The 123,078-nt window shown below is 46.8% G+C and overlaps 10 protein-coding genes and 1 long non-coding RNA gene across 18 annotated transcripts in view; 3 read left to right on the top strand and 8 right to left on the bottom strand.

Moving 5' to 3' along the window:
* Positions 1-5,356: 5,356 nt before the first annotated feature.
* LOC115248017 (trichohyalin-like) lies at positions 5,357-6,323 on the bottom strand. The gene is made up of 2 exons (XM_029831327.1): positions 5,555-6,323; positions 5,357-5,468 (listed from the first exon to the last, which is right to left on the bottom strand). Exons 1-2 carry the CDS (start codon positions 6,260-6,262, stop codon positions 5,391-5,393), a joined length of 786 nt encoding a protein of 261 aa, XP_029687187.1. The 5' UTR covers positions 6,263-6,323; the 3' UTR covers positions 5,357-5,390.
* Positions 6,324-16,174: 9,851 nt separating this feature from the next.
* LOC115248018 (uncharacterized) lies at positions 16,175-17,786 on the top strand. Its single transcript, XR_003887048.1, has 2 exons — positions 16,175-16,831; positions 16,942-17,786. It is a non-coding gene; the product is annotated as an uncharacterized lncRNA (long non-coding RNA).
* Positions 17,787-25,993: 8,207 nt separating this feature from the next.
* LOC101074977 (protein APCDD1) lies at positions 25,994-35,270 on the top strand. The gene is made up of 5 exons (XM_003977243.3): positions 25,994-26,400; positions 29,567-29,750; positions 30,406-30,931; positions 33,973-34,294; positions 34,375-35,270. The coding sequence occupies exons 1-5, from the start codon at positions 26,361-26,363 to the stop codon at positions 34,839-34,841; spliced, it is 1,539 nt and encodes a 512-aa protein (XP_003977292.2). The 5' UTR covers positions 25,994-26,360; the 3' UTR covers positions 34,842-35,270.
* A 924-nt stretch (positions 35,271-36,194) lies between these two features.
* On the bottom strand, positions 36,195-42,389 carry vapal (VAMP (vesicle-associated membrane protein)-associated protein A, like). Its single transcript, XM_003975308.3, has 6 exons — positions 42,234-42,389; positions 39,404-39,556; positions 39,226-39,329; positions 37,652-37,732; positions 37,167-37,358; positions 36,195-37,091 (listed from the first exon to the last, which is right to left on the bottom strand). The coding sequence occupies exons 1-6, from the start codon at positions 42,289-42,291 to the stop codon at positions 36,930-36,932; spliced, it is 750 nt and encodes a 249-aa protein (XP_003975357.1). The 5' UTR covers positions 42,292-42,389; the 3' UTR covers positions 36,195-36,929.
* Positions 42,390-42,827: 438 nt separating this feature from the next.
* rab31 (RAB31, member RAS oncogene family) lies at positions 42,828-47,394 on the bottom strand. Its single transcript, XM_003975309.3, has 7 exons — positions 47,205-47,394; positions 46,410-46,489; positions 46,131-46,212; positions 45,376-45,447; positions 44,981-45,087; positions 44,437-44,546; positions 42,828-44,216 (listed from the first exon to the last, which is right to left on the bottom strand). Exons 1-7 carry the CDS (start codon positions 47,238-47,240, stop codon positions 44,119-44,121), a joined length of 585 nt encoding a protein of 194 aa, XP_003975358.1. The 5' UTR covers positions 47,241-47,394; the 3' UTR covers positions 42,828-44,118.
* Positions 47,395-47,610: 216 nt separating this feature from the next.
* ralbp1 (ralA binding protein 1) lies at positions 47,611-55,035 on the bottom strand. The gene is made up of 10 exons (XM_003975310.3): positions 54,305-55,035; positions 52,860-53,146; positions 51,745-52,176; positions 51,299-51,648; positions 50,692-50,853; positions 50,245-50,376; positions 49,975-50,085; positions 49,331-49,452; positions 49,126-49,246; positions 47,611-49,012 (listed from the first exon to the last, which is right to left on the bottom strand). Exons 2-10 carry the CDS (start codon positions 53,107-53,109, stop codon positions 48,713-48,715), a joined length of 1,980 nt encoding a protein of 659 aa, XP_003975359.1. The 5' UTR covers positions 53,110-53,146; positions 54,305-55,035; the 3' UTR covers positions 47,611-48,712.
* Positions 55,036-55,185: 150 nt separating this feature from the next.
* On the bottom strand, positions 55,186-65,069 carry twsg1a (twisted gastrulation BMP signaling modulator 1a). The gene is made up of 5 exons (XM_003975346.3): positions 64,475-65,069; positions 63,633-63,794; positions 59,368-59,467; positions 56,274-56,534; positions 55,186-55,669 (listed from the first exon to the last, which is right to left on the bottom strand). The coding sequence occupies exons 2-5, from the start codon at positions 63,759-63,761 to the stop codon at positions 55,488-55,490; spliced, it is 672 nt and encodes a 223-aa protein (XP_003975395.2). The 5' UTR covers positions 63,762-63,794; positions 64,475-65,069; the 3' UTR covers positions 55,186-55,487.
* Positions 65,070-65,797: 728 nt separating this feature from the next.
* ankrd12 (ankyrin repeat domain 12) lies at positions 65,798-87,748 on the bottom strand. Of its 3 annotated transcripts, XM_011616156.2 has the most exons (14): positions 87,301-87,748; positions 84,629-84,692; positions 77,144-77,257; positions 75,057-75,207; positions 74,089-74,160; positions 73,568-73,705; positions 72,999-73,202; positions 72,705-72,847; positions 72,446-72,593; positions 67,878-72,121; positions 67,669-67,767; positions 67,443-67,586; positions 67,256-67,351; positions 65,798-67,048 (listed from the first exon to the last, which is right to left on the bottom strand). In XM_011616156.2, the coding sequence occupies exons 3-14, from the start codon at positions 77,201-77,203 to the stop codon at positions 66,863-66,865; spliced, it is 5,685 nt and encodes a 1,894-aa protein (XP_011614458.2). In that variant the 5' UTR covers positions 77,204-77,257; positions 84,629-84,692; positions 87,301-87,748; the 3' UTR covers positions 65,798-66,862. The 3 variants fall into 3 exon arrangements, with proteins under 3 accessions (XP_011614458.2, XP_003975396.2, XP_011614459.2); XM_003975347.3 differs by lacking the exon at positions 84,629-84,692; XM_011616157.2 differs by lacking the exons at positions 74,089-74,160; positions 84,629-84,692.
* Positions 87,749-88,550: 802 nt separating this feature from the next.
* ndufv2 (NADH:ubiquinone oxidoreductase core subunit V2) lies at positions 88,551-92,145 on the bottom strand. Its single transcript, XM_003975311.3, has 8 exons — positions 91,990-92,145; positions 91,235-91,297; positions 90,364-90,426; positions 90,023-90,139; positions 89,721-89,889; positions 89,330-89,439; positions 88,834-88,910; positions 88,551-88,749 (listed from the first exon to the last, which is right to left on the bottom strand). Exons 1-8 carry the CDS (start codon positions 92,029-92,031, stop codon positions 88,656-88,658), a joined length of 735 nt encoding a protein of 244 aa, XP_003975360.1. The 5' UTR covers positions 92,032-92,145; the 3' UTR covers positions 88,551-88,655.
* Positions 92,146-92,738: 593 nt separating this feature from the next.
* On the top strand, positions 92,739-99,638 carry acss2l (acyl-CoA synthetase short chain family member 2 like). The gene is made up of 18 exons (XM_029831724.1): positions 92,739-92,973; positions 93,114-93,309; positions 94,742-94,833; positions 94,959-95,062; positions 95,565-95,637; positions 95,792-95,867; positions 96,073-96,157; positions 96,453-96,590; positions 96,701-96,871; positions 96,996-97,129; positions 97,488-97,620; positions 97,697-97,753; positions 97,876-97,956; positions 98,063-98,171; positions 98,298-98,366; positions 98,456-98,632; positions 98,972-99,046; positions 99,135-99,638. The coding sequence occupies exons 1-18, from the start codon at positions 92,850-92,852 to the stop codon at positions 99,260-99,262; spliced, it is 2,022 nt and encodes a 673-aa protein (XP_029687584.1). The 5' UTR covers positions 92,739-92,849; the 3' UTR covers positions 99,263-99,638.
* Positions 99,639-104,087: 4,449 nt separating this feature from the next.
* The window catches only part of mtcl1 (microtubule crosslinking factor 1), a 31,477-nt gene continuing 12,486 nt past the window's right edge, over positions 104,088-123,078 (bottom strand). Inside the window, exons 4-17 of one of the 6 annotated variants that reach the window (XR_003887101.1) lie at positions 122,817-122,876; positions 121,178-122,557; positions 118,022-118,168; positions 116,496-116,591; positions 116,136-116,354; positions 115,736-115,873; positions 114,451-114,618; positions 113,212-113,457; positions 111,297-111,608; positions 110,961-111,037; positions 109,304-110,831; positions 109,172-109,202; positions 108,238-108,295; positions 105,184-105,247 (exon numbers count right to left, since the gene is read on the bottom strand). Coding sequence is in view for 5 of the 6 variants with exons in the window: in XM_029831720.1 (XP_029687580.1) it covers positions 105,044-105,247; positions 109,304-110,831; positions 110,961-111,037; positions 111,297-111,608; positions 113,212-113,457; positions 114,451-114,618; positions 115,736-115,873; positions 116,136-116,354; positions 116,496-116,591; positions 118,022-118,168; positions 121,178-122,557; positions 122,817-122,876 (4,575 nt within the window). In the remaining variant the exon portion in view is untranslated. Of the gene's footprint in view, positions 105,248-108,237; positions 108,296-109,171; positions 109,203-109,303; positions 110,832-110,960; positions 111,038-111,296; positions 111,609-113,211; positions 113,458-114,450; positions 114,619-115,735; positions 115,874-116,135; positions 116,355-116,495; positions 116,592-118,021; positions 118,169-121,177; positions 122,564-122,816; positions 122,877-123,078 lie in introns of all 6 variants that reach the window. The other 5 variants (XM_029831722.1, XM_029831723.1, XM_029831720.1 and 2 more) reach the window with 5 other exon arrangements.

Genomic DNA, 123,078 nt, shown 5'->3' with positions numbered 1-123,078 from the left:
GGGGCTTAGTGCGTGTTGGGCTGGTGTGTGCTCAAGCATGTGCTTGGCCGCATTTATGTGTGTGCACGCATGTGTGCGTGTTTATGCATGCGTAATGGCAGGAAGGAGATGAATGGGTGGGGGGATGTGCATCCGCGTGTGTAGGCGCACGCGTCGGAGTTTGGCTCGCGCTATACGCGCCTATAATGAGATCTGTGTGCACGCACATGCGTGAGAGCGACATGCAGCGAGTGGGTGTACGTGCGTGTGTGTCCTTAGCCTACTTGTTTTAATGTATGCGTGAGCTTGCACGCATGTGCGTGCATGCAAATGTGCACATCATCACTGCTTAGTGGATTTAATCGCTGGATTCTATAAGACAAGTGGTCACGTGGGTGGATTTAAGCATGCGCGTATGTTTATTTCCTGTTTTGAGGTGCGTTCATGTTTAAGTCCGTGTAACTTTATGTGGTTCTCTGTGTTTATTCCCTCTTCTTCGGTTTCTGTGCGCGCGGGTGTGTAGTTGAGCGCGTGTGTTTTCGCGTGCGTGTCAGTGAGGGAGCACCCGGTTTCCATTAGTCCGGCCTGGTTCCTTCAGCCCGACCACAAACCTCCTGTCTCCGCTCAGGCTCCACCCAGCGCCGCCGCAGGCTTCCCAGAAAAGAACAGTGTCTAATTAAAACCAAAAAAAAAAAAAAACTTTAATTGCGTTCGTCTCATCTTTCTCTCACGCGCACTCACACACATGTGCGCTCCCAGAGGATAAAACAACTGCATCCAAACAATCCCGATGATAAATGAGCGTGAGACAAAAGCAGCGTGCGTTTTGTTTTGTTTTTTGTCCTCGGAGCCAAAATGGCTTTTAATCAGCGCTGCTGACAGTCGAGGGCCCCGGAGGCTCCTGTCATGGTCACCGTTTGAGCCCCTTCTGGGATCTCTGCGGTGGCTTTTCATGGGACATGTGGGGACTTTCTTTAAAACAATCCTTTTTGTTCGGTCATAAAAAATAAAAAATGGAGGAGTGGAGCTGAAACGTGAGTGCGGGCGGTAATTTAATTGGCTGCAGTGCTGGAAGGAAATTACTAGTTCTAAATCTAATATTTCCAATCACATCTCTTAAATATTGCTCTTCGTTATTATTTCGTTGTTTTAGTGTTCCAGTTCCCGCTGGTGGGGGTGAGGAATGTTGCACTCATCACCTTGAGCGCAGGAGCGCGCCCCAGGTTTTATTAAGTCCGACCCGGCGCATCCGCGCACAGGGGGTGTCTTTGTGGCCGGACGGGGACTGGGGTGCTGCCCGTGGGGGCGGGGTTATCGCGCCATCTTCCGTTGCCATCTGCCCTGCAGGAGCTGTTGTTTCCGAGGTCGGAGCAGATGTTCCAGCTGAGAGATTAGCATCACATCAGTCCTCAGCTGGGGAGGTCGGCCCCTTCAGCCTCTCCACCCGTCTTCCTCCTCTCCTCCTCATCCCTCCTTCCTCCTACCTTCTCATCCTTTCATCACCTGTTCCTATCTTTACCTTCCACTATTGTTGATTATCTCCACTCTCACGAGTCTCCTCATCATCCACCAGCCACAGATTTATGAAAAGTCCTGTTTCATTTGCTTTTTATTCCCCTGTTTCTGCTGCTTCCAACTGCCCTTCAACATCTCTCCCCAGTTCCTTTTTTTTTTTTTTTTTAAATACTTTTCCCAATTAGCTTTGTGTAACATTTATTTGGACTTCTGAGCCTATTCACCAAAGCTTCTACTGAAAAGAGTTGTTGAGGCACCAGGGTTTTTCCTCCACCTCCTCCTATCAGGCCTGACTAATGAAATTCTCATTAGTCCCAGCTGCAGATCTGAGGGCAGCGTTTGATTTGGAGGCCGCATCAGTGGAGGAGATGAAGGCCTGGGAAGGACAAGCCTCTTTCATCTGATTAGAGAACCCCAGAAATGCTCACTGCAATTTACAATAATCTAGAATCCTATTGATCACATGCTAATGAGCAGATTAGAGGATCTGTTGTTGGATCGACTGAGCCAGATCTACTGTTGTAGATTACTTTAGCAATTTTCCTCCAGTAATGGTGGAACTGGAAACCATTTCCCAAACGACAACACACCAAACACCGATTATGAGCCAGAGCCAGTTTCGCACAACAGCGCCCCCAGCGGCAGTGATATGAACACTGAGTCTTTTCCAATCAAATTGATCTTTATTTATATAGCGTCTTTTACAATCAAAATTGTTTCAAGGCGCTTTCCAGAATCCCAGGGCCTGACCCCAGACAAGCAACAGTGGCAAGGAAAAACTCCCCTTTAACAGGAAGAAGCAGGACCAGGCTCATGTAGGGGGACCCTCCTGCTGATGGCCGGCTGGGTAGAGAGAGAGGAGAAGGGGGGAGGACAGGTAGAGGAGAGAGGAGAGGAGAGGAGAGGCACAGAACACAGAACACATACAAAAATACACTATTTAAGCAAGCCACCGGCCGAGTGGGTCAGCGGGGCCGTAGGTCATCGTGCAGCTCCAAAGGCGGCAATACCTGTAAATGAATACAGAAGGGGGGGTGAGGTGGGCAGAAAAACTACACAAGAATTAGCATAACTAGTCTGCTTGATGGAGAGGAGAGGAGAGGAGAGGAAACCATGACCCAGTGGGGTGACAGAGGCCTGTCAGGTGATCATGTTTCTGAACCCCGGCAGCCTTGGCCTATAACAGCATAGCTAACGACCTAACGATTAGATGACCCCCTAAGTATGATCATTTGTCTATCTATGATGGTAAATGGAACTACAGAATTAGTAACAATAAGCTTTTTCATAGAGGTAGGTTTTAAGTCTGATCTTAAAAGTAGAGATGGAGTCAGCCTCCTGTACCTGGACAGGGAGCTGGTTCCATAGCAGGGGGGCCTGGTAGCTAAATGCTCGGCCCCCCATTCTACTCCTAGAGACTCTGGGAACCACAAGTAGACCCGCATTCTGAGAGCGGAGCGGTCTATTGGGCTGGTAAGGTGTCACTAGCTCCTCCAGGTAGGATGGAGCTAGGCCTCTGAGGACATGGTAGGTCAGTAGAAGGGTTTTAAAAATAATTCTAAATTTAACGGGCAGCCAATGAAGAGACGCCATTACAGGAGTTATGTGATCTCTTTTGTCAATACCTGTCAGAACTCTGGCTGCAGCATTTTGGATCAGCTGGAGGCTTCTTAAAAAGTTGTTTAGACACCCTGATAATAAAGAACTACAATAGTCCAGCCTGGAAGTAACAAAAGCATGAATTAACTTTTCAGCATCATGCCGCGTCAGCAGCTTCCTAATCTTTGTGATGTTCCTCAAGTGAAAAAAGTAACTTCTAGAGACTGTTTTAATGTGAGTCGAAGGAGAAATTTTAGTCTAAAGTTACTCCAAGATTCCTCACAGAGAGACTAGATGTTAATGAGATACCATCTCGAGTGATCATGTGATCTAATCTATCCCTGAGAGGTTCAGGACCAAACGCCATGACCTCAGTTTTTCCTGAGTTAAGGAGGAGGAAATTTGAAGACATCCAGGACTTTATGTCTTTAAGACAGGTCTGGAGCTTCACTAACTTCTCGGTCTCCTCTGGTTTCATGGATAAATAAAGCTGAGTGTCATCAGCATAACAATGAAAATTTATCCCATGCTGCCGAATAATGTTCCCTAAGGGAAGCATGTACAAGGTGAAGAGGATTGGTCCAAGTACAGAACCTTGAGGAACTCCATGGCTAACCCTACTGTATGGGGAGGGAACACCATGGACATGAGCAAACTGGTATCTACCAGATAGACATGATCTAAACCAGTCTAGTGCTGTCCCTTTAATCCCAATCACATGTTCCAGTCTCTGTAACAGGATGCTGTGATCAACTGTATCAAAAGCAGCACTGAGGTCCTGCAGAACCAGCATAGAGACCAGTCCATGATCTGAAGCTATGAGAAGATCAGTAGTGACTTTAAGAAGTGCTGTTTTTGTGCTGTGATGAGCTCTAAAGCCTGACTGAAACATCTCAAACAGGCTGTTTCTCTGCAGGTGCTCCAGTAACTGAGTCACCACCACCTTCTCAAGAACTTTAGAGATAAAAGGAAGGTTGGATATCAGCCTATAATTTGCTAATACGTCAGGATGCAGTGATGGTTTTTAAGCAACGGCTTAATCACTGCCACCTTGTAGGACCGGGGTAAATAACCTGTCACTAAAGAACCATTGATCTGGTCCAGGATAGAGCTGCCTATCAATGGTAAAACATCCTTCAACAGGTGTGTTGGGATGGGATCTAAAGGACACGTGGTGGACTGGGATTTCTTAATTAGCGATGACGCCTCAGAAAAATATATAGGGCTGAAGGAGTTTAAGGGCTCGTTGGAGACCCTGTATGTTCCCACAGTCAGCACATCTGGTGATGGTCCAGTTGTTGGGATGGCCTGGTTAGCTTTTTCTCTGATAGCTAGAACTTTATCAGTGAAGAAGCTCATGAAGTCTTCACCACTAAGGGAAGAAGGGATACGTGGATCTACAACACTGTTACTCTTGGTTAATTTGGCCACAGTTCTGAAAAGAAACCTGGGGTTGTTCTTGTTTTCTTCAATTAAAGAAGAAAAATAAGCTGTTCTAGCTTTGCGAAGGGCCTTTTTGTAAACTAATAGACAGTCTTTCCAGGCTACATGGTAGCTGTCTATTTTACAAGAATGCCACTTCCTTTCTAGTCTTCACACTTTCTGCTTGAGGGTCCTGATATGTGAATTATACCAGGGGGCACACCTCCTCTGATTTACTATTTTCTTTTTCAGGGGGGCAACAGAATCAAGCGTGATTCTCAGTGAGGTTGCTGCACCTTCAGCAACAGAGTCGACCTCAGCAGGGCTAAGATTATAATGATTGATCCCTGGGGAAACACACAGTGGTCCTGGGATCAGCACAGGGATCACTTCCTTAAACTTAGCTACAGCATTATCTGAGAGACATCTGCTATAGTCAGACTGAGCTCTGAGGATAGAAGAATCCTTAATCACAAATGTAAAAGTGATCATTGAATGATCTGACAGGAGGGGGTTCTGAAGGAACACTGACACATGTTCTACCTCAACACCATACGTCAGAACTAGATCTAAGGTGTGGTTGAAGCTATGAGTTGGTTGGTTTATCTGGAAACCAACTGACTCAAGTAATGAAATGAAGCCATTTCTAAAGCTGTCATTGACAACATCTACAATCTGGTGGTTTACTTTGAGTTTTATTGTTTCGACATCATAGATCCAAACATAGAATATAAACAATGATTATACCGTAAAATAAAATTGATAAAGACAAGATGTGATGCTGTGGAAGTCAGAATGTAGAGGAGGAGGAGGAGGAGGAGGAGGAGGAGGAGGAGGAGGAGGAGGAGGGCTTTGGGAGCTCCTGGAATTGTTCTTCATCTTTTCCAGAACTTCATTTTTTTGGAGATCCATCTACAGAAGCTTTTTGTCTTCTTTTTCTTTGACACCTGAAGCTGCAGAAAAGAGAGATTGTGTTTTAGATTTCACTGAACATCATCTGAAATCTTCTGGAAGAGGAACAAAGGCGAAAGCATCTCACCTCAAGTTGGAGGATCGCTTCAGAGAGCCTCTGGAGCTCCTCTTTGGTCTTCTCCTGCTCCTCTTGCCTCGACCGTTGGCTCTCCAGGATTTTCTGCTCCAGCTCTTCCCTCATCTGGACCCATGTCTGAGCTGTCTTCTCCCACCGCTGACAAACATCAGCCAGCATCTTGTTATGGGTCTCCTCTTGAGTCAACAGCTGCCGCTTCATTGACTCTTCTTTTTCAATGATCTTCTCATTATATTTGTGTTCCTCATTTTCTAGGAGTTTGTTGAACTTTTTTTCTTGTAGAAAGAGCTGCTGCCTCAAGGCCTCTTTCTCTTCATTAAATTTGTGCTTCTCTTCCTCCACCTTCCTCTTAAATTCCTCCTCAATCACAAGGAGCTTCTCATTGAAACCTTCCTCCTGCTCCATCAGCTCTCTCTTATGTCGCTCCTCTAGCTCCTGCTGCTGACTGTGGAGGGTTTCCTCCAGAGAAGCACATTTGAGGTTGCTCTTCTTCAGAGCAGCTTGTGTGTTGTTCAGCTGGGTCAGGGTCTCCATATGGGATACAGTCCGCATCTGTCGCCTCTTCGCTGCCCTGCTGAGCTGCTCCTCCTTCTCTGCCAGGGCTTCTCTAAGGTGCTGGACCTCTTCCCTCCAAGTCTCCATAGATAATTCCAGTGGTTCTTGCTCTTTCTTCAGCTGCTGGGTTCCTCGCTGTGCCATTGATGCGTCTGCTGGTCACCAGTGTGGTACAAAAGTGTTGAGCTCCTCAGGCGTGTGCTGAAAGAGATAGACCTGATGTGTTTGATATAAAGGAGATCAGAGAGATCAAAGACTAAAATGCCAACTTAAGATCAAAGAGAAAAATGCCAACTGGCTAAACCAACTGACTCAAGTACTGAAATGAAGTCATTTCTAAAGCTGTCATTTACAACATGTACATGCATATTAAAGTCTCCAATAATTTATCTGATCTAAGGACCAAGAAGTCAGAGAACTCAGATAGGAACTCTGAATGTGGCCCAGCAGGGGGCCGATATACAACTACAAACAAAAGTGGCTTTTCTGTCCTCCAGTTCAGATGGGTGATGCCAAGAGTCAGGCTTTCCAATGAACTGGAGCCATGTTTTGGTCTAGGATTAATTAATAACTTGCAGTGATAGATTGCTGCCACTCCCCCTCCTCGACCAGTAACACGAGGAATATGATAATTAAGATGGGTAGGAGTAGATTTATTTAAGCTAACATACTCCTCTTGAAGCCAGGTCTCAGTAAGACAAAATAAATCAGTGTGATGATCCGTTATCAGGTGGTGCACTAACAGAGATTTACACCAAAGAGATCTAATATTTAACAGTCCACACTTAATTGTGATATTAGTTTCCCCAACTTGTGCTTTGGTATTCATTTTAATAAGATTATGGTGATTGACCGCTCCCCTGCTCTGTGCTTGGTGAACTTTTAACCGTGGAACAAAGACTACCTCTATAGTGTTAAATATGTTATTGTTGGTGGATGAGGGTTCTATGGAAGCAGCAGAGAGGTGTGTAAGACTACAACTCTGCATCCTGGTCTGGACCCTGGATTGTCAGGTCACTTTGGGTCTAATAAAATTAGCCAAATTACTAGAAATGAGAGAGGCACAATCCCGTGTGGGATGGACACCGTCTCTCCTAATCAGACCAGGTTTTCCCCAAAAACTGCTCCAATTGTCTATAAAGGCCACCTGGTTTTCGGGGCACCCCCGTGACAGCCAGCGACGGAGCGACGACATGCGGCGAAACATCTCATCGCTGGCCAGATTGGGGAGGGGACCAGAGAATGCTCCGGAGTCCGACATTGTTTTTGCGTAGCTGCACACAGACTCTGTGTTAATTTTGGTGACCTCGGACTGCCGGGTGTCGTTTGCTCCGACGTGAATAATAACTTTACCAAATTTACGTTTACTTCTCGCCAGCAGCCATAAATTTGCTTCTATGTCGCCCACTCTGGCCCCCAGAATGCACTTGACTATGGTCGCTGGAGTCGGCTTCATGTAGCGCAAAACAGAGTCGCCGATTACCAGGGTCGGTTTCTCAGCGGGTGTGTCGCCGAGTGGGGAAAAACGATTAGCCATGGGAAGCGGGTGGTGGTGCACCGGGGGCCTTTGGTTTGGGCTACGCTTCCTGCGAACCGTCACCCAGCCGCCCTGGCTGCTGCCGGGGGACCGCTAGCTGTAGCTATGCTAGGCGGCGCCGCAGCAGCTAGCTTCTCCTGGCTACCTGACGCAACTCCAGCTAACTCCAAGCTGCGGAACCGCGTCTCAAGCTCACCAAGTCTCGCCTCCATAGCCGTAAATAAACTCCACTTTCTGCACCTATTCCCTTCTCTAAAGGAGGCAGAGGAGTAACTAAACATTTCACACGCTGAACAAAGACACCGGGTGAAACAGACAGTGAGGCCACGCTAACGCTGATAATCGTTGGAGCCCTGTATTTGTTTAATATGGGTTATTTCTCACTGTTATCAGGTGACTAGAATGTCCCAAGTGTTCAAATTTTAATTAAAGTGAATACAACACACCAAGTGATCAATTTTAGGTGAATACAACACAACGTGCACAGCGCAACCAACAACGATTGAGAAGACAGGAAGTGACGCAATACGTTCCCGGAAATCACGCCTGACGTCCTTTTGAACACTAAAGCAAAAGAAATCGTGGACTTTTACTCAGGTACAGTGCGCTTTCTTCTTTATTTGTAGCATATAAACTTGTTTAGGAACAGAAATGTCCTGATTTGTGTAAAAAAAACTTTTGAACTTTGTATATTGTAACTTTTGAATGTAAAAAAAAAAGCCTCTAGCTATTTCAAGGCCAGTTCCATGCACAGCTTTAATTCAGGCTCTATTTATTTATTAACTATATCATTTAACAGTGCACAACTGTGTAGCGTTAAGGCCTCCGTCAGGCTCAGACGTTTTGGTTCGCTTCCATCTCTGGCACCACAGAACAACTTTCATCCCATTTTTGTAGCAGTAAACTGACATCAGTGAACAATTCCCTCTGAATCTTCCATCAGTGGGTTAAAGCCTGTGGGAATATTCTGACATGTCGACCTGGAACACCTCAGTAATGTGATCACAGGCGCCTGTCAGCACTCAGACAGAGGTGAACCAACCGATTCAGTTGAATTTCTGACTCTCGCTGTTGTTTTCACACAGCAGTTGGTCTCATATCACTTTCAGTGGTTTCATCTCCAGTTTGGCTTATTTTATTTATCTATTTGGTTGTTTAATCCAGTGATAGCCTCACTGAGGGTGGGAGGATGATAAAGGGTGTTTTCTGACAGCTCGGCTTCCCAGAGTTTGCTCTACGTGATGGAACTTTGACCTTCACCTGACCGACACTCAGAAACGATCCACTATTAAAATATTGCTCTTATATATGTAATTCGTTATTTTTCTATAACAAAATATATCCAATCTGTAACCAAAATAGACAACTAACGGTGTCCCAGTGTAAATGATAGCGATAACATATATTCTTCATGTTTTGAAACATTTTTACCAATATTATTTAAACAGCTTTTACATGGCGGTGCCTTTAAACTGTCTGTATCTGTAAATAGAATCATATACTGTAATTTGAAAAAAAATATTCTAGTGATTTTTGCCATATATTTGATATTTTCTACTCTTTCTAACCTTTAATGTTCAGCTGGATTATGTTTGCATATCTGCTATTGTTTAATGTGGTTTGAAAACTGAGGGGCGCGGCCCCTAAGGTGGGGCAGTTGTTATGATGGGTGGCCATCAGCGGGTGGTCAGCAGATGGCACTACTTTTACTTCGACCGCCTATAAAACACCACTGAGTGTTGGCATTTAGAGTGTTTCCAGGCCACTAAACGAATTAAGATGTAAATATAAAGATAACATTCACATTGTTTTTCATAGTTATAGTCTTGAATGACGTCTGTAAACTGAGCTACTGATCAGTCATAGACCCTTGAAGCTCAAGTGTTGGTAGAACCACGTGCACTGTGTGATTCTGTGATGCATTTTATACAGATTTAGGCCAATCACAGGTGCAAAAGGGAGATTTAGCCTACAGTTACCAAGCAACCTTTATTATCGCAATGTAAAATGGATGATTGTTTGCATGAAGGGAAGAAAGTATTGTGACATGAAGTGTTCTGAAGTGAACATGCTTATTCGCTGGTCTATTGGTTAACGTCTGACAGAAATGTGTTTTGTGTCAGCTGGAGGCAGGTTAAGGTTTTATTGTTGCCATTATAGACATATCAGGTCACACAGAACCTTTTTAACTACATTTATCGTTCCTTAAAATTGCTTTACACGCTATTATTATTATTGAACAGCTGCTAGTTCTAATAATCGTAGGGCAGAATTATACCTAACCAAAACAATCCCTGGGTCTTATTGTACCTCTAGTTACACACTAGACTCTGGTGCTGATGTATGTAGCAACGGTCTGGGACCTGTAACAGCCCTTATTTGTGTGTGGCAGCTGACCTTGCTCAAACAGTGCACGTGTTTACCCAAAATAACTCTAGTTGTGTCAACTAAGGCTCGGAAAATGTCGCTGTTTCTGCCATTCTGCTACCAGTAGGGGTGCTGGTGTATGAACAGGTTCTCCGGATCATATTAAACAGCCGGTGCACATAAAGAGCTGCTGCATCAGTAAATATGGGGGATTGAAAGGTTGCAGGTAAAGGAAGCTAAAAGGTCGGTGCAGGTTTTAACTGCGAGCCGAGCGTAGAACGACCGACCCCTTTCTTCCCTGTCCTTGTGTTTTTACATTGCACCTGTGATATTCTTCACGGCTGACGAGAGGAAAGGGAAAAACACGGGCATTTATCTCACATCAAACATTTCATCTTCAGAGGAAAATCAATCTCTGTCTGAGGCCACTTAAGGCCGCAGATGTCAGCCATATCAAAGCGGCCCGCAGATGATGGCTTTGAAGTCCCACCCCAAACGTGCCTGCGCTGATCCCGTCGTTATCAGCAGCTGTGGTGTCGCCTGTTTGCCTCTGTGGGAACAGTGGAAGCCTTGTGTGGAAACCAGCAACAGCACAGCCCTCACCCTGAAACGTGCCAGTCCTGAGCTGCGTTCCAATCACTCAGGTTTGAATCTAGATCATCATAGTCGACATAAATGTGTCTTTCCAAAAAGGTTGTTGCTTGCCCCATGGTTGATCAGGTAAATGCTTAAATCTCCTCGTTATAGCCTAATAAACTAGGTTAAACTACATTGTGAGCACGTTTGTGTTGCTACAACATCATCTGAAGCTTTATTTATCACCATCAGACCACGAAGCCCAGCAGGCTGGAAAGGTGGCCGTTTCTCTGCCTTATTCCCACATTCTAAGATTTCAAACTCAGGCTTAGCGACGGCTGAGGGGCCCTGGCTGCTGGACTGACAGGACTGTTTTTAACATCTGAGCGAGGGGTCAGGGAGGGTCACATAGCTCAAGCGCCTAAACTCCAACCTGCTGCCATAAACACTTCGTATGATAGAAGGACGGGCGACCGCTTTCAGAGGGGTTGTTTTTACTCCCCCAGAGCCCAACAGTTGCTGGTTCAGCACAAAATGGCGTCCCTGTTGGGGAAACAGTGCGGTTAAACTGTAGTTCGGCACATGCTCACAAGAGGTGACCTGTTTCTTCTGTGCCTTGAAATGAAAACTAAGACCCAAATAACAGAACAAAGATTGAAATTAAGGGCAATAATTTGATTAATACCATCGACAAACCAAGAGTACAGCGTGGGAGTTGAGGACGCAAATGTAAACAGGACACTGCTGGTTCCACACACACACACACACACACACACTCATTCAGCACACGCCTCCCTCTGCAGAGTCCACACACCTGACACAGTGTTGGCTAAAGGTTAAATAAACTGAGAGGATCTCAAAAAAAGGCCCCGGGTGAATAATTCACCAGGTCGATAATGTTAAAAAGGGAGAGGATTAGCTCGGTGACGGCGCTTCCTGCTCTCCATCACCTCCGCCTTTCACACACAAGGACAAACACTCGCAGATGCGCGGAGGTGTGGGGCAACGCTTCTTAATAGCTGCCACGCTTTCAGCATAAACAAGTGCGCTGAAGTGTTTCCACTCCGTCACAAAGTTAAGGGGGATGATGAACGATGGAGAGAGGAGGGGGGGTTGTGTGACCTCTTTATGGGATCCTCTTTACTTCCTGTCATAAGAAAATGGCGTTGCAGAGAAGAAAAAGTGATAGTGGTGTCAGTCCGTTCACTTCTAATCTTTCTTACTTTATTTTTCTTTCTTAATTTATTTGCTACTAAAATCATGCAGAAGATTTTTCCCGTGAATTGGCCCAGTCAGTTTCGCTTCCATCAAAGTTAACACGCCGAAACAATGAGCACAAAGAAGAAAGCTGCATCTGCGCTGTTTGCTGGTTCACATCAAGGCCGTCGTCTAACGGGGCGACATGTGGTTTTGGGTAGTCTTCAAGAGCGCACCACATGTTTGTGGAGCTGATATCTGCTTGTTGAAGGTGGTACTGGGAACAAAACAGCCGCGGTCCAGTGAAGAATGCAGACAAATTGGTGGAAGGTCGGGAACAAATCTCCCTCGGTCTGGGTAATAACGTCGTAATTCCTTTGGTTACGAGATTTTTCTTTTACGACCCAAAAAGTTGAATTAAAATGTCCTTAACTGGGGCTCGGCGGCTCTTCTGCCTAGTAACCAGCAAAACAGTGTTGTGGTGTGGCCTGGTGCTTCGAAAGAAAATGAAAAAAGAAAGTCCCCAAATCTTCCTTATGACCAGGGAGAGACATCAGGACAGATGTTCACATCACATCACGGCACAACTATGAGAACGAATGCGTTTCTAGAACGAGCTGCGAACACACGACAGTTCGTGAGGGGAAGGTGGAGATGGTGGAGATGGTGGAGATGGCATTTCCTCTCATTTTTACAGCTCTCCTCAGGATGAGTCGGGTTCTGAGCTGCAGGTCAGAGTAACAAGATTAACTCGGGCTGCTTCAGATCGGTGGCCTTTTGAAGTTCAGGCTCCTTTTTTGTGACATTTACCCTGTAACTCAAGACAACATGGTGGGGGGGGGGGGTCAGGAGGCATCGGGGGTGTTTTTGGGTGGTCTGCTCAGGGAGGAGGAATGCAGGAGTTTGCCTTTGAACCTGCCTTCGTGGCCTCGGTTTGCATCGCCGGTGCTGCTGCTCTTTCATTCAGATCATCACAAGGAACATTTTTACTTCACTGCAGGATAAACTGTCCACAGTCCTTCCTGCTGTAGCAAACGCTCATGACTCCAATTAAAGCGTCAGAAAAGAATTGGGGCCGTAAATAAATAAAAACTGTGGTTTAGCAACAAGACGGTCATTGTTGAGCTCCAGCTCTACAGTTTTACTGCATATTTATGTACATGTAACATCAGATTGGTAACAGGCTCAGGACCACATGGGTGGTACTGGACTCACTGCAGCGATCACTGCTTGGCAGGCAGCCCAGTCAGTAATAGTTACTGACTGATTGGATAATAAACTAGCAAAACTTTGAAACATTTGATCAAATTCAAATAAGGAGCTGCCGTGTTTATAAGACTTACGTGGAGCTGGAGATGGAACCAACGGCACGAGCGGGTTTTTAATCCTCGGAGGCGTCCGACTCCATCAAGCAGCTCATCAATCATCCGAAAACAAAGATATTTTAGCTTCACTCCTCTCTCCGGGAGGACAAGGGAGTGAAAATAAAGGAGGTGGGATTGATCAGCGGGACAGATCACCGCCGTTGGTGAGGGGGTTTTAATTTCCACTCGTTTAAAGATTGATTGGTGTGTGAAGAAATGTTCCAGCTAATATTCATGCTGGGAAATCCAAAATTCTACTTTGTCTTCCACTTTTATTCAACACATCCTCCTTTTCATTTTGGCTTTTTTGGCATTGACGCTGCTCGGCCCACGTCAGCTGGCCTGAATGACTAGATAAACTCACACCCTGGTATTTTCTCTAAAAGTCACATTGTTATTCTGGAATAAAACAGTTGTTCTGCCCATAAATGACTCATCTGCACACATCCAGACTTTATTTAGCCCCTATAAATATGTGCAATGAGCGCAGGCGCACCAGTGGAAGAGGCTTCGCCTCACTCTTACTGAATGTTGTGGTGTCTTTTGTCCTTTTTGTGTATCTGTAAATTGGAGCCAAAGGTTTCCTAGAAACAATGTGTTGATTCGCTTCATTGGCCAGCGAGGGTCCCGCAGACACGTTGGGGCAACAACAGGAGAGCAGCCAAAGCTCAAGAAGTCGGGAAGAGACAAGAGGGAGAAGGAGAGTTTGTTCTCAGAGGTAGAGGTGCTAAAATTGACCGCAGCTTTGTTCTGAACTGTGGAAGAGCGAGTGGGAAGAGCCCTCAGATGAGGATGAGGAAAGTGTCTGAGCAAGGTCACACCCCGGCCGGCGGTTTATTCCATCTCATCTCCCATCTGTCTCCAACCTGTTGGAGGGGACCAGAAGAAACAACCCTGCCACGGGAAGAGAGTCAGTGACATGTTTGGGAATCCATAACCTTGCAAGTCATCAGTAACGATGTGTTTGGAACCGCGGAGGCGGAGGAGGAGGAGGAGGAGGAGGAGGAGGAGGAGGAGGAGGAAAAGGAGGAGGAGGAGGAGTCATCTGTTTCATGTCTGTGAGGAGGCTTCTGAATGTTCTTTCTTATCTGGTTTTGTGCTGCTGACCATCCGTCCAAGTTAGAGTCTTAATCAGCCAGATTTGCCAGAAAACCTGGAGAACCCCCCCCCCCCCCCCCCCCCCACACACACACACACACACACACACACACACACACATATACAGAAATATGGACTTGAACGTGACTTCTGCACAGAAACGTCAGCAAACCTCTGGAAGTACGTGTAGATGAACTTGTTGGAGGGGAATTGTGGTCCTCTGCAGCCACCATAGATTTGACTTGTCTTGCTCTCTGCATTTCCACCACTAGATGCTGCCAAATCCTCCACAAAGCAACCTGAATGCATATGAAGTCAAAAATAGCATAAAACTGAATGCAAACCTCACCGCGGAACAAGAGACTCTAAACCAGTGTTGGTGAATCCGCGTCCTCCTCCATCACATTCTTCATCATAAAAAAAAAGTTTATTTTAGTTTGCCCAGGCTTTGATGCACAAACATGAAACAATGATGGAGAGAAGAGGGAAGGGAGGGGGAAAAAAACCCTGTTAGTTGTGCGTTATTGAAATTTTTTTCCCCCCAAAAAAACAAATCCCAAAGTCCTAATGTTCTGCAGCTGATCGCCCAGCTTTCACCGCCTCCTTCCATCTTTCAATCAGGCAACTATAACAGAGTCCTAATGGAAGACAGACGCCACATATCTGAACAGGCCCGCAGGCATCACCCTCATACTGGTCCCGTTGAGTTGGACGCATGGAGGAGATGACAGCAGTCGGCGACATCAACGCACACACTGTTCTCATCAGGAACAGTTTCCTGACGATCTGCACATTTTTGTGTCCGATCTGCTGTTGGATGTCAGCGGTGAGCAGCACCAGGACCCACGGATGTAACGTAAGGAAGCTTTAGTAGCTCTACTTTGCTAGCTGTTGTCCCCCCCCAAATCTGCCCAAAAACTCCAATAACCCCCCCTCCTCGTCATGCAGGGGCGTCTCTTGGCGTGCAGATGAATGATTCTCTCTGCGAGCATCTGGAACATAAAGACTGAAAAGCCTTTATGGCAGGGGTGGGGAACATCCACCACTTGGGCCATGTGCTGCACACAAGGCCCCGGTCCCGGTCCACCCCGCCAGAGAAATTCCTCAATGAAAAAAAAAAAGGAAAAAACAAAAGCAACCCAGTGGAAGAGCGCTATGATCGGAACAAGAGCTCATCTGAAGTGAAATCAATGAAGGCAGCAAAGCAGCCGCAGATTACACGTGCACGTGCACATGCATCGCGGCTCTGCTCCATGTTGCTATCAGGTGGGCAGACCTTGTAGTTTAGTCACAAAACAGCGCCTGATGTTCCCCAAATCTTTGACATTCTTTAAAAATGCCGCTAATTTCAATAAAGACTCAGAGTTCTGCAAATGTAACGTTCGCGCTCAGCTCCACCAGAGTGGGATGACACACACACACGCACACACGCACACACGAACACACATTTTTGTGGATGAGCCAAAGTTTAAAAGGTTCTTTTGAACCGAATCGAATCTGTCGCCGTCTCCAGGCGTCGGAAATCTCTATGACAACCTGCTGATCGTCAACACATGGGCCAGATCATGAATCTGTGCCTGTCTGACACACACACACACACACAGACGCATGCACACACGCACACACACGTTCTGCTGGCTGATCAGAATCTGAAGTGAAAGTGAAAGCAGCCCAGGGGGAGTACAGGACAGAGCATTGTCCTCTGTCCTTTGTCCTCTAATCTGAATTATAATAAGAGCTCCTTAACGAGTTTGGTGTGAGGAGGTTTCAGGCTCCGACATGTCGGCAGCTGAACTAAATGGATGTTTTTCCTCGGTGATTATTAAATACAGCTTCATTTGATGTGGTTGCAGATTTACAGCACAAAAGTGAAACGCCAAGTGATAAAAGCCTCGGAATCACGTTCAGAGAGGACGTTTCAGCTATTGGATGAGAGACGTTAGTGTAAGAGGTCCAATAATTAAGGATGTTATAAAAATCGCAACGACCTCTAAAGTATAAAACGCTGTTGTCCAACTGATTCAACAATTTTAAAAGCCTGTAAAACATCGATCCAGCTGATCGCCCTGGTTCAGAGTTCACGTTTCCTTCATCGTTATTCAAATCGCCTCGGTTACAATCAAAATGGTTCCTGGACTGAAGCCCCCACCCAGCAACAGCAGGAAAAACCCTTAATCCTTAATGGAGGCGCTCAGCTATTTCCCAGATCCTCACCTGTAATTAATGTTATTACACGCGTGTTTGAGGCCGCGTCAGGCCAACAGAAACATTTTTGTAACACGAGCGCGCCCCTCCACTTTTGGGCTGAACCGCACGGAACACTGTGCAACAAATGATGTTGATCCTCTTCCAGATCTGGACTTTTGTTCTTTTCAGGGTGGTTTTGAGTGTTTCTTTGGCCATAGAAGCACTTTTACTTGGGATTCGGTGTATTTTGGTGTTCTTTTTCTTCTGCTTCTTTCCCCGTTCCCTGGCAGGCCCGAAACACCACCTCAGTCACCTGCAGCTCGTCTGGGCTGATTGAAGAGCAGCTCGTTTCTCCTCTTGTTGCCAGATTGCTGTGGATCATCTGAGGTAACGCTTGGCTCCCTTTTTCTCAGAGGTTTTTTTTTTTTGCTAGTCTGCCTTCCTTGTGACGTCTTTGCATGTCTCACCTTTGTCTTGTTTTCCTTCTGTTCCTGCAGCTCCCAGTTTACTCAGATGAGCCTCGCTCGCCTGCTCATGGCACACCCGTTGCACCTTTTTTTTCCTGCATTTTGGGTCCCATTTCTGGCTTCTCTTGATTAACAAATATTCACGCGAGGTCTCCTGGAGCCCCTGATTTTCAGCTAAATCCGGGGCTCTGGGGGGCCTCGCGTTCAGGCAAACACACAATATATAAATAACAATGATAACAGAAGACTCGTGTAAGGTTTTAGCGTGTAATCATGATTTCAGGAGGCTCCAGACCCCAGAAGTCAGTATTGAAAGTTGGTTTCTGTGTCATTGAAACGACACTGAACCCATATTTCTCTCTCACACACACACACACACACACAGAGTCAAACTAGACACTCACTCATCCAGAAATGCAAACACACACACATGCACGTACACGGGGACCTGAGGAAGAGTGCTTGTATTGTCGATGACAAGCACCCGTGAAAGAACAGGCTTCCTTCCTGTGTTGTCGTGGAGACGGCAGCCCTCTGCAGATCCTTTGATGTCTGCAAGGGGAACCAAAGAGCCGGGAGATTGCGCAACATTTCCGCGGCGAAACACCGACCCTCATCCTTTCATCTGGGTTGAGTGTTTTAAAACCAGTAATAGTCCCTTTGCTCATCGCAATGTTGATGGAGAGTCTGCAAACCTCCAGTTTTGCTTCACCTTCTCAGCATTGGTGTGTATTTTTATGGCGCTCCATCCGTAATTTAGATCAGAAACAGTGAAAATGGAAAATATCCCAAGCGTGCATCAATTTCAACCTTTTGTGTGATAAAATCTTGATTCTAAAAAAACATTCTTAAAGTAATAAATGAAGATAAACGGTTTGGTTGTGTCCAGACACTTTTATCTGCTGTGATTAACGCGCGCCACGGTTACAGTGACGCTCTTCCCGAAGCTCGCGCAAAATCCCCTAAAAGTTCCCCACGGGAAGCTCAAACACATGTCACTCATAAAGCCCTCCTTTTGCATTTGTCATCATCTTGGGTAAACAAAATCAACTCTCGGTCATCTCTGTTTATTCTGCGCTGGCCTCAACTGTCTCCGCACCAAACATTCCTCTGTAGTTAGCAGTTAGCATCCGCTGCCGTGCCGCGGCACCGGCCTGCTGCGGTTTGCTGCATAAACAGCGATCCGACACGTCAGGTAAACACTTCACATCGCAGAGAGAGGGAAGAAAGTGGATGAAACGTGGTAAAAGGCCAATTTTAGACCATTTTCTTCTTCTCTGGGAAGCGGGAAGATGGAGGCAGCATGGGAAAAGGCCAGATGAGCCTCTTGACTGCAGCTTTCACTGATCTTTACTGAACGACACAGAATGTTCTGTTTTCTGACTTTCTCTTTAAACACGGCCGCTCAGCTCGCACAAATGTGGGTCCATGACGTTGAATACCCAAGTAAACCAGCTGACCGCTGCAGTCGCAGGAGAGAGAGGACAGCACCTGGAATCTCACCCGGAGTCAGTGAGAGGACAAGGTTCAATTTAGAACCTTTTGGCATTAAAAGGTGGATTTTACTGTCGCTCTTGTTGCTCAACGGTCTCTTTTATTTGACCTCCGTTTGGAGGGCAACCAAACTTCATGTCAGAGGAGGGAAGAGCAACCTGGAGGAACAGAACAGCCGGAGGTTCGGATAATGATGAGTTTCGCCGGAGCACAAACACGGACGACTATTCTGGCTGCTGTTGGGGGCAGTCGGGCTTGTGTGAGTGCTCCAACAGGAATGACCTTGAATTGACATTCACAGGAGGGAAAGTTTACCTGTCAGTCTGGTATCGTTGTTCTTGTGAGCACAGCTCGTTAGCTGATGCGTGATGCACCTTACTGGGCTTACTGGTGGTATTATGGGACTTTTCTGCTTTGATCTGCCGTCATCTCACTTGACAACCAATTTCAAATGTAACAACCGAGCTGTCTGTGAGTTTCTGAAGGTTTTGGGCCCCTGATACAAGCTGGCCACATTCGTGTGCTGATGAATGAATGTTTTCCTGGTTGTCTGCTCCCACACACCCTCCCACGTCCTCTTTGATTCAGCAGATTTTACAGTAAAGCCAGCGAGCACGGAGGCACCCCCCCCCCCCTCCGCTCACATCTCTTCTTCTCTTTATTTATACATTTAGACCTCTGCGCCACAAGCGAGTCCAAAGAGCATCTGGTTCCTCTTGGGTGTGCGGTCACAACACTGAGACTGCCACATCAAAGCTCCCTCCATCCAGCCTGCAAGAAAAAAAAAAAAAAAAGACGCCGGCAACGAGGACGGAAGAAGAAGAGAGAAAATCTGGGACAAATTCTTCTTCACGCACACCACAAATCTGTCTCTGCTCATGGAAAAATTGCAACACACATCTGTGGTGTAGCATTGAGAATCCATCAATCTCCGTACCCGCTTCACTCGGGCAGATCCGTCCGCCTTTGGAGCTCCCACGCTCGCCGTTCTGCTGCACTTTGGACACGTGTTTCTAAAACTTTACATTTTGCTACACAGTTTCTTTCTGTGATCGGCTGCACGGCTTCTCTTCCTTCTGCGTGCACGCCATAACAAAGACACCCGTCCAAAGTCTGCAGGCTGGGGCTTGTAGACACACACACAGATCAAATGTGGAGGGGTGGGACCTTCATAGCAATCTTCCCGTCACTCACAGTCAACAAAGCCCGGCGTGAGGGCACCTGCAGCACAAGGACAACTTTGAAAACCTCGAAGAACAATTTTCAATCTGCACAGACATGTTTGGACAACTCCAGTGGTCCATGATGAATTATCGCTGAGCTGCATTTCAACTCTGGGCTGGAGCTTCTAAATTAATGACTGACAAAGTCCTGTGGGCCCGGAGGGCTGAGCGGTGGTTAGAGAGACTGACTGGTGGTGGAGGAAATATGAGTTGAAAGACAGAGGACACAGGACACAGATGGACGTCTCAGCCCCTTCACCAACGCTTCCTGCGTACCAACACCCCAAATACGACACTGCAGGCGCACAATTCCTGGAATTTTCTCATTGTAGCTTTCCTAAAAAGGAGGATTCTGGTTGCACCAGCTGCATTTTCAGCACAGTATTCATATTTTATTCCTCTTTTCTTAATAAAATAGTAATACTGTAATGAAAATGCAGCCTGTGCATAAATATCAACGTGTCTGCTTTATCAAACCGACCCAGTACGGAAACATTTCAGTTCATCGAGTTGAGGCGGCGATTAAAGAGTGAAACTCTGACCAATACTGTAAAATCCTGCAGTCGAGCTCGGCCAAATCAACCTCTGAAAATGTTCAAACATGCCAACAGAGTTCCGTCTTTAAATCCCAGAAAGATTCCGAGGAGGGGAGGGGAGGAGAGGAGAGGAGAGGAGAGGAGAGGAGAGGAGAGGAGAGGAGAGGAGAGGAGAGGAGAGGAGAGGAGAGGAGAGGAGAGGAGAGGAGGGGAGGGGAGGAGAGGGGAGGGGAGGGGAGGGGAGGAGGAGAGGAGAGAGGAGAGGAGAGGAGAGGAGAGGAGAGGAGAGGAGGGGAGGGGAGGGGAGAGGAGAGGAGAGGAGGGGGGAAGGAGAGGAGAGGAGAGGAGGTTTTCAGCTAAATCCTGAAAGCAGAGATCAAATGACCTCTGAGTTTTATGAATCAAGAAGGAAAAGTTTGGTCATTCAAGACTTTACGTCTCTTTAAACAAGGCTAAACTGATCAGGTTAACAGGTTAACTGATCTGCCTCTTCTGCTTTGATAGATGAGAACAGCATAGCAACGACATTTCTTCAATGCTGCCCAATCCTATTTCCTAAAACGATGGGTCTAAATTCCAAACCTTGTGGAATTCCATGATTAATCCTACTTTAAGAAAAGGAAACATCATGAATCCCTCTGGTCTCTAAAGCCTAGAACTGTCCCTTCCTCCCAAGGATGCTACGATCCCCTATCTGAAGCTATCGAACATCATTTGTAATTGGAAACTGTTGCTGAACTGTGTTTAACTCTAAAACCTGAGAGCAACATTTCAAAGACTGTTCCTCTGTAGGTGGCCACATAATTGAGTCACCAACACCTTATTAAGAATTCTGGAGAGAGAGAGGGAAGGTAAGATATAGGCCTATAAGTTGCTAATAAATTGCTCATAATTCGCTAATAATTCGCTAATACATCTGGATTAAGTGGAGGGTTTTTAAGCAACAGTCTGATTACTGCAACCTTAAAATCCAGGGGAACAAAACCTGTTGCTAAAGAATATATAATCTGGCCTTGAGCTTCCATTTAAGGGCAAAATATCCTGCAGCAAGCGTGTTTGAATGGAAACGTGGTAGATCTAGATTTAGGGAACGTCTCAGCAAGGTCTGTAAGTGCTGACGCATTAAGGGCTCCTGTTCCTGGAGCCAACATATTTGATGATATTTAATGACTTTGCTGATGTTTAAAACTGCTTTCGTGAAATTTTAACTTGATTTGAGTTGTTTCAAGGAGGGTTTAAATTGATCAAACTGTAAATATATGGAGCCGCACATCAGCTTCAACAACACAAACGTGTCATCTTGAGATCGAAGAGCTTCTAGAATCCAGTTTCAGAGCCAAAGAGGGATCTCAAATAAAAATATTGATCAGCTGTCCAAACAGGCAAAGTGAAAGAATCTTCCATGACTTCAAAGGGTGATAATAAACTGTTTTCCTGTGTTCCTCCACTTCCCCCGTCAGAACCTTCAGAGCAGCTGGATCCTCAGGAAGCATCTATCCGCTCTGTTCCTCCTCCTCAGGCTTTGATGCGCGCAGCTGCCTGTTGACACCCAGGGAAAAACCGCTTGGACAGAAATAAAACGAACCCCCCCGAGTCCGACTTGATGCACGCCCTTCAGCAGAACTCGTACTTATTTATTTCATGATCTGCTCACAAGAGAAAAGCACAAAAAAACCCATTATGTTGTTGCTATTACCTCAATATAAGACTATAATTCTACTATAAAATGTAAATAAACCTGAACATTTGAGACCGAGCTTGTAAGACAAAACCCTTCAAGTCACATTACAAACAAGCAGGGAATCACTAAAAACAGATGAAATGAATAGAAATAAATCAATAAAGGCCTTTACGGCCAATACTGGACTACATCTGACTAAACATCCTTCACTTCCATCCCAAAATGCTTCTTTGTTCCGTTTTCCACGGGCTCTAGCTGGATAACCTCTAACAAAGTGTCTTGTTTGTTTGGTAGGTTGCTCGGTTCCTGTCGCCTCCGAACTTGGTTCAATCCACCGATGGGCCCAGAAGCGTTGCCATGGAGACAATTGTCCTGCAGCAGCACAGTAACCTGGAGTGTTTGGGCTCTGGGAAGAGTTCAGCTTGGGCGAAAACCTCCCAGTGAGGAAAAATAAGAGTCTTTTCAAATGAGTCTCGGCGTGGAGCCAGTTCAGCACCAGAGTGGTGGGAAGACAGCGGTAAATATCTGAACATTTGAGACGCTTGGAGCAGCAGAGGAAAAGTGTCCAATAATTCTGGAATGACGTGAACAAAAGCGGTTCCTCGAGTTTCACATCCTCTGAACAAGCATGTTGTTGGCATCGGAGGGGTTCTGGCTTCTGTGCCCGTCTCAACAGCACCTGACGCTGCTCCAGAATCCCTGCCCTGTATTTATGGCTCTGCTGATGCTCTTGGCCCGACGGACCGTTGCTCGAGTTGGCTGCACGTCCCCGGCTTCATGCGGCGCGTCATGCTTTCAGACCAGCCAGTGTTTTCACCAGGCAGCTGGCACCACGGCGGACAAACGGGGTCCAGTCAGAGGACGGCAAACACGCAAACCACAAGAATCCGGACCCAACATGGTGGAGCAACAGTGCAGCTCTCAGAAGTCGGAGCAGACGCACACAGAGGGTTGAGCTGAATCATGGATTTCTGTGAATTTACGGCTTTGATCTTTTTTGTCTGCCAGTAATTAAACGTCTCCTCTACTTTCCATTTTTGTCCTCATGTTGTTTTTCTATGTTGCAATTTGCCGTCCGCAGCGTCAGCGGCCCTGGAAATCACCTGCAGTGAACAATCCTTGGCAGAAAACAAGAGGCTTCCATGTTTGATCCTTACTGGTCTGACTGGGGCGTTTCCACAGCGGCGCTCCGGTATTTACACTGGGATTAGCGTCACCTCGCACAGACAGAGGGGCAGCAGCAGATTTAGAGGACAAATACATACTGGATTTAGTTTAAATTCCCAGCATGTTCATTTTAATTATGTTTTTTCTAAATCTTTTTTTTTTTTTGGGGGGGGGGGGGTAATAATTGACCCCAGAAGTTGTTTAACACACTGGTCATTACCCCAAATCAGAAAGAATCCCTCTGATCCCTCGTTCCTACTTGTGGTCTGGATTTATTTAGACGTTCCGTTTCAATATTCTCTGCAACAGCAACAGATGTCGACCACATTCATATTGAGTTTCTAGCCTTCATATATAAACCAGCACTGCCTCCCCCTTGCCAGTCCCCCCCCCCACCAGGCTCAGTCCAGGAAATGGGAATTGTGTCCTCTTGTCCATTTTTATTTTTGTTCACTTTGGGATTGATAGTGACTATGGGGGGGGGCCAGCAAAACAACAATGGACCGACTGGGAAGAAACATTGAGGAGTAAACATAAAAGGAGGGTGGATAGCAATGCTAAATGCTAACCGTCGGCCTGTTCACCCGAACAGACGTTGCAGGATGTGTAAATGAACAGCTGCCAGGTTTTGGTTGTATCAGAGCAAAAAAAGCGTTGCAACTGCTGCCAGCTCAGCGAACCGCAGGATGCTGAGAGCTCCACACTTCCTGGCATGACCGGGAACGTCCTGCGCCTCCGTTTCTCTTAGCGCCGCATGTTTTGACCTATCGAACAACAGCCTGGTCTCTTCAGTTTTAAAAGCTCCCATTTCAGCGGCGTCAGCACAAGCAGCGACTGATCCAACGCAGCTGAATGTGTCACCAACACCCCCGTATATGAGATTTAGAGAAATGAGGAACCAAACGCAGCTATTAGCATCCACACAGGCCAAATGAGTTAAATCATTCCCCGTTTCTTTCACATTCCGTCATTAGGAGCCCTTCCGTAAAAATGACACAAACCTCCGCAGGGAGACGGGGAAGAAAGAGGCGAAGAGAAAACAGCCCGGTGACCCGGCTCATCAGAACACAGCCTTAATCAGAACCAGAGGCAGCGACTTTGAAATGTCCCAGCTCACATTTATCTACTTTGACATGTTAGAGACACTGATGATAAACACTTAATGTGAAAGGCATGTTGGAAAAGCAAGTGGTGGAAACGGAGAACAACAAGCTTTGTATTCACACATCTTTATGGGATGCGATTTTCGGTTATTACCAAAGCTACGTAGGAAGGAGCGCCAGTTCGGACTGGTTTAAGTGGCCCGTTCTCCTTTCTTTGCACCTGTGATAGACCAGTGACACAGAAAGGGTGCAGTGAAGCTTTGATTCACCACCCGGGACAATGGAGGGATCAAGACACCAGAACAATCCTCCCATTTTCACCTCCCTGCCTCCCGGTTTCGCCTCTACACAGACCTCTTATTATCGACCCCTTCCGGCCTTCTTGCAAATCCCTTCATACTATTTGTCCGGATCTATGACTTTTCCGGATGTGAATAGAGGGAACCGAGAGGGAGAGAGAGAGAGAGAGAGTCATTATCCCAGAGCATGGATCCAGGATTAGTGGGAAGAGAGCAAATACCACAGAGCATATAGAAGGAGGCAGCCATGACGGTTAAGACGGCAGACAATAGAAATTAATTTGGACTCCCTCGGCTGCTCTACCGAATACGGGCTGGAGGATTATTGGATCAGCACATGAAAGCGTGGACAGCCAAACTTTACACTGCAAAAAATGGTACCAAAAAAAATGTACATACATCAAAGTTTTGAGACCCTTTTTCATTTTGTGATGTACGGACAACTGGCGCTTTGTTGTGGGGCGGAATTGGGACGTTTTAGGGAATAAAAGTCTCAAATGGTCCGTCGTGAGTCTAAACAGATGCGTAGAAACTTTTAGGGATTTCCTCAAATCGATCCCATTGAATCTGTTGTTCTGAAGTTCTTCGAGTCAAACAAGCTTTCTGTCAACGTTGGGGCAACTTGACAGGAAAATGTGGCTGGCGTGATTTTACAGATATGATCAGTGTGACCCAACTCTAAACTAAAAACCAGATCATGACCCTGGAACCAGGGGGGCCCAAATCCAGTCCTTGAGGGGCCCCCCGGTCCAACAGGGGTTTCTCTCCTCCAGGTAGGAGGCTTTCTCCTGGGATCCCACTTTCCTTAGAGACGGGGTCAGGCTGCATTCAATTCAGTTCAATTCAACTTTATTTATATTGCGTCTGAAAAACAAAGTTAACAAAAATTTGAGTTAACAAAACTCCCTTTTACCGGAACAGTAATAAACCTTGAGCAGGACCAGGCTTGTATGTGTGTGTGTGTGTGTGTGTGTGTGTGTGTGCAGCTCAAACAGGATTAAGTTTTAGATTTCCTTTGTATTTTAAACTCAATCAGAAAAGGAGCCGTAGTCAGTAGCGCCCCCTCTGGTCGGTATCATCGTTTTTAAACGTTTTTGTCGACCAGCTTGTTTAAGGGGATTCTTCTCCATTCTCCTCTCTTCTGAGGGCCTAAATGAGGTTTCCTCCGAGGATGTTGAGGTGCGTTTAAGGTCACTGTAGAAATTTCCTCTTCAGTTTCAGCTTTTTGTTTGTTTTTTTAACATTATATTTTAATATTATATTATATTTGCTTGCAGAATCTGTTGTAATATTATTGAATCCACGCTTCCCTCCACCTGTGGAAGGTTCCCCGGGTCATTACATTTATTAATTCCATGTCTTCTTCTAGCCTTCTCCTGCATCCATTCTTGATTTTCTTATTTTAGTTACTTTCATAGATTCTTCGAGAACAGAAAAAAAAAGATTTTTTTTAATCAACAATAAAGTACAATAAGGATATTTGGAAAGCTTTGTTTCCCTGAATTCATTCTTCTTTTCGTTTTTTCTTTTTTCTTTTTTTTTTGCAGAAAACCTCGGGACGGTGTTCCACGCCCATAAAATCTCATCCAGAGGCGGGAGGTCTTGAATCCAGTCCCGTAAAAACGCTCCTCTGTTGCGGGGCGCACGGAGGGCGTGCGTAAAATTTGCTTCGCGTCTGCGATTGCCGACGGAGCTTGAACGTCTCTTGCGACCAACACGCTCGAAACCGGGTGGATTTCATATCAACCCTCGGCCACAGCGAGGCGGTTATTCTTCGTTTGAAGCTCAAGTGCGTTCCCTATGATGCTCGAAGATCACAGGAGTGTGTCTTCCACCCCCTGGATACACAGCGTGCGGATTTGTGTCGGAATAATCGAGGACGCTGCGTAAAGAAACTCCCGAACTTGCCAGTGTGAAGGCTCGGTTCAGGCGTCACAAAGTACGGAATGGGGCCATCATCCTCGCTGCTCCTGGCTGCTTTATTGGGTAAGAGATTTTGATGAGGTTTGGTGGCAAATGTGGACGTTTGCGTCCACATTAATGCGGTTTTAAAGGAAACCATGTGCAAAACCTTTTAAGCTGATCTTCATTTCAATGAATGTTTGGGTAGTGGGTCTTTTACCTCAGCACACCTGTTAAAGCTCATGCAAGTGCTTGTGCTCAATAATATAGGTTTCTATATTTTGGGGTCTTTTTTTCCAAACAAATCCATTTCAATGATTAACAATGTTTGGAAGTGCTTAAAAACCTTCCTGGGGCAGCTGAACAGATGAAAGCACTTTGGGTGAGTTAAGAGCCACTTAAAGGGTCCTTTCCTGATGAAAACCCCTATCAGAGCAGCAGAGGATTATGGGCCAGCAGCTGACCTGATCCATCTGCTGCCAGCGACATTGGAAGGCGATGTTTGGCTGTGACTTCAAATGACCGGGTTGAGATGAAAGATCTTTTCCACTTATCCACTTCTCCCCAAGTGTGTCTGGGTGGATGTAACGCACAATTTAGCGGTGCATTACTGCGGCTTCTCATGCCAATGAAAGAACAATCTGCCCAGACTATTGTGTCATGATTGCAGAGGGAGTCTTTGTTAAACCTGCTCAGAATTCATCTGGCTTCTGCTCAACCGCGACACAATCTTTCCCTGATCTCAGCTGATCGAGTTATGAAAAGAGCCGCGGTATCTACGCAGAGGTGGGGTCCAAAAACAGTGTTTTTAAAAATGATTTAGCAATAAGTTTGGATGGATTGGACCGGAGGGAACTGCTGCCCTGTCCAGCATCTCACTGGCATCATCTGGAGCAGAAAATAAATCCCCCAGTAACCAAAACATCAGATGTGAGTGCAGGCGGCGCAGTTCTCCATCGGCCTTTTCTGCCGACTTGCTGCGGATGTCGCACAGAAAATGGAGAGCGGCGTGAAAGGAGACGAGAATAAAAGGAAAGGAGGCAGAGGAACGAGTGTGTGTCGGGAACATTTAACAGGGAAACCAAACTGGAAAGTCTGCGAACTTTTACATGACATCACTGCAAATGTAATCCGTGCAGGGCAATTTCCCGTCTGCAGGGCGTGGAGCGAGCACCAGATGATGTTCTTCGCCATAACACGCCTGCACACACGTGTCAGATCTGCCGCAGCAACAGGAAATCGCCATTACGGATCAGTGAGTTAAGATCTGTGAGGTCACTCACGATGCCTGCGGCTGCTGGTCGTTTGCTCGGCAACTGTGAGGGTAACGTCGGTGCGGACGACTACGGCGACGTATTCAGACGTGCGTGCCAGAGCTTAACGCGCTTGACTCTTCATTTCAAGCCACCTGAAACTGTGTCAGCATTCATTCCTCCAGGAGGACGACAATCAGAGACTCGGCGCTCCGTTTTACGGGGAAATGCTAACAGCCCAGCGGGGTCGTTGTCCTGGTGACCCCGTATTAGCGTTAGATGCAGACTAGTTCTTGGTTTTTGAAAGGCGGGCGTTAGGCGCATGTTTGAATATGGAACGTAGCGACTAGCGTGGTTCCATTTCTAAAAATGACTGAGGTAACGTAGCCGCGAGTCACCACTAACTGTCTTGAGCCCAAAGATTGCAAGTGTTGATTGAGGGGGAGTGTCACACTTCTAGAGAGACCACGAGACACATTTTATACCGTGACATGATGTCCAGATCCTAAATGGCTGTAAATTTGTGCACGTCCACGTGGGCTTGATGCCCACTAACTTATTCAGCTGGGCAGAATTGATCTGTGTAGGTTCTGTTTTGTGTTGGGTCACAGCCGGCTGATGACACAAACGGGCCACTTTTTGTGTCTCCGCTCTGCCATGTTTTCCCCCCGTAAACCACGTGCACTTCCTCAGCTTGTCAGGGGTCCCAGTGCACTTACCTCATCAGTGGGATGGCGCCAACTGGAACTGGTCTCTGTGGTCTGGGATTCTGGGAGCGTAGTGGGCACTTTGATTTGGACGGAAAGACAGTTTGGGAACACGACACTGAGGGTTCTGGACCCTGATTATGACAGTAACGAAGGGTTGAACTGCTCCCTCGTGTATGTTAATGATGGACTAATTATTCATATCGTAAAGAACGGTCAGGATGTGATGCAGACCTTTTACACCCCAGTCTGTTGGTGAAGCTTTTATTTTATTGGCTGCTGAGTCCTCAAGTCCAATATTTAGTTTAACAGGGCTGGAGAAGCCATCTTATGTGGAAAATACAGTACGAGGAACTGTCCCAGCCGCTACGCATGTGTTTGCTTTATCATCATTAGTTTTTATTATCCGATAGAACCCTTGTGGCTGTCTTTGGGACGGCTGGACGTGCGTATCGGACCCCTCCCACTGTTGGAGCGCCGCCGTACGTTTGAGTGCACGGCAGGACAGTGTGTTGCACGCTTCTTCTCACCGCAGTTTGATACCCAGAGGGGAGGAGCCGGTGCAGAAGCTGGACCTGCATCGGGGACCCGAGGAGGCAAATGGGCGTTTTCAAGGAACCTGAAACATGAACCAAATCCAGTTTTAACTTCACCAATAGAACTGAGTCTGAACTCGGGAGGCCCAATGTCCTCATTTTTAAAAAATGCCCTGTTGTTCTCACTTTGTAGCAAACACACACACACATAAACACACGTCCTCACACACACACACACACACAGCAACAGTGAAGCCTTTCTCTGATCTGGCTTTTGACACAAGTCCTGCCAGCGCAGCGCCGCAACTGAGCCAGTGGATCACAGCCCCCGACTGTCCACTGTCCCACTGAGGGACGCTGTGATGTGGTGATTCACCCTCAAGCCTCAGCTCACATATTACTGCCCGGCTGGGTGTTAAAATAACTAAACAGAGCTTTTGTTCTTCCTTTTCTGGTCTTTGTGGTGCTTCCTTCTGTTCATTGGACTCTTTCTTTGTTGCTTCTCTCATCCTCTTGTGTTTTATAGCTCAGAGGCCACCACACGTGCATTTCAAAGCATTAAACAGTACAAAGAATACACTTCAAAAATCCAAAATATACATGTTGCATTGTGTGTTTCAGGTGGAGTATTATCAGAACACAGATCTAAGCAAATACGTCTTGATTATTTAGAGTCAAGGCTGAAGTTATTTAGCTGGTGCTGACCAGAGTGATCCCAGGACTAATGGAACCTTTGTGGTTATCGTGTCCACAGGCTGGGCTGAAGCTTCCTTTCACCGTTACTCTGATGGTCGGTCCGGTCGACACCCGCTGGAGAATAACGATGGTCCGTTGCCCAAAGACTCCCAGTGCCAACACATGCTGAAACACCTCCACAACGGAGCCCGGATCACCGTGCAGATGCCTCCTGTGGTAGAGGGCCACTGGGTGTCCACCAGGTAAACGCTGCATGGCAGACTTGGCTAAAGGAGCCCCCGTTTAAGTTTTGAGAACAGAGTTTGAACGGCAGGTTTAGCCCCGTTCCTCATTATTGCATCTCACTAAGAATGGGCCTTCAGGAATAATTAGTTCCACTGAAACAAGACCCTCATGTCAGCTGAAAACGGTTCCTGCAAGCTATGAACCGTGGAGCCGATGAGCACAGCAGAACAGGTGTTTTTCATGATCTGTTTTTTGTTGTAAATCCATTCATTTAAATCCAATTATCTTTCTAAGTACTCTGCGTGGATGAGGAGGAGCGAAGAAGAAGTAGTAGTTCCCTGTTGAGATGGTCAGTCAGTGTCACCTGGGTTTGAGGAGCAGGCTGTGATTGATCTGCCGCACGGTCTGACTGTGTCCACGCCGTTTACTCTGAGACCGAGGCGGCATCAGAGCAGCAACAGCTGCCTGAAGCTGCCCTCTTTCTTCCATGCAGCTGCTGACTTGTCTGGCTAGATTTTGGCCACGCAGCAGCGTCCCAGTCTCTGCTATGGCAACGACGCTGGTTGGAATGTTTAACCAGCAACCGTAAACGATCCTCTGAGGTTGCTTCTCCTTGTTTTCTCTTTCTAACTATAACTGTTTTCCCGAACGCTTGTGTGTTCTCTGTTGCAGCTGTGAGGTGAGACCGGGACCAGAGTTCCTCACACGTTCCTACAGCTTCTACTCCAACAACACCTTCCAGGCTCACCAGTTCTACTATGAGGACAACCACTGCACCAAGCCCACCTACACTCTGGTCATCCGGGGTCGACTGCGGCTACGCCAGGCCTCCTGGATTGTCCGCGGCGGCACGGAGGCAGAGTACCACCTTCACCGCGTCCAGATAGTCTGTCACACTGCTGCCGTGGCCAAAGAGCTGAGTCAAAGGTTCAACCGCAGCTGCAGAGGGGCTGTGAAGGGCCCCTGGGAAGTGAACGGCATCTACGCGCTGTGGAGCGAGGAGGACGGCTTCGACTGTTCCAAGGAGCTCAACTTCGCTATGCACGAGCTGCAGCTGCTGAGGGTGGAAAAGCAGCACCTGCAACACAACCTGGATCACCTGGTGGAGGAGCTGTTCCTGGGGGACGTCCACACGGAGCCGTCCCAGAGGCTCTACTACAAGCCCTCCAGCTACCAGATGGCTCTGCAAAATGCAAAGGTACGACTGTCTGTCTTGCTCTGAACGTGGACGCGCTGAGGTTTAAAACACTGGTGAATGTGATTCTGAAGATTCTGAGGCAAAAGGCGTCTCCTTTGGCTGAGACGGAGCTGGGACAATTCTGATGACGCACTTAGACTGGTTTTGGGCTGTCCCTCCCTTTTGAAAGCGCTCCCTACGTCTTTGCTGTTCACATTGTTTTCTTTGTAAGGATGTTTGCTGTTGGGGTCGTCATGGTAACCGTGTTTTATTTCATGCTGCTAATTCCCTTAAACGCTCTTTTGAGCCTGTCAATCCGTCCACATGACGATGCCCACGTGACTCTGACGATGCCCATTTTTACTGCAGGAATCCACCAATCAGGTGTTAAGTCAAATGAAGTGATCATAAAGGAGGTGAAGATGTAGGTGCCAGCAGTTGGCACAAATATACGGTGGTGAAGCGCTGTAGACCTCGAATATCATCATCATGAGGCTGTTGACATTAGAAACTGGTCAAACTTTGCTCAATGAAACAGTTTATCTTTGAACTTGAACCACAGATAATAGAGCATCTGAAAAGTCTTATCTGTAGAGGTCTCGAGTAACTTGTTTTCTATGGGAGATCTTATCACCGGGTATTTAGAAACAAGTAAAGGACGGATCCTCTTTGTTTGGTCTGTGTTGGAAGGCCTGTCCAGGCTGGAGGTGGAGAGTTCTGAACACATCTCCTGCTGCGACCACACACAGCAGAATCCTCCTGGACCGAACCTCAGAGCTGCTCCGCTCCTCTTTCAGGCACGAATGGCTGCATAGCTGTGAGATCTGTGAGGTCACCTGGGAGACAAGTCCAATTTCTTTTGGTTAAAGAGGTGTCGGAGTGACCACTAAATAACTCGCTGAATCCTGAACGTGTGTGAAACCCCTGGACGGGACGTTTTTGGACCCTTCTGCCAACTTTTCATACAATCTGCAACATCCAGGCATCCAAGAATAACAGCAGTCTGGTCTTTATCTGTTCAACCCCGCCGCCGGTCGAGCCCATCCAGCCATGAGAAAGCATCTTTTGCTCTGCTCCCCTCTGCCTGCAGGATGTAACTTCTCTATTTACACTGCGGAACAGCCGCCGTCCTGCTGACTGAGACCCCTGAGTGATGTTTTCACTGTCACACTCTGCAGGGATCACAGTCCGATCCTGCTCGGGTCTCCTGTCTAAACAATCAGCAGGTTTACGGGGGGGAGGGGGGACTGGGAGCGCTCTCTTTAAGCGCCTCTCTTCCACAGAAACGCGTCCCGTCGTTTTCAGAGATCAACGCGAAGGTTTCTGAGGATCGTGCAGGCGTTGGAAGCGTGCCAACGACCACACGCCCGCATCTCAGAGCGCCGCGTTGTTGTTGTTCCCCTCGATACCGGAGGAAATCGTTAAAGTCCCGAGTGATGAGAGTTGCTACGAGTTCTGTATCGACGGACGTGAACACCGAATGACGTCTGACCGAGGAGGTACGGAACCACCGGGTCGTTTTGAAGCACGTTTGTGTGGTTTTACTGGTTGAAGATGGTGTTGGGTCGCGTCCTGCTGCACAGGGACAGGTTTGGGTCCCTGTCAAAACGAGGAGCAACAATCGGCTTTAATGATTTGTTTATGCTCCCTAAAAGATGCCTGAGATGTTAGAAGCTTCTTCCTGTTGACATCAGCTTCAGTAGGTGAATTTAGTTTGGAAAAAGGGCAGAACTCGGGTTGACTGGATCCCTGCTGGGGTAAGAATGGAACTATTAGTAGTGATTGTTGACTAATTGTCCAGCTTTGGTCAGTTTGGGGCCACAGGGGACATCAGGTGACAGCAGAAGTGGCTTAGGGCAACACCAGGTATTAATGTGACCGTTTGTTGAGCTTCTCTCTGGGTGAATGTCGTTTGGGTTCATCTGAGGGGCTAAAGCCAGAGCTGATTTGGGAGCAGAACATTTGCTGGTGCCGCTGGGATGATCCGTGGTTACACTGGGTGGATCTCATGAGCCGCGCAGCAGATTTGAATGAAAAGTTCAGCTTGTTCCTGCTGCACTGAACAAGATGACAGAATTCCTTTAGTCTTACGTGGTTTAAAACAACTTTTCTGGACTCCAAATGAATTTAAAAGTCCAGCAGCAGCACAGAACTGCGCTGCTGCTGGACTTTTAAATTCATTTTTTGCTCCCTTCCGCTGGGTCAGTTACCAGTGTCGCGACTGGTTTAATGACGACCTCATGTCACCGATGCTGTTATCAGATCAGTCCGATTCCCCTCAACGTGCACACCAAGACGAGACTTCCACAGTCAGTTTTATTGGAGATCTGGAACATGTAACACAGCACCCCCCCCCCCCCCCCCCCCTCCCCCACCCCCAGCGCCTTGCTTTCATTTACTGGTACTATACCTGTAAAATACATATATAGAAGCAATGAATACATTTCTGTCTCTCGTGCACATGGCTGGATACTCGGGGCACTCCGCTTCCCACTGACCTCTGACTCTGAGGTGGTTCTGGGGCTGAGCTCATCCTGATGGAGTGGGGGGGGGAAAACTGGTTGGAAAATGACTGGCTGTGAGACGTCTAAATCTTTGACCATCCTCAGACCTTCGCATCCAGCTGTTGTTAGCATAAATTCGACCTGACATCTGGGTTCTACAGCCAGATGATGCGATCGGCCTGAGAAAATGCCAGAACCTTGTCTGGCTTCCAGCAGTCCAGAGGTTCAGACCGGAGGAAGTTGGGCTTTTTTTCCTCCCTCTTTAACCTCTGAGCAGATGCCAGAATCTACGACAGAGCGACGTCCAATCGAAAAATCTCTCGGCGCTGTCGGAACACGGAACGTTCACAGCTGGACAGCTGCTTCGTTTCAGCGACGCGAAGGACTCAATAAATGGAACACAATCACAGCTTTTTAACGTCTGTGGTTGCTCCTCCTCCGAGCTTAAACCAGTTGTGATAATCGTCTTGTTATCTACGAATCGGCTCGTCGGAGACCTGAAAGTGACTCGAACGTTTATTCAGCCTCCTAAAATCCCGTTTCCCGTTTCCCCTCCAGAACCACGACCACGGTTGCATCGTCTGCCGCATCATCTACCGCTCGGACGAGTTCCACCCCCCCATCCTGCCGCCGCGGGCCGACCTGACCGTGGGGCTCTACGGTCAGTGGGTGAGCCAGCGCTGCGAGGTCCGCCCCGAGGTCCTCTTCCTCACCCGCCACTTCATCTTCCACGACAACAACCACACGTGGGAGGGCCTCTACTACCACTACTCTGACCCCGTCTGCAAACACCCCACCTTCACCATATACGCCCGGGGACGCTACAGCAGAGGCCTCCACTCCACCCGGGTGATGGGAGGGACAGAGTTCGTCTTCAAAGGTAACCGTGCTTGCTGCCGATTTGTTTGAGGATTCAGACACAGTTTAGCACCGACCCTTCGCTCTCTCGTCCTCGTCTAGTGAACCACATGAGGGTAACGCCCATGGACGTGGCCACCACCTCCCTGCTCAACGTCTTCAACAGCAACGAGTGTGGGGTGCAGGGGTCCTGGCAGGTGGGGTTGGAGCAGGACGTCACTGTGACCAACGGCTGCGTGGCCCTGGGGATTCGACTCCCCCACACAGAGTACGAGCTCTTCCGCATGGAGCAGGACGCCCACGGGCGGTACCTGCTGTACAACGGGCAGAGGCCGAGCGACGGATCCAGCCCGGACCAGCCAGAGAAGCGGGCCACCTCCTACCAGACGCCTCTGGTCCAGTGCTCAATAAGCAGCCACCAGTCGTCCCACAGCAGGACAGAAGACAGCGATGCGTCTCTGCTGCGGCGCAATGACTGCGCCGGACGGCACGGCGGCGGCGGCTTCCCGCACGCCACGGCGGTGCTCAGCGGCCTCCTGACGGCTCTGCTCATCTGGCGGCAGAGCTAGAGACCCGCCTGGACGTTTGTCCACTTTAAGACAAGAACAGATGTGTAGTGAGAGCAGATTTGACCTTTTTCCTTCTTGTGTGAGGGGCTGAAAGTCAGTGGCCTGAATGGTTGCCATAGCTACCATAGACTCAACACTGCTGCACCACAGAAACTGCACTTTAGAGTGGAACCAATGACTGTTGTGTCCATTTCCACCCACAGACAAGGTTTTATACTGTCATAACTGCAAAAGTCACAAGTTTTAGTGTTTCAAAGTCTTTCTCATCACTAATGAGCCTGGTGGGAGGATGCTCACTGGTCACTAGGTTAGTCTGGTTCCTGTAGATACCGAGTTGTGAAGTGACCAGCAGGTGTCTGTCACTTCTTTCACATTAAATGTTACTATGGATACAATAAACATCACTGGCAATAATCAATAACATTTATTTTCCACAAACACTTAACTGTGTTGATAACTTGGGTTTTTGCCTTCTCTGCCCCCCCCAGTCTGTTGTCAACACTGCACCAGTGGGCTTGGTGCTGCTGAGTGCTGGCATGTTCTCCTGGAGCCGCATGTTTTGTCTGCAGTGGGTCTTGAACTGAGAACCTTCTGCTTAGCAGCCTGGTGCTTTAGACACTGCACTACTGCCACCCACCACCCCTCAAAAGCACAACCGGTCACCTCACGGGCGTTCTTGTGAAGACGGGAGGGTTGAGAAAAAAAATAACCATCCGTTTCTGCAGTTTCCCGTCGACCAATAAACCCCAAAACAAACGGGCGGAAAATGCAGGAACTGTGAGGTCATTTGCTGCTGTGACGGGGCCTCATTTCTACGACCACATCTCCATATAGACGAGCACAGCTCGGCCTCCCTCCAGGACCGAGCAGAGGGCAAAACACACTCCAAGTTTTCCCACACTTCCCCGTCCACCAACAGCCAGTGAATCGGGCTCCTTTACACTGAAATAAAATGATTGCAGGTTTCACATTTGGGGAAAATAAGCATCTTGTGAAAGGAGGTTTTGTCGTTTGGCCGTCCTGTCGTTTTGGGACCCGGTGACGAGGGCAGCCGTTGTTGGAACATGCAAACGTCGTAGCGGCAACCTCAAAAATATTCAGCCACCGTATTTTCCCGCAAGCTAAACGCTCCCTGACGTCACTTAAGTGGCGGAAACTGAAGAAACCACTTCATTTTTCCAGTCATAAATAAAGATGAGTCCATCTTAAGATGAAATTTCTCACTTTAAAAAAATCCATTTCTGTGACTATTGGCCAAGTAAGAAATAAAAGCCATCAAGAGTGATTTAAATACGGTTCTGAGGGAAGCGGCACGCTGATGCCGTGTTAATGGAAAAGAGGGAGACAGCCGTCCGGAAAACATCTTTTTCTTTTTTGTTTTTAATGTTCAATACCATGGAACAGGAATTTAAGAATGGAGAACTTATTTCAGTCAATATTTGCCACAGAATGCTGATACCACTTGAATAATAATTATAATAATAATAATAATAGAATATCTGCCTTGATGAAGTGAAGAAAAGGAAAGGACAGAAAGGAGAGCTGGATCCGATCATTCCGAGACGAGCGGCTGAAATTACAAACTCGATAAACTGAATTCAGAGGCATTCCAGAAACGTCTTCTGTTGAAAGGCTGTCCTTTGTTTTTTTTCTTTAAAAAGGATTTAAAACAACATTTACACAACACCTAACATCCCATCCCAAATAAAAACAGAGGAGAATCAGTGGAGAGAAGGAAAAGAAAGAAGAGAGAGAATCGTCCTTTTGATTGTTTGCACCTTTTATGACGACGTGTGTAATAGAACTTCCATTGTTCTGGCACATTACGTGCACCATCCAGCCATCAACAAACTGAAGACAAGAAAGGGGAACCGTTACTTTATCTCTCCTTTCTCCAAACTATGAACTGTGTGAGATCGTAAAAAGGTGACGCCTTCGACTGATGCTGTACAGATGTGATCACTGGAGGCCACCCTACCGATGATATGGCAAAGTCCACACAGAGACTTCGAGGTTGTTCCAGGCCTGTTTCATTCTGGAGTCAGGGTGAGGGGGGGGGGGGGGCGCAACTGGCATGCATCTCCCAGTCTACAAGATGAACTTCCCTAGGAAGAATCCGATGAAGATGGCTGCTATGACGACGAGGAGGGAGGGCAGGGAGGCGGAGCTGGCGTCTCGGCCCAGGAGGCTGGTTGAATTTGTCGTCATGTGGTCCGAGCGGGGAGCCTTCCTCATTCTGACGGTCTCATCCTGCGGGAGACGGAGGGGGGGGTGAGGGGAAAGGACACACAAGCCTGCAGAGGCGAGAGGTGCTGGAGGTTTAACCTTTAGTTGTCGGTTTTCCTCGGCCAGCTTCTCCAGTTCGGCCTGCTGCCTCTTGCACTTCTCCAGCACTTTCTTCAACTCCGCGTCCTCCGGGGAGGCGGAGCCGGGCGCCGAGGTCGCCGTGGGGTCGGCTTTTGTGGAGTTCAGGGCTGAAGAGTGCAACGCCGCTGCTTTGCTGGCCTCCACATCGTTCTGCTCAACAGAAGAGAACAAACCCTGACGTGAGACCCGGGACGGCCCCTCCAGAGTGGGGTCCGAACCCACGTGGACCGATACGGCGCAGTTCAATGTGGTAGCGCCGTTAATTGGAGCACATTTTGAGAGACTGGACTTTAAAGTGGAGCCGGTTCAAAGAGAAGGAAGATGGACGAGTTAAACTAAAAGATGAGATGAAACATTACAGTTCAAGCTTGTGAAGAAATGGGAACTTATTTGTGCAGCATAGAGAGTTTTATAAGAGCCATAGTGGCACTTTTTTCACTCACCACTTTATCATTTTCAGAGGGCAGCTCAAAGACACATCTCAGCTTGGAATCCATGAGATCATCCGGCTTTGCATCTTTCCACTGGTGAAGAAGGAAAAAAATGGGCATGTTATTCATCAGCTCACCCTGCCAGCAGCTGCATCCAATCCAGACACATGCACGCATATATGGGCTTTAAAAAATAGGACTCGGTGCAGATGAACATTTTTCAACAACATTTCAAACGGCCACAAATTAATTCACTTCATGTCCCCAAATAACGTGGCTGCACACGATCTTAAGCGCCATTCCCACCCCCAAAGTTTGGAGCGCGTATTTATGAAAATAAATGAACACACTTTTCATTGACATCCGCTTTGTTAATCTGATTTTTAAAGATTAAGAACACCAAAAGGGAACCCCAATTTAATTATGCTCACAATGGCTAGGTAAAAACAGTGTGAATGATGAGCGTTACTTTGGCTCATTAGATTAAGTCCACTTTAAACCCATCAGAGCTATAGTTCTTTACACATCCTCCATCCTGCTTTTCACAGGAAACAGGCCAGAAGGTGACCAGAGTTCAAATAGCAGTCGTTGCTGCCCCCTGCTGGACGATCAAGATACAGTCCACATCATCCCCACAACAGAGAATAACCACTGAGAAGTTTTAACCATTTCTGCACTGATGCGCACACAACACATCATCTACAGCGTGGATAAATAACTATATTCTTACAGGAGCCACACTTTTAGAAAGTGGAAACAGAGCATTCGTTTTAAGGGAATTATGTAAGAGAAACTGGATCCAGGAGTGTGTTGATCCCAGAGAGTTCCTAACAGTTATAATTGTGTCCATAATTGTCCTCAACTCACTACTAATTCACGCCCATGGCGCCCTCTGGTGGATGAGGCGGTGGGGTGCGTCCTTCCAGTGGTATTAACCAGGAGGAGTGCCCCGCCAAAGCTGAGCCGTGTCGACGCTGTCGGTGGATTCGTCCACATCGGGGGACAGAAGTTGAGCTTTCTTCAGTCTAGCAGCTTCATAAACGTCTCAAACCTCCTCGGCTGGTGTCTGACAGGAGTATTGACTCCATACGCGACATCACGGGTCCACGTTACTCAGACCGCCGCTGCCGCTCTCTTCAGAGCGGAGCATGGGCGGCTGGACCCGACGTGGCGCTGGCGCCGCTATGCTCGTCGTTTGCTGTTAAAAGTTTTTCTTGCTGCTGACTATCCAAACCTAGCTGGTCGTTGGAGATCGGACTCGGGTCTCGTGCTCGCTACCTCCAGAACCCTGCGATAGCAGAGCGGCACGACGAAGGTAGTTTAGCTGGGTCCTTGGACCTGTTCATCAACAGGTGGTAACTTGAGGATCAAACGGTTTATGCAGTTATGGGTGGGAGAAGTTTTGCATCAACTATATCTAAAAAGAGAATAAATAGTGGTATTTTGGACCCACCGGCCGGCCAGTCTGAGTTCATTGGTGGGCCAGAACCGGCCCGCGTGCCTCCTGTTGACTAGGCCTTGTCTACACGGTCTGTAATACAGGCCGTAATAACCAACAGGAGTAGTTAAGAAAAAAAAAAGCTTACCAATGATTCCATGTCAGAAGCATTTGGTGGAGCGAAAATCGTCTGTACCATAAATTTATGTTTGTTTTTCTCGTTGGGGTCATAGTCGAAGGGCTGTAGCATGACTGCGAATGAGAGACGGACACCGTCAAAACACGGACAGAACCATCCTAGCTCCACACGTGCACGTTTCAGTTACCAGAAATGACGACGGTGGCTCCGGGATCGATCACGCCGCTGTTGGGCCGGACGCAGTACCTCCTCGGTGCGGTCGTTTTCACTTTGAAACCTACTCTTTTGTCAGATGGGTTCTTCAGTTTAAGGTTGGTGGTGACTACATCTGTGAAAGGACCTGCGGCACAAACACACACACACGGTTCACGGCTCACGCACAAGCAGAAATCTCTTTCCTTTGCCAGGACAGGCACGGCGAGGGGGAGGCGGTGAGGCCCCACGTGTGAACAGCCCACATCACCGAGGCCGTAAACAGCTCGACGCTGAGTATTTGTCACAGAGCGGCACGAAGCTCAAAACAAAGGCAACGGTGGGATGGCGCCAGTGAACGCAACACAATAAAATAGAGAAGAAACAGTAAAACGTGCAGCTGTTCCTTAAATCCGGACGCGTGTGCACGAGCAGGAGCGCGATGGGAGCGTCTCAGCCTCCTCTGCTCACACCCTCCTTCCATGGACCGAGGTCCACCTCCCTGGGTGGAACCGGTGGGTTCGCCTGCCCATTAAATGACCAGTTTCCCCCAGAGCGCACGTGCACCTGATGCTCACGTGCATCCGGTATGTCGCAGGTTCTCAGAGACCTGGAGACAGTCCTGGTTTCAGGTCAAATTCTATCAAGCTGTGGAACAAAACCAGCACCAGGCAACTGGTCCAGTAGGGTGACGTGCGCTGCACTGGAAACCATAGAACTCACATTTAACAGGAAATATAATGTCAATATGTAGATTAATCGTGATATTATCCAGCATATGAAGCATCCCGGTGCATTACTGACTAATCGGGACTCTAGTGGAAGTTTTAGTCCCGTTAAATCCCAAGTTATCAAAGCGCGCATACATTCAAGTGCTCGGGGAGATAAGAAGCTAAGCGTGACCCGATTGGAGCGGATCCGCCCTCCCAGAGCCGACGTGTTGGCTGGTTTTGCCGTTTCCGGCTCAGGTGAGTCGCAGACGATTCGGTAAACTTGGAAAACCGTGTTTGTCGCACGGGCGGAATGTCGCAACGTTAACTCGGAGCGGTTACGCGATCCAACGGGGAACGTTCCGATGGTTTGTGGCTGTTCGCAAACGTGTCGGGAGCACTTCTGAAAGGCCTCCTGCGTTCAGAGCGAGGAAAAGGCGGCCGCGGATGAAAGCTAGCATCGAATCAACACCCACGTCGCCTGTTGCTCCGACCGCATTGGCACCGTCTCGCTTCCAGCTGCACGTATGCCGAGTTAGGGTCCCCGAGGCCGTTTCCTACTCTAAAAATAATCAGCGAGGAAAGGAGGGCTGCCCCCTCCAACCTGATGGAGGAATCCCAGCAGACGCTCTGAAGCGGACCCGCGCTCGGATACACGCGGACAGATTTAGCCTCGCCTCTGTGACAGCAGAGGAGCCGTGGTCATCTTCCATCTGCTCATGTTTCTCCTCACGGGAGGGGGCCCGTCGCATTCGGAATGCTTCTGGGAATCCTGAAGCTGAATTCAAACCACGGCATTCGTGCGGACATCGTAGAGACCCTAAACTGCACCACCCGTCAGGTATCGGAGGGCAAACCGGGGTCCGAGTTAGTAACCCGGGTGAACCCGAGGAGGGAAAATGTGGTTTCCGTCCTGGTTGTGGAGAACTGGAAGGGGGTCAGGCCATCCCATCCCTGTAGTGGAGCGTCGGACGTCACCAATTCTGTTTCTGGACAGAACTTCCGGGAGCAGCCGGAGGTTCTCCAGTCAGTCCAGGGTCCGAACCTCACCTGTGGTCATCAGCTTTGGGTAAAAACCCAACAGGACAAGAGCCACCGTCTCCCCCACAGGGTGGCCAGAACCAGCCTTAGGATGAGGAGCCCCAAAGGAGCTTTAAGTGGAGCCCCTGGACGAGAAGTGGACAAGGAGAGGAGGGTGTGGACCACCCAGAACAACGCAAGGAGCAAACAAACAAACAAACAACTGCTGGTCATCAAAACCCAGACCTGGTTACCGTGGCAACCCGGTTTACCCGGTCCCAGCCTCCGGAACTTCAACAGCAACAGATTTAAAATGTAAAAAAACGATCCAATCCCAGAGAAACTCGGAATCACCCTTAAAGTATCAAGTCTTCCCCAGCTGTGCCACATCACCGTGGACACCTCCGTGCGTGGCGCGACGTGGAAAAGGCGCCTGGTTACTCATGAAAAGGACGGAGCATCCGTGGCCGGTTCATTCAGGGAAACCCAGGTGAGCAGATCTCTCTGAGGATTCCGTCTGCGGATGGATCCCAAAGTTTGCTGCACTCCCCCGGCCGCGCTCCGCGGACAGCCGGACACGAATGACGCTCAAAACGCCACATTTGTCGGTAAAAAGTTGCCCCCCCCCCCCCCCCACACTTTTTCCTTCCGTGTCACCTCTGGGTTCTGTGCGTGGACGTGAAGCCACAACAGTTTGCATCAGCTAGTAGCTACTAGCAAAGAAAATCACAACAGCAACAACTCACGCTGCTGCCAAAGTCGGACACTTTGAAAGATGCGGCTCGTTTCTTGCTCCCACAAGCTTGGCCGCTACCTGACAGTCCCACCTTCCTCTACCCTCGGGCTGTGAGTCGCAAGTGAGCTGTCCACGAATGGCGAGCGGTCACGGTGCTCGCCACGCCGGCTATCCACGTCACTAAAGTGCGGGGCTCCGGCCACGGCCCGTCTCTTCCCGAGCTAACTTAAAATGGCGGTGGGCGCTTGCTAGCTAGCTAGTTAGCAACAGCGTTCGCTCGGGAGATTGTTACATTTTTCTCGGAGCTATTTATCCGACACAACTCGGCGGACAGCTGGGCGGGAGAAGAATCGACCTACCTTTGAATTTGAGGTCGACCGGAGGGTCAAGAATGAGGACTTGATCTAACTTTGACATTTTAGATGGACTCGGAGTGAACACCGGGGAGAGACTGACAACTGTGGAGACCCAAGATTCCAGCTAACGCGGACGCAGCTGCGTGGACGCGCCAGCGAGCGAGCGAGCGCCGCGCGCTCCCGCCACTCGGTAATTAACTTAATCACGCCGCTCAAAGACTAAAATAACACCCAGCACATTTCTCTTTAAACTCAAGGTTTATTTAAAGACCTTGGTTGTGGTGTGCTTTTATTTAAACGTTGCGTTATGATCGGTTATGGAAATAAGATCTGATAAAACGTGATTTCTATGTCCTCTGATTTACTCTGAGCTGGTTCAGGATGTGAACCCACCACATTCCAATGAGCTGTGAACAAAAGTGTATTGTGACACTGTTATCACTGTAAAGCAGGTGAAGCTGCAGGTTATGCTCCAGATGTCTGCAGATATCACAATATCTTGTTCTGTTTGCTGTCAAACTCTCTAAACTCAAAAAAACGTGGCAAACTTTAAGAAAGATTGGTTATTTTATCCTCAGAAAGCAACATGAACCAAAGCACGGAGGCAAGCATCATGATTTTATTACACATCTTAAAATACAAAGTTAATGATGCCTACAGAGGAAGATGGCTGCTGTCATAATTGATCCATAACTAGTCTGTACTGGCAAATCTCTTTCCTTTGCCAGGACCATAACATACATACATGATGTAAAAAGGCACTTTAGTTACATCAAACAGAATTAAAGAATATCAACACTCAAACCCTTGAACAATACAAATTGGAGGTAACATCCTGGAGTCTTTTAAACTCTATTTCAGGCCATAATAATCTGCTTCTAAAGGTGTCAACTCCAATCTTCATTGATGAGAAAGACTCTTCCGTCCGTCTCTCGTGTCTAAGTGGTGAATTTCTTAATGCTGCGATACGGTAAGAGTTCAAACTTTATCTCGTCTCAGTTTCAGATAAGTAAAAGACTAAATAACACTGTTGGATGGATGCAAAAAAAAAGTGCTGTTGCAGTTCTCAAGAGGTTCAACCCAGGCCCATCAGAACCACCTGTCCTGTTACCCTTTTTTTTATGCCTTGGAAGCTAAAATTGATTTGTTTCACCACATTTTAGATGTAAATCCCCCCCCCCCCCCCCCAAAAAAAAATACACATGTAATCCAAATAGATGTAAATCTCGGGTTTGGCATAAAAACTCATTCCCTGGAGTAAAATACATTTCATCACATAGAAAACAAATCTATATGTAAACAATTCTTAAATTGGTCCCAGTGTTTATGCATGGGGTTGTGTTTCTCCAACTATGATTTAGGCCACAAAGCTGTTTATGCAGCATTAAGGTTGATCTTTTATGCACAGCCCCCATATTTAGCTGGCATTTTTTTGCTGGCTTAAATGCAGTGAATTAAATCAACACAAAAGGCACACAAGTTCCATTTTAACGTGCAATTCAACAGCTGCAAAAGGAGAGTTTAGTTGTGAAACTAGAATATACTGTTAAATGTTGTTATTCATGTGGACAAAGATAAACGTTCCTGTGGGAAACTGACAGAAATCATCGTGTAATTCAGTGAAACTCCGCATGGGGGCGACAGAGTGAAGGCAACGTGACCCCAGCAGAGCGCAGACCGCTTCAACCAAGTGGAACATGTGCACGGAGGCAAACAATACTGCTGGAGGACTTTTCTTTTGTTCATGTGGTTGTTCACAACTGCACCTGGCCTGTGTGTCTCCGCCATGTTGACTTGAGCAGGAGTGGGACTGATTCTGGACCAGCATGTGCTGCCCAGGTGGGCTCTGCAGAGCCCAATGCAGAGCTCCCACCAGACACGGTCTGTACTAGCAGCACCTCCTGGTGGACGGAGCGGGCGCTCTGGTGAGTTTAAACGAGTCATTACTCTCCACCTCCGGGTTTTCCAGCGGGGGAATCTGCTTACCTAAGCACAAAGGTTATTTTAGACAGCATTCTTTGTTCCCAGAAATATTTATTACCTATTAAAACATATGCTGCAGTACATTCTGTAAAAATAAAAAAAATGGCCTCCAGCATTAGTTAAAGGATAACTAGCCCTTGTCTTTCCTCAAAACCTTTCAAAACAAGATGCAGACGCCCACAAACCCAAGAACAGTAACCAAGAGTAAAGACAGGAAACGTACTTATTTTCTGAAAGAGCTCCTCAATATTGACGGCGTTCCTGGCACTGGTCTCGATAAAAATAGCTGCGATGGACTCGGCAAACTCCTTGGCTTCCTTCATAGGAACCTCCCTGTGGTGGAGAAGGACACAGCTCACAAAAGGCCTCGAGGTTTACACACTAATTACAAAACAGTGTGGCTGAGAGAAAAGAAGGTGCTTCGTTTGGAGCTAATGTCAGCGTCAGTTTGGAGCAATAAACGAAATCCAGAGGAGCGCACAGAAAGACCCGACTGGAAGAGACAAACGCGCTGACGTACGGGTAACAAACGTGATCGATTGTCGTCAACGTTCTGGGAGACAAAAATCCTCCATCTTTAAAAGTTGATGAAAAAAAGGGGTTGTGATCAGATCCAGCCGACTGCTTCACGCCACAGCAAGTGGTAACCAAGGCGATGGCATCACCTGCCCTTACGTTTCATCATCAAGGACGACCAATTCTGACGGTTCTGACCCGCACTTCGCCTTCAGGTGGGTTTGGTGCCATGACTGAGTGAGGAGACTCACCTGATGTCTCCTAAATCATTCTTGTTTCCTGCTATGGCTACAACGATGTCCTCTGGGCCGTGCTCCTTCAGCTCTTTCACCCACTTTTTCAGTGTCTGGAAAGAGTCCTGGGCAACAAGAAAGGTGCTTTATATGTATTTGTATCAAAAAAAAAACAACTCAAACTCCTTCGCTTCAAACTCCTGTCTCAGAGTCATTGCTTTACAATGTGTTGGTCAGAAGAGTTTTCCATGAGCAGACCAGGAAGGAATGGCATTTTATTCCATGAGTGATGGAAAAGTCAGTGAATTTTACTCCGGTCTCAAACTGTAGCCTTTAACAGGACCGAGCAAGTCACTATCAGCCCCAGAAGCATCCGAAGACTTAAATGAGCGTGAATGGAGTTTTGTTCTCACCAGTTTTGTGATGTCATAGACGATGACGGCAGCAGCCGAGCCTCTGTAGTACATCGGAGCCAGCGAGTGGAACTGAAAAGGGGGAAAGAGATATTTGGACCTCGCTGTCCTTCAACAACCATCCGGTCAAACTGATGGATGAGTGGACAAGGACAGTTTCTCTACTACGTCCCCGCGTCCACAGAAAAGTCAACCCATTTGCGGTGATACGAGCGTTGCTATATCAATGAATCTTGGGCTGCATTAATGTACAATTCAACTCAAAAGCATCCGACAGTGCGTTGAAACTCCCAAATGATGTTGATGGTCCAATATTAGTTTCTATCTTCACACAGTCTCTTTACGGTTTCCTGTCTTCTTTCAAATTCTGACATTTGTTTTCTTCCAGATAAGAGATCGAAGATGTGGTGAATGCAACTTACTGATGATGGTGACAAATTTTCTGCGCTTGAATTTACCCTCAGACCTCAACTTTGATGGGAGGGTGTCGATCTGCTCAGAGGTTTAAAACCACAAGCAGATCAACTTCTCAGACAAGGCCGGAGATGCTAATGGATTAATGTGATGTAAGTTCCAACACACACACAAAATTTCACAATCTTTTGACCTTTGAACTCAAAGTGAATCATCCTATTTCGTGCCTGATCCTGACAGTGAAATGATTGTGTGAGGGCAAATTGCTAAAACTAGAATGTTATGGTTTAATAACTTTATGAAATAGATGAGAAGAATTCTATTGTGCGTCACACACTCACCCTTTCCTGGCCCGCTGTGTCCCAGATCAGAAACTTGTGTAGTTCGTGTCCACAGGGCACAGTTTTGGTCAGGAATGAAGCCCTGCGGGTACAACGGAACCAGCTGAATTGATTTTGGAGGAATAATCATTAGGAACATTTCATTTTCTACCTGAACTGCTAAATGAAAAATGTTTCTTTGTGCTGTGCTCTTTGATTTAACTCTCCACGTGGTAGAAGTCTCTATTTTTTTTGACCGGGATCTAATTTGGTTTTTATTTTTGGGCGCTGTGAACTTACCCTATCGTTGGACTGATGTTGTGGTCAAAATGATCCTGGACAAATCTGCAAACAATGCTGGATTTCCCAACACCAGTGTCCTGGTGCAAAGAAGTTGCACAAAAAAATAGATTAATTTTGGTCCTTGTGCAACAGGAAACCGTCTTGCCACCTCCAGAAGATATTTATTACACTGTTTTGTCATTATCAGCAACAACCAAATTAAATACAACCTTAAGAAAAACACCATTCCAACATTGTAGTGGATGTTGTGTTGACATAAGTGCAGCCAACACTCATTCCCACAAACCTTTGTTTGAAGAGTAGATATAATATAGACTTAATGCTCTTCAGAGGCTATTAGATGGCATTTTTAGTGGCTATTTTGATACTACTCTCTGTAAGAAGACTGGGAGCTCCATACCGCTAACGCAGCAGAAAATCTAACGGGCTGCTCGGGTGATGACGTCATGGGCGATAAAGTGGCAAAAACGTCGAAAAATGGGGAGTAAAAGACAAAACAAACGTCGGTTCCGGCGTATTTGACAGAGAAACGATGTCAGACGACGACTGAGCCGACAGACCGGCTAGCTGCCGGGTTTTGGATCAACTTTCCATCCAAACCGTGGAGAAAAGTTCCAGGTTAGCCGAGCAAGACCCAAATGCAGCAGCTGCCGTTTTCAATCTCCACCGCGGATTTAACAGTAAATCAACAATTAATAGGTGTTCCGGGGCATCAAACGACAACTTCTGGTCAATATGTCACAGTGGCCGCGAAAAGGGGGAATTTTCGATAGATCAACATCGACCACTTACCCCTAAAAGGCAGACTTTCAGCTCCCTTATGGCCATTTTCCCTTCTGGAAGCTCTGAACTTTTTGGATCTGCGCTTACTCGGCGTGTCTTCCTGCCATAACTGACATTTTCCCTTTTCTTAGATAACGGGAGACGACCCAGCCCCAGACCATCCACTCAACTACCAAGAACCGGAAACGACCGGAACAGCTTCCGGTTGCGCCTTTCAGAGTAAAAGGCCCGGTTTAAACGCGCGAGTATGTCCTCACGAGCCCTTTTAAGCACGTGACCCTCGATAAAATGACAAATGTGTTATCAGATCTCTCTGTCATCAAGCATAACTTTCTAAGAACCAATCTGAGAAACAATGAAGGGGGGGGTGGGAGCAAAGTCCCAGCTAAAATTGTTGAGTAAGAAAACAAAGGGATAAATATCTGACACTTTATTTTTCACAGTGTTATTTTGCAACAATGAGCTACGACTTTTTTTTAATATGAAAACAAACCAAAAAAAACAACACAATGATCCCAATCTAGCATGTTTCAGTCTCAGGATTAACAAGTTCAGGCCAGACTGCATCCGTGTGCGCATCGACATAAAGGGGGCATTTACAGGAACATACTTCAAACATGTCATGGATCATAAAAATATGAAAAAATAAGAGCTTAAAATACAGTATGTTTGCAATTGTACAATATACAGAAATAAATCAGACCAAGCCTTTAAATGTCACTACATTATATTATGATGGTGCTCCACAAGTCATGGATCAGTCATTAAATTGTGATTTGTAATCCAATTTGATCATCTGACATTTTCATGCACCTGAGGTCGAGCCGATTGCACTACATGACCGTTTGATCGACTGTTGCCCGCAGTAGCGATGATCGATCTGTTGAGATTTTAGCCGAGCGACGCCGTTGGGTTTATGTGCACGGTTTGAAATTTCTATTTGGACTGAAAATAAAGGATATATTTATACATATATTACTCAAGGAAATTTGCAAAATTTTGTATCTCTTCAATAGTAATCTGTATTCTTCAAAATACCTCATAAATATATATAACATATAGACCAATTGTATTTCCCCCATCCTTCAAAGAGCTTCTGGATCAGTGGTTCTCGGAGTAAATGGACCCAGACTGACTTTTTATGTAGCCCTGGTGTCCATTATTACATTCAGATCTGTGTTGGGGCATTGACAAGGGCTGATTATATCTGGTCTACATGTATTTCTTGACCCTTACCTTTAAAAACAGTCTCAAATGAAATGATTATTTATACAGGCACGACGCTGCGAATTTCAACTCTGGTCAGTCAAGTGTCTCAGCAGCAGCTTTTATTAAATTGTATACACTAGTTCTGATTGTTAGTCTCTGTGCTGTAGAAACAAAGGAGGCAAAGCGTGTGATTTAACGCGGAGACCGCTGTGTGGACACGATGAAGGAAAATGAAACTACGGGAAGCCTGACCAAAGGAGAAAGACGCGCAGCAGCACCGATCCACCGGATTACCCTTCAGAGTGATTTCACATGTTGGAATCTCTCTTGTCTTTATTTGGCGACGGCTTCGAAGGATCTTTTGCCGTTTTGCCGTTGGAGGCGGCGGCCGTGTCTGCGCCGGAGGCTGCCGCTACCACGGCGCGTTTGATTTGCTCTTCGATGCGGGGCTCTGGGCTCGGCTGCACGGGTGGGGCCTGCTCAGCCAGCGGTTGGACAGTCATTTCCTGCTGAAGTTTGTGGCTCTGCAGGAGGCGAAGTTGGACCCGAAGCTCCAAGATGGCCTCCTGTTCTTCGTGGATGGCCTGGTTCAGGTGGGTATTCTTGTTCTAAGATGCAACAAAGACCGCTAAGTTGTAAACGCCATGTATATTTAAGCAGTTCATTTAAATTGTGTATGCCAGGGGCAGAATCCTTGAGCAAAGCCAACAGCCACACACACCTCCAGTTCTTCATTTTGCTTCTGCAGGTCTTCAAGGATCATCTGCAGCTCCTCTTCATCCTCACTCTCGCTCTCACTGTCTGAAGAATACTCCTCCGTCTCGCTGCGTCCCTGCTGCCGACTAAACAGGCAAACGCAGCGTTGAGACGACGGCGGTCCGATTGGAACACATTCACCACCCACAATAATTCCAGCCTCCTTTCACCTCTGTATGTCTGCGATCTCCGCCCGCAACCTTTCGATTTCTTCCTTCTCGGTCGCGATCTGTCTGCGCAGCATCTGCTCAAGCGAGATCAGTTCCTCCTGTTCCGTCAGGATCTCGTTCTCCTATTTACAGAAAGAGGAAAAACCCAGAGTTCAACCACATGGTGTTATAAGGAATTCTCCAGCTTCCAGTACCATGTTGAGTTCATCATATAGACAACAACAAGTCTGGCTATTTAAAAGATCGTTGATGTCAAAAGGCTCAGTTACTGGGGAAACATGCAATGGTCAGCAGGAGCTGGAGCCTGTGAAGAGATCTGAAAATGGCCACTGCGTGTTTGGCAGCCAGACAGGAATAGTTCCCCAATCAGGCTGGGAATGTCACCTTTTTAGGAGAGCTCTCTGTGGTATACATGCTGTCTGAACTTGCCCTTCGGGGAGGCACTTTTCAGATGAGCACCTGTACTGGAGTTTTGTTGTCGCCATATTGCGCAATTTAATCGTTTTGGGGCTTTTTATTTTAAAAAAAATACCCAGTGTGCGTTTTGGCCAAAATCTTCCACGACAGGAGGCCAATGACAATCACATTCAATCAAAATGTTTCACATTTTGCTGGTGGAGGCAAATTCAATGTAGTTGTGTCACCTGAGCCAAGAGGAGGTTGATGACTTCCTCCTCATTTTCAGTCATTTCCTCTTTTGAAACGTCTTCCTTCGAGAGACTTGCTATTTCCTGGGCTATCTTACTCTCGCACTCCTAATATGGCGAGCAAGACAAGACAGAAAACTTAGAAGATGGACACTTCTTATTACAATCCCGCAACACTCCTAAATGACCGTGCTCACATTTACATTACAAAAGCACATTGTGATGTACGTCCTCTCCCTATATACAGTCACACACACGCAGACCTACCTGACGTTTGGCTTCCCTCAGTTTGCGTTTCAGAGCGGTGAGGATTCGCTGAACCTCCCACAATCGCTCCTCTTTAGATAAATTCTTCACCCCCGCCTGCAGGTCTCTGTGCAGGCAGTTCAGCAAGAACTCCTAAAACACATTTTTAACAAACTTTTTGATGATCCAAAAGACAGTACCTTAATTTATGCTTGCCACGGTATAAAACAGATATTAGACCAACAGTAATGGTGGCTCATATCAAGATTCCATCAACAGGTTGAATTAATATGGAAAGGTGGACGTTCAAAAATGATGAAAAGGGGCAGCAAGGAGGTCTCGTGATATTTCTAGAAAAACATAGCTTGGCTGACTACCAAAATAAAGAAACACCCCTGATCGCTTTGTGACCGCCATACATCCATCTTGAAAGATTCTTCTGTGAGCAGCGAGTCAGCTTTAACTGACCTGACGTCGAATCTCCTCTTTGATGCTCTCCGGTGTCTCAGGCAAAGCCGGCATGGTCGCCATGTTGGACCAGCGGAGAGGACGCACCACTGGCTTCAGGACGACGTCACCAAAGAGCTCCTTCACATGTGTGAAAAACACATAAAGGACTCTGTTCCCAATCTAAACACAAGGGAGACAACATACTTTTACACTTCAGCACAAACCTGCATACGTATGAGATTCGCAATATCTAAAAACGTGAAGTCAGAAATTCCCCACATCATTTTCTACACAATTTTCTTCACTTACTTTCAGTTTTATTCATTAAATAGTGCCAGAGTTTCATCAAAAGTTCATTTTTGTCTTGAGACATTGATTAAGTAGAGCATCCGTGAGCACATTCCCTGTGGGAAGGAATTAGCTTCTCTAAAGTGGGCCAGGGTTTTAAACATAAGCCCTTTGATCTAATAGCAGGAGGATCTTTGGAGCCTGAGATCTATTTCTCCATTTAAGTATATATTTGTTTGTTAAAATTCTGCTCCCTCAAAATTCTCACACCCGATCTGTTGACTTTTCTTCTTCTTCTTTTATTTATTGGCGTGCCCATTTTTGCCAGCTCTCTGACCTGTATGGTTGGGTTGAGGACGATGGAGATGTTCTGAATATTCATCTTGGTGTCCGCTTCCCTCAGGATGACGTGCTCCATGTGAGTGACGAGCCAGGACAGGATGAGTCGGCTCTCTGGCGCCACCTCCGGCAACAGCCTCTGGAACTCGGACACTTTCTCGGCCTCCTCCTGTCGCCCACACGCGTCCTCAAAGCGCTGCGCCAGGTCCCGGCTCAACAGGTTCTCGGGTAGCTCGCGCAAGTACTGCTTCAGGAGGCTGGCCACAGTGTGGGGGTCATACTCCTCGAGACAGGGGCACTCCTCGCGGTCATACGCTGCTTTCAATTCATCGACCTTGGACTTCATACCTTAGGAAGAGGTTAAAAAAAATCTCTGTGCTAAGGTAAGAATCCTAAAATACAAACATTAAGCTAGCTTCAAATTCTGCATGTGAAAAAATGTACCTGACACGCGATAGATGCCTTCACACTTCATGCCATAGCTTTCAATGTAGTCCAAACATTCCCTGAAGATGGCTGGCAGCTGGATCCCATCATAAAGAGCAGTCCTTCTGACAGCTTCAGCTAGTGGAGCACCAAAGATGGGTCTGAAGGTTGGGATCTCCACTGGAGCTGGCTCTGGTTCTCCTGTCGGTTTCTTCTTCTTCTTCTTCTCCTTCCATTGTTTGACCACATCTGCAGCCGTCAGGTCCTTTGATTTCTTGTCTTTAGTTTTGTCCTCCTTGGGGCCTTTCTCCTTCACCTTAAAGTCCTTTTCCTTCTTCTTGGAGAAGCTGGGCTTCTTAAACACATGGATTCCTTTGGATCGCTTCATCTTAGATGGACTCTCTGCTTCATCGGCTGAACTGTCCTCCTGAAAGGCAGCATAGCCTTCGGCTGCAAAATAAAGGATGCAGCAAAAAGAGGGTTAGATATGAGCTCCTCTGCGTCCCTAACCTCCTCCTACAGCCTGAGCCACGACAAAAGTGAAACAGGAAGAGATGTGCGAGCGTGAAGATAGAGGAGGAGGGTGGGGGGGGGGGACTTAGAAAAGAGGTCAGCCACATATTTAGTAGCTCTCACTGCACCTTATGCTTTTCTACCCAAGGACAAGCCCGGTTAAAATATTTGCCCTCATAGCTCTCATAGCCAGTTAAGTGTCCTCCTCGTAGTTTTAATCCAACCAAGCTCTTTTTTTGGTCATCTTCAGCATGCTATCTGGGTGTGCTCCCGGACAGCCCATCCCTTCCTCTCGCCCACATGTGTGGCACATAAATACAGTCCTGGAAAAAATGTCATTGCAAGAGGGAAAACCTGAATAACAGCTATAGAATAAAAATATTAGCAGCTCTATTTAAGTATTGCGAGGAGATGGGGGACAGGTTAAGCCCCCCCCACCACTCAAACATGGGCTTTGATGCTTCTATCTGCAGTTCAGACAGAAATTCCTGTGGGAACTCAGGAGTAGCTCATTTGTTCTTAGACTGTGGACAAATGAATGTACAATAAAAGAGCAAAAGGTGATCAAAATATCTAATCATGACAGTTACTCAAAGTTGGTCAGCATAATCAGTTCTTACTTCTCTTCTCCTTTTTCTTGAACTTGTTCTTCTTCTTGCTGTGCTCTTTGTCATCATCGGACACATAAGCATCTGGCGCCTCGTGGTGATGGCCGTCATGAGGTGGCGAGGGTTCCCCCGTGCGGTATAAGCCAGGGAATTTTGTGGGACTGATCTCCTCAGAGCTGGGGGTGCGAGCCACGCCGCCAGGGTGCTCAGCCCTGCGCTGCTCAGCGGGGCTGCTGCTGGGGGGCAGGAAGCACTCAGTCATGGCTGCAGGAGCCTTGTCCCTCACCCCTCCATCACATCTGTAAGGGTAACACGTGAGGCACTCTGAGTACAAGAAATAATAGCTTTCATTCAAACTCTTAAGGATGTGATGGATTAAGCGCTACATTTAAAACCATCTGGTCAATTCAGAGTACAGGAGCTTATTTAAGAGGATAGAAAAGTAGTTTCTATACAGTTGGTCTGGAACAGCTTCAAAACTATATTCACAATGTAGTAAAGCAACACAATAGAGGAGCAAATTTGCTCATTCAGACTCTTGTGTTGAAAGCGAAGAACAAATAAAGCAAATGTTTAAGCCACGATACAATGAACACGTGATTTGTTCAGGTGTGCTGACAAATGCTGAATCTTAGCTCAGCATTTGAATTTGACCAATAGCAATTTCTACTCCAAACTTTCCAGGTCCAACAAAGCGATTACTGTGGGGACAATTGCAACAGTGATGTGCAGCCACCAGGTGGGGCGCTGCTATATGAACCACCACATCTATAACATGACAATTATCACCTCCATAGGTAAAACTGCTCAGCACTTTAGTAAACCTGCAACCAGCGTTGGAAACAGAGACAGTCTTGGAGATTTTGAGGAGACCTAGTTCTTCATCACAGAGAGCTAAATGATTTAAATAAGAATAAAAACGTCGACATTCTGTACGTATTTGTGGAAGCAGAGTCAGTTCTGACTGCAAGAGCTCGGCTCAGTTTAAACCTCGCGTAGCACGGATGCATGTGTCCATAATACTCAAGATTAAAATCCAGACATTTTAGCGTCCAGGTTGTTTATTGAGGAAATCAGACAAATTTGCCAAATGCTACTCAGACGTCTGAATGTTCGAAGCACACAGATACTATTACTTTCGTGTCCTGCTTCCAGAGGTAAAACTATAATAGATAGCGTTATAACATCCCATGAAATTTGACCTTATTCGTGTTGAACTAGATATGAGAATTAGAAAATCAGCATTGAATGGAAAGGCCCATACGCTGACGTTAGTTCGCCCCACTGCCAAACTGCTAAGCTAGCCGTATAATCACCCTTCCCGTCACCATTAAAGTTGCCGTCTTCGACTAGGCACACTAAACAAGATCAAGGTTGTTGGGTTAGCAAATAAACACAATTGTGCAACAGGCGTTATGTCGTTGGACATGAAAAACGTAAAAGCTACAAAACTTTACCAAGTCCAATCCCGTTTGGCGAATTTCTGAGTGGAGCTTCCGGATATGCACTCGCATCCAAAAACCTATGTGCGCCTGCGTGGAAGGCGAAGTGTACCCTGGGTAATGAAGTTCCACAATACATTGGCTCGCGTGCCCCAAACTCATTGACTGCAGGTTTCTTGTTGCAGAGTGATCTGGAATTAATAAAGAACGTTAATGCTGCGGTATCGTTACAATCTTTACCGCAGCTACGCTGTTTTACGAGCAAAACAGTTTTATAAAGCCACTTTGACATAAATAGAGTTCAACCACTATTGTGGATCACATTCCCTTTCCCAAACGCTGTGGTTGGCCCAGCAGACTGGTGGTCAGCCTGGCATATGAAACACATTAGTCCTCTGATCTTCTTTGGCACCGTCTGATCCAAGCCCACAGCTGCAGCGGTAAAATGAGGTCGCGATTCTCTATCAAAGACAAACAAGTTCTCATTGTGCCTTAGGTACACTAAGCTGTGCAAACTGTTTCATGCCACTTGGGAAGAGATTTGGTGATTAAGCACCCTGCTGGCTTTTGAAAATGACATTACAAAGAACATTTATCTTTGTGTTTCGGGATGGGGGTGCAGTTGGCATCAGCAAATGTCCCCTTTTTTCCCTCCGACTGCATGAGATGGTCAGCAGTGGAACACCTGTGGGCCAGAATAGTATAATAACAACCTTGTTTCCTAAGGAAATGATGTGTTTCCTGACTTGGGCAACATGAGACTGAACATTAGAGCCGAGGACAGGCAATTGGAAAAACAAACATACTCATCCAGTCATGCAATACACCTTTTACAAATGTTTAAAAGTAAATACAGCCCATAAAATGTGGCAAAATCACAACTTTGTGACACAGCCCGCGACACCAAACTCTTCTTTATTTGGCACAAAAGTGGGATTTAGCATACCATAGTTGTAAAAATACATTATTCATATACACCTCTAGTTTAAAAAGAAAAACACTATTGAAAACATTTCTAAAAAAAAATATACAGTGAAATATAACAGCAGAATAAAAACAGTTTGCAGGGATAGGCGGAGCGATGCGGGGGATATTTTACAAGGTAACGGAGGAATGCTAACACATAACAGTCATAGTTTCCTCTGCTCCCAGTCCTCAGTTGTGGTCCAAATATTTGGTACCGATATGCGTCCGCACTTCAGAGCAGACAGTTCATGCACTTTACGGCCTTGCTGCCATAGTCCACGCATTCGGGTCCGATGCATTGGCAGCAGGCATTGTGAAACCAGCGGTACTTGGATCCTCCCATTGACTCGCAGTACATTTTGCACTGGCGGATGGACACGCATTCATCAAAGTAGACCACCGTGCACATGTTTTCTGAAACGAGACCGAGCGAAAAATCAGAGCCAGGGGTTTAGAAAATGGTCCAACATGCAAGGATTCCGCTTTAACAGGGAGAAAACATTAACTTTTGCTATAAAGTATGGCTTCATGTCTGGGTGAGCCAAGTGCGCAGCTTTGCGGGATCACTCAGTACCACTGAACATTTATAGCAAACAGCTAAGAACTTTTCCAACTCGGCTGCAATCGCCAGGACTAGTTCTTTTTGAGAAAGGGGGAAAAAAAATGTCAGCAGGCAAGAAAACCCAACCCACTCTGGGCTGCTGTTTACTTTGGTTCTGATTTTATGAGCACGGGTCACAGCGAGGGTCCGTAAATACAAATGAAAAACGCGACAAGAGCTGACAGAGGGAGAAAATACACATACATACATATGGTTTTTTAACGGTTTCCAAGCTGAATTGAAGTTAAAGTGAGTCTGGTGGTTCCCCAGAGTGTGTGTGTGTGTGTGTGTGTGTGTGTGTGTGTGTGTGTGTGTGTGTGTGTGTGTGTGTTCGTGTGTGTGTGTGTGTGTGGGATGCGGGGGTGTTTCTTTGTACTGTTTCATGTGGACTGTAGGGAAATTTGACCAGGTCACTACCTTGAGCGTCATAGCTGGTGTGGATGCTGTTTCCAGGCACAGAAACATTCTGGTGCGGGTTGTCTAGCGACTCCAGGAAGGACACCAAGTTCTCGTGGTGAGACAGCTCCTCCGCGATGGGGAACGACACCACCATCATGTTGATCGGTGACTCGCCTTCGGTGAGCGCGCGGAACAAGGAGGGGATGGGGCGGTGGAGCTCCTCCACGGTGCTCCTGGATGTTGCTGGAGAGTCACTGTAGTTCTTGGGATTACACATCCCTGGAATATCCACAGGATATTGGATTAAAAATCCCATTTATTATCGTGATGGTTTCAGCGTTCACAGCCAATATCATTTAAATGCCGGACTAGACGACTCGTAGACTTGTTGGAGAGATATGCAGGAGAATGTTAAGGTTTACAGAACCCAGCAGCTGTGGAGCTATCGTGTTTCACTGCTTCATTTAATCTGAAAACACAGTAGCAATCACTTGAAGACGTCCACACGTTCTCAGATATGATCGCCACAACCGTTTAGACGTCTCCAACCGAATTACAGGTAATTTGTAAATCATTTAATGGGGAGTGGAGATTGACAGAGGAATTGAATTACAAATTGAGGCTAAAAGCTGAGCCAGAGCAGCTGGTTTAGATAAAGTCAGCACATGGGTCTCCTCCTCCTCATCCTCCTCCTCCTCCTCTCTTCCTCTCAACTACAAGGCCTCCTCTCCCTCCCTGCCACCCCTCTACAGGGCTGTTACTTGCAAACACAAACTTCAAAGGAGCTTGACATGTTCGGAGTGGAAATATATTTAAGTCGCTGCAAAGAAACGTTCATAAAAAGATTTAAGTATCATATTAATAGTTTAAAGATGAACTGCTCTCCAAAAGGCCTCAGATGAAATGCCAAACTCTTTTAAACACCAGTGTATTAGTTTTGTTTTGATTACGGGGAAGAGGGGGCAGATGCACCCTGCCAAAGGCCAGAAACCCCAGCAGATTTGAGCCAAGATATCAGACATTAATCAGCCTGTTTGGGTCATGGCTTCATTCCAATCCTCATCAGAAAAAAGACCAAGTGATGCAAAGCCTCCTAATCACCAGCCTGCTCCAACCTCGGCCCAACAACCAGCGGTCACGGTTCGCCTAAGCAGCACTGTGAAAATGAAAATGATTGTTACCCACAAAGCAGGAGGCCATGAGAAGATAGCGCCGTGTCTTCAGAGAGAAACAGCAGCTGACAGGAGCAGACGAGGTCGAGATGAGGCCAGGAGGACCAAGAAGTATCAGAAATGCTCGTGTGATTATGAGAAAAGCAAGTCAAAGAACCCTTTTTGACTGCGAAAAGCCTTCGGGGAGGTTTGGCAGCCTCTGGAGTTGTGGTTCACAGTGGAAACGTTCAGTGGCACCTGCACAAATATGACCTTCATCGAGGACACATCAGCAGAAAACCTCTGCGTTCTCACCACAGAGAATCTGATGTGTGCAACAGAACATCTGGAAAAGCCAGAAACAGGTCCTGTTAACCAATAAGGACAGAATTTAAATGGTGGAAATGAGCAAAGGTGTGTTCTGAGAACAAAGGGCTCCGAATTTGGGGGTGGATCCATCAGGATTTGGGTGTTTGTTACAGTCAATGGTGCTGAGAACCCGTCACAGGCAGAGAGAAGAATGGATCAGGGTCATTCCTACAAATTCTGGAAGCAAACGTCTCTTTGGGAGATCATTTAATACTCCACTTACTTAACTGCTCACATTAACAGACATTTGGATCAGGGGGGGTCCAAACCACTGTAAAATGACCCGCACAAGATTCACCGCAACATCTGTGAAACACCAGCCACAAGCATGGCTGGTGCCTTGTGGGGTCTTGGTTCCATACGAAGGCGCTTTAATCCTCCTTGTCAGCGCACACAACAATATCTTTCTGTCACACAGACACACACACAGACACACACACACACACACACACACAGTATCATCTCCAACTGTCCGCGACCCGAGTCAGATCAAGGACTAAAACTGAACCGGCCCCAAAAAAACAATTAAAAATGAAACTGAAATCAGACGTGAAGAATTGGATAAAAGGATGTGGAAGGGATCTTGTTCCACGCGATCCCACCCCTTAAGAAGGGAATCTGGACAGCCCCCCCCCCCTCCACCAGCAAGGTAATTTTCCAGGGAAAACTTTTCCCAGGTACTTTCAGTGGAAACGCGCTGAGGGGGTTCAAAATTTCTGGGTAAATGAAAAAAGCTCTGAAGCTGTTGGGTCCGTTCTAAGGATCCACTGAATTATTACGGGTGATTCAGACGGGTCCACTAACCCAGCTGTTATAAGGTGCCGCCACCATCGCTCCCACCCCGGCTCCCCTCCTCTGATCCAACGGACACGCGTCCATGGTGACGTGCGGACACGCGTGTCGGCACTTCCACAGCCGTGGACACATTCCTTTCATTTCCTGTCCTCCTCTCAACCTGAACTTCAGCGTCTCTTGTCACAGGCGCCTTCCATATCTGCCTCCACTCTTCTCACACTCCTTTCATATCAGAGCAGTGACGCCCGGGCCAAACTGGTCCCAGTATTTCCACAGGCCGGATCCTCCAGTGGGACTTTAGAGGAATACGCTGCTGGTTGCAGACTTTTGTAGATCTGTGATCAGCTACTTTCATAACCGCTGTGCCCTTTCATTAAATAGAGAGGAATTAAGAGTAATTTGTACCAAAATACAAGAACTAGAGCTCCTCAAAGGGATGCGTTTCTGTTGGCATTCGACCCCCTCAATAGAAACTTAACTCATCTATTCTAGTTTATTATTACAGCAGTTCTTTCCTCTAATGAAGGTGTGGAGGGTCCGTCTGCTACTTTTTATAGTCCCAAAAACCAGAGAATGTTTTCTTATGTCACTGAAAGCTCCTGTTTTAGACTCTAAATGAATCCCAGTGTGCCTGAATTTACAACCAGAAACGGGGCGCGTTGGGCAAACGGCTCCGGCAACTGTAGAATAGTTTGAATAGTTGGGGAAAAAAACAGGCTGGGTTGGAGCCAGAGGAGCATTTGAACTCCTTTATGCAAGTTCCAGGAGCTGAAAGTATCCTGCGCTGTTGCACTCACCGACGCAGTCGCAGCACTCCTCCCAAAGGTTCCCCAGACACAACATGCACTCTTTACAGCAGGAACAGTTCCCATCAGATGGACGACACTGGCACAGCTCCTGCAGAGCGACACACACACAAGAACACACAAAACTTTCATTATTTCATGTACAGCTTGTTCACCAACAGCAAACCAGGCCCACGAATGGCTCAAACCTGGTTGAATTAAAGAAGCAAAACACACATAATAAGAACCAGACTGTGCTACACGCGGCGTCTATCCAAGTACGCACAACCCCGCTGAACACACACCGTTATAAATAACCATTTCAGCCATGGGCAGAGCTGCAGGACCCATGTCTGTTAGTTAATGTCTTGGGAATCTGACTGGTATTCAATAATCAACCTCATTAAATCTGGATATATCACACATCTATGCCCGATCCATGTGGAATAAATAGGGCAGTAAAAATGCCTTTAATGTATTTCTTTAAGTTGTTAAGTCCGGATCTGGGGGGGGGGGGGGGGGGTGACCCTGTCATCAGCAGGGGAAAAGATCTCTGCAGACACCGTAGGTCGGGCGAGAACATCAGAAGTTCCCTTTTCTCCCCCCTCCGTTCTCTCCTGACACAGAACAGGGAGCACATTCCTCCCAGTCAAGGTCACCTCGGCAGGGGAGACGAGGGGGGAGTCGGGGGGGGGGAGGGAGAAGAAAACACCTGGAGAACAGAACAAGGCTTCTGCCCGGGAACAGCTCACTTCTCCTCCTCCCTCCCCGTTTTCTCTCCCTCCTTCCCTTCATTTGCGCTCATGTGCCTCTTGCTGACTTTATATTTTATCTCCGTCTCCTCCCACGTAAACAGTCGGCGATGATAAAAGACTCCCCGCTGACTCATCGGTGACAGATCGCAAAACCACACGTGGTTGATCAGCAGCCTCTTGGATTGGATCCCCCCCCCCCCCCGCTAACGTATGATTCTGGCACCATTAATAGGCTCCAACTGTGAAAAATGGAGCTCAAACTTTATCATTTTGATTAAAAAAAAACAATGAAAACATTAAAGGCCGTGGAGAAGGCTAAAGACTAAATATTCTCCGACTTCCTGCATGTTTTTAAAACAGAACAGCGAGATCAGATGCAAAGCAAAAGATCCACAACGCTGTGATTTGGACCGACCGTCAGTTTGGGTTTAACGGGCCAGTTCTGTTCTCGGGGATTATCATCTCTTATGAACCATCTCTCTCCAGCTGCTACTTTTTTTTGTCTCCAGATGGTAATTTGGATGAGATTCCAAACGAGGCCAAGGAATCCAAAACGACACAACAGCGGTCCAGAAGTAAACACCGGCGCCAGCCGCCACGCTCCTCTTTGGCGACAGAGACACTTGCTAGCTGGACAGTTGTGAAACTCTCGGCCCGACATTTAAGAGGGAGGGGAACCCGCATCTTCCTCCTCGAGATGAAGGAGGTGGTCTCAACGTCTTGAAGAGCTCTGGGCTTTAGCAGAACCGTCTTTAATCCGGTAAAAGAAAGGAGCAGCAGACACAAACAGGCAGAAAGGAGAAAGTCGGCATGTGCTGGCTGCTCCTGCCAAGCTGCTGCCACACCCTGTTTAACCGCCTGCTCTGCACAGTTGTGCCGTGTTTCCCAAACGTAGGTCTACTTTCCCCCTCAACCCCCCCCCCAGCTCACCAGCACACCTCCTTTTGGCCTCCTCTCCCCTCTCTCCCCCTTTTCTCTTGAGATTTTCTGCCCCGAGGGGTTCCAGGGGATTCAGACAAATGACTTGAGATGGCAGCAGAGCGTAAAGGCAGCAGATCTCACTAATTGTTAGCAGCGCGGAGCCTCGACAAGCAGGAAGAACAGTTTCCCCGCACGCACACCGACGTTCTCGGCTCTGACAGCTCGCAAGTTGGTGTCGCCGGGGTCACGGAAGCGGCGGTTGTCCACGGCAACAATTCATCAGGAGAACGTGGTCGCCCGGAAGGGAAAAATAAGCAAGCCCGCCGTCGGGCTCCTTTTTTTCCCTCTTCTTGTTAAAGACACTGATAAACATCCCATAGTTGGTGCATTTTTCTATTGGTTCATGGAAGTTCGACCAACTTTTCTATGCGAGAGTCGATGCAACAGACACAGAATCATTCCGAGACAATTTTAACGAGAAGGTGAAGGTTTGCAAGTGTTAAGTTTTACTCTGAAATTAGCAATAAGCACCACGTTTGACTGGCATCAAGTGGGGTCACCATGAGGAAAACGTGTTCTCACTTCACTTTAACATTCTCTAACTTGGGCCGGTTTATTTCTGGAGCCGTGAGCTGAATTCCTGTTTGCTTGTTCTGTTTACTCTAAAATCAGTTGCTTTCCAGGCTTCCATATTAGTCCACTTTACTGGAAATTAGCAGGAGTGACTTCAACTTGTCGTTGCAAGGAGGCCACCCAACTTTTCTTTAGGCAACAACATGTTATACGTCAACAGAAGGTCGGATCCTCGGTAGCTTTGATACTTTGCTTCAACACAACGCGTGTTTCGTGTTTGTATTCCTGATGTATTATTCATCTTTGGTGACAGAGCAGGAGCCCCGACAGCATTTCAGCGTTTTTAACTCCCTTTATGAGGCTGGAGTTCCTCCTCTACCTGTCTGACTGACTGGGGTCAGAGTGGAAGCTGCCGCAGAGGTTAAACACCGCTCAGTAAAAATGCTAATGTCAGAGGCGGAACGCTGATCCGACGGGTCTGACTTTACCGGTGGAGCCGAATGATCCCTTCGTGCTTCTCTGGAGCTCGGCTGCTTTGGATAAAGAGCAAGAAGGAACGAAAAATAATCAAAAGTACCTCATGGAAAACTAAAGAATCAAAGAGCTGCCCAGTATCCGACCCGCTGCGGTCGGTTCCTGCCGGGACTGGCTTCATGCAGGTATGTGGGCAGGTGCGCAGGAATCTGGACACTATTTATAACCGTGAAAAACCTTTTGCTTATCAAAGGAATGTATCTGCATTCTTCCCAACAGATTCCATCTCTGGCCCCGGTTCCAGGACACGAAGCCGAGCTGCTTGGGAATCTAATCATGGGAGAGCTGAGTCCAAAAGTGCCGAAGCGAGGACATAAATCTGGCCGCGTCCGCCGGGAGGAAGAAACGCACAAAGCTTCGCAGTCGAGAATTTAAAATCACAAAGAAGACAAGCAAGTAGTTATAGAGCCCCCCCCCCCCCAGCAGGTAGGCAGTTCTGGCTGCAGACATCAGTAGGTAGAGCTCTGGTTCCTTCTGCCGTCCCTCCCGGACCCCAGCGCTCACCTGGGACAAGAATCTTACCCAGCCGCCATTGATGCAACGATACATTGACCAGAAACAGTTGATCGGTCAGTCGCATGGCTGCAACTCAACGCATGGAGGCGTGTAGACGTCGTCAAGGCGACGCAAACCGGCATCAGAGTATAGGGAAGAAAGGGGGGTTAAAGAGAAGCTACCCAGTGAGGCAGAGGAGAATGGGCAGACTGGTTCCAGCTGACAGAAAGGCAACAGTTACTCAAATAACCACTGGTTCTGACCAAGGGATGTAGAACACCATCTCTGAAGAACACGTGGAACCTTGAAGAAGATGGGCTCCAGCAGCAGGGGACCAGGGGCCCCTCCTGTCCGCTAAGAACAGGAAAGTGAGGCTACACACACTGACTAAAATTAACCTTGCTGGTCTGACGAGTCTCGATTTCAGCTCCACCATCAGATGGTCGGGTCAGAATTAGGAAATCATCTTCTGATGGCTACTGCCATCTCACAGAGCTCAGACCATCTCACACTGGTTTCTGGAACCAGACAATGAGTTGTCTGTACTCCAGCCACCAGATCTCAGTCCAGTGGATCACCTCTGGGATGTGGTGGGACGGCAGATTCGAATCTGCCGCAACTGTCTGATGTCATCACACCAATACGGAACAAAATCGCTTTCCAACACCTTGTTGGCGTACGCCACGAAGAACTGAGGCAGTTCTGAAGGCAAAAAACCTGGGAGGGGCCGGTGCCGGTCCAGATCCGTACAGCCAGCCGTGCACGACAACGTTGACTTTTGCATTTTTCTGGTTGCTTGTTTATAACAATAGAGATGGGAGAGAGTTGGAGCCACACGTGGAACAACTTAGAGGCACGATTAAACTATTGAAGCTCAAGAGGAAAACGAGTGTCAGACTTTTGCGTTAATTCTTTGGCCTCGTCACGCTTCTGGATGTTCTGACGCCGACCTCCGCGGGTTATACTGATCTGGAGTCAGAGTGGACGGGCGACTTTTACCTGGATGAGACACTTGCTGACGTCGCTGGCACAGAGCGCCTTGTTGCAGCCGGAGGTCAGAGCCAGCCCCGACAGGAGGAAGAGGAGAGTGGCGGCGGCGGCGGGGAGGGTCGTCTGACCGGGCCTCATCCTGACAGCTCACCAGCACCTTACTGGAAACTCCTAGAACATCAGCACGGCCACAGAGAGGAGGTCAGGGAGCAAACATGGCCGAGCTGCTGCAGTCATAGCAGTTCGTCATCACCAACTCAGAGTTTTCACAGATAAACCCCCAAAAAGCACATTTTCTTTAGTATCCTGCCATTTCTCCAAATACTCTACATTTATCTAATAACTTCAATTACTTTGCAGGTTCACCGTCGTGAGGACATTTTAAATAAATGTTTTGCAGTTTTTTTAAAAAGATCTTTAAAACAAGAATCCCCAACAATCATTATTTCCCGTGTTTGAGGACATTTAGATGTACCATTGAATTTGCTGCAACCTCAAAAACGTCAGCATGAGGGAAGACATTTCTCCAAGGCCTGTGTCACATTTCATTCAAAACAACAACGCTGCTCGGAACCCAGGAATAAGGCACATCTGGCAACATCAGCTTCCTTCACCTATTTTTTTTTACGTAACGCCTTTACAGCGGCGAGTCCCGCGTTTTGCTGCACATTGTTCCACTCCACATGAGAACGCGTGAGGAACACACACTCCCTCACTCCTGGACGTGTTTCTTCACCTCTTTTATGTTCATCGCCAGCACCAAAACTCGCTCTCGCTCGTCCGGAGCCACGACACAACCAAACGCAGTAAAAGTGCAGAATAGCGCAGACAGGACGGGCCCGGAAACTTACCGACACGCTGGACGCAAGACCTCGACCTTTTCCTTCAGAAAGAAGTGGAGCTACTTTTGTTTTTCCTTTGAACCTCTCCAGGATGGTGCTCCACAGACGCTCAAGTGTCCACTGTGTCCAGAGGGCGTCAGTCTCTCCGCAGCAAAAAGCGACAGGCAGTCGGGCGCCTTAAAGGCACACACTCCATTTTCTCCCCAACGTCTGCGCAGCCAAACGCCGGGCCTGGGGTCAGTCAGACACACACCGACACACACGCTCGCTGGCCGAGTGTGTTCCGTGTAGCGGACACGGGTCTTCCCCCCCGCCCTGAAGCCACAGACAAACGTCGAGTTACCTTGTGCGCTTCGCCGGAATATTGTGCGTAAAAGTCTTGCGCGTAAAAAGGAAAAACAAAAGCGCGAGAAAACGCAGTCGTCTACCAAACAATCCTTTCCTGTCCAAGCCACCCCCACTCGATTAAACGAGCCTTTGTTCCTCGCTCTTATCTGCGGCAGCGTGAGTGTGCTCATTAGGTAAGAAAAGGGGGATTCGGAAGCCGTGAAGTCGCGCGGACCCCCCTCCGAGAAGAGAAGGACCGCCGCTTGCTGCGTGTGTTGCAGCTCCACAGAGACGCTCTGATGAGCCATTTTAGCTCCACAGGTGTCCAGGTGCGTTGTTTTAGGTGTCACCCAAACCGCCATAAGCTCCACTTCCAGCGGGCAAAAGGGACGGAAGACAGGATCAAGTTTCAGGGACTTTTTATCTCTGGGATTTGCCGCAGTATCCAAATAAAAATAGTTGTTTTTACAAGCCGGGGAAAGAATTTGGGAAGTTAATGTGATTTTCTTTAAATGGAGTCAGGCTGGTCTGTTTATACTCTGCAGAATCATCAGTGGGGGGGAAAAGTCCCATAATTTATTCAGATTTAAAACGTTACGTTTTGGTTTGGAATAAAATAGAACCTAATAGTCCAGCAGAAAGTCCAAAGATGTGATTTTATGTAAAGATAAGATAAAGAGAACAGTCCCTGAGCACTATTGAAGTAGATCGTTATTTAAAATCCTTTGCAAGCGATGTGTTTAATTCAGAAAGGTAATATTTAATATTTCTAAATCATTGTCTAGTCTTTTAAAACAAAAAACAAAACAAAAAACCAAAAAACGTTTAAGCAAGTGCAATAAATAAATCCCCCAAAATTTTGGCGTCCAAACTGGGTCAATCATACCACAGTGGCTGTACAGCGACACCTGCTGGCGACTCCTAAAACTACATCCAACTGAAGATTCGATTTTCAAATTGGACCTTTTCCTGAAATCGGATGTCAAACTCCTGCAATGGAAATACACCAAAAACAGCGTTTTATTTCACAACAAATAAAATTTATTCAATAGTATATTACAAATATGTACAAGAAATGTAACAAGTAAATATTAAAATAGACATTTTTTTTTAGAACTATCGTTCAAAAGGCATTGTTGAAAAAATAGGTTTTGCTGTGATCTCACACTGAATCTGTAAAAGTTTAGTTGTTTTCTTTTTCTTTCCCAACCTCAGGAAGCCACACCAGACATCAGTGTGTGTACGTGAGAGACCATGGACACATGAGGCAGCAGAACAGGAGAACACGATGGTGCGAAACAAAACGCACACACACACACGCGCACACACACACACACACACAAAAAAACCCAAAAACGCTGGAACACGTCAGAAAACCTCACCGTCAAGTCCACAATAAAGATCTGTAGGAAAACGTACAACGAAAGCGACGCATGCACAGCATTTAACTGCCAAAGTCAAATAACACCAGCTTGGACGCTAAACTTGAAATGAAGGAAGAAACCGGTAAATCCAAATGAGAAACAACCAAAGCCAACAGATGTTTCAGAAGCCAACAACAACATCACAGAGGACAACGATATAAAAACCAACTTTGGTCCATTAAAACATGACATAAGATTACAATCAAAATATCTATTTTTTTACAAGTTTAAAACAATAATTACATGTATATTTACAAATGCACAATCGTTTATGTATAAAATAAGTTAGAAAATTAAGAGCACAGTCTATACACAATTTATGACCACTCACTTTGAAAACATCTGAAATTTTTAATGTGCGTCACCCTACTTGTTGGGAAGCAGCGGCCATTTTGTCGTCGACCCCTGGCCACAGCTCCCTGACCCGCCGGCTGACCCAGCCTTTGGTCTGGGCTCGACCCGCCCGATCTGAGGCCTCTGCTGGAGGAAGTCTGTCCCCACGCTTCTCGTGCTGGCTGGACAGTAAGAGCTTATTCAAAGTAAACGTCTTTTTTAAGTGCTCTTCGTATTATCGCCACATTCCAAGTGCTTCTCGTTTTTTCTCTGCTGCCACTGTAAAAATGCCCCCCCCCCCACCTCCTACTGGTCATATTGGGGTGAGGTCAAAGTCGTCATTGACCTCCACCAGTGGTATGTAGAACTCGGGGATCTCGAAGATACTCGTGGATTTGTAGGTGGCTGGGTCTAGTTCCTGCAGTTTGAGCTGCCACTCTAGACGCTGCACGGCATTTAGGGCTGCCGCCTCGTGCTGCTGCCTCATTAGGAGACACGTCTGTGGAGGACAATGCCATTTTAAACCATTATTAAAAAAAACAACCTGATGTTAATGAGCAACACAACAAGAGGAACCTGAAAAACACCAACTGCAGTGATTAAGGATTGAGGACTGATTGCATCATTCATTAAAAAAGGTGCGAATTCTGATTTTAGCTCCTCACTGAAGTTGATGAATCAACAACAACAAAGTAACAACTCTTACTTTGAGTTTGTCAAACTTGTCGTCGACGTCTTGTAACCAGGACATAAACTGCCGAGCGTTGAATCGGTCCCGCACCGATGTTTTGCCGTCGTCGCTCTGTAACCAATCACAGGCCGACTTAGAGACACGAGCGAACCTCTTAAAGCTTGCGGGTTGGACCCGTTTCTGGATGCGCTGCGGCATTTACCTGGACGTCTTGAGGCATGTTGTAGACTTCGGCGTCCAGTAACACCGTGCAGGCGCTGAACGGCAGCGTCTGATTGGCCAGCGTCCGCGCTGCCCGGTAGTGGACCCTCAAGACTTCCTGTTCATTGGAAACGATCAGCTTTTCCTGATGGGGGAGGTGGAAAAACAACGTCAGTCCAGTTTGAAGACACCTTCCGGGCTGCTGGGAGAGCGGCGGGACTACGCACCCTCTCGATGCTGTGCTGCAATCGTAGCTTCATTCGGACCACCTCTTGTTGCTTGAACATCTCTTTCAGCTGCTCGGGTAACGATGGGGGCGGAGTTATCTGTTCAAAGGAAGGGAGCGGAAGAGCGGTTGATAAAATGGGAGCTTTGAATGTTGGTAGCGTCTGGACGTGATTTGTGGTTTTACAGGACACCACAGATCCGGACTCACCGTCGGTATACAGAGCTTGCTCAGAGGATTTCCGTCCAAGAGGTAGGAGCCGTTGAAGGTCACGTATTCGTCGTAATACTGTGGCGGCTGAGGGGTGACGCTGCACAAGACCTTGCGCTTTTCCTCAATCTTCTTCCGGATGTGCAGGAACTCGTAGTAAGGGTTCGCCCTCTCCGTCTGGTAGGGCTCGATCTCCTCCAGCTTGACCGAGTCCACGATGGCAGCCAGAGACTGCTGGTCTCTGTCCTTGTCCTGCTGAGCTGCGGTGCACGGCTGGAAGGCCGACACTTTAAGCATCTTCCTCTTGCGCGGGTGGGGCACGTGGACGTCCAGGTCCTCGTCTCCAGACCGGAGCCTGACTTTAGCTCCCGAGCAATCGGAATCTCTATCTCCGGACTGTGGAGAGGAACTTCCCGACGTGCTGCTGGAAGAGTTTGTGTGGACCGTAGACTGGCAATGGTCCTCTGAAGATAAAGAATACTCGGTGTTCTCGTCACTGTGGGCGACCTCCATCGTCTCCGAGTTGTCCTCTGCTTTGGACTCGGAGGAGCCCTCCGTCGTGAGGGCTCCCTCGGCTAAGGAACTCTCCGTTTTCACGCTTCCGACGGCGTCGCTGTTCTCGGAGGTCTGCGAGACGTCGGTCAGTACTTCAAACTTGCACTCGGGGCTCGAACGACAGGACATTTGAGGAATATTGTCCTTCTTCTCCAACTGAGCATCCAGACTCAACCCCGCACCTTCCAGGAGAGGAAACACATCGGCTGGGGGATATTCCGTCTCTGCTTTTGCTTCGCTCGGCAGCGGCTCCCCCAACGCCGGAGCGGGAACGTTTGCACTGGTGGAGGCTGCAGGAGGTCTTGCGTCCTCTGCTCTTGAGGCCTCTGGAGCAGCTTCCGCGCTCTCGCGTGGCTCCGCTCCATCAGCGTTCTCCGCCGGTTTCCAACCCTGCTCAGACCCGTGTGCTGGACTCGATTCCGTGATCTCCATCCTCAGAACGGGCGGAGACTCTTTTTGCTGGAAGTTTATCGCGTTTGGGAGCGCCGGCGCTTCCGCAGGTGCCGACTGCTGCTCGGAGGAATTCTTTGTACTACATTCTGCTCGTCCGTCGTCCGTCAAACAGTGGACGAGGACAACCGGATCGGAGGAGGGAAGAGCGATTTGCTCGGCCGACCCCGGCAGGGAGGCCGTGCACTCGGGCGGGTTTTTGCTTTCGCAGTCTTGGTTCAACGAATGTTGGGTTACGCCGGCGCCACCGTCCCCGTGCTGCTCGCCGCCGGGAGCTGAATCTTTGCATTGCTGTTTCGGAACGCTTTCTTCCGTTTCGGCCGAGATTTCTCCCGACTTCTGCTCCTCGGCGCACAGGCCTGCCGTTGGCAGAAGTTCGGCCGGTAAGTTGGCATCCTCGTCGAGAATGGCCCGGAGGTACGGCGATTCGTGTCTGCCGGGCAGCGGCGTCCGATGACTCTGCAGCACGTCTGGAAGGTGGCTGGGGTCTTTGTCGTGGACAGATGGCGATCTGGTGGCTTGGATAACAAGGGAAGACTGGAGGAGCGCGGGTTGAGAGTCCGAGGCTTCCGGGGTCACGTCGGAGTCCAACTCCGGGGGTCTGGATGTTAGCGTCATTGCCGGACAAGAATCATCGGAGCTGGCGACAGAGACCAATGAGACGGACCTGGACATGAGGCCGCAGCGCTCACTCTCTGGTCTGGGAGATCTGGCGAGACAGCTTTCCATAGCTGACGGGACCTTGGTGCTGACAGAAGGAAGGCTCTTTCCATCGAGGGACATGGTTCTTTGTCCAGTAGTGTCTTTCGGAGGTTTATCTCTGTGGTGAACATCAGAAGCTTCAGAGCTCTTTGAGCGCATGAGTTCTTTACTTAAGCACAGTTCGCTCTTGGGCCTGTCTTTGGGTTTGGACTTCCCCGGCTCGGCCAGGGGCCGCTGTTTGAGCCTCTCGCGCTCCTTCTGCTTGATCTTCTCCATGTGTTTGCGGTGCCACTGCTCAATCTCCCGGTCTTTCAAACTCAGCATGCGCTCAAAGCTGGTCTGCATCAGGTCGTCGTTCACTAGTCTCTTCTCCTTTGGTTTGTCCCGCGTTGCTGGCGAGGCCTTGGATTTGCCCTTGTCTGCGTCCGCCTCGCTGGGTTTGACCTTGCTGGTTTTGGCCTGCTGGGAGCGGTCTCTGTGTCTCTCTTTGTCCTTGTGTTTATCGGAGTCACGGTCTCTCCGGTCACGGTCCTTCTCCGGTGTCCTCAAACCGTCGTCCTTTGATTTTGTCGACGAGGACTTGCCGCTTTCAGACGCGTAGCTCTTCTTCTCTTCTAAGAGCGACTTCAGATTGGAGGAAGGGCCATCTTTTCCTTTATCTTTCTTTTTCCTGTCGGAGTCCTTCTCTTTGGAACGGTCGCTTTTCTCCAGCGGTTTCCCTTTCTTATCAGAGGTTGCTCGTTCCTTCTCTCTGTGATCGCCCACACTGTAGTCCCTGTCCTGCTTCTCATAGCGCTTGTCAAACTTGTCTTTAGTTTTCCTGACGTCTTCGTGTCTTTTGGCTGCCGAGGAGGACTTGAGCTTTTCATTCTCTTTGCAATTTTTATCTCCGACCAAGTGGGAAGAAATTCCTGCCGTTCTGTCTTTTTCCTTCCAGCGATCGAGTGAATTCTGTGGCTCAGTTTTGTCAGCGTGCTCCGTTTTAACCCTTTTTTCCTTGTCAAGATGCCTTTTCTCCATTTTTTCGAGATCCTTCTCCTTTACTGGAAGCCTCTTGTCAGTTTTCTCACGTGAGCCTTTCTCAGAAGGCTCCGACTGTTCTTGGTCAGCTGTGATTCCACTTATGGGTTTCTCTTCGGTCTCGTCCTTCATGCTGTTGCTCTGGACAGGAACCTCCTCTGGAATCCGCCCTGACGGGTGGCCATCCACTCGCTCTTCACGCTCGCTCAGCCTTAGCTCTTTTATCTTTTCCTCCTTCCTTTCTTTTTTCAGAGCCTTGTCCTTTTCCCGGTCCTCTCTCGCCCTCTTGTCCTTGCTGCTGGCATGTTTCTCTTTTGCATTTCTCTCCTCTTTGAAGGCGTCTTCACCTTCTTTTTTCACTGGAAGAGCTTCGTTCGTTTCATCGCTTTTGAAAAAGTTCTCTTTCCAGAACTCTCGGTCAAACTCCAGATTCCTGTGGCCGTCTTTCCTGGCCTCCTTCTGCCTGTGATGACTCCGCTCAGCCTCATAGTCCCTCCTGTGTTTATCTTTTTCCTTATGTTTAAGTTTATGCTTCTTTGCTACTTTGCCATCCAAGTCGCTCTTCCGTAAGGCACCTTCAGTGTTGTCGAGGCTGTTTGCAATGCTACCGTCTTTGAAGGGATTGAAGTGGTCGTCCTCCCGGTCGACACTGGGGTCTTTCTGTTGATGCTTGCTCTTCTCCTTGTGCTTACAGGCCTTGGTGCTGGAGCCTTCGGTGCAGTATTCTGCGTCAGTGTAGTGATTGTATTTGACACCGTCCACGGGCGCTGAGCCGTCGCTGATTGAAATGCACAACTTGGTGTTTTCCTGTTTGAGTGGCGTCTGTTTATCCGTCAGGCTGTGATTCAGTTTCGGAGACTTTATGGATGACAAATGGAAGAGGTGGACGGATGAGTCATCTTTAGGACTGAAAGACATCTTGAAAGAATCTTCCTCCCGGCCGATTTCTAGGCCGAGTTCCATGTTCTCAGATACCGTTGCGAGCGAAAGGACCAACGTTTTGCTGTTCTCTTTCCCGTCCTCCTGGTTTTCCTTGTTTTTATTCTGACTTTTGCTCTTCCTCTTGACTTTGCCCTTTTCTTTTTGCTCTGCAATCTCCTTTTTCGACCTTGTGTCCATCTTGACGCTCTCTGAACTCTGAGAACACGTCGGGGAATTCCTTTTGTCTGAAAAGTTCTCCATCTCATCACCTGAGGTGTCCGAGCTGCAATGAGACAACTTCTGCTTTTTGGACTTTGAGCTGGAATCCGCTTTGCCACTCGGCTTTCCCCCCACGTGGTTCTTATCTTTGTCGTCTTTCTCCCGCTGTCGCAGTTCTTTCCGATAGATGTGTCGGTCGCCGAGTGTTTTGCCGAGCTCCTCCTCCTCTTCCTCATCTTTGAACTCGTACTCGTCTAAGCCCGGCATGGACGACGATGCTTTTGCAGGTGGTTTGCCGTCCGCGTCCTTTTCGGTGTCAGAGTCCTCCATGTTGTCATCTACACTGGAGGGATTGAAAGACGTGGGGTCCTCGGATTCTGCAGACAACAAAATTATTCAGTTAAATAAATCAATGAACCAATTCAATCTCTGCGTATCTTTAATGCTGCAGCTACTGATCTTTCATTTTCCTTTAAAGTGTCAAAATGTTTCCTTTGCTAAGATCATTTCTTGCAATTAAGTTTTGCCTCTTCGAAACAAGTTTTTACACGGCAACAATAAAAACCGAGAACTGACGATTTTCCATCACGAAGAAAGTATCCGAACTCCTATTCATTCAGCAAAGAATTAATAGATCTTTAATAGTGGCTTTCCTTGAATAATGCGGGAAGGAGGGCAATCCCAGCGTACTCTCCCCGTACCTGAAGAACTGTCATCTTGATCTGACAGAGGCACCTCCCCCTTCAGCAACAGTTCCAGCTCCTGAGTGTCTGCTACATCCACTGGCCGCTCCCCGCGCTTGTTTGCCTGGAAGCCGTTACCGCCGTGCCGGAGCAGCAGTTTGACGATCTGGATAGAATTGCAGGATAAACTGAGAAACAACCAAAAACCTGAAAAGATGAGCCCATTTCTCCTGCAGCTCATGTAAAGCCTCCAAGTACAAAACAGTGGAGCGCTTACATCTTTATGGCCACTGCTGGAGGCATCGTGAAGTGGGGTGTCGTCATCCAGGCCCTGCGTGTTCACCTCAGCTCCTGCTGCTATTAAGACCTTGGCCACGTCATAGTAACCGAGATTACATGCTTCGTGGAGGGGAGTCCACCCTAGTGAGGGACAGAAAACGACATTTCTCTAATTTAGGCCCAAATAAAATAGCTTAACGCCTTTGAGCAAGCACCCACTACTTAGTTATATGTTCTATTTATACCACATCACACAGAGCAGACTGACGTATCGCTACTTGTTACAACATACCGGCGAAATCTTTGACATTGACGTCTGCTCCGAGACTAATGAGCTCTTTGACTTGCTTCACGTCTCCCCGGATAGCAGCCATGTGGAGGGGGGTCTCTCCTCGCTCGTTCCTCTTGTTGACCTTGTCTTTCTGGCGAGTTGAGGTGCTGCTGGGAACTTTTTTCTGCACAGGAGTCGTTTGTGAAGGGTGACTGGGGGTAGAGTCTAAACACAAGCAGGCAAATAATTAAGTCCTTATATGATAAATGAACCAAAAAAATATATTGTAGAGGCTGAGGGGGAAAAAAATGAAATCTATTTAAAACTATTCTTGTTTTCAACTGTCACAGATTAAAAAGGAACCGAGATTAAATTCAGACCTGCCAACTCGCCATAAATGACGGTGAAAGAGGCAGATTTGGCATGCGCGGTTTCATTAATGTAAATCAAATAAAGAGTAACGCAACTACAATGATTGAAATTACAGATTTACTCGTTCTTTCACTTAATATCCACATTACGCAATCGCAGCAGTAAATATCTTGCATCCATCGCAATGATGCAATAAAAGGGAGGGCAGCCACACAAACCTGGACTGTTGGCCGTCATCTGCATTAGGAGAGCCATCTGTTTGCGCTCTGACAGAGGATAGCCAAACAAAAGGTTTGCCTGGGATTTCTTGCCCCCGGCCTCCTTTTTCACCTTCTTCTTCTCTGGCCCATCCTTATCTGCAACAAAGCCAAGCGACATTTTAGAGAAGACTTTCATTTAAAATGATAATTACATACAAAGTCAACATTTTCCTCCTCCTCTTGTATCTGCATCCCGAGAGACAGATAACAAGTTTGAGGTTTGAAAGGGGGACTAAAAATACAGCATTCTCAAAAGCCAGCCAAGTGTAGACAGTGCTCCTTCAGCCCCCCCCCCCCCCCACCGCCCGCCCCAGGCTCCGGTAGTCAGTTTTGGCTAAACACAGACATGCGTGAGCTAACGGGGCAGATGCAGGGTGAAAACACAGACGTGCTTGTGTGTTCAAAGCAGCAAAGAGGCGCAGAGTGGGTGATGTGACTTGTAGAGGACACAAGGCTAGGCATCGATCTATAGTGATTACCTGCGTATATCCTGCAGGGAGCCACTAATCTTTCTCCCCAGGTCTCACTCGACTGGCCTGGGTCTGAGTCATCTACAGTGCAAAGCAGAGAGGATGAGGAAGGGAAGGGGAGAGAGAGGAAGGGTGGGAAAGCACTGCATTAACGCACCCCCCGCACCCCCCCCCCCCTCCACATCTGACGTGTACTCAGACCGACACAAAGGCAGACTCGAACTCCATACACAGATTATGAGTCAGAGCAACAAAAGAGACGGGTTTTGGGAGGTCAGTGGCACCATTACCTCCCATTTTCTAACAGCTACTGGAAAGAAAAAAGGAGAGGAAAAAAAAAAAAACCACCCAATATGCTAGCTTTGCTTCGAGGGCTGGTGGAGGTTTTAAATTATACCCTGTGAATTCAAAATGAACGCTTCCGTCTTTAAAAATGACGGAGGGACACGTTACACACCACTGCCACGCTGCAGTGAAGTTGAAGGTGAAACTACTGGACCTCAAGCGCTCTGAAATGCAGAGCTGTACCAGCTTTGCTTCCATAAAACAAGGACATAAACCAAAGAAAGATGCTGACCTTTCTGATGGCTTGGAGTTTTATAGCACCAGATTATATAGATCAACATAAAATGACAAACAACCCCATCTGCTGACCATGCCGAGCTCAATGGTGTGGCTCATGAATGGATAAACATCACCGTCAACGATTAAAAACGGTACACAGATATACAGATTTTTAGACGCTAGCACTCAAACATTTATTTAAATTCGATTCACTGCTATTACCTTCAAGATTTAAGAATACACATAAATCTCATATGTTGTAAACAACACATGGCCTTATTTGGCTCCTCTTGCAGACAATTTCTAGACAAAAAGGATCCAAAGAGCCACAAGGGGGCAGCGTGAAAAGCTGGCCGCCAGCCAGCAGCATGGCTGATGAATGGGGAGGGAGGAAGAGCTGCACCAGTTCTTACCAGTATCAGAGTCTCGCTCCTCTGTCCGGAGTGGACTGGCAGTAAAGGACAGCTTGCGCTTCATTGAGGACTTGGCTTTGCCTTCCTTCACCAGTAATTCACTCCGGTCCAGCTTTGGAGTTTTGGTGAATGGGGACAACTTGTCTTTGTTCTGCAGAGAGGAAAACGAAAACACAAAGTCAGTCTCGATGTTATTAATTTCCTGCCACAGGCATGTGACGGATGAACAAGCAGAGGTATAATCCAGCAAAGGGAAGTTCGTATTTCGTTTCCTCATTTGTCACCTTTGTAAAGTTCATTTCCACACAGGCGTAGTAATTTGATAGCCCACAGTTGAGCTGGAGCAAACCACAGACAACTTACATTTAAAAACACACCTTTGTTCCACCCTTCACATCTAGACAGGTGCCACAAAAAAACAGTTCCTCTGTGAACGCTGCCTCGAGAAAACACAGCAAAGAAGCCCCCTACTCTGGCCGGGAGAGGAGATAGAGGAAGTTGCTGGTTCCAATTTCCCTTATTTTCAGTTTCTCACTCACTGCAAGAAAAACAAACCTTCTGTACCATACCATACTCAAAATAATACTATGGAAAAAAGGACAATACCATTGCTTCCTTTGCAGTTGCTACTGAGTTCTAAAAATCAATCCATTATGAAATATTTTCGTTTGTTCTTCAGCAGACTGTTGCATTGAAACAAGATTAACAAGTGCCTTTGTCAGTTTTATGTGTCTTGATGAGTTGTGGCTAATTTTTATGTGGTAGGACTTAATGTAATACATGCTGACACCAGTAACAGCTTGATCTTTCTAAATGAAAGCGTCACATGTGACATCGTCATAGAAAAAGCACAGCATTCTTCTAAACATCTATTTCTGGTCCTTGATCTCACTGAAGAGATGCAGGCTGCTGGGTTTAAGTGTATTGCCAAATTGTAACAAGAAAAAGTATTAATGTGTAGATTCTTTAAGAGAATTTAATGCTCATTTACCTACTGCTAATCACCTGGAGACCTCCCTTGCAAATTGGTAGCCTGAATTTGGTCGGATCTATATTGGATCACATTTCCTCAACTGTTATGAAGTGTTTGTCGGCGTGAGAAAGCCCAACAGGTGAAGGTCCAACGCCCACTGGTGCGGAGAGCGCTGCAGCTGAACATGACAGGACGTGCCTGGCCTTCCGCAGAGATACAAGTAAAAACAGCGATCTAAGGATCTAGGAGCTTTGAGCCTCGCTCTTCCAAGGACCAAGGCCAAGGAGCTTCGATCCTAAAGCAACCCGCTATACCAGTACCCCCAGCAAGGATTTTAAAGACATTTAGGGAAATCGTTTTTTTTTTTAGCTGAACAACCTCCATTAAAAGAAGCACATGCATTGATTCTCTCATCAGAATCATGGTCTACAAGCTGCCGCCTCAAACAGCAGTCCTCTCAGCGAGGCTAAACCTCGAAGACAAGACGAGCAATACGATGGAAGACAAACTCACAAACCGCTGCCCTACACTGTACTGCACTACTGGTATCAAGTGACCTCACGACTTAACCCCAACCTTAAGCTTCCTGCCCAACTGCGGGGGTTGTGAATAAAACCTAAAAACACATTGGTTTGTTAATGTATTCTGACTGATAGTCCACCCAGATCCTGTTAATCAGACAAACTCAGACCTCTGCTTCCAAGCACGACTCCAAAAGAGGAATCATAGTCCATAATCTGCCTCAACCAACAATCCTTCCACTGAGTCTCAAACTCGAAAAGTCAGCACGTCAAAAAAAAAAAGGGAGCAGATTCCCAAATCACATGACATAGCAACTGAGGGCCCCAGCATTAAAATGAGCTTAAGGCATTATAAATTGCCTTAAAGTTTCCCAATGACAAAAGTCATTCCGACTTGGATTGACTGTTCAGTTTTGATGTGGTTGCTATTTAGCAACAACAGGTACCGACTGGAGCCTTTTTCAGCCAGCTGCAGTTTGTGGTATTAGTCAAGTAAACATCCAAAACTCCCGAAGATCCGTTTTTTTTTTAATTGAATCGACGCAAAAATGAGGACATTTTTGTTTAGCATAATCCCAACTGTGCTTACATACCTTCTTCCCCGCCTGCTTATCAACCATGGCTCCATCTCTGTCGCTCCCAGGTTTAGCCATGGTGCAGCACCCGACTAGCTGTGACGGCTATAGTGCAGGAGGTTCATCATGCACCTGGAGACGGACGAGAGACACATTAAGAGATTTAAATCAAAAGTCTCCATTTCAGAGGAAACGAGGTAAGAGAACAGCCAAACAAGGCAGCCGTTGCGCAGCAGGCACCCAAAAAGTGAATCCCAGCTGTGTTTCAGGTGTGTGCGTGTGAACAGACGCCCTTATGTGATATTAGATGTTTCATACACAGGTGAATCAGCACATTGGGGGTTTTTGCTTAAATTTCCATTGCATTTTTCACTGAAAGTCATAAAGGAAACAACCACAGAGAAGAGTGATGAATCACAGCTTTGGGGACCGTTAAAAGCCGAGTGGGGAAACATCCCCTTTGCAGCCTCGTCACCGGGGCACCCAAGCCTCTCTAATGTGGTCTGCACCCGGGTAGCGACAAATGCTGCAAAGTTAGCTCCAGAGATCGGTAAAGAAAGGTCAACACGCACGATGAAGCCTCCGTGACGCCTGAGTTATCTTTATCGCATGTTTCACCTACAGTCTCATTTGAAAGTAAATGGCCCAATAAAAGTAACAATGAAGTTGTTTCATCATTACATCTGAAGCTAAAGAAATGGCACCTCTTAGCCTCATGAAAGTAATGCAAATGATACATTCTATATTTGGAAACCTGAGAAACAGATGGGACAGCCCCTTTAGTAATTTCTATTAAACTCCAGTACTGTGGTCTTTTCATGTCACAACAGTAGTAAAGGTTCACAGGAACTCACTGAGAACCGCACTGATTTAGCTGAGTAATATATTATCATATCTAAAAGCATTACTTTTACACTTGCAACAAAGCAAGGCAGCACAACAAACGTGTCCCAGACCCGGTGTCTCCTTTCCTGGGGAGGATAATATATAGCACATATAGATGAGAGGTGCAGCTATATTGTTATATTTCTCTTAATAACTTTATTAGAGGGAGAGAAATAGATTAAGGTGTGTGACAGAGATGGAACAATCTGCGTTAATATGGTTATTTAGCTGGACATTGTTTTGTCTGTAAAATGCAATGAAAGGTGACAATCGGATCAGCTACGCCACAGCTGGTCTGCCACTCCTCACACAGCTGGAAAAGAGAGAGTGGAACGTGAGCAAGCTTAGAAAGGCCTCAACCTTCCAGTCCTGGACTTATAACCGAGTGTCAAACCAGATGTGGGGGTCTAGGCTGCTCATTATGGACAGGATAGTGGAGCAGCAGAACCTGCAAGAGGTCCTCTCAGGGACAGAAGCACCAGCACCTAATTCTTGGATCTCAAGATCTGGACGTGTTGGATGGCACCAGGACCACTGCTTGATTTAGGGAAAGCTCTATCAAGGGGGGGGTATGTTAGTGTCTGACCCATCAAGCCAGTACTCAGCCTGTTCAACACAGCTAACCTGACAACAATGGAGGACGACTCTGACCAAAAATGAGCATGATGAACAAATGCGTAGAGGCACACGAGGTCCTGAAGGTCTCCTTCCAACAGCTGCAGCATGTGAAAAAAATCTTTGATTTCTAAGTTATTTATTGGCATCTCTAATATCACGTGTTCTAATCAATAAAACTGCACTTTTCATGGTTTCATACGAGATATGAATTTTGTCAATATCCTTTAGCCAGAACATTTTCCCTAGAATATAAATTGAGTCAAGTTTATACAATTGGTTCTGGATTTTAGAGGTTCAAACTGATTAAAACACTGGTAATCCTGTAAATAAGCACATTATATACAGAACAAACCGATGCATGCTGCTCAGCTGAGGACACAAGCGCTTCATCATTAATCAGCAGAAAGCAAACAGCAGCGTCATTCAGGCGACTGAACAGCCCAGGGGGAGGCTATTGGTGTATCGGGGGTATTAAAGTGGTATAGACGGGCTGGAAGCAGACCAGAGAATGCTGACGAGACTCTAACCTGGCTGGAGAGGTCTGGTGAGGAGAGCGTGGCTATAATTACGAAGGTATTTAGCTTCTTGCCAGTTTGGCATTTACATTCACTGGGCTCTCCTGGGCAGCTCAAGGCCGCGTAAGCGCCTACTAGCTCTGCCTTTAACCTTGAGGAGTGCCGAGAGATATATTGCTGAAAATAGTACCACAAAGTAACGTAAACAGAACTCTAAAATCACAATGACAATAATATCTTAACATTAGATTAAGTTATCGTTAATTATTAAGGGCGAGTGTGGCTAACAGTAAATAAGGTTTGTCGCATTGCCATTGGTGACCTCTCTGGATAATAAATCACTGCATGGTAAAAAATTAATTAATAGCTGTTGTATAAATGTGATATGAGACTATTTCTGCTGCCTTCACACTCCAACAATGTTCAGCTCACCAAACTACCTGCACAGAATAATTCAATAATCTCATGTATTTAGTGAACAATTTCTCATAAACCAAGGAGAAACAATCTCAGAGAGCACTATTTTTTCTTTTTCCATTGCAACATATGACAGAGGACCCTGAGAAGACGTCGTGGTCCTGCACCTTTACACTGGTTCCACTGTGCCAACACCACCAACAGTCATTTCCCTGTACGTCTTCCCCAACAGCTGAGACGCGACCACAATGCACGTGTGCATGGTTTAATAAAAATGAGTGCGGGGGCTGAGCAAAGAAGGATTGGATGGTGGTGGGATGCACAGTATCGTAACCTGATCTGTCAACTGCCGCACCTGAGAAACAGCATGAGTCCCCATTAGAAACATAATGGGGACTAAATGAACTTTGAGAGTGACATTTGTTGAAAACAAATGCAGATGTGAATCTTGTAACATCATTTCAAGAGACTCCGTGCGCTCATTAAATACCCACTCACGTGAGCATGGTTCTGTCAGCAGTTGAGCTGGATGATGGGGGAGTCTCTCTTCACTCTATATCCTCTCTCCACCCCCCACCCTTCCCCACCACCTCCTCAGACTCTCTAATGAGTAGCAGGACAAAGCCAGTCAAAGCCCTGACTACACAGACTACCCAGTCAGCCATCTTCACTGATATCACACCCAGACACACAAGGGACTGACAATATGTATGATAAATATATCCCAATGCTTTGTTATTGAGTGGCCAGTCTTTCAACAAAATAAAATTCTTAGATATTAAATTAAAAATGTGTATGTCCTTCAAGTGACACCAAGGGTTCTGCAGCTGCCCATTAAAAAAGAAAAATGAGACCTTTTCAAACTGAAATTTACAGTTTGGGCACATGGTTCCCACATGAATTGAAAGCCCTATAAAAGCCTTATAGCACATCTAACATATGAGAAGTGTAACCAAGGTTAATTGTAGTGATAGCAAAATACAGTTCAGCCCACACAAGTAGATCCGTTAAAGTGTTCCAGGACAGACCAAACGCGTCAGAGGTCTCCAGCCACTGTTCTGAATGTAGGTCACTGTTTAGACACCACAGAATTGAAACGAACAATAAAGTCTTTGCAGCTGATTATGTTAAATGGATGAGGAGAGGGAACAGGAGAGGGATTAGAGCAAAGGTTAGGACCTAAGCCTAGCCATGCTACACATGACTGAACCAAACACTGGGAGAGTGTTGAAGTTTTAAGCAATTTTCAAAATTCTATACGACTACAAAAGTAATCAAAGCCTAAACGTATTAATTACATATTCTTCATTGTAAAAGGCAGGGATGCAAACTATGACTCCAGAACCTCTATGGCAACAGTTACCTCGTGGCAGTTTAGACTTCGCTGAAATAAAATTGGTGCCTTAATATTGGCCCCAATCCTTGAATCTAGCCTTCAACTCCGAGCTTTTAACACTGAGACACTGAGAAATTTCTGCTCTGACCCTGACGGGTCATGCGATTCTCTTCTAGCATTCTGATTGGCTCACAATCAGTGCTGGTGACCGCAAAAAACCCAACAGTAGATGATGACTAAAATCACACCGGCCAGAACATTCTTTTTCAAAAGTAAAGCAATGTGGACACTGCCGTGTGTTTCGTTCTGTTCAACCCCCTAAATCATGAAGTGAGTCGCCTTTTGGCATCCTGGTCGCCGGTTCCCAACGAGCCGCAGCTATAATTTCGAACTTGTTATGGTTCACGCATACACCGTAATAGCCCGAACCTAAACAAGGATCTGTATAAAAGATGCCTTTGACAGATGGAGGTGGCTGAAAGCGGAGAAGAATTTGAACACTGACAGAGATGTTGCCATTTTTCTTCTGGACAGGTAAGGTTCATCTAAGGCCAACTTAAATCCAATTACTGTGACCATCATGCATTAAGCCAAACATAATCAACTAATGATAAACTTACAGTAGCAGCTCATTGTAGATGTTCTTGCTGGATTTGGCAGCCTCGCGTAAATATTCAGCTTCACGTAAATATTATTTGGTATTTTGATTTTAAAGGTCACAGACGCCTGGTGAATAAGATCATGACAAACCAAAAGAGCAACTAGCAGAATTCTGCCACTTTTAATTAAAACATACAAAACATGACCTTGCATACATCTGCCATGTCCTATTGGACTGGAACGGTCAATCGATCACTTGCCAGACACACAGCTGCACAAGCTCTGCTAAATCCAGCAAACTTTGGCAAGGCCGGCATATAAAGCATCTCCAGACTGCACGAAATGAATACCACCAAGCTCAACAGCATAAACACGAGTGGTCCAAGTTCAGCTGCAATCGAGACTGAGAGGTCTTGAGCGAGACTAGCACACTGGCATGCGAATGATTGGGCAACCCAGTCAATATTACTGCGTTTGTGAGCCGTTAAACATAAAACACACTTTAATTGTTTAAACGTGTCAATGTATTTTCCTCCCAATTTCTCCCTTCTCAAACCCCCGGCAGATTTAATTTCTCAGGTAACTTTAGCCGAGATACTTATCAGACCCTACTGTAATCAGCCTGTTTGGGTCATGGCTTCTATAAAATTAGCCTCAAAAAAGGCCAGATGCTTTGTAAATACCCAGCCTCCTCTAACCTTGTCTAATCCAAGGTTCTAGTTCCAAGGTTCTAGTCCAAGCCAGGGGTTCACCTGAGCAGCACTCTGAGTAGTAAAGTCAGGAGTTTGGAGAAGAAGGAGGCATGTTTTTAATTAGGCACTCATCAGTTCAAAAGTTAAGAAAATAAGGAAGTTAACACAGGTCAAGATGAGGTCAGGAAGACCAAGAAAGATTGGATAAATGCTCGGAAGATTGACAAAAAGCAAATCAAAGAACCCGTTTTTGACTGCAAAAGGCCTTCAGCAAGGTTGGGCAGCTTCTGGAGTTGTGGTTCAAATGTTCAGTGGCACCTGCACAAATATGACCTTCATCAAGAAGTAATCAGCAGAAGATCTCTGCGTTCTCCCGACAAAGTTCAGCACCAGATGTTTGCAACAGAACATCTAGAAAAGCCTGATACCCGTCCAATTGTTAAACATGGCGACGGGCTTGTCATGCTTTGGGGTTGTGTTGCAGCCAATGGCTTGGAGAAAAGGAAGAATGGATTCAAGGAAATTCCAACAAATTCTGCAAGCAAACATAAGAGCACTTGCAAAAAAAAAAAAAAAGCAAAAGTCGAGACAGGGACGCTTCTACAAATGGATCATAATCCTAAACTCACCTAAAAATCTACGACTTGAAAATCTGGAGACAGACCTCAAAGGAACAGGAAATCTCACCGAACCAGAAGACTTTGTAGTGACTTTTTACTAAGTATGGTTGTCAACACCTCAGTGAAGGCTGCTCTATGTCCAAACATTAATGCAGTTTGCAGAGAAATGATTTCTCCAGCTGCATGTTGCGTTATGCAGAAAAATAGATTCACATCTTCAGGTATTGTTGTTACAAAGCCTCCACATGGGATCTTCTCTGAATGAAGGAAAAAAGCTTAAACAACCACGTGTGAGCCTGTCTCTTGAGTTTAAAGTATCGCCACAGCAACAAAAAAAGGGTTCTATTCTGGGGTTTGCGGGAAAAAACCCCAACAATAATCAGATTTTCCTGATGGCTCAATATTCTTTTTCTATACTAAATAAAATAAGGGGTTTGAATCAGGGATCGGTGAGTAATTTATCTTCTGGACTACCTGGTGGGTGTGGCTTTAAAGGTGGCATCAACTTACCTGCTGAATACCCGATGCAACATTGCCATTATTGTGAATATTAGAATAATAATGTCAAAGCAAACTGGGGAAAGAGGTAAACATAAAGCATTAACCACATTTTGAAACTGGCAGATGAGTAGATGGGGGCTGGGAGACCTGCCATCCAGGAAAGTAGGTAAATATATATAAAATTCCAATAAATGCACTATTCTAATGTACTTTGGGGACAAATCTAACCAGAATTTCCAGTCTGATCTACACACAAACAAGCATTGAGCCCCATCAGCCCTTTACACCTGCACTTTAATCTCTGGCGAAAATAAGATCACCTTCACTTCAAACAGCTGGATTCTGGGCTGGTTTAGGGTCTCAATGAGAAACGAGGGCTTGCTTGGCGACCGCAGACGCGGCCATCGTCTTACATCCACCCTGACAAGAGAGCACCGCAGGCAGGGAAGTGGTAGACCAGTGAGATGAATCCCACTGCCATCCGAACAGAGCAGACACCATTTATGAGCAGGAATTTGGCCTTTATTCTGATCAAAGCTGAAGTGATTGACTCGGACAAAGGGGGAAAAAAGAAGCCTGTTAGCAGAGGAAAGAAAATCTTTCAGTGGTAGAAACTCAAATTACATTCATCATATGTGTATCCTTATTGCTACATTATTTACCATCCTGGAGACAATGTGGACTGTGGTGAAGGGTTTCATTTCCTCACTTTGACCATATCCCAGCAAAATGACAGGATTTTCCAACACCTCCTTGTCTGTTCATTTCCTGCTCATTAAAACCATTATTATTGCTTATCACAGAACCTAAAAGGGTTTATCCAAAGCTCTACCTCACCAAATACACAACAAACAGAAGACTCTGGAAAGTCTTCAGTGTTGGCAGCACCAGTGATCAGGAAACTATCAAATTACCAAGCCAAGACTGACAATTGGGTTCATCTTTTTTCTAAACTTCTGCCATATATATTTGATGAAAAGGGTGAGCTTTAATCCAAAAGATCAAAACAACTATTATACCCTAAATTCCACAAGTCTTGGGCTGAGACACACTGTCGGATTCTCAAACCAAAGACATTAAAATTATTTCCACTACCTTTAAGTCCATAAATCGTCTGATCGTGCACTTGAGATAACGCGGAGACCACACACCCAACAACTGCAGCTGCCGACACGAGATCTCGGATAAACTCTGGTGATAAAACATGACCTCAGAAGATAAAACGTCTGATGGGCGAGCGATGCTGGCAGCGAGCTGGCTTGCATCTGAACCATTTGATATTTCCGAGTATGGTGCTTTGCGACGTAAACATTTCTCACTGTGCCGATTTATTGTGTTGGTTACGGTTTTCCCCCTCCGTCCTTGTTTCATTACTGCGGGGTTCTGAAAAATAGAAAAGATTTTGAAAGTACTTGAAATGTGACTTCTCGTGCTTCGTGAAAATGGCATCATTAAGGAAGCGTTATCTCATCAAACCTTCAGAAACTTTAAAAAATAAAAATCTGAGCCCTGAGAACAAGGCATTTAGTAACCCAGTTTTCTCTCCCCGTATCCACGGACATTCGCCAAAAGCACACGGGGAATTGTGCCCATCATGACACGACAACATGCAGAATAAAAATAACACTGCACACACTATGGGCAAAAACTGGCATATGTTATGTAATCCAAAGGCTCCAACCTCAACACGCCAAGATATGCACAGGGGCATACTGGGACGCAGACGCTGGGCTGATGGAATATACACGTGTTCAGCCGTGTCTTCGCTTTTGTTTAAAATAATGATAAACGTGGTGTGCATCAGTGTTTTTGGGGTCGGGGGTGTTACTTGGATTGGGTTTTCTCTGCAAGACAAGTGTGAAGGCGGAAGTGAAAGAGACAGCGGCATTCACATGACCAGGGAAAGCGACACCAACAGAACCATTACGTGTCCGTCACCTTCCTATTTTCTAATGAGCGAAAATTAGTGTCAGATGCTACCTCGTCCAGAACTACGCAGATCTAATTATACGCATGGCCTTGTTGCCAGAAACAATAAGTTAATTGGAGATATAGCTTATTACATTTATGATAATAAATCGGTTGGGTTCCTAAATGCGCATCAGTGAGGGATCTTTATTATAGAATTATAGAATACATTTTGCCCACCCAGACGGTCGGGGGGCGAAATAATGGTCAATTATTTGTCTAAGCCTCCTCAAATGTAGAGTGGCAGTCCTGTTATATTTCTGCTCCAGGTCAGATGGTCAATATCAAACATGCAGCGGTTTTGTGGAATATACTTTGTATTGCGATAAAAATGACTGATGGGAATAAAACTGATGATTCCGGTTGACCACTGTAGTTCAGCGCCAGAAAATACTGCTGTAAAGAAAAACTCTTATAGCTAAATCAGCAAAAAAAAAGCAACAAATAAAAATTCTGCGATGCAATTCGAGGAGGGAACTGTACAAACCATAAATTGGGGTAAAGGATCCGATTTCTAAACGAGTTTAACGGGACTATATGGACAGATAGAAAATCAGGGAGTGTGACTAACATTTGGCTTTATAGATAGAAAGGGTGCAAAACTTTGCATTAATACCTTTTTACTCAATCCAAAGTGCTGAATCTCTACACGAGTGATCCAAATGAAATAAGAAAATCTTAGTTGGCTTTGCTGTCCGTCTGCTTACAAATTTCAATAAGGATCTAAAAGATACTGAATAAAAGAATAGTGAAATGGGCTGGATTAGGAGCACATGTCGATGTCAAACAATTTTTAATAAATATCAAAAGTACCAAGCAAGAAGAACTCAAATCACAGCCAGAAATATTGACTTAAAGTCATGAAATATTTTTCTCTAAAAACATAGATTCCATTTCGCCTTAGAATCTCTCTATAATTGCATGTCTTTAATACTTTTCCCACTCCCCCATTCCAATAAACATGTTTATCAAAAATACATAGCGTTATATTAACGGGCACGATGATAAAATGTCTGTTTTATCCCGATCGTATTTTAACTCTAAAGGGGGGTAAAAACGGTGGATCTAAAGAAAGATCTAGAGATCTTAAGGAAAAATCGCGGTGCCCGTTTATAAGGTCGGCGTGCGTGTTCGCTGCAGAACAGCCATGTAAAACAGCAGCTTTTGTATCAGGCAACACACCCCCCAACATGTCACTGTCATTGGAAGGCGCCAGCCTTTTATTTACCCCCTTAAATCAGCCCCGCGTCCCAATCGGTAAATCAATACGCTATTTGACCAACAATTTGGGATTAAAAAGGCAGGTGGGCGAGATGGTGGCAGCCGCGACACGACCACCACACGCTAATGTCGACCGTGCTCGCCTTCGCTGCACTGACACCGACACAGACACATTGTTGAGCGCTCAAAAAAAAAATCGAATTCGATATGGGTTGTAAACAAAAACCAGCTTATGTATCGTCGATTTCCTGAAACGTGCTGCGCAAGTTTAAAACGTTGCGTGGTGCACCCATGTGGCCAGGGGGGGACCACATCCAAGTTGGCGTTTTGGGTTTTGGTGGAAATATTCCACATGAGAGCGCTGCACAAGCCAAGACAAAAGCCCACTGCAGCCCCTTCGCTGCCCTTAAAACGTTCCCCCTCCCCAGCGCTTGATGTAGCTAGCTAGCTTTCTCAGCCCTGCACACACACTCACGGGGCGGCTGACGCTGGCTAACCCAGCTCGGTGTGTTTCGCCTCAACATTTTCCCCATTGCACTAATCCTCGTCGCGTGTAAACGTGCATTTAAAAGACAAAGCCCCGTTATAAAAGCCACACCGTGCAACGTGTGTAGCACACGTGGCAATCGGGAATAGAAAGCCGACGTAAGACTCGGCATTCCGTTTTCGCACGCAGTTTACTTCACGTTAGCTCCACGTTAGCCTGCCCACTATCGGCTGCTTCCATGTAATTTAGCCAGATGGCTAACGGCAACCTTTGTAATCCAAAGCGAAGGATGAATAAACCCGCTTCGGAGCTCACCTTCGCGCTGGCTTTCACACTGGCGCCGACTCCCTCGGTGGTGGTTTGCTGGTACTATTGCGTGCTATAAGAGTATTTGTTCAATATCGGGTGTTAAGCGTAGCCTATAGCTGCGTGACGTTCATGGTTGGTTTTGAAAACATCCCAGTCGTTCGTCGCCGTCCGCTCGGAGAAAAGCCGAGCAAAACATGCAAGCGTCGATCCCATTGGTCGGCGTGGGTCACGTGGTCCCCGCGAGCAGCGCCGATTTAGTGAGGCGTTCGTCTGGCGGATAGGCTCAGACGGGTACGTGTCAAGCCATTTTAGTTCTAATTTTATCGGCGCCGCGATTTAATTCTGCTGAGATCGATCGTTCGTTGTGTTAGACGGCGGCGTGTTGGGCATTGCGGGACGGGACTCAACGCGCGGGTGCGGGATTGAAGGGTTTGCTGCCGCTTGACGTCATCTTTTCCGCCGTCGCGTTGCGGACAGAGCGAACTCTCTGGAGCTTTAGGTCGCCGTCACGACGGCTCCGCTGCTTGTGGACAAAAATCATACTTTAATCAGGCTTCGACAACAACGCGACGGCGGCAGTTCGCCATCTGTGGCCGCCGGTGTTTTAGCCGCCCCGTTGGCCTTTAAACGGTGCTGCAGTGACATTTGCATGATGGTGGACAACACGCGCATGCGCCTCGATGCGTTATGTTGCAGAGCAGGAATGAAAGTCGCAAGAGGAAACCGGGGTGGGGGAGGGGCACAGGACGCACGCATGCACGCAGACACGCACGCCAAAGGCAGAACCGCAGCAGTCGCTTTAAAAGGACTCCAGCTGAAGCCCCAGAACATCAAACCGGATTATACTGACATACATAAAAGATTCAGTTGAATCGGTCACTAATGTCATATTTACTCACAACACTGATTAAGGTCACACTTTAGATGGAAACAATCTGGAAAAAGCGCCACTAAGGTTGGAAATTGGAACTTTCTTACAGAAAAAGTAGTGTTGCTTGCAGACTAAGAATACAAATTACCCAGGAATTTGATTTATCCTAGTTTGGAAATAAAAATGACTGATATGGTGTAGATATTGCACCCGTGGCCCTCTCAAATGAGGGGTGAGCTGTCTCCTAACAGCAATCATGAGTCTATATACATTTCCATAGCCACAGAATCGTCCCTGCTATAACAGCAGTTATCATTTGAATTATGTAATTACATGTCCACCCGTTGCCTGGACTGTGCTGTAATAACTGGAAGCAAACACAACCACAGGTACATGAACACTTTATTTACACAGTATGTTTGAGTTAAACATTAAACACCAGCACCGATGACACTGCTTTTTAAAAAAGGTGGCAGATGGGCGACAATGTCTACAAATCAGATCTCACGCCAAAGCCTGGTCCTTTAGGAGGCTCCGTCAGTGAAGTCAGCCCCCCCGCAGGCTCGCAGGAAAACCGTCCGTTTCTGGCCACAAGAGAAGCAAAAGAATTTTAACTTTAGACTGAGAAACAAGGAACCCACCCAACACCTGGTGGTAGTTTTCTGTACCTGGGCCCAGGTGGAGGGACTCTGCCTGCTTTCAGCTCATCGATAATCTCTTCTATGTCCTTCGGTGTGAGGTCCTCCTGGAAACGAGCAGAGTGCCATTATTGATATTTGTCCCGTACTTTTGCCTTTTTGGACAAAAGTAGAATAGCAGGAATATAAATAAACGATTTTGAATAATGCGTTTTACCTGTCTAAGAGGGATAGGTGAGTTAAGGTGGACTTGGGTTTGATAATGACATATTATCTTTATCGAATAATTCAAATCAGTAGTCTTTTTCACTCGGTGGTGTAAGTAGTTGTTTAGGGGGACAAAAGCTGTGTTCAGTGTGTGGAAGTAGTTTGAACCCAACAAATTGATCTAATGTTGAATTCTTTACATTCTGAACGCTATAAAGGACAATGCATTAAATAAAATCTGTTCGGAGCTCTAAAGGGACCAGGTTTTTTGTTAGTTATGTAATAAGAAAGGCATCTTCATAAATTGTGGAGTACTTACATAATAGTTGTCATTGATCTGGACCATTGGAGCATTGACACAAGCACCCAGGCATTCCACTTCTAGTAGTGTGAACAGTTTGTCTGGAGTCGTCTCCCCAACTTTGATACCTGAATTTATAATCGATACGTTATTATTAGATCTCAAGCCTCTGATAATGTAACAAGATAATTCAAGTTATTGTGTCGGTGCAACACTACAGGCAGTGTGTTGAGTATTAAATGAGGCTTCAACAAACACTTTAGCAGACATTTGCCTTTCTTTTTTGCATAAAAAGTGTAGACAATTGTATATTTGCCAATGTCTCTGTCTCTCAAGCAACATAATAAAAATGTTTTAATCTGCGCGTCAATCTCATAATTGACTTCCTGCTGTGAAATGGTTCACATACCCAGCTTGTTTTGGATGGCTTCCAGAATGCTGTCTGAGTTACACAGCATGCAGGGGGTGGTTGTGCAAATCTGAATGAAGTATTTTCCCACAGGCTGACGGAGGAACATCGTATAGAAGGTCGCTACCTCATACACCCTCATCGGAGGGATCTCGAGCACCTCAGCAACCTAAAGGAATGCGATTGGCGAAAATTAATGAGGGACTTTAAGATAAAACCAGACTTGTGTGCTGTCAGCCGATTCTTCTGAGGGGTAAAAACTTGTTCTAAGACAGGTGCAGGATTTGAAAGGATCGCCGTGCCTTGTTCATGGCTGAGAGCGGGAGCCATCCGTGTTGCCTCTGGGCCACATCCAGCACAGGGATTGTTGCTGCCTGCTTGTGTCCAACGGGGTACATAGAAACGATTGCCTCGATCCTCTACAAGAAAAGCAAAGATTTTAGCATTTTTCCCACTTTACACTTCCTAGCTGTGCATGTATAACAGATCTGGAAGCATTTGGTAGTTAAAGAGAAGCTCATTTGAGGTTTATGGGTCAATAAAGTTACCAGGAGGAGCAGATGATTTAAAAAGGCTTAAACAGGAATATCAATAGGTAATAACGCTAAAACAACGATCTCAATGACATTGATATGAACCATACCTTTTTATTCTCCTCAGTAAATTCGAACGGAGTCTCGGGGTTGTTGTCAGCCGTGTCTCTGTGCTAAAACAAAGGTCACAGCATTAGAAAAATCTTTACATTAAAGGTATAATTATCCTTACAGTCCCATTGTGACGATGAGATTGTGGATGAATTTTAATTCCGGTAGAACCGGTTTTATCCGACTGACAGGCGTGGGAACACCTGTTGAGGCTACGTTGTGACTAGTCCATTATCTACTGTTGATCCAGAGGCGTGAACAGACGCTGCCCCCTTGTGAGCAGCCAATAACACACGTTTTACTAGAAAATTCAAATTTTAGGGTTAAAAACAACATGTAAAACAAAGCCGGGTTGTGAACATTGCGGCAATGCTCAATTGTCCCCAGTCACAAAACAAATGTGCCCTTATCATCATGGGGGAGTGAAACCATGGCATGTTTCCATTACATGGAAATATCACCTGTGATGTTTTGCTGCAAAGACCAGTGGTAATAGCAACTGGCAACCTGGGGCATTAAATATAGAAAACATGCCTCTGGGGCACTTTCACTGCATAAAACCAACATGGTATTTACAAGAAACTGTTAGTTACATAGAATAATATACAGTATAACTGATATTAATATGACTTGCAGTAAAAAGGTTTAGTCAATTTAACCCAAATAAAGGAAGTCCTTTCTATGAAATGTGGAAAACAAACTGCAACAAAAGCCAGGTTGTTTTTTTTAAAGAAATTGGCTGAGTTTTTACTCTACGCAGAGGAAACGACATGTAGCACTTGGTGAACCTGCCAGAAGTAGAACATATTTCTCCCCAAAACCTTTGATTTTGCAGAAGTACATTTGTAATGCACGTTAAGTGTTTCTCACCACAAAGATGCCACCAGCTCCTGCACGCACGGCGGAGCGATGCAGACTCCTGACCTGCCTGGCCTGCAAATCCAGAGAGACGGAAGAACAAATCCAAAAACGTGATGAGAAAGATAACTTGTTATGACCTGTTTCTAATAACAGAAATTTTAAGCATCATTATTGCTTTCAGTCTCAATCAAGAGAAGAAAAATACTCAAGTAACCCTATGTAGATCTGCCATTGTAGAATAATTTCTGAACCAAATCTAGCAAGTTTTGTGACGATATAGGTAACATATAAATAGGTATAAGTGATTTTTCAATAACCTCTAACATATATGAGCTCCAGTTACTTCTCGTGTCTTTTCTAACGCATATGCCTCATGACAAGTTCTGTCAAATACATGCATTAAAAAATAATAATAATAACGATAATAATAACTGCGGGAATGTTCGCAACCAATTACCTTTAAATAATAAACGTAATTCTGAGTTATCGAAAGACACTTTTTATGCATATTGAGTGTAATCTCGTTTACAAAACAGGTGTGCAGGAATCATAGCATAAAATATAATACAAAACCCCTGATAGTCGCTCTTGGCCACAGCAGGGAGCATTTGACAGCAGAATGCTAAGTTAGTGCTAACATTACCCAACATTAGTTAGCATAGCGGCTCCTTGCCCTTGTCAGGAGTCATAACATTATCTTCCGTAATTGTTCTGAATCGTGCCTGAGTTGATGTACAGGCCCATGAAGAAAATCAGAGCCTTACCGTCTGCGATAGAGCAGAACGGACAGCAGCAGACAAAAACATCTCGGAGATTGGAGTTTTGTCCCAAAGCGTTAGCTAACGTATGGCACAGCAGTGTCCGGTAGCCGAACTGCTCAGCTGCTCATGTTCGATTAAGAAGCCTGAGTGCGTGGACCCACGTCAGTGAACTCAATCGAGCACAGATACATAACAACTTATGATTACGGCTCAAAAACAACGAGTTTAACCTGTATCAAAAAAAGCCAACCTAAGTTATGAAAGGTTGGTTGTCGCTTACATCTTTAACGCGGTACCATCGTTTACCCAATCATCACAGGGAAATATCTTACGGTTGTTTTTCCTTTATTACAGCAATGCATGCACATGTATGTTCCCGTTTATTTATTTAGAATAAAACATAATAAAAGATCTGTTCAATAATAACGAGTATAACAACGGAGTAAAAGGGAGCTAAAATAATATGGATTCAACAGCAGGAATTTTGTTTACTGGATGTCAGCGAGCATGGTGTTACCCTCCCTTCCTGAGCCTGGCTGAAATCCAAGAATTCTTCAGGCTCCAATCCTCCCACTCTGTGCTTGGAAAATAATGCCACAAACAGACCAGGGAGGGATCATCCAATAAAAAAGTGGGAGTGTAAGACAATGTGAGTTGATTGGCTGCTCCTGCCTTAGGCGTTCTTGGAGCTAACCTGCAGCACAGGGATTGGAGGAGGTTCCTATGCATGATGAATTGGGTTGCTTTAATATCATGGGCCTTTGGGCTCTTCTCTTGCTCAGGAGGATCCAGACTGATCAGCAGTGACTCCAGATTAACTGACTTTCACATGATCTTGGCGTGTGGACATCTGTCCCTCCACAATGGTTGTGCCTGAATCTGAGGACAAAATGTATTACCCTTCTGATGACATGAAGAGGGATGCTCATGTGTCTGATTTCAACGTCTATCTGGCGCTGCACAGAAAGTCTCTGGAGAATCCAGAAGGTAGGTCAAGCACATATGTTTTATTTGTGCAGCGTTTGAAGTTTTGTTGCCTTCATGCAATGAGATTTGGCCCAATTTCCCGTGCACAACACAAACACATGCAGCCTGTAGCACTTAAGCAGACAATCGCTCCGTTTCAGGTTTCTGGAAAGAGATTGCTGATGAATTCTTTTGGAAGAATCCACCAACTGGACCAATGATGCAGTACAACTTTGATTCAACCAAAGGCAGCATATATGTCAAATGCATGGAAGGAGCTAAAACCAACGTGTGTTATAATGTGGTCGACAGGCTCGTAAGAGAGAAGAACCTCGGAGACAAAGTTGCCTTTTACTGGTAAGCGCTGATATTTGTCTCGGAGATCTCCGCTTCGGTGTTTTGGTTCATATGTATTTGTTCTGTCAACTAAAGAACCAGTTTTGCAGACTCAGCAGTAATAGGGGCTTCGGTGGCTCCGAGAACAGCAGTGATCCACAACAGAATCTGAATTTCCTTGCATTATATCAAAGCATTTCAATTTCCCGTGTGTTTTGGTGTCTGGATCTGTACGTGTTACATGTGTTATAACTGTGTTTTTACACGCTGTTCAGTAACTATGTGACCTGAAACATGGAGTTGTAGAAATTTATATTTTCCAAAAAAAGTTCAATGACACAAGGTGTCGCAGGTCTAAACGTCCTGAACATATTTGGAAGACTTGTCCAGCGTCAGACATTGTTGGAGTGGCATTATTTTATAATTATTCATAACGTTTCAGAGTTTAATCATGGTTCAAACCTGGATGAAAACATAATTCAAAAATGGGCATAGGTGTAAGTCAGTGATTTAAAATAGAAATAATTGTTTAGTGTCAAGGTCAAATAAGTCATGAAGACGTTTCCACCGCGTGTCCTTTCTTCAAGGTGATATTAACACAACTCTCTCAGTTATCGTGCACAACTGGGACAGAAACTATAAGAATTTATTACTATGTATCGACTCACAGAGCCACTATTAGCCTCATCGGCATTTAAAAAGCAATATACTGCTGCAGAACCATTAATGCAGCATTTCAGGCCTCTCTAAATACTCTCCGTACGCTCTACAGTACAGAGTAAATCGCTTTGTAAGGGTATGTGGGGGCGATCAGAAGCATTTCTGCCATAAATCAGGCATTTATGAGTGAAGAGTATATTTACTTAACGGAGTTCTTCATGTTCCATAGTTCTGTGTGAGAGTTATTTAAGAAATTTCTGGAGATCAACACGTGAATTATAAAGCGGGACTCAAAAACTCGACTCCCAGAACCAGATTGGGTTTCAAACAGACCGTTTCCTTGCAAAAGGGCGGTTCAGTGCAGGACAGTGAGCCGGGTCAGGCAAACAAATCCAAAGGGCGAGGCAAAGGCAGCGGTCAGCAAACAATAAATAAAATAAATAGCACAGAGAGGAGGAGAATGATAATGAGATACAGGTGACTCTAATGAGGGCGGGGCAGATGGTCAGAACTGGAGGGAAGAACTCACAGCAGCAGGAAGTGAAACGTCTGAGAGGAAAGTTTTCACAATAAAACAGGAAGCATGAAACATGAACGAAAGAAAACAAAAAGACCTGAGGAATGACTCGAGGTATCATCCTGGTTTCTTGACATCACAACACTTGTTACCAGACCATGTAGCTGGATTAGAAACTCCCTGAATTTGCTAGGATGTGCTAACATTCTTCTCTATATAGGTTAATACATTTTTGACTATCAACATGATGATTAGGCTTCTTTTCTTCCTACTCAGGGAAGGGAACTCGCCCGACCACCACCTGTCAGTCACCTATCACCAGCTGCTGAGCCAGGTCTGCCGCTGCGCTAACGTCCTCAAGCAAATGGGTGAGAAGTTAGATGTGCAACAAATTACAACACTAAAAATAATGTGGACATCACTTTCCACCCAAATATCCAGATTGAGTAAAAACGTAGAGGTGTGGAATGACGCCTATAAAACATGGTTGCAGGTGTCGGGAAAGGCGACAGGGTTTCCATCTACCTCCCCATGATCCCAGAGCTGGTCTACACCATGTTGGCCTGTGCACGGATAGGTGCAGTTCACTCCATTGTGGTGGGTAGACGACGAGCGCCACGTCAGCGCTGCCATCATTGCACCATCTTTCATTCGGTCTAATATAAACATCGCTTAGTGGAGTTTGTCAGAGAGCCAGACCACCAAAAACCATAATCCTGCAGCCAGGGGGGACAGCGGCCACCACCCATGTACTGTAGAGCGTTAGCTGAGATCATGCCATCAGTAGCCTGGGTTATAAAGCCGTCGTCAAAGTGGAACTTCACACTCTTCAAACTATCTTCCCTGGCTGGGATCTCCTTGTGAAAACAGCAAAAAAGGTTCCATTAAATCTGCTTATCCCCGGATCGTTACGTAACACTGATCAAGGTGACATTAGGAGAAGAAGGGACGGCATTATGCAACCTGATACGAACAAGTAGTTCACTAATAATAACAGCGAAATGGCTTCTGACGGGAAATATGACCCCCATAGACGAGACACCTTTTCAATGTCAGATGTGCTGCCGAGTCTTCCAGCTTTTCCTCCCTTCTGTTCCAGTTTGCAGGTTTTTCCTCAGAGTGTCTGTGCGAGAGGATTATGGACGCCCAAAGCAGCATTCTGGTGACAGCAGGTAGGTCCCACAACCAGAATGGCAGTGCTTCGGAACCACACCCACTGCAAAGAGGCCTTAAAGCCTTCTAACGTCACAAATTGTCCAAGGTTGCAGAATTCGTATTCCCGCCCCTCACGCTCTCTTCTCCTCCTCAAACGTATTTGTAATGCAGATGGTGTTTACAGAGGAGAGAAGCTAATCAACCTGAAACAGATTGCAGATGAAGCTCTGGAGAAGTGCAGCCAGAAGTAGGTCCTGCACACCACGACAGCAGTTTCTAACCACCTTTATTTACACGAGCTGCTGGTAATGTGACTCAGGTCCTTGCACTGAGTCACTGAGCACACACACACACACACACTGAACACAGTGGTTTCAACATAATGGTGTTTCCAAGGAATGTTGGGGGAAAATTGCTAATTTGAACTTTGATCTCTCCATATTTCCTCCCAGAGCAGCATCCAGTGTGACCAAGTGCCTCGTTGTCAGGCACCAGACCCTGAGGACAAAAAGCAGCAGTGGCTGCCACAAATTACAGGTACACACAGTATATTTTGATCTCATGTTCTGGATGTCTCTTTTTGGAGGGGAACTGGCGCCGCGCTCATTTACTTATATAAAATCTCTTCCAACGTGGTAACTGCCAGAGCACGTTAAAAAATAAGTGGCGGTTTGATCAGCCAATAAAAACAACCAACTGGCTGTTACAGCTAGTGTTGCTACGCTAGCAGTCGGAACAAAGTGACAGCTGCACAGAGCGTGCTCGACTAGGTTGTTGGCATCGCCATCGCCAGTGTTGACATCTGTAATTCTTATTGCCTGGTTGTGTTCAGACCCCCTGGCGCTCGGGATATCATGTGTGGTGGGACGAGGTCATGAAAGATGCTCCTGATGAGTGTGAACCTGAGTGGGTGGATGCCGAGGACCCGCTGTTTATCCTCTACACCAGCGGCTCCACCGGTAAACCCAAGGTGCGACGCCGTCGCTTCAAACCGACATTTAAACGCAGCTCTTTTACTCTGCTGACTTTACTTAAGGCTCCATAAATCTCTGCTGCTCTGTGGCCTGTCCTCATGTTCAGGGCGTCCTCCACACGGTTGCCGGTTACATGCTCTACACGTCATTGACCTTCAAGTATGTTTTCGATCATCACCCCGACGACGTGTACTGGTGCACCGCTGATATCGGCTGGATCACCGGGCACTCATACGTCACCTACGGGCCCCTCGCCAATGGTGCCACAAGTGTCCTGGTCAGCTGAGCTCTTTCCTGCTTTTACTTAATTGAAAATGACAGTAGAGAGATTCTAGTGTGTGTGTGTGTGTGGTGTGTGTGTGTGTGTGTGTGTGTGTGTGTGTATGTGTTTTCCCCACCAGTTTGAAGGGATTCCTGTCCACCCTCATGTCGGTCGGTTTTGGGAGGTTATTGAAAAGTATAAGGTGACCAAGTTCTACACGGCTCCAACAGCCATCCGCCTGCTGATGAAGTACGGACGGGATCCGCTGCAGAGGTACGAGAGGCGAGAATGTTGCTATGGAGAAAGCAGAGGCTTTTTTTTTTTTACTGGCTAATGGACTCAATGACCTCGGGGCTGAGAGACACGCGAGCAGATGAGACCAATCTTAAATCTGGGGGCTAACCACATAAAAGGAGCCACACGTCAGCGATTTTAACAGTATCTGATTCAGGAATGGCGACAGCACACTGTTATGTTATGTTATAAAAGAACTTAAATTCTCCCTTAAGAAAATTACTTAAAGAAGTTCCTTTAAGTAGTGTTGTGGATAAAAAACATGATAACAGATGCATGGATAGTTTTTAGGCTAAAGAAGACGTCAGAGTACGTCATAAGATCTCTTTTTCTATAGGTACGACCTCTCCAGCCTTAAGATCCTGGGATCGGTTGGTGAGCCGATCAACCCGGAAGCGTGGCAGTGGTACCACGATGCCGTGGGTCAGGGCAGATGTCCTGTGGTCGACACATTCTGGCAGACAGAGACTGTAAGGATGGATTATTAACACACATCCCCATTAATGAAACCATTAATCAATGTAATCAAGACCTGCTTCTCTGCAGGGGGGTCACGTTCTGACTCCCCTTCCTGCCGCCACGCCGCTGAAACCAGGCTCCGCTGTAAGTGTCTCACTCGCCTTTCATACCCCCTCGAATCAGTGTGTGTTTGGGTTAGGATGCGACAGCGCCACCAGTCCGCAGCTCTTGATTAAAAGGACGCCTATCTCTCATGGGATCCACAGACCTTCCCGTTCTTCGGCGTGGAGCCGGCCATCCTCAGCGAAGACGGCGAGGAACTGGAGGGGGAGGCCGAGGGTTATCTCGTGAGTTCCAACCAGGTTCCTGTAAAAGCATAAAGGGTCGAGACAAGTTCGATCCCCCTGCAGAAGACAAGGAGAGCCCTCTCTAGTTCTGCGTGTTGTGCTACAGGTCTTCAAGAGGCCCTGGCCTGGAATAATGCGCACCGTGTACAGAAACCACGAACGCTTTGAAAACATCTACTTTAAGAAATTTCCTGGTTTCTACGTGACCGGTGATGGTAAGTCACACCAACGCCAAGAGACACGGTGACCCAGGACGGACTGGCAGGGCTGCGCAGGGTCATCCTGCCTTCATTTCACATTAAAGTTATCAATTCAGCTTTGAAGAAGCCTTTTGTCTTCAGGCTGCAGGCGGGATAAGGACGGCTATTACTGGATCACAGGAAGAATAGATGACATGCTGAACATTTCAGGTACTTTGCTATTAGGGGTTCCTACCATCTGTAATGGGGTTTCGATCGTGGCCGCCATGCGTTAATGTTTGATTCCCGGCGTCTCTCAGGCCACCTGATGAGCACAGCAGAGGTGGAAGCGGCTCTGATGGTGCACCCGGCCGTGGCAGAGGCTGCGGTGGTGAGTCGGCCTCACCAGCTCAAAGGCGAGTGTCTGTACTGCTTCGTCACACTGACAAACAACAAGGAGTTCAGCCAAACACTGGCAGAGGAGCTGAAGAAACTGGGTAAGACTGGGACGGAGGGAGGATCCAGCGGTGGAAATGTCGGTTTAAATGTGTTTGTAGGCTGATTATTATTCATTTCTATTGAATCTGACCGGCGTAATTACATTTCTTGGTAGAGTCAAATTGTTTGTCTTTATTTTGTGCCAGATCAGAAAAAAAAAGAATAGAAGTGATGTTTAAAAATAATTTCTTCATTAGTTTTCTAAAACTGAGGGAGGAAACATGTACTTTTACCATCTGGGCTTGCTAGAGGGTTGCCAAATTGGGCATATTTTGGAATATTTTCTGTTACGTGTTCCAAAGGTCCGTAGAAATGCACGTTTCTCCATTTTGTTTCAGTGAGAGAGAAAATTGGACCTATAGCCACCCCAGATTTCATTCAGAATGCTCCAGCCCTCCCAAAGACCCGCTCAGGTAACAGATGCAGCAGGTTTTCAAGCCAACATGCACCTCTTTGACAAGGTAACATCTGCCTTCACTTCTTCCTCCTTTTGTCTTTCAGGGAAGATCATGAGGCGAATTCTCCGACAGGTCGCCTGCAACGAGAAGGACTTGGGTGACCTTTCCACTCTGTCTGACCCAAAGGTTGTGGAGGTGCTTTTTAGCCAGAGATGTGAAGCTACAGCCTGAAATATGCAACAGTACTTTTGAAGACAAGGCATTTGTGCAAACTCATTAGGAATGAATTCAAGAGCTGGGATCACACACCTGACACAGAGGTGCTAAACACTTTGTTTGGTGCACGTGTCTAAGTTGGTTTTAGGTAACTGCCATCATATATTTGATGTTGCTTTGAATTGTGGCCAAAGAGTTGAACCTAGTCAGAGTCACCTTTTAAAAATGTTTTTTTCCCCTAGTATCAGTATATCAACAGTCCTCCGCCACAGTTTAAAGACTGTTAAATTAGCACTTTACACTGTATTTTTGTCTTGGGACTTCGGGGCTTATGTGCATTTTAATCTTTGATGTAATTGCATAAAATGCAAATAAACAGCAAATTAACAGACGCTTTTGTTCTTCTACCATTAACAGCTGACGGACGCCCCCGTGTGGCTAATATAATCCACTTCAGGAGCTAATGCTTTCCTGGAAGAGCATTTTATAGCTTCCTGGCTTTGTGCCTTATGTCTGCGCGCGCACGCGCGCACACACACACAGAAACACACACAGACTGCAGTACAGGGCCGGTTTTATCTTGGATGCGGTGGGTTCTTCTAAAAAGACAAACATCGGTAATCTCGACAAAAGAGAAACAATAATCTGTTTATAAAGCTTTAAAAAAGCAGCAGAGAGATATAAAGTGGCACTGTGTGTGTGTGTGCGCGCGCGCGTGTGTAGGTGGAGGGGAGAGGAGACAAGAAATACAGCAATGGGTAATGTTACATCATCACGTTCGGCAGAAATGGAGTGGTTACCATGACAACCTCGTCATCTCCACCTCCCTGAATCCCACCCTATTAAACCCGACCTTCCTTCTTCCTCCTTCCACCAGCTAAACAGCCTGCAGATGTGTTGCTACGGGCAACCTGCGCTGTGTGGCGTGAGTAAAGTATTCGTCTTCTCAGATGAGTCGGAGGCGCAACACAACGTATCAGAACTTTGATTTGGGATCTGAAAGTTTGGGGTCCAACAATAGTGAGATGTTCATCTCAAAAGGTTCCTGGTACTATTGTTTCCAAAGAACTTTAAGTGCAACTTTCTCCCTGTCTGATGAGCAGCAGTAAATCTGAATGCAGAGCAGCACTGAGTCCTTTAAGTTGACCCTGGTGATCTACATATTACCACGTGTCCTCATTGAGGACGTTGTTCATCCATCCATCCATCCGTCCATCCATCCATCCATCCATCCATCCATCCATCCATCCATCCATCCATCCATCCATCCATCCATCCGTCCGTCCATCCATCCATCCATCCATCCATCCATCCATCCATCCATTCATCTGGGCAGCCGTCTGTCTGTCCATCCATCCGTCCGTCCATCCGTCCATCCATCCATCCGTCCATCCATCCATTCATCTGGGCAGCCGTCTGTCTGTCTGTCCATCCATCCGTCCGTCCGTCCGTCCGTCCGTCCGTCCGTCCGTCCGTCCGTCCGTCCGTCCGTCCATCCATCCGTCCATCCATCCATTCATCTGGGCAGCCGTCTGTCTGTCCATCCATCCGTCCATCCATCCATCCGTCCGTCCGTCCATCCATCCATCCATCCATCCAGCTGTCTGTCCGTCCGTCCACCCGTCCATCCGTCCATCTGTCCATCCACCCGTCCATCCATCCATCCATGGGCCTCATAGTCTGATGATGACTAAAGTGGGGGTATATGCAGCCATTTGTGTCCATCCTAATGCCCTTCTGCCTTTGAGCAAGTGCCTCGATACATATGACCCTGTGGTTTGGGACCATTGAGATCCAGGTCCAACTCAGGACAGGTCTCAGAGAGAGACGAATCCGTCCACTCCCATTTGTGGGAATCATCATCATGTATGTGTAAGAAGCAGGTGGTGACTAGCTGGAGCTCCATGGGCCTCATTTATCCAGAGACTGGAAATATTTATCATGGTGCAGATCTAAAGATGTAAATACACCATCTGTCCACTCATCAACATCGTCTCACATTAGTGTTTCTTATTGAACTACAGACCTCAACATCAGGTTCTTCACCCAGCGTCAGCACCTCAGTCTGGACTACAGAGGAGAAGGGAGACGAGAATCATGATGTAACAGAAAGGGAGACCTGGACACTTTGCAGGCAAAGCTATAATTGAGTATGAATTCCCCTCGGAGCCAAACCTTTTGCTTGTGCCAAACAGCTTTTGTGTCGTTGTCATGGCAACCTCTCCGCTATTGGCAGAGCTAATGGTGCAACCAGGCCTATTGTGTGGCTTATTGTCACACAGCTGCGGGCTTGTACAGTTTGGGGTCCAGTTTTTAAACAGAAGACATGCTAAAGAAGACAGTTTGTGGGACAGATGGAGGACATCCATGTCATTGCACAGTGACGTAACAGTTGACTCCTGGAAGTTTGCTAATTTCTTTGCTAGCAAGACATTCAAAACAGCATTCTAAGATGTCCAGCTACCATATTTTGGTCCCCTGCCAATGTCCTCCAGCTGATACTGGACACGGCAAGTATCAGCTGTCCACGTGTTTAGATTTAGCTGTCAGCTGACTCCTGATGCAACAGCTGCAACCTCATTAGGAGACAAGCGTCCGATGTGTTTATGTGCAGCGGTTCGGGAACATGAGGGGGAAGCATTTACAATGAGACGGCCAGGCTGTTGTGTCCTCAACCGCAGGTCAGAGGAGAAAGACTGATGAAAAAAGAAGCCGGGGTCAGAGGGTGCATCCAAAAACAGGAGGACACCTGAAAATCACTCAGCTCTTTTCTTGGGGGGATGAATTCATATTGAGTTTGCAAAAGGTTTCATTATTAGACGAGCACAAACTGTTGTCTTCATCAGGAGTGGACACAATGCAGTGTCCTGTCCTGATAATTGGTTTGAATCAGCAGATTTTTCTTACTCAGTGTCCTAAGAAGCGGCCCGCCACCTCATTTATCATCTTATCTTTTAATTGGATGAGCTTCAGGTGACTTTATAAGGTGATGCCATCTTTTGGGTCTCGGCTGTGATGATCAACACAGGAAGTAACCACAACAATGTCCAAACTATCCTAAAGTGACTGTATATATTTGATTCTAGAGAAAAGTATCCAAGCCTTAACTCTGATGAGTGTGTGAGCTGCCCTTCAGAGCAGCCGAGCAGAACATTTAGCACCTACAGAAAAAGATTCAGCTCCGAAAGTGTGACTGCATCGGTGGTTTAAAATAGTTTCTGTGTTTGCTTCAGGATGTTTCCTGAGGGTGGCTTTAACATTTTAGAATCCGCACCCTTTCAGCAGCTCTACAGCAGGGTCATCGTGTGCCTGCGTGTGTGTGTGTGTGCGTGTGTGTGTGTGTAAATTATTGAGCAGCGGTGGGTTTTCACTCAGAGTGAATCGACATTAAATCCGAGCATCTTTATCTTCCCCTCACTGACCTGCTCAGTACCATCCACAGTGTGCAGCTGGGCCACATTAATTATTCACCGTTATTACTTTCTGAATGGACCATGGAAGCCTTCAGCTTCGGCCCTCCCTCTTCATCACTCCTTTCGACACTATCCAAGAAATGTTTTTCACTCCGTCAGAATCTGAACACTTCAGTATTAGCTGTTAGCTAAAGGCTAGAAAATCGGCACTAGCTGCACTGTCTGAGGTTTTTGAAAGTGAAGGTCAGACAAGGTCAGAGGGAGCCGCTTTTGGGTGGCGCAGGGTCGAGTAGAGTCGAGTTGAGTCGAGTATCACTTCTCTTTTGGGACAAACACAGATGGAGAAGATCAAGAATGAGAACATCAAAGGGAGGCGCGTTAGACATGTTGGAAGTAAAGTGTGAGATAGTTGGGACACGTCCAGAGGAGGGACAGTGGACTTAGAGAAACATTTATGTAGAGTAACAATGACTACACGCACTCGTTCAGAGAGAGGTGGCTGAGCTGCCCTTAACAGGCATTTGGGGGCTCAAGAGTACCTCGGCAGAGCCCAGTCCCCTACAAGCAGGGGACCAGGAAGAAGACCTAAGAGGAGATGGAGGTAGATTTGTGTCAAATATTTATGTTTTCCTGCAGGATTCTCAATAAATGTGACTTAAAATCATTATTTATCACCTAACAACAAAAAAACGGGATTTATACCTCAGAAACCGGATCCAGCAGAGATCTCTGCATCGGCATCTGGATCCAGGAGAAGACATGAGATGAACAACCTGTAATTATGAGCCTCCAACATTTTCTCTAACAGCGGTTGGAGGCTGATGACCTCAGAAGGTAATATAGATGTAGAACAGCATCCTGGACACACAGATTGGCGCCGCTGATCTTCCTCTTGCGTGACAAGCTGAGTATCACACATACGCTTGTGCATGTGTGCTCGTGATGCAAGCGGATTTGACTTCTGGGAGGACACAATCTTCTTATTCACATTCTGTGTGTGTCTGTCCCCCATGACCCACTGTAATCCTGTGGTCTGCAACTGTAACACGCACACACACACACACACACACAGACACACACACACACACACAGAGTTCAGCATCAGTCTCGGCTGACATTCAGGTCTAATGGAAATAATCTGATATGATCTGTAGCTAACATTTGTGACCAAGTGTCAGTCAGTCAGTCAGACAGACACAAACAGACAGACAGAGAGACAGACAGACAGACAGACAGACAGACACAAACAGACAGACAGACACAAACAGACAGACAGAGAGACAGACAGACAGACAGACAGACACACAGATAGACAGACACAAACAGACAGACAGAGAGACAGACAGACAGATAGAAAGAGAGACAGACAGACACAAACAGACAGACAGACAGACAGACAGACAGACAGACAGACGAGGTGCCAGATGTTTTGTAAACGCACATTCATATTTATTACCATTTTTTTTAAACATCAGACTATAGATCAATAGACTTTGTGACATAGACTTTCCATTTGAAACATTCCTTTTTTTTTTACCCCCCCACATTCACTTTTGCCCCTCCCCAAAGAAAAGAGTAACTCCGATAGCAGCAGCCTGCAGGTACAATAGGACTTAAAAACTCTTATTCATTCAAATCGAGTGTATTCTCAAATGACTACAGCCTGTATGTACATGCACTAAAGTGCTAGTAGTTGAAAAGGCATGCAAATATTTGACCGATTTCTATCACGACCTCCCAAATATGCATAAAGTTTATTCTCTTTGCTGCCACCTGCAGTGATGCCCGACATTCATCCCCATGTAAAAAATAAACTAGATTAACATCAGAAATGACATCATGTGTGTCTGCTTCAGACCCAGTGAAGCAGGGGTTTTAAGTTCTTTTACTTTTACTTTTTCTTGAAAATAAAAAAAACCCTTAAACTCCAAAGGCCAGCAGAGACGGACACGCCCTCTTCCTGAAATAAAAACAAGATGCAAGACAACACAAAATATGTGTAATATAGAAAAATAAAAGCTTAAACATTAGGGGAAAGAAACACAAACCCTGTAAACGTCACAGAAATGCAACAGCTGGCCTACAAATTTCACAATAAAACACGTCAAATCTACATATATGTTGGTCTTAAAAATCATGTTGCCACAGATGTGATTCATGTGCTCTGTGTTTGCAGGCACCTCTTATGGAAATGTGAGATTACGGTCGGTGTTTTATGCTTTTTCATGTTACAGTGCCTTCCAGGTTCTCCTGGACTAAAGTTCAGGTTTCACGATGGTCAGCTGGTGCTACTAGGAGTAAAGCAAACCCCGCCCCCTTTTCAGCCTCCTGGGATCGGAGGTGGGGTTCTGAGGTCTTTAAGGTTGCCGTCGAGGGGAATGTCTCATGCCGGCTCCTCATCCTCCAGGATGGTCCTCTGGTGCCCTGCTGGTGGGAAAGTGCACCTCCTCTTTGAGGCCTCACCCCACTTGGGGGAGGAGGAGAGAGTGTGAGCGGCCCAGCGTGACGGGGGTCGGCGGTTGGCTGGGCGGGCTGGTCTCAGGAAGCAGGAGTCCAGGGGTGGAGCCACTGGCGAGCGAGGCAGGTCCTGCGACAAAGAGATGTTAGGCAGACTTGTTTCTGCAGTATAATATATATATTATAGCGTTATTGTAATCTTCCCAAAGAAAGAGTGAAAAAAGCCACCACTGGATTGAACACTCCCTGATTGGACCGAGGTCATGTGACCCGAACGCCCAGGCTGACGAGCTGCAGCAAGGTGTGATCACTAACGCTCGCCTTTCTCTAAAATGCTGCGGAAGTTACCTTGAAAACCCCACCGGGACACCCCGGCCCTGATCATAAAATAACTCCTCCCTGCCTGTCGACCGTCGGTGGACGGAAGATGAACTGAAGGGAAAAAAGGAGTCAGATGGATTAAATAAAAAAGATGGCTCCACCAAAGGGTGATGAGTTCACAACCTGCGAAAACAACAGATTTGTACAGGTGGTGCCAGCATCCAAAGGTTGTATTTTTGTTCGTTTTTTTAGGTCCCCAACCTTATTTCCCCTACTTTGGAACCCCCTGCACTTATTGTCCTCCTGTTCTCGGGGCTTCAGCCTGTTCACATTTAACTTTTCCTCTTGTTATGCTAACACATTCATTCAGTAGATGCAAGAAAAGACCTGCAAGGTCAGGAAATTATTTCAGTCTCTGTTCATGTGAATTTATTAAGTCCTCTTGAGAACCAGCAGTGCACCATAATGGTGTTAAAGTCGGGCCTGCTCTTTTCACCACACACAACTATGTAATTCAGAATAGAAGATTTCTTTCTGGGTCTCAAGAGTATAAAGGTTTTAACCTTTTTTTTCTGATACATGATGGTTGTAGAAGCGATTTTTTTGAGAAAAGCCTCACTAACAGGAGGTTTTTCTCCTCACTGTTAGCAGCTGGTCTCATGAGGGGACAGTAAAAAACTCACTGTGTCTTTGCTCAGAATCGCTGATACAACCCCGAGCGCACGTCTTTGGACTGTAGGAGGAGGCTGAACTGAACCCGTGGAGACACAGGAAGAACATGCAGAGAGAAGCCCCCGGCCCAAAGGAGACCTGGGACCTACTTTATGTGAGGCCACCACACCACCATGCCGCCACGTGGGTTTCCCTTTTTTAATGTTGATAATGTTGAGAGCACCACAGTTCCACAGTTCATGCAGCCTCTAATCACACCAAAGGTGGACGACATGTGGCCTTTTCCTGCCATCGCACATAAAGCTGGCCAAGATATCTGCGAGCGAAGGCTCTCGCCCCTGCGGCTCTGGCCTCATTTTGGGGAAAGGTCATGTCGTCCACCTTCACATATAGTTTTTATGCATTAAATGTTTACAAGAGTTCAGGCAACAACACTGAAGACTGCAACACAAAGAAGTTGTCAGTGATGGTTCCACCTTGAAAGAGAAATCCACCTCCAAACGGTCGTAAATCAGGCATTCAGCCATCTCATCAACCACTCAAAGGTTGTTCCAATATTTGAACTGGTTTTGGCATCATAAGTGCATCAAAAGGAATTGTGCGTTCAATAAACTCAAGTAACGGCGTGTCACAAGGTGGATTTTTCTGCTGAGCATGTAAAATGGACCAATAAACCAGTTAAACCCCAGCAAACAGCAGGAAAGAGAGTAGAACTTGACCATCATCTTCATTTAGTCAGAGAGATTTGTTAGTGGGGAGGGAGACGACCGAGGCGAACTGCAGGAGGAATCATAGACCGACAAACGCACAACACCACAGTAAACGTCACAGTCTGTTCGTGATGGACACACGGCGATGCAAAGACGAGCTGGAAAAAACCCAAAATGATCCATACTGAACTCTACGGATCCCAGCAGACAGTTAACCTGCGCTGACGAATGTGAAGAGTCTTCATATGTTAACGACCTTCATCGGTGGCGACACAGTTCGGCGTGAAACGCAGCCCGTTCCCGGACGCGCAAGTCACACCAACTGGATACAACCGAATTCTAAAGGACCATATAGGCAGTTTGCAGGGTCCACTTGAGGGCCAAATCACCCGACTGCACGTTTCATTTAAGCTGGGAACTACCTCAGCTCAAAGCAGGCTGCCATGAAAGCCAAACTATGGGCGCCCGATTTCATGAATCTTATTAAAGGTGCAGATGTTTACACCAGGGTCCAAATCCGACTTTGCCGTCAGATAAGATCAGCCTTTCCTTTGGTTCCTGGTTCACTGCAGCCTCCAGCAGCTGTGCACACGTCTCGGAAGTCACGATAACAGTCATTAACCAGCTTTGCACCGGGTTTACGATACAGCCGCGCTATTACGGGTCAGCTAACGAGTGTAGAGACACAATCGGGCACTGACTGATGTCAAAGGGAGAGTGGTCACATGACCAGACCTTCGATCATGTCAATCACTAAAGGTGCCATTCATACATATCAAGTGTATTTTTTATCGCACTACTTATAAGCCAATTATCTCCATTTTGTCCAGATTGATAAAACATTAAAAAAGGTCACATGTTCAACCCGCTTAGGGGTTGAAGACCCAGCAGACCCTTGCCTGGACAAAGCCCTTCTCCTTGAATTTGATGTTCTATGGGCAACAATATTAATCAAATCAGAAGCTGTTTTCAGCTCACTGACGTAATTACAGCTTAATAAATGTCCACTGTAACTGATTTCCGATCCCTTTGTTAATCTTCTAAAGCTGATTTTCCGAGTGCAGTCGTATAAGATTTGATTGCGCGATACCGCAACATAGATGTGATTTATGGTTAATGGAATAAAACATGCAGTAACACCATTATGGTCCTTTAAAATGGTCTTACTAAACAAAAAAAAAAGAATATATATAAGAAAAACAAGCACAGAGCATGCATGTGTTAACATGAAGAAACAGGACTTTCTGACATCACTTCGATGAGTCGACACACTGTCACTCTGTTGTCCTGTGAAGCATGCATCTATGGAGAGGGTGTGGAGGAGGAGGAGGACAGGGATCTGCAGGGCGTGAGGGGTGACATCCGTGTGGCTGTGGCTAAAGTTTGCAGAGGACCAGAAGGAGGAAGAGGAACTTACATCATGGAGACAAGCAGAGTTATAATCCCCAAGGAGTTGTTAGTATTACAGTGTGGTTCTGGATCAGAGTACAGCGGATGGCGAGGGAGAGGGGGAGATAATACCCAGATGGGAGGAGACAAAGGGGGAGAAGGAGGGAAAATAAACGAGGAAATGTTAACCAGGTAAAGTCAGGTCGGAAAGGAATATAAATCATTTTATAGACAGCCTGTGGCAGATTTCAAAGACTTGAAAGAAACCCAAAGAAACGTTGAACCATGACTCTCAGTCAGTACAGTCTGGGGAAGTGTTACTACATGGTAATATGCCAATATTGGTATAATTAGCAACACAGTGCGGTATACATCCATATACTCTACATTTACATGCTACACTGTTAAATTGAAATATTTTTTAAAATATTTGTGCCGAGCATATCCACATCTGCAGTACAGAGTGGACGGCAACGTTCAATGAACATTTGCTAACTGAAAATGTTTAACTGTCCTCCACAAGCATCCTGCTCTAATTTGCAGATGTGGGAAGAGCAGCTGCTGATGATGGAGGACAATTCTGTGGGATTATGGTGCCGTCCACAGTCCAGTAGATGAACGTGTTCTTCTCCTGCTACCTCTCAGTCATTTCTTTTTTCTTAAGTGTTGCTGAGCGGCTGGTAAAAACAGGGCCAGCTGGTGGTTCTTTTAGAGGACTCTAACAACCTCAAGAACCGGAACCATTTTGAATTTTGCCCTGACGATGGCCCCGTCGCTACAATCCCACTAGGATCCCTACTGAGGGTTTCGTTTCCCAGTTGACTCGGTCATGCCTCAGTAGTAGCAAAAGCAATGAAATGAAAGCCGTACTGCAGTGATTGGGCACATGAGAAGAGACCCGAGAGCATCTACGTCACATAGAGCCAGGAAGGAAAGCTCAATATAGTCATCAAATATATCACCTTTACCAGTGCATCAGTCAGAGCTTTTCATCTGAGAAAAAGAGCATCGATATTCTCTGATTAGAAACAGAATATACCACATTCACAGGGCTGTAGGATGAAACAACCGATCCTTTCAGTTGGTATATTTACCTCCATACAGCCTGGCTGTCGGTCTGTGTCGGCCTGTCTGTTGTTGTCTCTGCTCTGTCCACCGGCCTGCAGCCTCCGCTCCTCTCTTAAGTTCTGCTCCTGCATCTTCTTGTTCAGGATTCGGGCTGCGTTTTCAGCCAGCGTGTAGCCAGGCGGTGCTGAAAGGTCCTGCCGTATGCTCACCACTTCTGGGTTTTTGTCGCCTTGCGTTTCCACTATAAGCTGCACGGGACTGGGTGAGCGCCCACGAGCTGTCCGAAGGAATTCCTGCACGAGAACACCCTGAGGATGGCAAGGATCCATAGTGGAGGGATGGCCAGGACGAGAGCGACTGGGGGACTTGTTGAACTTCTGCATGGAGTCGTAGGATGCCGGAGTGTGGTCAATGATGTTAAAGAGGCTGGAGAGTCCGTCATTGATGGTGGTATGGACGGGACTGTCACGAGTCGTGGTGGAGCGAGCCCAGGCGGACTCGCTGTTGCCTTTCTGCGGTGTGGTGGGGGTGGCGGTTCGACAAGCATTGGGTAGATCCACTTTATTGGATGTGGACAATTTCCGTTGGAGTTTGGGCGAACCGTACTTTGGTGAGCAGCAGGGACGCTCAAATTTGCTCTGGACAACAGGTGAATACTGCACCTTTCTCGTGTTCCGGGACGGCGAGGAAATAGGTGTGCCTCCGCCTTTTGGGGTGAGGCAGCGGTGGGGACTGCTGGTGAGGTTCCTAAGCAGGTCTGTTTGTAGGCCCACGCTGATGGTCTGGGTGGTCTGTGTTCCTCGTGTGGTAAATCCATTCGTTTGACAGGCAGTGTCCCGGACGACAGGACCTGGTGGGGAACGGATGGCGTTCCTCACAGAGATGGCCACTTCCTTCATGTCATCGCTTAAATTTCTAGAGAGCTGCAGGTCCAGTGGTGAAGCATATCCCACTGTGGGGCAGATGGGGGACTGGTTTGGAGATGTCCTTAATCCTCCACCCTCCAGAAGTCCGCAGGCCCACCTCCCACTGCTGAATACCTCATCTGGTCCATTGGCCCCCGCCCCAGCTTCCCCTCCAATCCTTGCTTTGGTCCCTTTGGCATACAGGTAGTCCGGCTCTTGGGCAGTTGGGTGCTCGGCTGCCCCAGTCCTGGAGGGGCTAAGGAGGACATGAATCCCACAGTTTTCTGCTCTCCCTGCACCATTGCCCCTCAGTGGAGACTTGTGGCAGTGGTCAGGGCTGCTCAAGGTGCTGGTGGTCAGGGTGGCGCTGGTGGTAAGAAACCAGGCCGGTGGATGGAATGGATCAAGAACGCGTTCCCCTCCCTGAGCCTCAATGGTCGATGTTTCTCGGGTGGAACCTGGACCTGATGGAGTCGTTGGGAAGTCCCAGCCCTTGTTGTTGAACTCTTCAATGTATTTGAGGTCATCTGGAGATAGAGGGGGGGTGACGTCATCTTGGACCTGTTCATCATTGCGAGTCTTGACGGGGAGGAATGGTGAGCTGTCCATTAAACGTTGGAAGTCGCTCATTGAGCACACCGACTTTGCTCTGTGCAGATAATCGATCAACAAAACACCCATCAAAACAGCTGAACCTTAAATAACATGAAGCCATTTGAATAGGTATCGCTCACAAAACCACAGTTGAAATATCAATATTCTTTTGCCATGAAGTCACCTGAGCAGACTCCCAACACCCAGCTCCTCATCTCCATGCTCAAGATCACCTTCTCCCTCTGAAATCTCATTCAGAGCCTGAAACACGAGACAAAAATGAAATCCCGCGAAGAGATTTGGTTCAACATTTGTAAAAACAAAATGTTTAAAAGTCCATCATTCTGAAAGGTTAATACTGAATGTATATGTCAATGCAACGTCTAATATTCACTGAAGACAGTCTGCAGTTGTACCATCCATCCCTTTTATAGTATGCTGTGATGAACTGATAGAAATAAATTCCCAAAATAAGGTGCAATGGTGAGATCAAGAGTTTAAATTCTGGAGCTGGTGTTACCTCTTCCATGCAGGGGAACTTCTTCTCACTCTCCAGTCTGGAGGGTGGAGGAACCTCAAGGCCGCAAAGGGGATCTAAAGACAGCGCATCCAGGAACAGGTTTTCCGTTGGCCCTTTTAGCCTCATCACAGCCCCCTGCTCCTCCAGCATGGCCTCAGAATCAGAGTGGGAGCGAGTGGAAGACCCTGGGATTGGAGTGGATGTACAGGGGCGAGGTGACCTGGGAGTGACGTCCTGAGTGGAAAATACGCCTTCATGGTCCGAGTTGCCCTCGATGCCCTCAACTCGCCGTGTGGTCACCTCTCTCTGTAACTGCAAAATGAAGCACCATGAGCCTTGTGAATAGGTGCGATAACCTCAGTGAAGCTGTGTCTTTAAACCAAAAACATGGGGGGGTAACCTTTTTTTAGCAGACTGAGGAATCTGGTGGCAGCAGACACCACCAAAATCTATGGAGAACCCAGTGAGCTTGCAGAGGAGCACAAACACCTGGGCACTATCTTTAAAAATTTAATTCCTAATTCTAATTCCTCTAATTGAGGAGATTCTCAGGAAATGTCCCCAGAGGCAGTACCTCGTATACATCACAAGTGCTTCGGAGTAAATAAGAGGATCCTCCAGGCCTTCTGCTACTCTTTCATCAAGAGCGTCACCATCACTGCTCTAAGATCCTTGGAATATCTCTCAGACCCACGTAGTGATAGTAGACTGAATCAATGAAGAGCCCTTTTTAATTTATTAACCCCTGGACCACCCCGCATTTGGACAGACAGCAGTGATTATGATCGACTGAGATGGACTCTTGTTGAAGATGGAGCAGCCTTACTGCGTCCTGCCATCAATATTGTCAATACTGAAAATAGCAAATCAGACTGTGCTGCCAGCATCCGGTTACAGTGACTCTACAGTGTTAGATTGGCCACGGAGTTCCTCAAGGTTCTCTACTTGGACCTGTCCTTTTCCTTTCTGGGAGCGAAAGAATCTGGAAGCGAAAGTCACAGAATCTCCTCATCGTATTTACGATACTTCCCACTAGTGGTATTTAGTTTATTAGCGTAACACTTGTTACTTGCTACTCACAGTTGCACTTCAACATGGTTTTAACTGGGAGAAGTACATCTATGCTAAAAACCTATGCTCTGATTTATTTAGGTTATACTTGGAATCTCGGTGAAAGCATGTCAGTTAAAAAATTTAAATTATATGTGTATATTTTTCACCACACGATTAACTGCAAGTTGTAGTTGGTATCTTAAGAACATAGCTAGCTGCACATTTCTGCTACCTGACGAGTATATCATCACTTAAGGTGATGTGTTGTGGCGGTTTGTGGCATTTCATCGCCTGAGATGACAGCCACACCTTTGGCTGTGCTGTCAAGCTGTTGACCTGCTCTCTGTCACTAAATAATGCATCGCTGCTTCCTGCTGCATGTCTCCACTTAGTAGCGCATCAGCGTGTTTATTTTCTGATCAAAGTCTCGTATTTGGAGTGCGTTCCACCTCCTATCATTCCGGTTCCTGCTATCTAAGCTAATAATATATCTTATATTAATGATTGCCTCTTGCTCTGAACATCAAACACGAGAGAGGTGAGATGATACCATATTTCTAATTAATTACAAAGGGCATCAGTTATTAAGGATGCCTTTGTGACATAATGGCTCTTGGCGTTTAATCTACGCAAGAACTTAACCCAAACACCAAAAGCATAGTGAGTAAAATCCTTCTGATACTTCAGCTGAGTTTGTTTGAGAAGTATATTTCTCCACTATAGAGTTGCCTGACAGTGAAATTTGTCAATGTAACAGCTGAAAGAGCTCTGAGAACTTGACAAGCGGATATATAATATATGGACAACATTCAGCTTATCCAGAGCTGGTCACTCATCGCTCATCTGTCTGTGATCGTCTCACCTTCTCCATCTTGTGGTGGAGCTCCTTCGTGTTGGCGTCCCACTCCTGCCGCTCCCTGTCGAAGCGCTCCAGCAGGTCGGCCCTCTCGCGGCCCCACCTCTTCTCTCCGTGCTGCAGTTTCCAGCGGAGGTCCAACGAGCTGCTGTGACTCTCGGCCAGAAGACGCAGATGCTCCTCACGCTCCTGATTCAGGGTCCACTCGGCATCTCGCTGCGCTTCGCCCCGCGTCTTGCCACCTGCCTCCAACTAGCCAAAGAGCAGCAACACATTCATTTTTGGTTGATCAGCGTCAATGTTAAATCAGTAAATGGTACAGTGGCCCCTCTTCCTCCAGCGAACCCTCCTCCTCCTCCTCCTGCAACATGTTGACCCATGTTATGTGAGCTAATGTGTTGGGCCCTGTTTCTCAAACACACCACAACACCATCCGGATTTCCCAGTAAAGCGGTCGCTCCAGTGACGTAAAGGCCCGTACTGGTACCTCTTCAGACCCCTGCACGCTATATGTTGACGTATCATCGAGCAAACATGAGTGACGCTACATCGGTGGCGTGTTAATGTCGACGAATGGTGTGTGTCATGTCACCGGATCTCTGTGTAATGTGACAGAGTAACGGGAACAAATGTGACTGAGACCAGACCAAGACCACCCACTCCCACGGTGCTGTGATTGAGGGTTGTTTCTAGCCTAGAGTGACATATTAGCTCAGGAGCTGAGGGCAATAACACAGACAACACTGTTATTACAGCAAAATGGTAGAAAGCAAAGTGTGTGTAGACGCAAAGTTCTGTAGACGTTTACAGGCTTCATGCAAGGTGTTGAAAGGACAGGAATGTAGCATCGACACTAACACCGACTTCATCACTGGACACTGACCAGGATATTCCCATGAACACACATTCTTGCACCCTTAATTCTGCTGTGACATCATACTAGATATCCATATGCATAGTCAGTCTCTTTCAATATGTTGCCTTATTAGATTAACTAAACCTTATTATGCATGTACTTGTCTATTATTGTCCCAGCTCTGTTATGTTGGATGAACATATCTTCTATTCTTTTGATTTGCTGATTTAATGATTCACTATTTTATGAGAAAATGGCCCAAATGGGCTGGAATGGTGCAGCAGGGTTGTCCCAACATGTTTACTGTCACCTTGTTGAACGCTTTGCTAATTCCCTGCGCCAGATTGTGTCCTGTCCCTTTAAGGAGAATGCTGAGACGCCATCTGTACCTGCGCAACCTGGCACTTCATCTCTGCCCACTTGACCTCCCAGGCAGCTTTGTCATTGGCGTAGGCCTGCTGCAGTTGGCACCGCTGCTTCTCCTCCTCCTGCAGCTCCTCTCTAAACTCCTCCAGCAGCGCTCGAAGGGCCTGCAGCACTTTCCGATTCTCTTCGAGCTGCACAAGAGATTGAAGCACAAACCAATGAAATATTGAAGATCCAGGCGTATCTTTTTCTTGACCTCTTGTTGTAATCCAGGCTGGTGTCCTTTGCTTCCCTTTAAAGTCCTTGAGGATAAACCTGTTTCCACAGTGCTTGATAAATCACTTTGACCTGACTCCTCCATCCCCTTCCCCATCTGTCCCTCAGTGTCCATTTAAATAACGTAATGTTTAAGCACCAACCTGACTTTAAATAACACAAACGTTCACATGAATGGACACAAACGGACTGTAACCCCAAACATCCTTATTCTTCAATTAAAAGACGCTAGATTTTGATTATTTATTATTTATCATTAATAAGCCTTCCAGCTCTATAACTGTCTAACAGTGTTGCACGTGCACGCATGTTGGTACAAAGGCAGAAGGCTGACGAGGCCAAAATTATCGCTGAAGGCAGGAACAGATTTGGGGCATTTCCTTCCCCACGACTGATTTCAAAGGTCTGAGCTTTTGAAGGGACACTAACGTACTACTGTCACAAGACATCCTGCCACCGACTGAAGGCAGCACGCTGTTGCAGCTGGCCGCCTGTAGCTCTAGACGCGCTGAGCGTTGTTAATAATTCAAATCTACAAATCTGCATCTGCTGATCTGCTGCTGAGGAAAGCAGATTGCAAGGAGGGGGCTAATACGGCATCCAAAAACGAATAAAGAACATGAAGTTTGCTTTGCTCTTCATAGTTGTTGACTGATAAAAGTAACAACAGGAGATGACTGTACCAGTGAGGCCATCTGTACGCAGCATAATTACAGTCTTTAACTAGTTATCTAGGTCAGATCTGGCATCAGACATCAGGACTTCAGACTTGCCAGTATTCATTTGAACGCAATTAAAATGAATGAGGAAAATAATGACGTGCAAACTCCCCATCCAATAATATAGTTTTTAATTTGGCAGGTGTGTTAGCAGAATAGAGTGTAGTTTTCCTGCAAACTAAACACAGTCGCATCTATTTTCTTTTGTAATATGGAGTACTGATTATGGAATCATTGCTTAATAGCACTTATTGGCAACACAAACCCTCTGGGGAACAGTTTTGTCAGGTTCTGTGTGCGCTTGTATCGGTACCTGCTGAGGAATCACGGTCCCGACCCCAAGAACATCCCTGGAGGCCTGAGTTAAACCCAGTCTTTCATCTCGCGCTGGCTCCCCCTCTGTCTGCTCCGCTATCTCTCCCAGGTCTGGGATGCCCTCCAACTTTTCAAACTGGGACGTGTGAAACACATAGAACAACATCAGGTGTTTCAGCTGAAGACAGGCGTCCATCCGTTTGACAGGCGCAAGACAAGACAAGAGCCCCTTGTTGAATTGGACCAGAATTCTCTTTTTAAGTACCAGCAGAAGAAAAATGATAAATCCTCACCTGTGCACCATCTGAATCTGCACGAATGAACCTAGCAATGACCTCAGAAGCACAGAGCAGCTTCTAAAGTAAAGTCTTCTCAGGTCCAGGTGACCAGGGACTCACCTCTGGCTGGGCTGTCTCCTCCTGCTCCTTGCAGCTGAGTCTCCGGCGCATCAGCATCGACCTGAGTTTCATGTAGAAGATGACAGTGTTGCGTCTGAAGAGGCGGACCTCCTGCTGCAGCGCTGCTCGCTCCTGAGTCCAGGGCGCCTCGTGACTCTGAAGCCCCGGCAGTTCCAGGCCACCTTGGTGGCCCTGAAGATGTAAATGCTCGTCTTCCTGCTGCAGGAGTGTTGTTAAAAGAGACTCGGATGTTTTAAAGTGCTCACATATTCTAACAGGCAGCAGTAGCGTGGTATGATGCTGTAGCCACAAAGCCGATCGCTGTGTGTGTGTGTGTGTGTGAGACAGGTATGTTTGTACCTGTGGAGCCGCAGACTCGCGTTCTTCTGTTGCCACTCGCAGCTTTCGTTCATGATCCAAGCGAAGTGAGAGGTCAGGAGCGAGCGTTTCCCGGAGCTGAACCCACAATAACACAAAACAGCCTCAAATAAATAACATCCATTTAAAAAAGTCTATGAGGTGCAAATATGTCTACTTTTAGTCTATAACCTCGAAGAAAATAGTGTTTAATGCTGCACATGATGGCATATTTCACCATCGACAGCATCATCCTAGTTTTTGATTAAACAGACATGTTTAATGAGCTCAGTGTGTGTGTGAGTGTGTGTGTGGGTGAAGAGGGAAGCATGCGACGAGATGCTGCAAAGAATAAATTGCAACAATATAAAATTAAATCCCAAAAATGGACATTTTTCCACTTGGATTTTAGCGTGGACGATGTGTTAAACCCTGGTTAACGTACTGTAGTTGCAAACTATGCGTTCTCTGTGCTTCGGTAGTAGACGTTTTAAAGCATATGAGGTAATTTTATATACATGTTGCCGTCTAATGAAGTAAAAGCTGAGCAGTTCTGCGTGTGCTGACCCTGGATCACCTCCCTGTCAGCCCAATGTCAAATGCAAATCACGCAGGCTGACAGCGCAGAGTTAATCCCGCTGTATCCGCTTTTCCATTCATTCGCTTCACCTCGCAGATTATACAGAAAGCACATGGACAGAAAGAGCATGAATGTGCTGTAAGTGTAGCTGTCAGAGAAACGTGCAGCATCTCCGCTGCCAGGACTCTGCATTACGCAACAGTCGGAAACCTCGCAAACGCGCGGCAGCGATGAGGAAGCCGTCCCCGCCGCTACGGCGAACAGCCGAGTCACACGAGGGATCTGACGGGAACAAGCGAAAACCCCTGGAGTGTGCCGAGTGAGGACAGGTGGGGACCGGTGTACTTCCACAAAGACTGAATTTAAACTTTGGAGGAGCGCTTCGACCGACCTTCTTCGCGGCCCTCAAATCAAAATGTTCAAGGAGAAATGGTATGGAAATAACAAGCGATAAAAAACCTTAAAGTAAAAGGAGAAAAATACCAAATGAAGAGAGAATCAGTAGTTGAGGGAGTGGATTCTTGTTGTGGGACTACACTGAGTGAATGGAGGTGCGTTCGTTAGACATGCTGGACTGAGCAGAACCCAAATCAGTGTGAAATCTCATCTGAAATATCCTTCAGATAACAATTTTCATCAATAAAATACAAGGAACGCCAGATTTTCTCTTGTAGTGAACGTGGGCTGGCCGACTCCTTAGAGCAGCCTTGGCCCTGCCTTCTGTGGTGAACTCCAGAAGCTCCAAAACCAGAACAAACACTGGAGCAACGTTGAATATTAACGGGTTTAATGACCCTCCAGGGGGTCTTACCACAGGAGGGGGGGTCGGCTGCTCCACAGAGAAGAACCCAACACAGACGAAATTACATTTGATTGTAAAGTGATTAGAAAATAGAGTCCAGTTTCAGCTCAGTCCCATCGGTGAAGGGAGGAGGGAGGAGGCACTGACCTCTACACTCAAAGCCAGGGGCCTGTGGTACCTAGTGAATCCTGTGGCTCCCCTGCTCTGGGCCTGACCCCCAGCCTGGCTCTGGCTCTGGGACTCCACGCCTCGCTCCTGTCCTAGACGCCACTCCAGCTCATCCCTCTGACCGGACTGTGAGTGACGTAGGGTTGGAAAGGGCAGGGGGAGGGGAGTGGAAGGTAGGGGATGTGAAAATGTATGGGGTGGGGGAGGGGGCAGACAGGTGTAGTGTACGAGGAGGGTGGGGAGTGGGGGTATTGGGGCAGATGCGTGAGGTGATTCATGGAGAAAACAGACAGGAGACAATGTGAGGGGACAACAACAGAAAGTGAGGGGGGGACAAATAAAATAAAAAATGGGTAAAGGCGCTAAAATCCCCCCCAAAATAAAAGACTACGTGGAGAAAACTAAACAGACTAGAGTATGAAGAACAGCGCAAAGAGGAAGAACAACTTAAAGATGACAGCGTACGAGAGAGAAGAGAAGAGAACGAGAATGAGGATGAACAAAATCATGGGCTGAAACATCTGGTGGGAACACAAAGAGGAACAAAGAGAGGGAACCGGGGGGGGGGAAAGAATGCAAAATACCTGTTATGAAGCGCATGCAATGAGGGATACATGAGTCTAAACCAACATCTGAGAGATACCGCGCCAGACCTGCGGAGCACCAGCTAGCAGGTTAGAGGGTTTTCAACACAACCCTGTGAGTCAAAGAAGCAGGGAACTAAAGGAATGATGATACACATCTTATTCTAACAGGTTCAACATTAAACAATCATACCTGCAGACAGAAATGAGCAACCGTCACGAGCGGAGGGTTGGCGCGCCAATGAATCAGACTCCGTCGCAAAGGCGAGCTGTGATTTCACATCCGCTCACGGAGGAAAAGGCGCAAAAGGCGCCACTTTAAGAGATGGAAACGGAGGAAATCCGGGAGCTACCGAGTGATCTGAGCACTTTTTGAGGGAGCGTCATCAAAAAGACTTTAAAGGAGGGTGTGTGAGTTATTTGCCTCTGGATTAGGAGCTTTCTTACACTGTGGGTTATCAAAATCTCGGTATTATGAGAGATAAACGCAAAAAAAAAGATGAGTTATGGAACTTTGAGGTTAAATTGAAATCACTTAACTTCTCTACTGAGGGTGTAAATATCACCACGGCTGTGCACAGAAATGCCGCTGCGCTCACACGGTTCCCTCCATTCACTGCAGTATTGCACCACTGGTTAACGCCTCCCAGAGGACAAAGAACTTCCTGTTTAGCAGATCTGCTTTGAAGGTACGAGAGTTTTGAGCGAACCACCCAGCGTCCACCACAAAAAAAAAAAAACAGACAGTTGGAGAGGAGCAAAGCAGAGACGTGGCCCCACGTGCATGGACAAAGCTTCAGACTCTGCAAAGCGCAGTGAGGTGAGTTTGTGGTGTTCCGTAACGCCGCCCAGACCTCCTCAGGCGACACAGAAATGACCCCGAAGGACTGAGGGCACGTTATGCTGCGCTGCAGTACAACTCTTGCTTACGCAGCACTTTTTTTTTCTTTTTAATTAAGAAGAGGTTATTTTAGAGACTAGTATGCATATTTGCATTTTGTCCCCATGGCAACAACATTTGGAATCCCGGGTGAATGTAGGACGAACATGAGGTTCACACTCGCGGCGAGATTGTCTGCACGAGTTTTACATCCCAGGCTACTCGTGTCAGGAATCGAGCCAAATGGAAGAAGCTGCGTCCGTATCCGAAACGCTCATACCGATGGCCCTCAAAGCCCCCTTCCCCCCCCCCCGGTGGAGCGGAGGACCGTGGGTGCGGGAAAGAGAAGGCGGACGGGGCGGCTGATGATGCACATGGAGATGCGGAATGTGAATGTGGCAGCGGCGAGAAGCGGCAATGGTGGTGCTGGTGGAGGGAGGCGGCGGCAACGGTGGCCTCAGAGTGACATCCTGAGCGCCGGCGTGGCAGAGCTGGGCGGTAACTCGTGCTGCAGGGGCCTGGAACCTCACTTTGTCTTTGTGTTAGCGTCTAATTCTATTGGACCAGTATGAAATGAGTCAAAACTCGTGCTGGAATCGCTGACATGGCTGATGGTCTTTATGAAAGAACATCTCTGTACTTATAATAAACTTTATATGTGGCGAGTAGGGAAAAGGACGCTATTGTTGCTGGTGGAGCTGATTATGTGGTTGAAATCAATGTTTTTGAGCTAAAACACTTTCTAAAAAACACCTTTTGGGTTCGTTCGTGTTGATGAGAACAAAGTCACCACCGAAGTAGATCTTCCAGAATGGATATCGCGCATCTGACTCATCTCATTTGTTATATTTTGACTTTATTGTCATAAATTTCTGACTTTCTGATCAATCTATGACTGTAAATTTACAATATCATCAACATCAGGACGTTGAAAACTATTTTAAAAAAACCTGGACTCGGCCTCGGATAAATTTGTGCACGTTTCATGTTAATTTACAACCTTATTCTTGCAAAATTATGACCTTTTTTCTCAGTTCCCCCCCTAAAAAATTCAGAGTGGCCTTAAAACACCTTCTTAATCAAGGGTGCGTGGATCAATTAAAAAGCAGTTAGCAGCTAGTGTCGCTAAGAACAGACCTGGGAAGAGGGTGAAGAGCTCAGGAGTCGATGGTGATGAGCTCAACAGTGATTTCTTTACATTTTTAGACTAACAAACCACACAAACCGACGAGAGCAGGACCCTCTAATGGTGAGAGAGGGATAAATGTGACTAATCCTGGGTGAGTTCTGCTGAGAAACAGCATCTTATTGCCCTTAATAAGCAGATTTTTTTGAGTGTAGGTCAAAGTGAAGGGTTTTTTTGTTAGGTTTAAGTGATCAGTCCCACTTGGGGCCATTTAGGCTTAACATAAATTTCACATTAACAAATTTATTCTGCATCTTTATCTTGTTTGTGGGTTTGTTTACCCTGCAAATGGAACGATTCCATCCACGGCTGTGTTAAAAGTACCGGTAATTAAGTACGATGGCGTTTTCCAGCCTCTTGTCCCGACTGTGGCCAGACATCAGAGGTCTTGAGGACGGAGCAACATGCTAACTTGCACGCTAACCCACCCATGCTCGTTCTCCACGAACAGAGAATTCACGTTAGAAATCATCTACTGAACCTACCTGGAAGTCTGTGACCAGGTCTCTTCCGAAGGTTCCGATGGGAGAGTCCCGGGACATGGAGGTGACGGTGGACAGGAAGCTGCTGGACTCTGTGAGGTTGGGCATAGGGGAAAGGTCCTCCGTCCTCTCTCTCAGCCCCTCACCTGCTCGGTCCAGCTTCTCCGTGAAGATGTGGAGCTCAGTGCGAAAGGCCTTCATGCGCGTGTTGATGGTGTCCAGGACTTGGGTGTTTGGTTTGTTTCCCGAAGGTGTGCCCCCTTCCAGGCACTCTCCTGTCGTTACCAACAGCCTGCCCTCGAGGATCAGGCTGTCCGTGTCGTTGATCAGGCGGTCCACCGTCCTCCCGAGTCGTTCGGCTTCGCGCTTGACGTTGCCGAACGACTCCCGCTCTTCCCTCCTGCGGTTGGCCAGCTCTGTGGCGCTGAGCTCGCTGCCATCCGAGGGCTTGATGCTTCCCAACCCTGAGGTGGTTCCAGTTTTCTCAAACAGGTCTTCCGAATCACTCTCGCCCCCCACAGGGCCCTCTCTTTTGGGGTGGAGGAGGAGGAGCCGACCGGCCTCTTCCTCCTCGGCGGCGTCTCGCCGACCGGCGTCGCTGTCGGCGTCGCTGTCGCGCGGACTGCCGGTGCGGAGGCCCAGGTGCGCGGCCAGGTCGCACCGCTGGACATTCGAGATGAGGACTCTGTTCTCGTACTGCAGCTTCATAACCTTTCCGCTCAGCTCGTTGATCTGCATCCGTGCCGATTTGAGCTCCTCCATCATCATCCCGCCATTGCCGCCGCTCCCGTTGCCGGGTTTGAACAGCAGACCCTCGGCGCCCTCTTCACCAACAAGTCCGGAGCCGCCACCGAGGCCGAACTTGAAGCGACTGAGCTCAGACGTCAGCTGCCTGTTGTGGTCCTCGATCTCGGAGATGGAGCGCCGCAGCAGCTCGGCCTCCTCCTCCACAAACTGCAGATGCCGGCGCAGCTCGCTCGCCGACTCCAGCGCGTCGCCCCCGTACGGCGAGGAGGGCATGCTGGAGAAGGGCTCCCGGCCAAAGCAGTCCCTCTCATACTGACAGCGAAGGTCGTCGTTTTCCGCCCGCAGGCTGCGGTTCTCCACCTCCAGCTCCACAATCTTCCGGCCCAGGATGTTGGCTTCCTCCTCCACCAGCTTGAGCCGCAGTCGCAGCTCAGCCTCTCGCGTCGTATGAGGGCCGCCACCGGCGCACTCCGCCAAGGGGAGGGGACTGTCCACGTCTCCGTAGACCGACTTGTACTTCTGCAGTTCTTGCTCCAGCTCGTCTTTCTCACGGCCGAGCTTGGCCATCTTCTTCCTCATCAGGCTGGACTCTTCCTTAGCAAACTGGAGCTGACACCTGAGGTCCGCACTGTCCTCCTGAGAGGGAGACAAATGAAACTTTCTAAAGATGAACACGGTGGCATCGGCGCACCCGTTACGACTGGTGGAAACTGGCGGTTCAGCAGGCTCCTTACAGATGATCAGATGCGCGACGTTAAAATCAAACGCTGCGTAATATCATCAAACCAGATTAGCTCTTGATGCTAATCTGATGATGCTAGTTTCTGCTATTTTATGTGTGTCGTGTCCTTAACAGACGATTTACAGGGACCATATGGAATCTATGGATGTTTACCTGAGAAGTGGATTTTTTGTCTTTAAAGGTTTCCCTGCTCCCTCGTCTCCTCAGCACAGTCTGCAATAAGACAAAAAAAGATCACATTATATTCAAGAGGGGTCATTAAAAACAGATGTTTAAATAATAATCCGACATTCTGGGACACGTTAAATAAAACTCTGCCTAAATTTAATACAGAGAATCCTTGTACTGTTAAAATTATGTCAGTATTTCCATATTCAAAACACGCCACCAGGTGCACTGGAAGAACTGAGTTTGC

The sequence above is a fragment of the Takifugu rubripes genome, chromosome 22 (assembly GCF_901000725.2).
Source record: "Takifugu rubripes chromosome 22, fTakRub1.2, whole genome shotgun sequence".
In the NCBI taxonomy this organism is placed as follows: domain Eukaryota; kingdom Metazoa; phylum Chordata; class Actinopteri; order Tetraodontiformes; family Tetraodontidae; genus Takifugu; species Takifugu rubripes.
This window is presented reverse-complemented; position numbering and strand designations above follow the sequence as displayed.

Bases quoted from the DNA above. Each gene is read 5' to 3' on its own strand.
- LOC115248017 (XM_029831327.1), bottom strand. From the start codon at position 6,262: ATGGCACAGCGAGGAACCCAGCAGCTGAAGAAAGAGCAAGAACCACTG. The intron at 5,469-5,554 runs GTGAGATGCTTT...TCTTTTCTGCAG, and splicing joins AAGCGATCCTCCAACTTGAG to CTTCAGGTGTCAAAGAAAAA.
- LOC101074977 (XM_003977243.3), top strand. From the start codon at position 26,361: ATGGGGCCATCATCCTCGCTGCTCCTGGCTGCTTTATTGG. The intron at 29,751-30,405 runs GTAAACGCTGCA...TCTCTGTTGCAG, and splicing joins GGCCACTGGGTGTCCACCAG to CTGTGAGGTGAGACCGGGAC. The intron at 34,295-34,374 runs GTAACCGTGCTT...GTCCTCGTCTAG, and splicing joins GACAGAGTTCGTCTTCAAAG to TGAACCACATGAGGGTAACG.
- vapal (XM_003975308.3), bottom strand. From the start codon at position 42,291: ATGTCAAAGTTAGATCAAGTCCTCATTCTTGACCCTCCGGTCGACCTC. The intron at 37,359-37,651 runs GTGAGTGAAAAA...TCTGTTGAGCAG, and splicing joins CCTCTGAAAATGATAAAGTG to AACGATGTGGAGGCCAGCAA. The intron at 37,092-37,166 runs GTTAAACCTCCA...CGTCTCCCGCAG, and splicing joins AGGAAAACCGACAACTAAAG to GATGAGACCGTCAGAATGAG.
- rab31 (XM_003975309.3), bottom strand. From the start codon at position 47,240: ATGGCCATAAGGGAGCTGAAAGTCTGCCTTTTAGGG. The intron at 45,448-46,130 runs GTGAGTGTGTGA...CCCCCTTTTCAG, and splicing joins ACACAGCGGGCCAGGAAAGG to TTCCACTCGCTGGCTCCGAT. The intron at 45,088-45,375 runs GTGAGAACAAAA...CTTGTTGCCCAG, and splicing joins TCTATGACATCACAAAACTG to GACTCTTTCCAGACACTGAA.
- ralbp1 (XM_003975310.3), bottom strand. From the start codon at position 53,109: ATGACTGAGTGCTTCCTGCCCCCCAGCAGCAGCCCCGCTGAGCAGCGC. The intron at 52,177-52,859 runs GTAAGAACTGAT...TTTATTTTGCAG, and splicing joins CAAGAAAAAGGAGAAGAGAA to CCGAAGGCTATGCTGCCTTT. The intron at 50,086-50,244 runs GTAGGTCTGCGT...TCGCCATATTAG, and splicing joins TGAGGGAAGCCAAACGTCAG to GAGTGCGAGAGTAAGATAGC.
- twsg1a (XM_003975346.3), bottom strand. From the start codon at position 63,761: ATGAGGCCCGGTCAGACGACCCTCCCCGCCGCCGCCGCCACTCTCCTC. The intron at 59,468-63,632 runs GTAAAAGTCGCC...GTCGCTCTGCAG, and splicing joins TCAGCAAGTGTCTCATCCAG to GAGCTGTGCCAGTGTCGTCC. The intron at 56,535-59,367 runs GTGAGTGCAACA...TGGATATTCCAG, and splicing joins GGAGTGCTGCGACTGCGTCG to GGATGTGTAATCCCAAGAAC.
- ankrd12 (XM_011616156.2), bottom strand. From the start codon at position 77,203: ATGGCTAAACCTGGGAGCGACAGAGATGGAGCCATGGTTGATAAGCAG. The intron at 73,203-73,567 runs GTTTGTGTGGCT...GCTTGTGTTTAG, and splicing joins GATGACGGCCAACAGTCCAG to ACTCTACCCCCAGTCACCCT. The intron at 67,352-67,442 runs GTAAATGCCGCA...GATTGGTTACAG, and splicing joins ACATGCCTCAAGACGTCCAG to AGCGACGACGGCAAAACATC.
- ndufv2 (XM_003975311.3), bottom strand. From the start codon at position 92,031: ATGTTTTTGTCTGCTGCTGTCCGTTCTGCTCTATCGCAGACG. The intron at 90,427-91,234 runs GTGAGAAACACT...CCTTTGTTTTAG, and splicing joins GAGCTGGTGGCATCTTTGTG to CACAGAGACACGGCTGACAA. The intron at 89,890-90,022 runs GCACGGCGATCC...GCATTCCTTTAG, and splicing joins CGCTCTCAGCCATGAACAAG to GTTGCTGAGGTGCTCGAGAT.
- acss2l (XM_029831724.1), top strand. From the start codon at position 92,850: ATGGTTGTGCCTGAATCTGAGGACAAAATGTATTACCCTTCTGATGAC. The intron at 96,591-96,700 runs GTGCGACGCCGT...CCTCATGTTCAG, and splicing joins GCTCCACCGGTAAACCCAAG to GGCGTCCTCCACACGGTTGC. The intron at 97,957-98,062 runs GTGAGTTCCAAC...GTTGTGCTACAG, and splicing joins GGGAGGCCGAGGGTTATCTC to GTCTTCAAGAGGCCCTGGCC.